Genomic DNA, 111,437 nt, shown 5'->3' on the forward strand with positions numbered 1-111,437 from the left:
GGGTGTGAGTGGTATCTTATTGTGGTTGGGATTTGCATTTCCCTGATGGCTAATGATGTTGAGCCTCTTTTCATGGGCTTATTGGCCATTTGTCTATTTTCTTTGGGGAACTGTCTATTCAAGTCCTTAGCGCATGTTTAAATGGGATTTTTGAAGATATTTTTAATTGAGTTTAAGGATATTTTTAATTGAGTTGAGAAAGAAGTTGGTACTTCTTTCTATATTCTACAAGTCCCTTATCAGGAAAACGATTTGCAAATATTTACCCCCATTTCGCGGGTTGTCTTTTCGCTTTCTGGAGTGTGTTGTGTGCAGGACAAACGTTTTAAGTTTTGATGAAATCTAACTTACTTTTCCATCTAATGCCTATGTGTTTTTGTGTGTGACATCTAAGAAATCATTGCCTAAACCAACTTCATGAAGATTTGCTCTTATGTTTTCTCCAAAGGGTTTTATAGTTTTTGCTTGTTTGTGTAGGGAGATGATCTATTTTGAGTTAGTTTGGGGGTATGAAGTGAAGTGGGGGGTCTGCATTAATTTTTTTGCATGTGGTTATCCATCCATGTTGGTATACATTGAGAATTTTCCACAATAAAAGCTAAACATAAAGAAAGGCAATGACCAAAAAAAAATTATATGCTGGGTAGGAACTCTCCGTAATTACTAATAACAACCACTTAAGAATGGCTTCCACAAGACGAATTTGTGCATTTACTTACTTATTTTAGGTAAAAGAATTCCAGAGGAAGGTACAGCTGATGTGGCAGTCTGATCATCACTAATGAACCAGTATCTTGCTACTTGTTTGTTTTGGCATTTCTCTACATGGCCCACATGCTCAGGGTTGCCTCATGGTCACAAGATAGCTGCTGGAACACCAGCCAACACATCTGTGTTATGAGCAGGCAGGAAAAAAGAAAAAGCGATTATACCTCTCTAAATAACTTTTTCTGGAACTCATTTAAAAACCTGTGTTTACACCCCAACGGCTACTCTTATGGTGGGGACGAGCGCATCAATGTACTCGTCAGTATAAGAACCGGAAGTTCGGTGTCCATGTGTGGTTATTGAGTAGCCAAAGCACTGGGCTGTGATGGAGAGTGGCAGTTGTCCACCCCGTATCTAGTCTTTGGGATCTTTAGTGGCAAGTAGGATTGAGGGATTATGAGCCCAGGATTGCCAGAAATTTCAAGTTTTAGAAGCTTCAGTTTTACATTTTGTATGAACGCTCCAGATTTTTCAGCGTTGGCAACCAACGAACCAAAAAAAAAAAAAAAAAAGAATTTTGCCTGGGCCAAACACCGTACATCTGTGGTCCATATTCCATCTCTGTGCTGCTCTTTGGCAACCTCTGCCTTTGGGTGGACATCAGAGCCCTCTAGACACCTGAAGGGCACAGGGATGGCATTACATTTCCTGTGTGGCTCTGAGCCAGTGGGGGGAAGTCACGAGGAAAGAGGTTTTGGCTCAACTCTGGGAAGAACTCCATCCGCAGAGCTGTCAGAAACAGAAGGAGCTGCCTGGGGAGGTAGGAAGTTCTCTGTTCCTGGAGGTGTTTGAGCAGATGCTGGAGAACTGCTTGGCAAGGACTCCAGAGTCTCCCCAGCAACCCCAGGAGTGTCTGAGGCTGGTAGAAAATTGTCCTGATGACGAATTATGCAGTGGTGACACGCTGAAGGAGACCCCTGCAGGGGAGGGGCAAGACAGGATGCTATGCCTCCGGGTTGTTAGGGCGCTGGGCAAGCCCACCAACAGCTGTGTCCCTGCCCTCCAGAGGACAAGCAAGGGAACATAGGAAATGCCCTCACCATCAATGTGTCCCCTGTTAAGTTTACCCTGTAGGGACAACGAAGGTGGACTTCCCAGATACTCATAAGCGTGATTTGACTCATCTCCACCAACAGCAGATAGCACAACAGCTATGTAGCTTCTTTTAGGGAGAATGACGCGGGCTGTTCAATGCAATTTATTTACTCATTCGTGCTTTCAGGGCTGGCATCTCAGGTGCACACCCTGTGCAGGTGCGCCGGGAACCATATCCGGAAGGATGCTAGGTTTGGCTTAATACCCTTCTGTCCTCTGAAAATTCTTAGTCACTTTTGAACGAAGGGCCTTACATTTTCATTTTGTACTGGGCCGTGCAAATTGAGTAGCCTTGTCCTCTATACTTTTACTCAGAAGTACAGAAGAAAAGTGCAAGGCTTTCCGTTTACAGAGTCTCACACAACATGCTCACACACTAGTTGGGGGGATGGGGAGACGGGTGAAGGTGAGAGGTGAGCATGGGAATATCTGCTAGTGACGTATGAGGTATCTGTAAGAGGGACATCTGACTTAGACAGGGATGGGGGAAGAGAAGGCTATTCAGGAATCCAGGTCTGAACTTCAATTGCTGGTTCAAATTCCTTCTTCCATGCATTCATTATAGGAGAATGATAGGCAGGCACATGGCTGCTTAAGTAGGGACTACATTTCCCAGCATCCCCAGCAGTTAGTTGTGATCACATGACTAGTTTTCACCAATAGAATGCAAGGAGATGATGAGGGCCACTATCTGATCTGGACCACACAGCATCTCCGTGTGCCTTCTTCCTGCAGGTGGAAATCTACCTAAGGAGGTGAGCCAGCTTCGATCATTCAGGGGACCGTGGGGGTCTGGAGGCATGCAGAGTGAAAACTGGAAGGAATCTGGGTCCCCGAATGACCACTAGGAACAGAGCTGCCCACTCACCTGGACAGCTCATCTCAGAACTTACTACATGAGCAAAAAGAAGTTTCTAGTCTTTAGGCTGCTGCATTCTGGGGCCTCTTTGTTAGCCTATTCTAGCAGGGGTCATGAGTAAACAGTGGTGAGCTATGTGAAGAAAGGGAGAGGAGGGACTGTGAATCATCCAGTTGAGAGAGAACATAGCCCATCCAGGGAACTGGGAGTGTTTCGAGATACCTGAAGCTATGGCTTGTGGTGGGGCAAGGCTGGGCTGCTTTAATCAAATACTTTGGACAGGGGGCATCAGATAAGTATTCTCCCAAGAGGCTGGGCAGTCTAAGATCAGGGGTCCTGCAGACTCAGCATCTGGTGAGGGCTCCCCTCCTGGCTTACACACAGCCACCTTTTCACTGTGTCCTTGCAGGGCATGGGGAGAGTGCTTTGGTCTTCCTTCCTCTTCTCATAGGGGCACAAATGCCATCATGCAGGCTCCACGTAAATGACCTCATTTAACTCTAATCAGAGCTTTAACATGCAAACTTTTTGTGGGAGTGGGAAACACAAACATTCAGGTCTCATTAGGCAAGGAGAAGGAAGGCGGGGCTGTATCTACATCCTTGTGTGTCAGACAAGGGACAGTCGTCCTGTTGGCTGCGGGGGAGCCAAGCAGGGAGTGACCTGATGGGATTAGCTTCTCGGTTTGCCAGCTGGAGTCATAACCTGCACATTTTAAAATTTATTTAATTTATGAAATATTTCAGAAGACTAGCCAGGAATACAATAAGCACTCACATACCCTACCACCTAGCTTGAAAAATACATTATAGATAAAATCCCAGTACCTCTTTCCTGATTCCATCTTCAACTTAGTTTTTTTGTCTGGTTGGTTTTTGGTTTTGTTTTCTTTCTTAGGGTTTATTTATTTACTTGAGAGAGAGAGAGAGCATGAGTAGGGAAGAAGTAGAAGGAGAGAATCTGGAGCCTGACATGCGGGTCAGTCTCACGACCCTGAGATCGTGACCTGAGCCAAAACCAACAGTCAGATGCTTAACCAACTGAGCCACCCAGGTGCCCCTGGTTTGTTTGTTTGTTTGTTTGTTTGTTTTAAAGGGCAGTTGGATAGGGCAAGAATGGAACCAGAGCCTGCATCATTGACTCTCTGGTGTGTCCTCATCACCATGCCAGACACTATAGGTACGCATACTGAGAGAAGCAGCCATGGCTGGGTGGGGGAAAAAACCCAACAACAACACTTGTGCATTCCCAGAATGAGGAAATTCCCTTCTGAGACCAGGTGCAGCACGCTTGAGGGGTATGTGTTTCTGCAGAGCAAATACAGGATATGATGGATATTTTCAAAGAATCTTCAACCACCCCCTACTTCTGATCCGTGTGTGGATAAACGGTGTGGTCCAAAGAAGCCTGAACTATGTTTTGGGAAGCTTTATAGCTCTGAGAGGGACCCTGAAGGACTGGAGGTACAGTGGTCATTCATCTTTTCATTCTTCGTGGCTGTGACTTTGGAAGAGAAAGGAGGGGGGATTTGGAAGTAAACAGCTGGTGATGATGGCGGTGTTGAGGAGGGTTCTATTTCTCTGGGCAAGAGGCCAACGCAGTGCAACCTGAGGCTACTGGCAAAGGACAGAGAGTGCCACAAAGTTAGGGAAGACTGTGTTTGGCCGATGGCATCAAAGGGCATCGAAAAAAAGGATTGTTACAGGATGCAGAGTGGACAGCTGTTGTTTTTGTCTGCTTAACATCCATTTGTCATCTTCGTTCAACAGCCTCTTTAGCTTTGAAGGGAAGCCATCCATCTTCAGCTCATAATCTGTGTGGCCAAAGCAGGCTGATTCTAGCCTTTGGCACCCAAATGAAGTCTACCTAAATCTCAATGACTGGTTCAGAGGTGGCCACATGACCCTATCTAGGTTATTGCTCTTCTTGCTGACACTTTGCTCAAATGATTGGGAATGAGGTGTGCTTTTTTTCTCCGCTAGAGCAGCCAAGATGGTCAATTTTATGTTTTGAGCTGATGAATGCCACCTTGCTTTAATGAGACCAAGAATGAAGCCAACATAGCTGAATGCTGAGCCTGATGAGAGGGAGAGAGAGGGAGAGAGAGAAAGAGAGAGAGAGAAGTTCCTGAAAATGTTACAGCACCTGGAGTTAGCCATACCTGAAGCTAACCCTACCCCTGGCCTTTTTAGTTATAGTTAGTTATATTCTCCCTGCCCCCTTTGGTTTATAGTAGTTTCAGTTGACTTATTATCACTGATGGTTGAGGAGAAAATGGAAAACAGTCCTTGTAAAATAGTCCAAAACAGGGTAATAGAGACAGTGTCATTATTCTTGAGCAAAAATAAAGACAGCTGGACCAGAACTTTATGGCCTTACATGTCTATCTCACAATGCAAATGGCATAGGGAGTGGATAAGGCAAGATTTTCATGTTACTGAAAGAAATTTGATTTCATAGGGCATCTGGGTCGCTCAGTCAGTGAAGCATCTGCCTTCAGCTCAGGTCATGATCCCAGGGTCATGGGATCAAGCCCAACATGGGGTTCCCTGCTCAGCGGGGAGCCTGCTTCTCCCTCTCCCTTTATTGCTTCCTCCCTGCTTGTGCTTTCTCTCTCAAATTATTAAATGAAATCTTAAAAAATATATAATTTCATAAGCATCACTGTCACATGGAGGGAATTCATAACAAGGCAATGTCGATCGAAGGCTATATGTTGTTTAAAACACATAAACCCAGTAGGAAGTCTGAAAAGCGTGTTACATCTCCTGCAAAGAAGGTCTGTCCTTGCCTAATAAGACCTGAATGTTTGTGTTTCCCACTCCCCAAAAAAGTTTGCATGTTAAGAGCTTTGGGGTCAGGACTAAAAAGGAGAACCACTGACACAAGATCCCACTCTGCCTCCCCCCCACCACCCCCAGGGCCAGAGGAAGCTTCCAGAAGATGCTTTTCTAACTCGTACCACAAAAGGCCACCAAACAGGGTTTTCACGGGGAATTCCACTTAGCCAGACATAAGCTGGAATTCTCCTTTTGCTAAAGTTTAGAACATCTGATAAATTATTAGTTTACTTTGCTAACAGTTTCTCGGAACAAAGGAGGAGGTAGCAATGGAAGGAAATGTTCTTTTAATTTTTTTTAAATTTCATTTATTTATTTGAGAAAGAGAGTGCATGATTGTGCATGCATGGGGAGGAGGGGCAGAGGGGGAGGAGAGGCAGACTCACCGCTGAGCTTGGAGCCTGAAGTGGGGCTCGATCCCAGGACCCTGAGATCATGAACTGAGCTGAAGTCAGATGCCCAACCCACTGAGCCACCAGATTCCCCTGTTCTTTTAACTTTTTGAAGACCACTTTCTTCCTTGAATATAAAAGGAAACTTGGATAATTGGATGGAAAATTGCATAAAGTGATGGTAGAACAGCAGCCACTTAAATATCAATTTGTCAGGTGTAAGTGAGGGGAGATGTCTGCCAGAGGCGGGCCAAGTATTTTGTGCATAGGCTCAATTACTCTCCACCGTGATTTTAAGGGGCGCCTTCCAGGACGAGCCTCATTCCACAGATAAGGAGACAGAGATGGAGCCAAACTCAAAGAATTCCCCAAACCAGGCTGGTGTTCTAACCAGGATTCGAACTCTGCCATCTGGATCCTGACTGCGACAGTAGGTTTCCTATTTCCTCCCATTTAGGTAAATTCCTCATTTTATTTTTTTATGCTTCTCATTTTGTGGCTCTTTTTAAAAAGATTTTATTTTTTTATTTGAGAGTAAGAGAGACAGAGTGTGAGCGAGCGAGCACGGGCAGGGGGAGGGACAGAGGGAAAAGCAGGCTCCCACTGAGTAGGGAGCCTGATGCGGGGCTCCATCCCAGGACCCTGAGATCATGACCTGAGCCAAAGGCAGATGCTTCACTGACTGAACCACCCAGGTGTCCCTCATGGCTTGATTTTCCTCCTCCTCCTCCTTTTTTTTAGTAGTTTTTTGGTTGGTTTGATTGTATGTTTTTTAGAAGGCTCCACACCCAATGTGGGGCTCAAACTCAGGACCCCAAGATCAAGAGTTGCGTGGGGGCGCCTGGGTGGCTCAGTGGGTTAAAGACTCTGCCTTTGGCTCGGGTCATGATCCCAGGGTCCTGGGATCGAGCCCCACATCGGGCTCTCTCTCTGCTCATCGGAGAGCCTGCTTCCCCCTTTCTCTCTGCCTGCCTCTCTGCCTACTTGTGATCTCTGTCTGTCAAATAAATAAAAAATAAAATCTTTAAAAAAAAAAAAAAAAAGAGCTGCGTGCTCCACGGACTGAGTCTTCCAGGCACCCCTCTATTTCCCCTTCTACTGATATCATAATACAAGACTTTTCCCATTAAAAAAACCTCTTAATTTTAAAAAAGATTTTATTTAAATTCAAGTTGGTTAACATATAGTGTATTATTAGTTTCAAGGGTAGAATTTAGTGATGCGTCAGTTTTCTATAAACCCCTTGCTCGTTCCATCAAGCACACTCCTTCATGCCCATCACCCAGTTACTCCATTCCCATCTTAATTTTTTAATTAAAAAAAAAAAAGCACACAAGGGCAAAGTAGAGACTAATCTAAGGCAAACCCATGAACCCGTCACACAGATTCAATAATTAGCAACCAATCTCGTCTCCTCTGTTCACTCCCCACTCCGTTATCCAAAGCAAATTGCAGACAGCACGTTATTTTATCTGTAAATACTCCAGCATGCAATTTTAGTAATTTCTCTTTCTTTTTTTAACTGCGATCTCCTCAGGAAACCATGGCACTGTTGAGTAACGCTTACATCCTATGGAGAACTTCAATATTTGGTCACAGTGTTAAGAGTTCTTGGTTTCAGTCCCCAAATCCCTCATTGAAATGACCTCAGTAATTTCTTAATATTATCAGAATCCAGTCTGTGCTCAGATTTTCCTCATGTAAACATTACTGTAAATGCCCTCCTCGATTTGGTTCTGAGGACATGTCAGAAAGGATGGGTGCATGGTGGGAAGGTGTCAGAAAGCTTGAGCCAAGGGCGAGACAGCAAACAAACAAGAACGTGCCCCAAATTTCTGAAAGTTCAGTAGAAAGAAATATATCTGACTCCATCTCCCATTGTGCTGTCCAGTGTGGTGGGACTAGCCACACATGGCTGTTTACATTTAAATTAATTAAAATACAATTTTAAAGTCAGTCCCCTGGTGGTCAGTGGCCATGCGTGGTTGGTGGCTACTATATTGGACAGGACAGACACAGGACATTTCCACCATCGAGGAAGGTTCTGTTGGACAGCTGGTCTACCAGAGTCAAAGAAGGGATGGTACTTACAAGGAGGCAACAGATTCTAGATAATTTTGTTTAAACCTGCATTTATAATTGTGGAAGGTCTTAGAAGAGGGCAGCATGCCCGCATGAGAAACTTGACCAACTTAACATTCAAGAGGAAGCTGGATACATGCCTCAGGTCTCACTGCTCATTTAACAGTTTTAATTGAACAATCTCCTCTTTGCCTTGTGCCAACAAGAGGTCTGCTTTATTTTTAAACTTAACTTCCTTTTCTCAAAAAAAAAAAAAAGAAAAAGAAAAAAGAAAGAAACCCACCCTACTCATGCTCAGCAGTGGAAAAACTGAAGTTAGCCCAATCTTATAAATATATCAGCTGTGTCCAGCCACTTCCAGTTTAAAATAGCTTCATTTCAAGGAAACCTTCTGGCACACTCAGGTTGGTATTTTCTATGGTAGTCCAGTGCTGAGCCCCTGCTCTGGGCTCTGGAAGAAGAGGAGAGCTTTATCCATTGGTGCTCCTTCCCTTCCTCCTTGAAGTGCTTTGTGTCTTCTCCAAGAGTCCCCTTGTGGGAAGTGAAGGAGGAGGACCTCTCCTTTCTCTTCCAGGCTGGGCTTCTCTGATCCATCCCTCAGTGTCTGGTGGTAGCTGTCCACTTGGGATCCCAGGTGGGATTCGGCTGTGATCCTGTCTCTGGTATAGGCAATGACCTTGACAGTGTGTCTATCCAAGGTCCTCAGCTGGGTGGATCTTCAAAGGCAGGCGGTCAAGCTTTCAGACCCCCAGCCACTCCAACCTGCAGCAGGAGTCTCCCTGTTTGGTCAGCTGGGCTGTCTTTCCCAGGTCAGCCCACCATTACCCAGGATGGTGAGACCTTCTCATATGGGTCTTCTTGTATGAAATGCCAGCGATGAGGCACTGTCTTCTGTGTGCCCTCGTCGGTGACCCCACAACTGTAGACACAAGTGAGATGCCAACTACCAGTTAATAACTTCAGGAAAAAAGGGTTACATGGGCCCATTCCATACTCTCTCTTCTACCTCACAGGCACCTCCTTTGGAGTCCTCCAGTTTGAGAAGATGGGTCAGGAATCCCCATATTGCATGGGATGGGGGCAATGGTTGAAGTCATTTCTCTTATCTCTTCCTGGTGGTAAAAGCTACTGACCCACTTTAAAAGGGCATATCAGTTATCTGTTGCTAAGGATCCAATAACCCCAAAACTTAGCAGCTTAAAACAATAAATAAGGGGCCCCTGGCTAGCTCGGTCAGAAGTGCCCAGGGCTCTTAATCTCAGGGTCATGAGTTCAAGTCTCAAGTTGAGTGTAGAGATTACATAAATAAATAATTTTTTTAAAAAGCCCAATTCTTATCTCATATAGGTTCTGAGGATCTGGAAACCACATGTGGTCTAACTGGGTAGCTCTGGCTCAAGACCTTTAATATGGTCTCAGTTAGAATGTCAGCTGGGGTTGCTTCATCTGAAGGCTTAACTGGGGCAGCAAGAGCCACTCCCAAGATGGCAGCAATCACATGCCCCTTGGCCAGAGATTTTAATTTCTTGCTTCATGGGCCTCTCCAGAGGGCTGCTCACGATATGGGCACTGACTTTCCCCAGAACAATTCATCCAAAAGAGAGAGAATGACCAAGACGAAAGTGTCTTTTATAGCCTAATCTCAGAAGTGCTGTATTCTGTTGGTCTCACAGAATGACCCTCATATAGTGTTGGGAGGGGGGCTACCTAAGTGTGAGACTCTTGGGAGGCAGGGATTCTAGGGGTCGATGGAGACTGGCCACGATGATGAGGTCCATTGATTGTGAGGCTCTGGCTAGGACTCCAGCTCTCTTTTAACTTAGCCCTTCAGTATTAAGCAAGTTGTTTTTGCCATGCATGAGCTTTTCTGGGAAAGATCCAGTCATGTTCTTTGCTGCAATTACCTTGTACAACTTATAAAATTAAAATTTATTATTATCATATGAGTAACATGTACTCTGTGTAGAAAAGGAAAAAACACACAGAGAATAAAAAATCAGATAAAAATCATCTCTTAGATCACTGTTCAAAAACAAACTCTGACGTTATGGTTTTATAGAATTTTTTTCCATATGAATGTTTACTTTTACAGAATCTTCCCTGTTTGTTCATGCTTTTAACAATCATTCTTAAAATATCTGTATGTGTCAGTGATTCTGCTTCTAAAAATTTACCTAAGGAAATATTCAAGTCCATGAACAAGGAGTTATTTTCAACCAGTTTAACCCAATATATTTATCCGATAATCTTAATGTGGTTTTATATTTGTTTGCATTTCAGATTTAGAAGTATTTCTTCATGGTTTCTGGTTCCAGAAGTTTTTATGCTTCTCTAAGCTTACTTAAGTTAATTTTTAAGTGGTGATATTTTTTTTAAGATTACTTTCTTTGCAGTATAATAAAAAAAGATATAATTATGGCCATTCAGTGCCCTCTCCAGTTATTATTTTTTTTCTTCATTTTTTGGTTTCTTTGTTCTTTTCCTCTGAAGTTTGAAAGAATTTTTCAAGCTGGTCCTGCCACATGAATATTCACCTGTTGTAATTTTAAAATTACCAAGCCTAGGTGGCTTAGTCGTTAAGCCTCTGCCTTCGGCTCAGGTCATGATCCCAGGGTCCTGGGACTGAGTCCTGCATGGGAGTCCCTGCTTAGCGGGAAGTCTGCTTCTCCCTCTGCCCCTCCCCCTATTCATGCTCTCTCTCTCCGACAAATAAATGATAAATAAATTAATCTTAAAAAATAATTAAAGCAATATACAGTCTCTTAGAAGCAGCATCCCTCCATTAACCACTGTTCTGAAGTTTGGGCTTATAGTCTTGCAACAAACACGTGTATCTTTAGACAATGCATTGTTTAGTTAATGCAATTTTCCCCTTATGTAAATGCAGTCAATTTGTGTATGCTCTTCTGAGAATTGCTTCTGCCTCCTGCCCAACATTATGTTTGTGACATTCATCTCTGTTGGTGGATGTGGTTGCAATTAGTTTCTACTGTGCTGCAGTATTTCATTGTATGAACACAACACATCATACCAATTCTGCCTGTGGATGCTGAGACATTCCTGGGTTCTTGCAATTACAAGCAACACTGTTGTGAACATTCTAGCAGATGCCATCCAGGGCACACATGCAATGCTTTCTCTAGAACATCCATACCCAAACTTGGCAGCACACTGGGGTCATGGGAGAATTTAAGAACTATTGAGATGTGGGGGCACCTGGGTGGCTGTTAAGTGTCTGCCTTTGGCTCAGATCATGATCCCAGGGTCCTGGGATCAAGCCTTGCGTCAGGCTCTCTGCTCAGCGGGAAGCCTGCTTTTCCCCTCTCCTGCTCCCCCTTCTTGTGTTCCCTCTCTTGCTGTCTCTTTCTCTCTGTCATATAAATAAATAAATAATCCTTTAAAAAAAGATTAAAAAAAAAAGAACTATTGAGATGTGGCTCACATCCCAAGACATTCTGATTTAACTGGTACAGTGTCTGATTTTGATCTGGATTTTATTTTATTTTATTTTCCAGATTTTATTTTTAAGTGATCACTACCCCCAATGTAGGGCTTGAACTCATAACCCCAAGATTTAGTGTCTCATGCTCTTCTGACTGAGCCAGCCAGACACCCCTGCTTTGGACATTTTTAAAATTTTTTTAATATATTTTTAAAAGATTTATTTATTTATTAGAGAGAACGAGCATGCACACAAGCTGGGGGAGGGGCAGAGGGAGAGAATCTCAAGCAGACTCCGCACTGAGTATGGAGCCCAACTCGGGGCTTGATCTCAGGACCCTGAGATCATGACCTGAGCTGAAATTAAGAGTTGGTTGCTTAACTGACTGAGCCACCCAGGCGTGCCAAGACATCAGGATTTTAAGAAAGCAGGTTTGGCACCATTGCCTTAGTGCATATCCGCTTAAGAGTGGAATGCCCATGGAACGGGTAGGTCATAGATTAGGTGCATCTTCTGTCGTATCTGATATTGTTAAATTGTTTCTCATAAGGAATGTGTGAGAGTCTTAGTTGCTCCAGGGCCCTGCCAATATGTGGTATCCTCCAAGTCAATTTTTTTTTTTTTTGTAATATCAATTCTACCATTTGTAGAATTGGGAGCTATGAATGTAATCTTCTTTTTTAAAATTTTATTTTTTAAGAGAGAGCGTGTGTGTGTGTAAGTGAGGGGCGGGCAGAGGAAGAGAGAGAGAACGAGTCTTAAGCAGGCTCCACACCCAGTCTGGAGTCTGGTGCAGGGCTGAATCCTGCAACCCCAAGGTCATGACCTGAACCAAAACCAAGAGTCAGACACTTAACCAGCTGAGCCACCCCTGCTTTTATTTATGGTTTCATCACACTCCTCTTTTATCACCCATTTACTGCTACTTTTATTTATCTCGGTCTGTTGCCTTTTCACCTGAGTCTGTTTTTTCCTTTTGATTCTTTAGGATTCTATATTTCCTAGAGGCCGTGTCTTCTTGTATCCGACAGTGGACGCAGAAAAAGTTTGCCTGCATCCTCCTGTTGTTCTGGCAATCGAGGGCTCTCTCAGTGGTTTGCTTTTCCGTAGGCCTCCAATCCCACATGTGCTTTTCTTTTATCCTTCTCTGCTTTTTCATGGACCCCCATGCTGCTTTTGTTCTCTTAATTTGTTTTTTTTTTTTGCTTTTTTTAAAAAAAATTGCAGTATAGTTGACATCCAATATTACGTGAACTTGAGGGGTACAACACAGTGAGTGGACAAGTCTGTATGTTACACTGTTCTCCCATGTGTATCCCCCACCCGTCACCACATGACGCTGTTACAGAATCATTGACTATGTTCCTGATGCACATTTTATCCCTGGGACTTATTCATTGCATGACTGGAAGCCTGGAGCTCCTGCTCTGACCCCCATCCCCTCTGGCAACCACCAGTTTGGTCCCTGCACTTATGGGATTGCTTGTTTGTTTCTCTGATCTCTTAATTTGCTCTTGAACAAATATGATCTGATGTTTGTCCATTAGTAGAAGGCAAATTGCCTGTATTCTCATAGGGGTCATGGTCCCATGTCCTTCCCAGCCGATAGCTGAAGCGAGACTTTGGAAGCACAGATCTTGGTCCACTTCTTTGATGAAAACAGACTCTTCATTGGGTCACCAATGAAGGTGATATCTTCCTTTTGCTCCCATCATAGGCTTTGGGGAGAAGATAGATTTCACTGATACAGCACCAAGTCTTCCTGATTTATGGTGGGGCAGAAGAAAAGTAAAATGCCAGTGACCTTCTCAAAAAAAAAAAAATGGTACTGATAATAGCATCTGTGGATTAACCACCCACAGAGGCCCTGGCATAATGACTGTCAGATTGCAAACATTTAGTAAGTGGGAGCTGCCATCATTATCGGTATTTCATGAGTGTCATGAATCGTTATGTCTATGTTATTGACATGTAGCCTCATTACTGTTCATCATACTGGGATGTAAGTTGCCACAAAGGTAGAGGTTCATTTTGTTCATTTCTCTATCCTTACCAACTGGAAGAGTGCATGCCCCATGGGTGATGCTCAAGAAATATTTGTTGGATGAACAAGGTTTTGAGAATTTGGAGAGACTATTCTAGAACTTGTTCGCCATGTACCAATTTTTTAAAAAGATTTTATTTATTTATTTGAGAGAGAGGGGGCATGAGAGGGGCAGGGGACAGAGAGAAGCAGACTCCCCACTAAGCAGAGAGTCTGATGTAGGGCCGATCTGCGGACCCTGGAATCATGATTTCAGCCAAAAGTAGACATTCAGCTGACTGAGCCATCCAGGCGCCCCACCCTGTGCCATTTTGAATCAGAAATTGGCAGTGCTGTTCATAATAGCAAACAATTTGAATCGGCCTATATGTCAAATAGCAGGGGTTAGTTGGGTGTGAACAGCACGTCATAGGCTGGAATGAGATGTCCTTTTTGCCAATAGTGCTGCGCAATCTCTTTGATGGGGGAAATGTTTACTTATACGGTTGGAATGAAAAAAAGGGAGTTACCAAATGGTATGTACAGTGTGATCTCAAATATAGATGGGTGTATATACAGAAAAACTGAAAGTCAGGTTTGATGATTCTTTGCATTCCAAGCCTAAGAGGAGTGGGCCCCTGGTGGGGTCATTCAGTAGACTCCTGAGACTCTTGACCTCAGGGTTGTGAGTTCGAGTCCCCTGTTGGGTATAGAGATGACTTAAAATTTTTTTAAATTAAAAAATTAAAAAAATAAAGTCTAAGAAGAATGTGTTTGACTGGCAGATCCCAGGTCATGGGTCTACAGTCTTGCTGTAGGAGAAGCTGGGAAAGTGGGGGTCAGCAATGATTAGCTCTGCTTTGTACTAGTGCTTACAAGAGTATGGGGTTCTCAAGATGAAGAGGTTCAGATGCTGACCCACCAAGAGGAATTACTGGTGTCTATGGCCTATCCCCATATCGGGAGGCAATCAAAGAAGCAAGAAGGGATAAGGTTGTTTTGTCAGAAGATGACAGACAGTAGTATTGCTTCATAATCGTTTTGCTCTGGACTTTGTCAGAACAAAGAAAAATGCACAACATTTTTTTTAAAATTTATTTATTTAAGTAATCTCTACACGCCACACAGGGCTTGAACTCATGACCCTGAGATCAAGAGTCACATGCTCTTCCAACTGAGCCAGCCAGGCTCCCCACAACAAATTCTTTAAAAATGAATTAAAAAAGGAAACGTGTTCGAAAAGAGTCTGGTTAATTCAGTTCAACAACTATTTTCAGTCTGATTAAAGATCTAAAAATTCTTTAAAACATTTAAAGAAAAAGGCAGAAGACTATCTTTTTTATCATCGAGGCGGTGAGGGATTTTCAACATCAAATACGAAGAGCATAAACAAGAAAGGGGAACAACAACAAAAAAAACCCCTGCTAGATTAGATTCTCTAAAATGTGAAACCTTTGTTATAAAAAAGCACCATAAATAAGGCAAAAAGATGAGTCAAATGTTGGGAGAAGATATTTGTGCCCATGTAACTAGCAAAAGATTCGTGTTTAGAATATTTAAAACAATTTCTACAGAGCAGGAGGAAAGAACAACAACAACCCAATAGAAAAACGGTCCCCAGAACATTGTTTCATTGGTTGCTGCATGAAAATTACCCTCAAACAGCAGTTTAACACAATGAACATTTATTGCCTTACAGAAAGCTAGGAATTCAGGGGCATCTCAGCTAGGTAGTTCGAGAAGACAAGATGTCTCGGAGGCTGGGCTCATCTGTATCTTACTCACTTCCGAGTTTATCTACGAGGCTGTCTTCTGGAGACCTCGGTTCCTTGCCATGTGGGCCTCCCCAAAGGGTTCCTCACAGCATAGCAGTTGGCTTCTCCCAGGTGGAGTGATCCAAGGGAAAGGGAATAATCAAGATAGAAACTGCAGTGTCTTTCAGAACCTAATCTTGGAAGAGACATACCATTTCTTTTGCCATGCGCCCCTAGTCTCGTAGACCAGCTCCGGCACAAGGCGGGAGAGGACCACACACGGGTGTGACCATGTGACAGATGATTGGGACCATCTTGGAGCCTGGCTAGCACAGTTACAACTCATCTCCTAGAAGAAGAAACTCAAAACCACCAATACACCTAGGAAAGGATGCCCCAGGGCGCCTGGAAGGCTCAGTCTGTGAAGCATCTGCCTTCAGCTCAGGTCATGATCCCGGGGTTGTGGGCTCGAGCCCCTGTAAGGTTCCCTGCTCAGTGGGGAGACTGCTTCTCCCTCTCACTCTCCCTCTGTGCTCTCTCTCTCTCTCTCAAATAAGTAAATAAAATATGTTTTAAAAATAAAAGTACAGAATGTAAGGGAATGATGTAGTCCTCATTTTGGAGGTGGGAAGGGGATGAGAGTGGGCTTTTAATGCTGTTTGAGACATCCTATTTCCTCTAAAAAACACACACACACAAAGACATTTGAGACAAACGTGACTAACTACTAACATCTGTTTCATCTTGGTGGTGGGTACGGGGATGTGAGCGTGATCTTAGTAGTATTCAACAACTGACAGCCTCTTGGTGTCGACCAGCCAGAACAGACACTGAATGTAGAATTGGTGCCTCATGTCAGGGTGCCAGCCATCCCATTAGTTGCTGGGCTATGGGTGGGCCCTTGAGAAAGACCCAAGGACATGTAAATTACCACCCGAGCCATTGGGTAAACTCATGGATAAGGATCTTGTGGGCTGAAGACATGCCTAGTAGATCACCAGGGGACCTGATTCCTGGCTATCTTCTTTTCAACAGGGTCAGCTGGGACTTGGATGAAAACAGTGGAGACACTAAGTCAGATTTGCAGGTGATGCAAAATCAGAATGGATGAGGGACACCTGGGTGGCTCAGTGGGTTAAGCCACTGCCTTCGGCTCAAGTCATGATCCCGGCGTCCTGGGATCAAGTCCCACATCGGGCTCCTTACTTAGTGGGGAGCCTGCTTCTCTCTCTGCCTCTGCCTCCCACTCTGCCTGCTTGTGCTTGCTCTCTCTGACAAATACATAAAAAAATAAAATATATTTTTTAAGATTTTATTTTTTTATTTGACAGACAGAGATCACAAGTAGGCAGAGAGGAAGGCAGAGAGAGAGAGAGAGAGAGAGGAGAAAGCAGGCTCCCCGAGAAGCAGAGAGCCCGATGTGGGACTCTATCTCAGGACACCAGGACCATGACCCGAGCCAAAGGCAGAGGCCTTAACCCACTGAGCCACCCAGGCACCCATAAATAAATAAAATCTAAAAAAAAAAAAAAAAAGAATGGATGAATATTCCCACACTTGACTATATCTCAAGACTCTTTGATCTCACACATGACTCTTAAGAGGTAAGACTGAATCTCTCATGTAATAATGATCTCAACAGGTGGGAGAGAGACACTAGAGTCAATTAAATACAATTAAAGGAGTATAAATACAAGTATTTCATTTAGCTTAAAATCAATTATGACTTATAGACACCCAGCTCAGCAGGTGGGCTCTCATGTGAAAATTCCAGGAGTCTTTTATTTTTTTTGGAAGATTGTATTTGTTTGACAGATAGAGAGATCACAAGTAGGCAGAGAGGCAGGCGGGGGGTGGGGGCGTGCAGCAGGCTCCCCGCTGAGCAGAGAGCCCGATGCAGGGCTCAACCCCAGGACTGGGAGATCATGGCCTGAGCCGAAGGCAGAGGCTTAACCCACTGAGCCACCCAGGTGCCCCAATTCCAGGAGTCTTAAAGCCTTTTATAATCTGTGGATGGGAGTATATACTGGTTTCCGGAGGGTAATTTGGTGATAGATAATCAAAAGCCTTGCAAGAAAACACATATCTTTTCAATTAGCAATTTGACCTCTAGAAATTTAAAAAAAATATGTAATTTATTTATTTATTTGAGAGAGAGTGCACATGGGCAGGGGGACGGGGAGAGGGAGAGAGAGAACCACAAGCAGACTCTAAACCAAATGCGGAACCTGATGTGGGACTCAGTTTGAGGATCTGGAGGTCATGACCTGAGCCAAAACCAAGAGTAGGATGCTTAACTGACTGAGCCACCCAAGGTGTCCCCCAACTTCCTAGAATTTTTAAGAAATCCACTGTTATGCTAAGTCAGACAGAGAAACACAAATACTGTATGATTATCACTTATGCAGAATCTAAAGCAGCCAGGCTCAGAGTCGTGGTTCCCAGGTGCTGCGGGGTGGGGGAGGTGGGGAGATATGGGTCAAAAGGTACAAACTTCTGGTTGTAGGATTAACAAGTTCTGGAGCTGTAATGTACAGCCAAGTGATTATAGCTAAAAATATTCTATTGCGTACTTCAAAGTTGCTAAGAGTAGATTTTAAATGTTCCCACTACAAAAAAGTCATGGTAATTCTGTGATGGGTTGGCGGTGTTGGCGAATGCTACGGTGGCAATCATTTTGCAATATATAAACGTATCAAATCAACACCTTGAACTTAGACAATATTAAATGTCAATTATAGCTCAATAACGCTGGGGAAAATAGAGAAGCATACAAAGTTGGAGGTATATGAATGTTAATCCAAGCATTGTTTGCAATTGCCAAATGAAACGCAACTGTCAAGAACCTATCCAGAGGGGACTAGCTAAATATATAACATATAGTGGAACAGTGCTTGGCCAATAGAAAATACACCATAATAAGTTTAGGGAATAGTCTGGAAGATTTTGCAAGAATGTATTTATAGAGATTATCACGAGGTAGGGGGTTGTGAGAGTTTTTGAGATTTATCTTTTGTGTATTTGTGTTTTATAACTTCCGAAGGTTTTGTGTGGCATGTATGATGAAGCGGTGAGTTTTAAAAAGTAGCTTTAGCTGACAGTACACCTAAGATAATCCAACAGTGTAATGTTGCTACTAAAAAAAAGTGGTCCTTTATGTAATTAGGGAAGAGACCGGGGGAAACAATGATCCTATTATAATTTTCATGTTCTCGTATCAGGGGTCACGTTTTAAGGGCTCTGAGGAGTGGTACCAGGATGTGGACAACGTTGGAAATTATGTCCTAACTCATTGGTGAGAGATTGGGGCTACTTATCCCAGGAAATAAACAACTGAGGCAAAGTATCTTAGCCTCAAACAATTGAATGTGCATCATATGGAGAACATTGGCCCAAAGTCGCTCCAGAAAACAGGAAACAGTTGTTTCAGAAAACAGAAACAGGGTAGAAGTTACAAAGGGCAGAGAGCTGAGCTTGCTAAAGGGAGCAACTTTCTAATGATTAGGGATTGTTACTATTGCCATAATGAGTTGAATCCGTCAGGGTTCCTTGGTTGCAAACAGTAGAAACAGACTCAGCTAACGATATGCAAGAAACAAATTATTGGAAGATTTGGAGTATCTCATTGCGAAGAGCCTGGGGAAACAGCCCTGGAAAAATGAAAGAATATTCTGAGTCATACGTAGGGTGTTTTGCAGAAACCAGTAGCAATTTTCATCCAAGAATATTAAGGATATACTTAAAACTCCCCAGTGTCCTCCTCGCCATCTGACTCGGTTCCACTACCATGAATTAAAGAAAACGTTTGTTTTCTTACAAAAGTAAGAAATACTTTTGTATTTTGTTACAGATATTTTGTAGATATTTTGTTACACTCTACCTCTTCTGGATTCTTATGAAGTCCATCCGTTTTTGACATCCCAAAGAGCCTTATCACGTAAATGGATATTTCTGTTTCTTAGTTCCCCAGATTCTGTTCCTAAGCATTCACAGATGTCCCCTAGAGTCATGTTTTAGGGGTTTGGTGAACAAGTTCAATTTCATGTCTGCCCTCAAAACTCCTTTCGTTTTAAAAACTGTGGGCAGCTCTCCACCCCAGGTCTGTTCGCCTGTGGAATGATCTCCGCTGGGATAAACGGTTAGGGAAAGGAGAGACTCCGTGTCTACTTCCCATGGGAAAGGCTTTCCTCCCACCCGTCAGAGCATCATGGAGCTAGAAGAACACTTGAGTGGAAGGAAAGATGTGGAGAATAAGGAGCTAAAAGGAGAAAGGAATCAGTTCGAAATGCCTACTCCATGCCAGGAATCCTCCTGGGCACTTGTGTAGGCAGAGTCCTTAACATAAGCACAGAAATGGACTGAAGCAGATTAAAGCAGGAAAAAAAAAAAACCCACAACAACATCATTTTGAGGCTATTGGGTAGTGCACAGAATTCTCAGAAAGATTAGATAACCAGACAGAGCAAATGGGAATAAATGGGGCTTTGCAGTCAGAGAATAACAGAAAGCTTGCCACAGAATGGGTTCAGTTCTTAAAAAAAAGAAGAAGAAAAGAAAAAGGCTGTGCCAGCACCTTTATTTATTTGTTTTTTTAAAGATTTTGTTTATTTATTAGGAAAGAGAGTGAGAGAAAGCAGGGGAGTTCCAATATATGTTATATATATTGTTCTAATATATGTTCCAATGTATGTTATATATTTATATATAACATATAATATATATATAACATATATATGTATAATACACATATATGTTATATATAATATATATATAACATATAATATATGTTCCAATATATGTTATATATTTAGCTAGTCCCCTCTGGACAGGTTCTTGACAGTTGTGTTTCGTTTGGCAAATTCCACACTGAGTGCAGAGCCCAACGCGGGGCTCGATTCCAGGACCCTGAGATCATGACCTGAGCCAAAACCAACAGTCGGATGCTTAACCGACCGAACCCCTGTGCCTGTACCTTTAAAGTCCAGAGCTTGCAATGCTGACCCCTCTGGGCGGGACACCCGACACTGAGGCTGAGACTATTGTCCCTTGCTCATGGCTGTCACGCCCAGCCCCACAGTTGGTACTTTCTCCCAGCTTCAGCTCCTCTCTCTACCCTCACTTAAAGCCTAGGAGCATGAGCATCTGATTAACTGAGTGTACGTCACCAACCCAAACCCACCAGAGTTCCACATCAGCTCTTGATATATGTTTCTAATCCAATTGTCTTAGCAACCCCATGAGAGGGTATTTCCACCATCTTTAAACAAATCTTTGGGCAAATGGAGGTTCTGAGAGAACAGTTATCGGACTGAGGTCAGGCAGTGAGTGAGCAACCTAACTAGGGTTAGAACCCTGGTCTCCCTCCTTATCTGTTATACCATGATATCTCTTATACACCAGGCATTGCACTGAGCCCCAGACACAACAATTCTATGAGCTAGGCACTATTATACCCATTTCACAGATAAGGAGGTGGAGGGTCACTCAAGGTTCTCAATTCATAAGTGACGGGAGGCTTGGCAGCGGCATGACATCAGAGTCTGTCCTTGAACCACACTCCACGGTGCTGACTCTTGGAGAACGAGAGAAGCTGGATGCATCCTCTTTCTCAGGCTTTCAAGTCTTTGTCAGGCAGACCTGGGGGCACACCACGTGAACTCCCCAGACACCCATCTCAGCCAATAGTGTACTAATCCCTCCATCACCTAAGGTTGGAAGCTTGGAGCATTCTCAGATCCTAGCTTCTCATTCCCCATAGGATGAGTTGGTAACTTCTTTTTCACATGGAAAACGTGTCTTCAATTTCTCCTCCTCCTTCCTGCCCACAGCCGCATCTCTGGTCCAGGTCTGATTACTTTATCCCAGTGATTTTTTAAAAAATGTTTTTAAGAGAGAGTGAGAGTCTGAGCAAGTGTGAGAAGGAGGAGAGAGAGAGAGAGAGAGAAAGAGAGAGAGAGAGAGACTCTTAAGCGGGTTCCTTGCCCAATGCAGAGCCCAACATGGGGCTCCATCTTACAGCCCTGAGATCATGACATGAGCCAACATCAAGATTCAGATGCTTAGCCGAGGGACGCCACACAGGCACCCCGATACCAGTAATCTTGCACTGTCTTGTCTCCCTGTCATCACACTTCCCTGGAGCCCATCTGCTTGCTGGCAGCCAGTGGTGGACATCTCCACTCAGATGCCAGATCCAAACCAGCCATGGCAAATGCTGCTATCTTCTGAAAGGGCTGTGTGACCCACGACCTGGGGAGGGTATCTGCTGGGTGCTGGGGGGGTGTGCTTCAGGATTTGGCTGTTTCTGAATGTATTTCTGGCCATTTTGCCATTTTGCAAAGCACCTCAAGAATAAAGCAATAACTAGTGTTAGCTCAGTGGAAAGGCAGAAAGACCAGGGGTCTTTCGGGGATTGAGCACTCCATGCCTGCAGCCTGCCTTCCTCTGAATTTCCAGTTAAGTGAGATAATGAATCTCCTTGTTGCTTCCACTGCTTTTAGTTGGGTCTTTGTTACTTGTAGCCAAAAGCATGCCGTTGACAGTCAGTACAATCTACTGATTCCCCTCCTCTGTGGCTTTGTACCTTTGCCATCAAGTCCGCACTCCTTACCTGGATTCCATGATGTGTGAAGCCTCTGCTGATCGGTGCATCAGCCCCTGGGTCTCAGGCTCTCCCAACCTCTTTCCTAGGCCCTCAGCTTGCAATTATACAAACTCACCTCCTCTTTCCCCAAAACATGCTGCACGTCTATGCTGTTTCTTTTCTAGAATGTTCTTTTGTCTCTTTCTCCATCTTCTTTTCATCTTTCAGGATCAGCTCAGGCAGAATTACAGAGTCCGTTAAGTGTCTCTGGGCACGTGGAGTCTGTGTTTCTGGTGCTTTCTGCCTCCCCACGCTCAATCACAGGCCCCCCCGCAGGCGCCCCTGTACTAGCGGAATTTTTACTGCAAAGTCTTTGTTCGTTCAGATTGTAGGTAACTTGGCATATGGCTATTAAGGATTATTTATTTTCATTAAAAAGTAGAGCAACATTATCAATAATAATTTCTTCAGGATTTTGCAGTTTAAATGCTCTTAATGTACGGTATCCCAGCTAATCCACACGTATTGCTAGGACACCGATACTACCTGCGCTTCAGAGATGAGGAAACTGCACGCCCCACTGAAGTGTATTTGTGGAGTGCCTACAATTTGCATAACGTTATATAAGAGTCAGGCTGTGGAGGGAGGTTGCCAAGGGGTAAAAACCACAGTCTCTCTCTTCACAGAGCTTGCAATTTACTTGGGGAGGTAAGAAACAATGAAGCATATTTCTGTTGCAAGAGAGAAGAGCAGGGATGCCTGGGTGGCTCAGTGGGTTAAGTCTCTGCCTTTGGCTCAGATCACGGTCTCAGAGTCCTGGGATCGAGCCCCGCATCGGGCTCTCTGCTCGGCGGGAAGCCTGCTTCCCCCTCTCTCTCTGCCTGCTTCTCTGCCTACTTGTGATCTCTCTCTCTGTCAAATAAATAAATAAAATCTTAAAAAAAGAGAGACAAGAGCAATGCAGCACAATAGTAAAGGGATGCTGATGGCAGTAATTTATGACATAGAAAAAGAGGAGCACGAAACAGAAGTCTTGTAAGATTAAGACGGAAGATAACACCGTGGGCTGGCAGTGGGTGTCCGTGAGTGATCTTCCAAAGAAGAACTGAACCGGGGGCACTTGGCTGGCTCAGTTGGTAGAGCACACGACTCGTGATCTTGGGGTCATGGGTTTGAGCCCCAAATTGGAGGTAGAGATTACTTTAAAAAAAAAAAGAATTAAACCTGAATTTTAAGGAACAATGGGATTATTACCAAATGGAAAAAGGGGAAAGACATTCCCTTTGGAAAGTGAAGGCTTAGCACCGTGCAAAGAAGAGAGGATAGAGAAAGTCCCAAGGAAATGAATTAGTGTTTGGATGGATGGATGGACGGATGATAGATAGATAGGTAGACAGACAGATAGTTAAGACAGGGGGGTTAGTGGGTAGTTAAATGAATAGAGAATAGAGAGATAAATCCACGGATATTTGAGGCTGGACTCATTTAACTATCTTCCAACCCAGAAACATGATACGGAGTTAGTTGTATCCTTTTTGCCAAGCAACTTCGCTTTCCTTGTCCAGCTGAAAGAAAGGACTTGCGGATATCCAACGTTACACTGGATGAAGACATTTGAATGTGGTCAGGACTGCACGGAGGCATGCCTGCGGTTAGGATGTAATCGGGCCAGTGTGGGTGTGTTTTCTCACAAACACGTGTTCAGAGACACACATAAAACTTTGGGGTTTTCCTTTTCCTTTTCACTGTGTCACGCCAAGCTTTTGTTTTGACTGAATTGTCCCTTTCCGATTTCCCATGTATGGGAGCCCAAAGCCTCACGAATTGGCATAAATGAGATACTGGGACCCACAATGATGATGGTAGTAAGTGTTTACATAACTTGGGCAAAGGATACAATTTAGCTGGTTGGGGGAAAAGGATAGTCCTCATGGGGAAGTGGTTTTGGCTCTTCAGTCCCATCCTTATTTTTGGACAGAATCCTGTCCTAGATTCATGGGCTTGAGTGATCTGCAAGAGGTGGGAGTTGTCCCCGCCTCTCGCTTTTAATCCCTAACAATGGATGAAGCCATATTATTGGCAGAAGAGTCTGATTTCTTCCTAGTCCACAATGGAATCCATCATCTAGGTTCCTGGGACTGACTTTCTGGTTGGGCCACAGAAGTGGGGGCCATGTGTCAAACACAGTGCTTTTCCCTCCAGCACAGGGACCCTTGCAGTCTAGGATTTTTCCTGTGGTGGACCTAGCTCTGTCTACCCCACTGTTTGAACTCAGCTTATAATGTGACATTGTTCTGGGGCGCCTGGGTGGTGCAGTCGGTTGAACAGCTGACTCTTGATTTCGGTTCAGGTCATGATCTCAGGGTCCTGGCATTAAGCCTCATACTGGGCTCTCTGCTCAGCAGGGAGTCTGCTTCTCCCTCTATCCCTCCCCCCTCCCCTGCTCATGCTCTCTCTCTCTCTCTCTCTCTCAAATAAATAAATAAGATCTTTTTTTTTTTTGAGACTCTTTTTTTTTTTTTTAATCCGACAGACAGAGATCACAAGTAGGCAGAGAGGCAGGCAGAGAGAGAGAGAGGAGGAAGCAGGCTCCCTGCTCAGCAGAGAGCCCGATGCGGGACTCAATCCCAGGACCCTGAGATCATGACCTGAGCAGAGGGCAGCGGCTTAACCCACTGAGCCACCCAGGCGCCCCGAAATAAATAAGATCTTTAAAAAACGTGTCATTTTTCTCTATTTTCAAATATTTCACAGCCTAAAATGCCTTGAGTAACCTTCCGTCCCATATCTTGTGGTTTCTTTGTGAAGGTTTTTCTGGAAGACACTGGAGTTTGCCTATACAAGCCATTCCTGCCCCCCCTTCCCCTGCCGCCTCCAACTTTGGAAGCTGGAAATCCAAATACCGAATTCCCCCATCTTCCTTCAGTTAGACGTGGCCGTGTGACCTGGTTTGGGCTGATGATAAGAGGAGGGTGTCCTCCTGGGGCTCCTGGGAGAATTTCTCTTCCTTATAGAAGGGATAAGTCGAGAGCTCACTGTCCTTGTCTTTCCCTCCTTTATCTACCATGGATGCAGAAATGAGGTCTAGAGCTAAGACAGCTATCCTGGGATCATGATGCTACAAGCATGTGGAAGAAAAGCCGACACACTAAGAATAGAAGAATTAAAAGGGGCACCAGGTGGCTCAGTTGGTAAAGCTCCTGCCTTCGGCTCAGGTCATGATCCCAGAGTCCTGGGATCGAGTCCCGCATCAGGTTCCTTACTCAGCAGGGAGCCTGCTTCTCCCTCTGCCTGCCATTCCCCCTGCCTGTGCTCGCTCTTTGAAATAAATAAATAAAATCTTTAATTTAAAAAAGAACAGGCGAATAAAAAGATACAGAGAGCTAGAGTGCACAGTTGAGCTTTCAGACAGAATTAGACCACTTTCAATCAATGTCCACATCCTTTAGATCTTTGCTGAGTTGTCTGATACCTGCAGCCGGACACAGTCCCAATGAATGGTCTGCCCAAGCTTGGCAAGAGAATGGTGGTGAGGAACAAGAAGTGGGATTGTGGATCCCAGAGACTGACCTTGGAAAACACTAAGGGGTGGGAAGCCAGAAACATGGGGAATGGTTGATGAATTTCTTTCTTTTTAAGAATATTTTATTTATTTGTTTGAGAGAGTGAGAGAAGAAAAGCAGAGGGAGGGGCAGAAGCAGAGGGAGAAGCAGACTTCCTGCTAAGCAGGGAGCCCAACGTGGGGCTTGATCCCCGGACCCCGGGATCATGACCTGAGCCACCTGAGCACCCTGGTAGAAGGATTCTTCTGACCGTCTTCCTATTTGAGTGTCCCTAATTTCTGCGACTTCAAGTACCTTTTCAATGAAGTTGTAATGCATTAAATCCCTTTATAGGAAATCTAAGATACTCTTGTGGTAAATGCCATCTGTGCCCTCCATCAGAAGCAAGTTAAAATTGATCCTTTCCCTGAATCAAGTTGCACAAGGGTATGGATTTCTGGCTGTTTTCCTCAGCGTTTCATTCTCAAGTTCCTGAGCAGTGCCTTGCACATAGTAGGTGCTCATTAAATAGTTGTTGAATGAACAAATTATTGAGACTTTGCCTTAAGAGGCTGTTGTTAGCTTGAAAGCAGAAGGTTTAGCAAATTAAAGACAATGAGGTTTAGGGGGTCCCCTGGGTGGCTCAGTTGGTTGTGTCTGACTCTTGATTTCAGCTCAGGTTATTATCTCAGGGTCATGAGATTGAGCCCTGCATCCCGCTCTATGCTAAGCACAGAGCCTGTTAAAAGTTTCTCTCTCCCGGGGGTGCCTGGGTGGCTCAGTGGGTTAAAACCTCTGCTTTCGGCTCAGGTCATGATCCCGGGGTCCTGGGATCGAGCCCTGCATCGGGCTCTCTGCTCAGCAGGGAGTCAGCTTCCTCCTCTCTCTCTGCCTGCCTCTCTGCCTACTTGTGATCTCTGTCTGTGAAATAAACTAGAAAAAACAAAAGTTTCTCTCTCCCTCCCCCTCTGCCCCTCCCCACCTCAAGCTCTCTCTCTCTCAAATAAATAAATAAATCTTAAAAAAAAAACCATGAAAGTATGAGATTTGTGATGTGATCATATGGTTCAATTGTAGATCTCATGTTCCTTCCTTTAAGGTCTTTTAAATTATACTCTTGAAGTCCGTCCTGTCCACAGAGACCCTAAAACTAGTTGAAAAGGCATGGGTTATGGAGAATGGTATCAGAAGAAGTGACCACTCCCTGTGACCTTCCAGGAAAATTCTACTGGACTTTGAGATGAGTCCAAAATAAGGAAAGCCTAGCATAGGGATATTTTTTTAGGACGGAATTCTGCATAGTCGATGTGGGAAGCCTCTTTCATTTTGTTTAATTGTACACTAACTATAATGTGCTTAGTCTTTAACACGCTGGTCCAAAACTACCCTCCCTCCTCACACCTTACTCACATGCCCTGCCTTGTATCTGACCTTCTCCTAGTCAACCCTCAAGACCCAGAGTGGCCTTTCCCAATTCCCCGCCCTACCCCACCACACATAGGGATAGTTGCTCTCATCCCAGGCATCCTACAGCCCCTTGTTCCTGCCTCCCTGACAGCATCTTGTCCAGCTGTCCCACACGCTGGAATTATGTCCTTCTCATCTTTTTGCCTCTAGTACGTAATGACGGTTGTTGCCAACATTTCCCAAAACTCGTTTCATGCCAGACCCAGTTCTAGGTGTTTTATGCATATTGACTCATTTACTTTTCCCAATAACCCCGAGGTAGGTACTACTGATAATCCCATTTTATAGATGGGGAAATTAAGGCACAGGGAGCTTCATGTCTTGCCTGCAGGTCATTGGGGCGGTGGGTAGCAGAGCAGAATTCATAATGCTTCTCTCTTAGCCATTCCATTATGCTTCCCCTCGTGAAGGCTGCATGTTGGGGTATGACTTGAGTCGTTAAGGATGACTTGGGTAGCTCGTTTAGCGAACGCATCACTACTGGGTGTTGGCGCTGTCCTAGGTACCAGGGATGGAGTCCAGAACATGGCGGGAAGCCTACTGTCCTCTTGGGGTTGACATTCTGGTCCCAGCGAGGGGAAAGCCAACAGAGAGGTGGGAAAAAAAAAATGGATGGGCCCACAGTTACGGAAATTGGGCAGGCCTGCTGCAACTTTCCGGGGCTGAGGATGGGAAGGGGCCCTTCCCCACCACAGGGCGCTACTACCAAAATTCTACAGACAAGGCAGCCTGAAGATGAAGGAATCACTGCAGGAGACTTCACAAAACCCACTGGGCAGAGATCAGTCGGAACCATGAAAGGGAGGGCGAAAGAGGGGAGAGCAAAGCGGAAAAGAGCGACGGGGGTCTGAGGAGCACGTGTCCGTGCCGCACGGAGAGAACAGATGGTTAAAGAGCAGCCTGGGAACACTGGCAGGGCGGGAAGCGGAGCCCACGGTAATGAAAGGGATTCTCACGAGTGCCTGGAAATAGGCTGGTGGTGATTGTACGGGGCGAGCTCAAAAAGGCTTTGTTCTTCTGTCGAATAAGGAAAGCCATTGTGGGGCCCGGGAAATAAGGAGCGTGTGTGTGTGTGTGTGTGTGTGTGTGTGTGTGTGTGAGAGAGAGAGAGAGAGAGGGAGAGAGAGAGAGAGGGAGGGAGAGGAAAGGGGGGGACGTTCCCTACCCCAAAGGCAGAACGATCGTCACTAGCAATTCTGTACTGTGTACATAGCCAATGGGTAGGGCTGGGACTGCCCCCATGGGCTGTCCCCGATAAAGCCAGGCTTTGGGAGGTTGGGATGTGGTGTGTCTTACTCACGGCACATGAGTTTCGGTGAACCAGGATGACCCTCTCAGATCACCAGGAGGGCATTGCACCCTGCTTTGGGGTCCCAGCGCCCACCAGCCAGGGGGCCAGGGGACAGGGAGAAGCAGGGGCTTAGTGCCCCTAGGGACCTCCAGGTGAGGCAGAGAACCAGGGAACGGGGAGCACGGTGGCCCGGAGAGTGCCCTTTGTGACCCCAGATGCAGGGTCCTGTTGTCTGGCTCAAGGGAAGACTAGAGAGTGACAGGGGCTGCACAGAACAGCAGCTGGAATCTTCCACCTTTCTGGCCCTCTCCTGCTGCTGGGGGGCAGTGTGAGGCAGCACTGTAGAGTGTGGGTTCGAGAGTCACCCCCACGGCCAAATCCAGGCTCTCTTGCTTTCTACAGGGTGGCTTTGGGCAAACTCTAACTTCTGTTTCTGGCAATACAAAGTGGGCACAGGAAGAAGCCCCCTCGTGGTGGTCTAAGGGGAGGAAAAAGCTGAGAAGAACTTTATGGAGGACATAAAGAAGTATGTAGAGTATAGTCAGCTCTCAATAAACATAAGTAATAGTTCTTACTCATATCACCCTTGGGGTTGTCTGGCACCAGGAGGACACACACTCCTTGGGATACACAATTTCCTTTCTTTCGGTAGTTTCAAGAACAACCAAAGTTTTTCAGGACAAAATGAAGTCTCAGGACAAACCTTACAGTGAAGTCCCAGACCCCTCAGTTGCTGCTTCCTCCCTCTCAGTTTTGGGAAGTGCTAAGTGGGTCTCCAAGGTAGGGGGGTGTCACCCTGGGCTCATAATTCCCAGGACGGATGGCTGCAAACAAGCAAGCCCAATTTGTCACCCATTCTCCAAAAGTTCCAACTGCCCAGGTGGTAGGTTGTCATGGTGGAGGGGGACATTGGAACAGTCCCTGCCCCCCACCCCCCACCCCCATGACTCAGTGCTGTCTAGACTCTGCACAGCCAGGACATCTGTCCTCTGTCTGCTCACTGCTGAGTTTCTCCCTTGGCTCTAAGGGGAGGTGGGCATTGGGGAGCTGGAGGGGTGATTTGCATCACATTTGGAAACAGAATTTTGGCAGCTCTTGTTAGGTGCCAAGGGTTTTGTGATGGGCACTCACGCCAAAGAGGAAAAAACAAAAGGAAATATTCTGGGAATTCCCAGTTAGTTCTTGGCACCGGTGGGAATCTTAAATGCTCTAGGAAGCCTCTCTGTGTAACCCCATCTCCTCTCCCAACAACCCGCCCCCCTTCCTCCTAACACTTTCCAGCTTTCGTGAATGCCTGCAGCTAATTTGAGCCCGAAACATGCTCCCAGAGGTTCCAGTGGTTCCCTTGGGTCCCCTCCTCCCAGGAGACTATGTGTGTAGAGTAGGTGAGCTCCGAGGGGGAGCTCATGCCCTGTCTGAACCTCTCTGCAGTGTGCTGGCAGGTAGAGCCCTTGCGGACCAGGGAGCCCACTGTGGACCTTGTTCTTACTAGTGTTCCTTGGCTTTGCTGCTGCTTCCTAACAATGCTAAATGGGGCTGGAAGGGCAGCTACCTCTCTGAAATGTTGGGAGGATAGAATGACTATTATTTACCCAAAATGGCTTAGGACAGTGCCTGGTCCATATAAGCACTCAGTAAATGTCAACTATTTTCTGGAGCACATTATTTGCTCAAAGTAAACGACTTTTGGGCCGGCTGGGTGGCTCAGTGGGTTAAGCACCTGCCTTTGGCTCAGGTCATGATATCAGGGTCCTGGGATCCATGCATGAGTCAGGCTCCCTGCTTGGTGGGGAGCCTGCTTCCCCTTCTCCCTGGCTCCGCTTGTGCTCTCTCACTATCTTTCTCTCTCTCTTTCAAAATAAATAAATAAAATCTTAGGAAAAAAAAAAAAAGAGAATTCTTTAGTTATTCTAGATCTTACACATTTCCTTATAAAATTTAGAATCAACTTGTTAATTTCTACCAAGTAGGGCTGGGGTGGAGAGAGAGAGAGGGAGAGAAAGGAAAATGTATGGAGAGGATTCAGGAAGGAGGGATTAAGGAAGAAATGTAAAAGGCTGTAGTCATTTTTAGTTTGGATTGTGCCGAATCTCTAAATTAATTTGGGAGGAGCTGATACCTTTATGCTACTGCATCTCCTAAGTCATGAACGTGTTATGTCTCTGTTTTAGGTGTTTTTAATAGCTCATAATAAAAAAAGTTCCTTATTTTCTCTGTAGAAGAAAACAACATGATTTGTCTTATATGCAGCCAGAACTTGATTTTTAAAAATTGTTCATTAACAAACATATAATTTTTTTAAAAAAGATTTTATTTATTTATTTGATAGACAGTGACCACAGGCAGGCAGAGAGGCAGGCAGAGAGAGAGGAGGAAGCAGGCTCCCCGTCAAGCAGAGAGCCTGACGTGGGGCTCGATCCCAGGACCCTGGGGCCATGATTCAAGCTGAAGGCAGAGGCTCAACCCACTGAGCCACCTGGGCACCCCCAAACATATAATTTTTTAAAAAATAATTTTTCAACCTGTTGAAATCATTTTCAACCTGTTTCAACCTGGTACACAAGGATAATTTACTTTTGCATTTTGATTTAGAAAGGTTTTTTTGGTGGGGGCGCCTGCGTGGCTCAGTGGGTTAAGCCTTTGCCTTCAGCTCAGGTCATGATCCCAGGGTCCTTGGATCGAGCCCGGCATCGGGCTCCCTGCTCAGTGGGGAGCCTGCTTCCCCCTCTCTCTCTGCCTGCCTCTCTGCCTACTTGTGATCTCTGTCTGTCAAATAAATAAATAAAATCTTTAAAAAGAAAAAAAAATGATTAGAAAATCATTAAATAAATAAAATAAAAGATTTTATTTTATTTAAAGATTTTATCTATTGAGGGAGAGAGAGGGAACACGAGCAGGGGGCAGAGGGAGAGGGAGAAGCAGACTCCTCAGTGAGTGCAGAGCCTGATGCAGGACTCAATCCCAGGAACCTGGGATCGTGACCTGAGCCGAAGGCAGATACTTAACCGACTGAGCCACCCAGGCGCCCCCAACACTAATTGACTTTCTAATGTTCAATCAAATTTACAATCCTGGAAAAAACTCAGCCTTACCCCCAAGATACATCCTTTTCTTTATATATTGCTGGATTCAGTTTCCAAACTCCCATCTGACAGCTCCCTTCTAAAAAAAAAAAAAAAAGAAGAAAGAAAAGAAAGGATTTTTTGGTGAAGAAACTTTTGGTTTGGGATGAGTTTCGATTTACAGAAAAGTTGCAAAGGATACAGAGTATTCCCCTCTCTCAATTTCCTCCACTGCTAACATCCTACATAATCATGGCACAGCTCACAAAGCTAAGAAATCGGGGCGCCTGGGTGGCTCGGTCTGTTGAGCATCCAACTCTTGATTTCAGCTCAGGTCATGATCTCAGGGTCGTGAGATCGAGCCCCGCATCGGGCTTCCTGCTCAACGTGGAGTCTGCTCGGGATTCTCTCTCCGTCTCCCTCTGCCCCTCCTGCTCATGATTTCTCTCTCTCGCTCAAATAAACAAATAAATCTTAAAAAAAACCCTAAGAAATCAACACTGATACATTACCAAAATGTAAACTTGAGATTTTATTTGGATCTCATCATTTTTCCAGTAGTGTCCCCCCCCCTTTTTTTTTTTTTTTGTGGTTCCAAGATACAAATTTTGGCTATTTCATTGCAATTAGTGTATTTTGACTTTTGAAAACAGCTACCTGCTAAGTCCTCTTATTAATTCTAATACTTACATATGATTCCTTGGGAAATTTCATGTCTACAACCAGCGGAAAATGACAGTTTTGTTCCCCCCTTTCCCATTCTTGTCTCTTTTGCTCTTTTGTTTTCTTTTCCTGTTGTATTATATCAGGTAGGACTCTGATCTATAGAAATAATGGTGGTGGGAATCCAGCCTCATTCCTGGTTGTAAAGGAAAAGCTTTCAACCTTTCACCATTAGGGTCTGATGTTTTTCTAAGCCTTTCTGCAAAGACTCCGTATCAGATCATGGAAGTTCCCTTTTATTCCTAGATTAAGGAGCATTTTTTAAAAATGATGAATGTGTGCTAAGTTTTATCAAACATTTCTTTCTGCACCATTGAAATGACCATGATTCTTTTCCTTTAATCTGTGTATGTGGAGTATTTTTTTTTTTTAAGTAGTCTTCACACCAAACGTGGAGCCCAAACATGGAACATGGGGCTTGAACTCACAACCCTGAGATCAAGACCTGAGTCGAAATCAACAAGAGTCAGGTGCTTAACCGACTGAGCCACCCAGGCGCCCCTAGTTATGTACAGTATTAACACTAATTGATTTTTTAAAAGATTTTATTTTATTTAAAGATTTTATCTATTGAGGGAGAGAGAGGGAACACGAGCAGGGGGCAGAGGGAGAGGGAGAAGCAGACTCCTCAGTAGTGCAGAGCCTGATGCAGGACTCAATCCCAGGAACCTGGGATCGTGACCTGAGCCGAAGGCAGATACTTAACAGACTGAGCCACCCAGGCGCCCCCAACACTAATTGACTTTCTAATGTTCAATCAAATTTACAATCCTGGAAAAAACTCAGCCTTACCCCAAGATACATCCTTTTCTTTATATATTGCTGGATTCAGTTTCCAAACATATTTTTAGAGGGTTTTTTGTTTGTTTGTTTTTGTTTTTTTTTTTCTCTTATGTTCATGTTGTTGGTTGAGATTGACCTACAATTTTAGTTTTGATATCAGAGATCACACTGGATTCATAAAATGAGCTGGGGGCACGGGCTTTCTTTACTTCACTCTCTGGAAGGGCTTGGGTACGTTTGGAATTCATTCTTCTCTGAACACTTCCTTCCCATCGGTATCTAGAGGCAAGAAACTTGAGGGGTCATGACTTGAGTGTCTCACGACCATCCGTACTGTCCTGGTTTTTCCCAGATCCTCAGGGGACTCTCGTGGATTACACTAACCATTTACAGTAACAAGTAGGGCACATACATGTCTGTCTTGTCCTCTCAGGGCTCCGTAACTCCAAGGGGCAGGTCATGTATACCAGTCTTCGCTTAAGCTGAGCAGGAAAATTCGTTTGTTTTTTTGTGTGTTTTGTTTTTTAAGATTTTATTTATTTGACAGAGAGCTAGAGAAAGCCAGAGAGCACAAGCACGGTGGGGATGGAGAGAATGCTAGAAGGAGAAGGAGAAGCAGGCTTTGCACCAAGCAGGGAGCCCAATGCAGGGCTTGATGCCGGGACCCTGAGACCGTGACCTGAGCGGAAGACAGACGCTTACCTGACTGAGCCACCCAGGTGTCCCACGGAAACTTGTTTTTGTAAGCTTGTGGGATATGTGGTGGTTGGGGAAGGTGCCCCCGTGGGCTTGCTTTCTGGGCTGGGAAGTTGACGGGGAATTAACGAAAGCCAAGATGTAGAGCCCCAGGTGCCCGGTGTAGCAGCGACATTCACGTCCCTCCCCAAGCCGTCCCTTGGAGTCCCAGCCAGAAGCTGCAGTATCAGTATCCAAGCGACTGCTCCTTGCCCCACAGCCTCCCTGCATCCCTCTCCTCCCCCTTCTTGGCCGTGACATTGCCAGCATCTTCTGCCATGGGGACGCCAGCACAGCCCTCTGGGAGGACAAGGGTGTGACACGCACAGGGAGGCTGGTCAGGGCACATTCCAGGAAAAGAAGTGAGAGAAGGTTTCCTTTTCCTTTTTCCTTGACTGCACCCTGGGGAGGGCTGCCTTACTGGGGGCAGGTCGAGGGGACGCCAGGGAGAGGAGTGGGTGGGAGGGGGTCTCTGTATGGCTTTCCAAAGCTCGGGCCACAGAAGGTTCCTTTCAAGCCTTAGCTGAAGTCCTGTGTTAGTGGTTCTCAAAAGTTTTGTTCTCAGGACCCCTTTATCGTTTTAGAGGAACCCTGTGTGGATCGTATCTACGGATATTTACTGTACTAAAAAATAGAACTGGGAAATTTAAGCATATTTAATTTATTTAAAATAACGATAATTATGGGACACCTGGATGGCTCAGCTGGTTAAGCATCAGACTTCGGCTCAGGTTAGGATTCCAGGGTCCTGAGATCAAGCCCTGCCTTGGGCTCCCTACTCAGTGGGGAGCCTGCTTCTCCCTCTGCCTGCCATTGCCCCTGCTTGTGCTTCCTCCTGCTCTCTGACAACAAATAAATCTTTAAAAAAATGAAATAAAAATTAACCCATTAAAATGAACACAAAAAATAAACTTTCATGAAAAAAAAATCAGCGCAATTTCCAAAATAGAGAAAAAAAGAATGAGAAGAGCAGCATTATTTTGCAATTTTCCTAATCTCCTTAATTTCTGGCTTAATAAAAGATAGCTGATTTTCATGTCTGCTTCTAGAATTAGATCTATTACAGTAAGTTTTGCTTTGTTTTGTTTTGCTAAAGTATGTGATGAAAATTTAAGCTCATGTAGATATGTATTGGAAAGGAGGAATTTTTTATTTTATTTATTTATTTTTAAGGTTCTATTCATTTATTTGAGAGAGACACAGCACAAGCTGGGGGTAGTGGCACAGGAGGAGGGGAGAGCAGCCTTCCCACTGAGCAGAGAGCCTGCCCCAGGGCAAATTTGTTGGGGGGGGATACTCCATCCCAGGACCCTGGGATCACGACCTGAGCCAAAGGCAGACACTTAATCAACTCCGCCACCCAGGCGCCCCAAGGAGGAATATTTTAATAGCTTTTCAGATAATTAGGAATGTTCCTCTTTGACTGTTCACCAAAATTTGACGACTGGTAGTTTCTTAAAAGTGAGTTGCAGTGTGTCATCTAATACCCTTCAACTTTTATACTCAGTCCCGTTAAAATCCGTTGGCTTATTTTGCACATTGAGTAGATCTTGTACCCATGCATGATTTTGTAGTATCAGGCTCTGGTCCCTGGGAAAATACTGGCTCACTGAGTTCCACAGATATTCCCAATGTTAACACATTTCCTTGTCCAGTATCAAAGCATCACATTTATTTCCATCACCCCTAGTATCACCAGAAACGTCTTTAAGTGTTGGGAAAGCGTAGCACTCAGGGTGGCAGGTACAAGTTTTCAAGAATTCAAACCTTCGGGACGCCTGGGTGGCTTAGTTGGTTAAGTGTTCTCAGATCATGATCCCAGGGTCCTCGGGTCGAGTCCCACATCAGGCTCCCTACTCAGCAGAGAGCCTGCTTCTTCCTCTCCATATGACCCTGCTCCCTGCTTGTGCTCTCTCTCGCTCTCAAATGCATAAAATACAATAAAAGAACATTTTAAGAATGTATTCAAGGGTTTTGGTTTAATAAAAGTAATACCATGTACTGCTAATTGAGGACATACAGAAGGAAACCTGAATTTTGTGTTTCCTAAGAGCGCCAGGCAGAGAGAAGACAATGGTGCTAGGACAGTTTGGTGTCACTGCCTTGACTTGGCTTAAGGCACCAATAATTCACCACTGGTCTCATGCCATCAGACTAACGCTGATACAGAGAAATAGGGACAGGACATGAAATTGCAGTGAAATGCATGAATTGCAATGCATGCAGTCATGACCTTGAAGATGTAAAGACTTCCAGAGCTCCGTGGACCACACTCCAAGAATGGATGCACTATGACATCGACTCAAACGGATCTAGACGTTTTTATAACTCCCAAGAAGCAATAAGCCCTCAAGATGATGATGACGAAGATGATGGTGATTTCTATCACTTGCTGAGTGAGGAATGTGCGTGTGCTGGGTCTTGCTTATCATTTCTCATGAATTGTCTCTTTTAATCCTCCTCCCCCTTTTTTTTTAATTTTGAGAGAGACATAGACAGAGAAAGAGAGAGAGCATGAGCAGGGCAGAGGGAGATGGAGGGAGAAACTGAAGCAGATTCCTTGCCCAACACGGGGCTCGATCTCATGACCTGAGATCATGACTTGAGCTAAAGTCAAGAGTTGGTCATTAACTGACTGGGCCGCCCACATACGCCCCATCCCCCCATTTTTTAATGCACTGATGCTTTATTGGCTGGTTTCCCCTTGGGCAGCAAGAGTGAGGGGAACAGGGAAGAGAGGGAGGAAGAACAGACACTTGATGGTGCTACCAACTGCCCTCGCTGGTCATGGGGTCGTGCAAGATTTCTCTGGAGAGGCCATCTTGAGCCCGTCCAATGCAGGCCAGTGGCCATCCGAGCTACTGTCCTCTGTGCTGTGCTTCAGGGACCCAGGCCACCTCCATCCTGGAAGCCCCTATCTCTGCCATCCTGGCTCCAGTTCTGAGATGGACTCTGTCCTTATTTCCATTTCACCGATGGGACGACAGGTTTGCTATGCCCAAGACCATCTGGCTAGTGAGTTGGGGAGCCATGAGCCGTCTCTTTGGCTCTCCTGAACTACCTGGGTGGGGAGGGAATGAAGACAGTAGGACTGGGCATGGAAGATGCTGGATCATGATGTATCCACAAGAGAGGTCTCAGCTGATCCCACACATGTGGGGTGATGGGGTGGGACTCCGGAGCTGGCTGTTACCTTGCTTTGAGCAAGGGGATCAGCCTTTACCCCTTCTATGCCTGGCCACTGGATTGTAGGCTGCCCTGGGGAAGGGGGCGTGATCCTGGGTGAGCTGTAATTCCTGGTGGTAGTGGGGGGACCTTAGCTGAGAGCTGTCAGCTACCAACATTCCCAGTAGGAGTAGTGATGGGAGCCCGAGCAATTGAAGGGGGAAATGGGAGGACCACCACAATGCCCACTATAGGGTCTATGGCTCAAGATCGTTGAGTACTTTCCCCTAGAGCCTGACTCCCAATGCAGGGGAGTCCTGGGGGACTCTGGGGGATGAAGACAGCTAAGATAATAGCTCTCTGTGAGCCCCACTGAGGCCAGTGGCTGGAATCACGAACAAGGTTCCAGCATCTTCAGGGTAGGAGGGGTCCTAAAACCATCAGACCTAAACTCACCTCCTCAGACTCCATCCGAACCACCCGGTGAACTGGATTTCTCTTCTGCCACTTAACCGTGGGCAAATCAGTCTCATCTCTGAAACAGAACTGGTAAGCTCACAACGCGCCTCGCAGGATTATGGTGTTAATTGTCTAGGCATTTTGTGAAGAAGAGCGAGCTCACCTGTTTCAGTGCTGGGCAACGGTCATGCTGAGGACGTCCTTCTTTTTATTAAGCAAGCACTTGGGGTATCTCTCTTACCCGCTGCTCTGGACCCGACCTCTCCCAGTGTCCCAGCACTAGCAGCATTGGCATCCTGTGGGAACATAAGAGAAATGCAGATTCTCAGCCCCGCCCAAGAATGAATGAACCAGAAGCCCCGGAGCACGGGGCTCGGTGGTCTTCAGTTTCACGAGCTCTTCTGGGGACTCTGAGACCAATGGGTCTCAGATAAGTCTGCAGGTCACACCCGTACACAGCACTCACCATGCGTGTCCTGTTCCATGGTGGTCATGGGTCCGCCGACCACGAACCTGGATGCCACCCTGGTGTCAGATAAACGCACTACGTCTGGGAGGGACCCCGAATTCTGCACGGTGTTCCCAGGCTGCTTCTCTGGGCTTCATAGGACCAGTTTCCTCAACTACTCTCCAGGATGTCACGTTTCTAACACCCCTACCTCTCCTACCCTGCGCCCCCCTGTTTAGGGTTCTAGAGACGTTATCCACTCCCTAACCCTCAGCCTGCGTGGTCTCTGCTTTCCACCCTCTTTCCTCCCGTTCCTGGCTCTTGGCACAGTTTCTTCCAGCATTTTCTCGGCTGGCTCTGGCCCCAGGGGAATTTTCAGATTGCTCATGCTTCTGGGAAATTCTTTAGGCAAGAGGAAGGAAATCGCTCCCGAGCGGGACAGTGCAGTGAGAATCTGCCCATCCTGGCCTCAAGCCCTGGTGGGCCTCCTGCCCCCCCCGCCCCCCCCTTTGGGGACTCCCCACATGACCTTTGGAGTCACCTCAAATCTACACGAGTAACCTGGGGCTTTCCTCTCTGACGTCCCTTATAACATCCTGGGGCTGGAAGGTAGCGCAGAGCCAAAGACAGTTCCTTCCCTTGCTGGGAAGAGGGTGCTCCTAATTTGTGGCACTCCTCACAACCATCCCTCATCCCCACCACCTCCGCGTCTCCTCCCCAGTCTCCCAAGACTTCCCAGAACCAATGGAGCTTCCCCCCCAAAAGGCTTTGTTCCAGAAAATCCTATAAACTGTGTTTGCTGGGAAGGAGCAGCACGGGGCCAGTTTCACACCTTGGCATCTCAGCAAGGATCCATCCGTCAGATTAGTAAAGAGTCTGCGTGATCCCAGAGGCATAAAACTCACAGGTAGATAACTGTAAGACATTAGACCGCTCTTCATAGAGAAATGAAGACTCAGAGATTAGAAATTCCTTTTCATTACCCTGATCGGGGGCCTGCCTGACACATCATACGTTTTCACAGGGCTTTGATGGGTACTGATATAGTGGCTTAGGTTTTAATATCTTTTAGTAAATACGTTAATTTATAACCATCGATGTGGCCATGCGTTGTTTGTGCCTTTGCCTTTACGGTGTGCATAACCCTCCAAGTACCCCTAGACTCTCTGGCTGTGTGACATCAGGCCAATTCTTAACCTCTCTGAGCCATGCCTGTAAGGAATAAAGTAAGAGCCTGTGGCCGAGAGGAGTTTGGTGAGACCTGAGATGTCGTGTGTAAAACTCGTAAAAAAAAACACCTAGCAAAAAAAAAAAAAACCAAACAAACAAACAAAAAAAAACACCTAACACATAAAAAGATCTCAGTTAATGTTAGTGGCTCTTATAATTGTGCCTATAATACATCCCGACGGTCCTCTATTACTAAGCATTTTTGGTTCTTTGGAATGATTTTCTTATAAAAATGCTGTTAGGAAGAGTCATCCTTTCTGGCAACGTCTAAGGAGTGCCTCATCCACACTAGAACATTCTAAGATAACAAAGAGCGGGCCAGCCCTTGATGGAGGTGGCCGTTCCATGGGGGAGAGAAAGCAGCCCTCCCCGGGCCTGATGGGAGATGCTGTGGGTTCACAGACGGCCCGGAGAGAGCACGGGAGGCAGGTAATGATCAGGAGCCGCTCAGGTGAGCCGCTGACATTTCAGATAAATTTGGAATGCCTTTGAGAGGAAGGCACTTTTCCCACTTGTTATTTATTTCACAATTACGTTCCCAGTCCTTAGAATAGCTCCTGGCTGGTCTCCGTTCTCTATTGAAGACACGAGCGTCTCTCGTCCCTGTGCGGGCCAATGCCTGCTGTGGGACGGCCCTGGGTTCGGATCCCAGCCACGTCCTGATTTGGGACCAGATGTTCTGTCTGGCCCCACCCGGACCTCTCCTTCCTGACTCACGGAACAGGAAGCTCCTGGGCTTCTGGGCAGCGCCTCTGAGCCATGGTCTTCCTCCTCTGTCAGCAGTGAGAGGCCCTGCATGGAATTCAAGTCGCTGGCGGGGGAAGGAAATGATGTTATGTTAGGAGAAGTTAGACTCTTACTTAGCAAGAGTGTGGAAGGCCAAGCGGGTGTCTGCTGGGTCTGGAGGGCCAGCTGGTTGGACAGTGAGTGAGAAGAGCTATCCCACACATATCCTAGAGCTCAGAGTCATAGATCAGCGCCAGGGGCCCTATCGTGGAGGGGATAAGGGAAGTTAAGTCAAGGGCAGAAGGGTTGGGGAATCCCAACTGGCGTTTCTTGGTGGCCCACTTTATGCCAGGGGTTCAGAGCCATCGTGGGGACTGGCCTACACTGTTGGCCCTGAGAAGGCACCATCAGGCCACCTCCAGAAGTGACAAGCAGACTCAGTGGTCACCTGCTGGTGAGTTCTCATCGCTGGTCCCTCTGGGAGCAGGAGCCTCCCCTGATAGGAGGAAGAAGGAAACCCCTCCTTACTCTCCATTCATGGGGCTTGGGTGGGGTTGACCCCCCTGATTCGCAGCCAACCAATCCTAAGCTCCCACCCTCTTACCACCTCCTGACTGGGGGCCTGACCATCTGGACAATCAGAGCCTGCGAGACCCAGCTCTGGGGCTCTTGCACAAGTGCTTGGGAAAGAGAATTTCTTTCCTCTCAGCTGCTGGTGTAAGATTTTAAGATAGAACATAGAAGCGTGGCTGTTTTGGAATTGCCAAGGGGCAGACTTCTTGGGAATAAAGTTAATTTAGAGGAAAGCGGAACTGAGGCACGGAAAGAAAGAAAAATCAGAAATCATTGGAAAACCTAGACCTACCCCCATATCGGTGCGGTCCAGGCAGCTGGAAGGTTGATTACCCTTGGGGTTTTCATTGGGGTGAACCCGTAAATCTTCACTTTTGGTTGGTGCTTGAGCTGACTTTCTGTCAAAGCGGAATGAATTCTTTTTTTTTTTTTTTTAAGAATTTATTTATTTATTTGACAAACAGAGATCACAAGTAGGCAGAGAGGCAGGCAGAGAGAGAGGAGGAAGCAGGCTCCCTGCCGAGCAGAGAGCCCGACATGGGGCTCGATCCCAGGACCCTGAGATCACGACCTGAGCCGAAGGCAGAGGCTTTAACCCACTGAGCCACCCAGGCGCCCCCAAAGCGGAAAGAATTCTTAAGACCAGGGCAGAGCAGGGGAATCGGGGCCGGGCCAGCGAGCGTCCACTTCCCTCTCCGTTCTCGCTGCCCCCACACTCTGAAGGATGTAAATCCTTATCCCTGAGAAGACCTCTCAGTTTGCTTCCTTGAATAAGCGGACCTAGTGGGATCGGTGGGCGGCTGGTGAGGGCGGGGGTCTGGCCCTACATACCCCACTATCTGTATGTACAGAATTGCAGATTGGTTTTAACTTGGATCCCACTGGTTCCACTTGATGCTGGTGAATGTTGAACAGGCTAACAAATAAAACAGCCCTGCATTGCAGGGTTCACCCATTTCTGCAGTGTTAATATTTCCACCACGGCCATAGCAAGCCACCAGCATGATGTCTCTGAATGCAGGCATTGGAGGAGATTCAGGGACCCCACCATTAAATAGGATTCCCACCACGCAGCCTTAACGTTGTTGATAACCTTAAGGCCATAAGCAATAATAAAATGTGGCAAATAATTAAGAAGTCAAAAGTTTTGATTTTTTTTAGGACCTTTGTTTTTAATATACTTCATCTCCTTGTAAGTTTCTGTAATTTAATTTTTAGTAATATCAGGGTAGAATGAGTGGCTCGGGAAATTTCCTAAAATGTTCACGGTCGGCTCTTGTGAGCTGGTACGAGCTGGTTCCAGTACACCTAGGGGGCCAACTGGATCCCAGAAGAAAGGACAGCGTTCAAGAGTGATGTGTGCCTGTCTGTTCCAGTTTAAATAAAAGCAAAAGGACCTGGGAGCAATCTTAAAAGCTTGAATTTGGTGAAGGTCTATATCTGGAGGCGTGCAATGAAACTGAAAGTGTAATTACCTAGTTGGATGGAATTTGGGACCTAGAGAGGTCCATACAGTGTGGCTGTTCAGTAAGCACCCTAAGAGAGCCATTCAGGATAGTGCTTGGGGCGGGGGCGGGGAACGCTGAGGAAGGAGCCTGCCTGCACCTCCTGTTTCAATTTTTGGAACACTGCAGACTTTTGACTTTTGTCAGTTTCAGCTTGTGAATTGCACCTCCCTACCTCCTGGAACACATCCTTCTACTTTCCAGGGGAACTGAGATAATGTAGCATCTGGTTGCTGAATAGCCCATTGGGCAGTAGATAGTTTAACTCTGTCAGTGCCAGTGACAATCCTTTCAAAATAACCCGTGTCTTCTTGTGGTTCTGCCTTTACAAGCCTGTACTCCCTGCCTGTAATTTGGTGCACGCTTTTGATTCTGGTAAACTGGGTGTCTCTCGGATTTCAATCCCGAAGACCCCAGATAAATGCTTTGGTTCCTTTGCCTCCTCTTCTTGGCCAGCACCTCTTAACTTGGCTGGTCCTGTTCCAGAGGAGGGTCATAGGGCCCTGAAATAGACGTGCAGGATGGGGGTGGGGAGGGTCCTGCATCCCGCAGAGATCCTTGCAGGAAATAGATGGCATGCCCAGATTAGCATAATGTGAGGAGTGTTTGTGGGAGACCTCCCAGAGGTGTGGCCAGGTACTGGGAAACTGCAGGGATGCCCTGGGACTCCAGGTCTGACATTTCAGGGCTCCACGACCCTGGGGCTGAATGTGCAAGCAATAGGCATGAGGACCAGTTACTGGAGATGGGAACCGGGAGGGCTTGGGGAGTTGCACGTCTGCTAGGAAATGGGACCTTTGCCTGGAGGTCTGCAAGGGGGGACCCAGGGAACAAACAGCCTTGGCCTCACTCTCTTCCTTCCTGCCTTTCTCTCTCAGCAACCCATTGGCTCGACCCACTTGCACCAGAGGGCAAGGAAGCTGGCCCTTTCAAACTCTTCCGAGACTTAAGAAAGTAGAGGGGTCTGAAGGGTTGGTCCAGTGGCATAGGTCTTGATCTTGGTGTCTCTCTGAGGCATGGACACCCTGATCCTTTGTCTTGGGGCTAGGAAAAGGGTCAAGGCACCTACTTTTGGAACTGCCTTGGGCCACCTTCATCTCAGAGCCATGAAGGGTCTGGTCACCTCCCCTGTTAGGAGCAGAGGGCTGTTTCTGAAAGTGTACTGCTTTCTAACCTTGTCAACACTACTCTTCCAGCCTGGGAGAGGTTCCTCGGAGGAGGAGAGGGCGTCTGAGGAGCAGACCCTTGGCAGTGGTCCCAGCTTCTGCTGCCAGGGCCATTCACTGTCTCTGCCTGGCCATTCACTCTCCTGCCCTCCATCTGGAGATTCTATGGGACCCTCTTCTATGGACACTCAGCTTGGGGAGCCCTGCCCCTCTGGGAGCCAGGAGACTCTGGGTGTCTATCTCTGACACTGTACTCCTTAGGATTATAAAACCCTATCATGAATAGGAATTTTCTCATCTGCAAAACCAGGGGCCCAGACGGGATGATCATGATTCCCGAGGACACCTCCAATTCTCTGAATATCTGTTTTGGAGACTTTGGTGGAAGTGCACTCTCAAGGTCATTTGTATAATGAAAAGCGTGTCCTTCCACAGCCAGGAGGTGGCAGCAAAACCCCTGTTTTGAAGGGGTCCGGGGTAAGTTCGGCGCTCCAAAGTCCAGAGCCCCCCTGTCCCAGTTTGGTGGCTGGGCTTCTCTACTGAACAATAATTTAATGATGGCCGCAGCCATGCCATTCTCTCTGCCATTATTGCTAACAAGACTATAGCAATGTTACCTTCAGTTTGGGCCATACTGCACCATTGAGGAAACCTTTTGCACAGTATCACCTAGAAATTTTTCAACAACCCTATTCCACAGGTAGGTAGTGCCCTGACTTCCAGCCCCATGTTGAAGCTCAAAGACATCAACTGACCTGCCCAAGAACTTCTAAAAGGGCTGACGTGCCAAGACGGGAGTGCACACGTTGGTCCCATGCGCACTCTACCTTGCCATGTGGGAGACCCAGGGCAAGGCTCTTTCTGCCACCCTCTTGGTTTTTCCACAGAGTTAGAGGAGTCAGAAGGGGTCAGCCAAAGAGCCTCAGGGTCCAGCTGTTGGCTGGAATTCAACATGCAGACGCTGGGAAAGAAAACTCAGCATGTTACTCTTTTCTCTTCTTCCGGTCCTCAGAAAAGAAAATTAGAAATGTCTCATCAGGGCGTACTTGGTGTCTAGGTATGGAAGGTTCTCGTTCATACATCCATCCCTTCATTCCACGATTGGGATTCTGATGTAGTAAAAACACTGTGAAGCACTGGGAAGGGTAGAGGAATGTTCTTTCTTTCTAATGCAGACGTTCTGGGATATAGGGAGCTGGGGAATAGAAGAGATCTCTGGGTTCATTTTAGGGAGCCCCAGGTGAACTGGGCAGTGTTTGAGGGGGATGAGATCCTGAACTTTTGTTGGGACGTCTGAGAGGAGTGGAATTCCATAGTAATTTCTTATTTTATTTTATTTTATTTTATTTTATTTATTTGACAAAGCGATCACAAGTAGGCAGAGCAGCAGGCAGAGAGAGAGGGGGAAGCAGGCTCCCTGTTGAGCAGAGAGTCTGATGCGGGGCTCGATCCCAGGCCCTGAGATCATGACCTGAGCTGAAGGTAGAGGCTTAACGCACTGAGCCACCCAGGGGCCCTGAAATAGTAATTTCTTTTGATGACTGCCAACCCTGTGGCTTGTTATCTTCTCAAACCAGAAGAAGCCTTAAGGGGACAATGCTAAACCCAACTGTTGTACATCTGGACCCATGTTACCTTCCACCTCTGTCCTGAGGCCGTGTCTTGTCCCTCTCCACCATGACGACAGGTTCCTGGAGTGCTACTGATGTTTGGGGCTCTAGAGCAAGGGTGCTTCTTGAATCATCTTATTTACTTCTCAAAATAACCCTGTAAAGTACCTTGTTACACCCCCATTGTAAGGGAGGCAGCTGAGGCTTATAGTCATGAAGCCACTTGCCTCAAATCACCAAGCTATTTAGTGGTGGGGCAGGTCTGGGACCCAGGGCTCTTAACATTACATCACATGGCTGAGCAGGTGCAAAACCCGCCATTGTGAGACTGTGTGCTATAGGGAGGGTCTGAAGAGCTGCTATCTCTTCTTCTCGACCCTGGATAAGCCATAGGCTGTCAGCAACACTGCTAGAAATAAGAGATTGATATCGGCCTGATCTCCTGATGGGATTGTTGTGTGGCTTGAATGGAAGGGAGAAAAAGGAGCATGTGAACACTCAACACATTCACAATGTTCTTGTATTTGAAATTATTGGGCTGGACTGGGGAGGATATCTGGGGACCTTGAGAATGACCTCAGTTTCCTTGTCTGTAAAACTGAGGAAGTTGAAGAGATTTTTTTTTAAATAGACTCCTCCAGTCTTGAAGTTTAGCACTGATGATGATGGTGGTGGTGACGATGGTGATGGTGATGATGATGGTGATGATCCTGATAACAATGGTGACAATGATGGTAATGATGGTGGGGATGATGTTGATGATGGTGATGGTGATGACGATGATGATGATGGTGATGATGACAATGATGGTAGCGATGACAGTAATGATGGTGATGACAATGGTGATGATCCTGATGACAATGGTGACAATGATGGTGTTGATGGTGGTGATGATCCTGATGACAATGGTGACAACGATGGTGATGATGGTGGTGATGGTGATGATGGTGATGATGGTGATGATGATAGTGGTGATGGTAATGATGGTGATGATGGTGATGATGATGGTGGTGACAGTGATGATGATGATGGTGATGGTGATGATGGTGATGATGGTGATGATGGTGGTGGTGATGTTGGTGAGCCTGCTGCTGGTGGTGGTGATGTGGTGATGATGATGGTGGTGATGCTGATGATGATGTTGATGATGATGGTGATGATGGTGATAATGGTGATGTTGATGGGGATCATAATGTCAGACATATGAGTTCACCTGATCTCAGAATAATTTCCTGCCACCATCACTGCTGCCAACTGCCTCACCTTCGTACCCCACTGGGTTGAAAGCATGTGGGCTGGGCTGGTGATGAGATGGAAAGGAGGGTCGGATCTAGAAAGCTAGAGAGAAGAGATGACACAAGATGTTAGAGGATAGTGTACTTATCTTGTGCCTGATACAGAGTGAGCCAGTTTTGATTTTATTGAGATATAATCTACATACTATACAATTCAATGGCTTTCAGTATATTCACAGCTACACATCCATCCCCGAAGAACATTTCATTGCCCCCCGAAGAAGCTCTACACCTTTTGTCACCATCCCAGCCCCTCACCCATTCTAGCAAAGCTATGACTTCTATTATTACAGAATAAGGAAGATGGGGCTCAGAGAGAAGACTGACTTGCCCAAGGCCATGCAGTTAGCATGTGAGAGTCCTGGGATTCTATCCATGTTTGCCAGAACCCAAGCCCATGCACCTGGTCAGTATGACCTTTGAGGAAAGTCAGGTTCAGAGAGTGTGTGGCCAACCCAAGGCCAAGGCCAATCCGAGGCCATGCATTTACAGCTATGAAGTGATTGGGCCTAATCCTGTCTTTATCCCATTCTGCTACATCTTTACCCTTCCATGTAAGTGAATCAACACAATCTGATCAGGATCCAGGAGTGAGCCCCCAGATCGACAGAGGCTTCTCTCTTGACACTTGGGCCAGGCTCAGCCTGGACTCTGGAAGTTCACAGCCCACCTGCTGCCTTCACGTTTTGGCTCTGCGCACCATGGGAAGGATCCGTGCAGGTGGGGCAGAGAAGACAGCCGGAAGGAGAAGGCAGGCAAGACCCTACCCAGTGTTTCCCAGGAATGAATGAGTTGGGGTGCACCTACTCCCTGCTCAGATGTCATGGGGAGCCGTGGATGTTCAACACAGCCCCTTAGAAGGACAGGATGGAAAAGCAGAATTTCTTAGCGGCAACACTGCCTGGGAGTCTGGGACCCAGGGCATCTCAACTCCACCCTGCCTCGGGTAACCACAGTCAGAGGACTTCATTTACTTGGGCCCAGTGTCCCTGTCTGGAAGTTGAGAGAGACACTGGGGAAGTGAATTGAAACAATTCTGTGTTCTGAGGAGCAAATGTGCTCTGGTTACCTGAAAGGGGCTTTATTTCAGTGCGAAGGAGGCCGGTGGCTTACTTGGTAGTGGTTTTTCTCTTGGCCTTTTCTGCTGGATCCAGGAGGACTTCCTCGTATTTACCACATCCTTTATTTCTGTGTCCGCACAGCAGGTCGGACACGCCTCTCAGAGCACCCCGCGCAAGTGGGATGGGCCGTGATTATGAACACGCAGAGCCAGAGAGACGAGGAATGAGCAGACTTTATTTCTCACAACACCGCCCCTCCCGCCTCCCAGTGTGTCGCACGGCAGCGGGCATCGGGAAGGCCTCATTCCTCCAGCTTCTGTGGGAGGAAAACAAGCAGGAAATGAGTCAAACCCAAGGCAAGGCTGAGTACTGCCTTCACGCGGAGCAGCTGGAAAGGCAGGAACTTCCGGAAAAATATCGAAGAACGGCATTGTTTCCCTTTGCACATCATAAAAACAAAACCATGGGTCCCTGGAGAGGGACGAGTCCCCTGAAAAGCAGGGGCTTCCTGGGCCTGACACGGAGGCATGGGGGTGATAAGACGTCTGTCCTCTGCCCCGTGATTCTGGAACCAGCAGGGGCCTGGCTGGAGGGGTGGCCTCTGTACTCTCACTGGGTGTTCCCCGGATCTCGGCATCTGGGGAAGACGTCTGCTCTTACCTGAGCCCCCACATCTCTGCTCTTGGCCCGCAGCTTGTTGACCTGGGACTCGGCAATGTCCGCTCTCTCCTCCGCCTCCTCCAGCTCGTGCTGGACCCTCCGGCACTTGGACAGCTGCGTGTTGGCCTGCTCCTCCTGAATGGGGAGATGGAGGGACAGGAGGCAGTTCCTCACTCTGGCTCTGAGGTTTCTTGTCCCTGCAGGCCTCCCTGGGGCGCTGGGGAACCGGGAGGGCTTGGGCCCTGGATTCCCTGAGGGCAGAGGGGGCTGAGCCCAGCTCTCTTGGTGCCAGGACACCACTCCTAGCTCCTGATCATGTATGCTGTCTGGCCTCTTTGAGGGTAGTGCTGCCACTCCCTGGACCCCTGCCTGTTCCCCTACATCCCTGCTCTGCCAGGACCTAAGCCCGGAGTCCTCCCAAGGCACCTGGAAGGTCAGAGTCTAATGCCCTAACCCTCCTTGCCCTGGCCTTATCCCAGCACTGTCTGCCCTGTGGCCAGGCCATTGTCCCCACATCTACTGAGGACAATCCAAAGGTTCTCCAAGAAGGTGGTCTCCTGGTACCCTCCCTCCCAGACAGTTTCGCCGTGACCATCCTCATCCAATGGGCACAGACCCCTTCCCCTCCATTTAACTAGCTCAGATCTGCTTCCCTGTGGTCAAGGTGGAACCACGAGCCCCTGGGCAGGGAGGGAAAACGGACATTGAGAGAAGCCATCTGCTCAGTCATTTATCAACAGCAGGGTCCCCCAAATTTTGTTCCTCAGAACCCTAGTGCTATGGCTATGGGCTATGGGCTGCTCTGCATACAATAACAAGGTTCCAAGTTCCACCTGGGTTTGTGGGTGGGGGACAAAGCTGCATTTCACAATGGTGTGTTCACTTTGAAGAGTGCATTACCCATCACAGACAAAATCTGAAAAATCCTTGAAAGCAACTGGTTCAACTTTGCTTAACCTAGAATTTCCCAAAGTATTTATTTTCTGTAACAGGAAAAAGTCCCCACCTCTTTCCTACCCCAAACCGCCCCCCTCCCCCCGCCGCAGGCCAGCTTTTTGCTAGAATATCTCTGAGGTCTGTTTGATCAACAGGTCAGGAAGGGTGGGTGGGAGGGAGGCAGAGTGGGGAGGGAGGGAGGGAAGAGGAGACAGTGGGATGAAGGACAGTAGCAAGGTGTGATGTTGTGAACCGGGATCGGGGGCGGATCTAAGGTCAGGTTGCCGGCTCAGGGAGGGCTGGTGGGGTAGGCTGAGCTGGCTGGGGCCTCAGTGAGGTAGGGCTGGCAAGGGGAGCTAGAATGTTCTGGGCTGGGGGTGGGGGATAAAGTGAGGGGCAGGGCCACCTGAGATGAGATAGGAAGCATGGGGGAGGTGCAGCTGGGGGGGCAGGCAGCCTTATTTAACACAAGCCAGGGGAGAGAAGTGGGCAGGCGTCCCTGACTTTGTAGCCTGCAAATGAAAACTTGGGCCTTAGGCTCTACAACAGGACAGACTCTTGATGAGGACTGGGCGTCCTTAGGTGGGCGTGGGCTTCCAGGGCCCCCCTACTCACAGCCTCCTCAGCCTGCCTCTTGTAAGCCTTCACTTTGGCTTGCAGCTTGTTCACCAGATCCTGGAGCCTGAGGATGTTCTTGTGGTCCTCCTCGGCCTGCAAACATAGCACCGTGCCACCGCCACCACAGCTTATGCCGGGGTCGGAGCAACCTGGAGCTCATGGAGGCTTTGGAGACACCTACCTGGTAGGTTAGCTCCTTGACCTTGCGTTCATATTTATGGGCCCCCTTCAGAGCCTCGGCCCCCCTCTTCTGCTCAGCATCCAGCTCGTTTTCCAACTCACGCACCTGGTTTTTTTTGGGGGGGTGGAGAGAGCCCAACGTTTGGGTCAGAGCAGCCAGACTTCTCCCATGGTCATTTTAGGGTGAACTTGGTATCCCCTAAATATAGTTTGTAAAATGTCTCCTCCTAGAGCTCAGGAAACACCCTGTGTACACAGGGCCACCACTGCTGGTGTCGTGGCCTTGTGCAAAGGAGAACAAGACGCAGCCCTTGGTGCCCCCAGCAGGGCTATCAGGCTGGGCTTGGCCAAGGACGCCTCTTCCCCTGGGGGAGGCAGCTTGGCGAGGCCTGGGCCTCAGCCCCGACTCATCCCTGCAGATGAAGCCTGTGTGAGCATTTTGGGGGGCCTGATTCCTGGCCAAGTGAGGCTGCAGGGGGTCATGGAGAGAGCCTGGGCCAGGAACGGTCCAGGTGTGTTCAAGCCCTGGGGCCAGCTGACTGATTCCAAGAGCCAAAGCAGCTGCCCCTAAGAGTGAGTTTCTATGGGTTTAGGGTAGAGACTGTAATTCCCACTCCACCTGCATCAAAGGTGGGAGTCAAATTAGACAAAGCACTTAAAAGCGTGTTTTAAATGATAAAGCACTCTGCCAGTAGTGGTCACGTCATAGCTGTTTCTGGCTTTCCTGAAATCTTGAGGGAACAGGACAGCCACCGAGGACACAGGTCACTAACTGTGGTCCCAAAGCCACAGTCTAGAAAGAGTCAAGACATGAGGGTGGTGCTCAGCCACAGGGAATCCCAGTGGCCACAGACACGGGCAGCCCTGGGCTTGTGGACTCACCAGATCAACCTTGGAATCCGCCAGTGGAACAGATTAACTCTGGGCACTGTTCCCAAAAGGATCCCTAGCCTCCTCTCTACCCATGTGCCCTGGGAAGCTGTTTACTGTTAGGTTCTGTGAAACATATGGGTTCCTGGCAATGCTCTAGTGGCCTCTGGAAGGTTTGCGGAACTAAAGATAATGGGGCAGCTGGGGCTGGAGGCCAGTTGAGGTGCCATGCAATGAGGGGGATTGGCTGGCCCAGGAACCAAAGAATCAGGGAGGGAGGCATGGGCTCTAATCCCTCCCTCAGTGGAGGGATCCATGAGGACAGGCTAAGCTCATGCAATAGAGGACAACTGGGAAGAATTAGAAGTAAGAATTTAGAGAACTTTAGGGGAAAGAAATCCTGACTTCCGTGGTGTTGACTTTTGTTACTCACGTGCCTATTGCCTTATTGTTTTTTAACAACAACAACAAAAAAATCATTCACATTCATGGTGTGCATGTGCTGGTGACCACATCCTTGGGAGGCTTGAAGCCAGAGTGCACTTGGGGTGCCTCCCTGCTGAGAGGTCACCTCCTTCTCTTGGCCTGCCCCTCACCCCCTTCTCCTCCCGTGCCACCATTTCCTCCCTCCCAGGACTACAGAGAAGATAGAAAGAACAAGCTTCCCACCCCCCAGCCCCACAGAATTGGTATTGGAGCCATGTGCAAAAAACAAATGAAATAAACCGTCCCCAGGTCTCAAGAGAAAAGCAAGGGGTCCCGGCAACAAAGGAAGCCTTTCGCGAAGGGACAAAAACAAATACAGATCAGCTCCCAGATTCAGAAAGAAGCAAGACTGCCTCTGTACTGGGGGTAGAGTTTTTTCTGCGGAAAAACGTGGGAGGAAGTGCCAGTCACCTGCCCTTTAGGACGGAGCGAGGGAGAAGCTTCCCAGCATTGCAGCCTGACTGGGTTCAGAGACTGAGAAGTCTGGGACAAACGGGAGCCGGCGGATGGGAGGTGAAGAGAGACTCTAGACTTTACGTAGGATGAGCCATTGTTCACCAAAACAGAGGCTGGTCCAAAATGTAACTTACATAAACTACGTAATGTTATGAATGCAAAGTACATTTCCCCTCACTTATATGGATCTGAATTCCTATAAAAACAGGATGTGACTATTTGCAAGTGTCTTCATTCTGCAGCTCCTGAGGCATGAGTGTTGTAAAGTGTGTGTGTGTGTGTTGGGGTGGAGGAACCAGTGAAGGAGACCTAGGTGGGCATATCGGCATGTAGTCCTCAGACCAAACTTGCATGCCCTCCATCCACCCCCACTCTCCTGCAACCTAGTGGCTGGACTGGTGGCTCTGTCCAGGATGGCTGAACCGGATATCACTTTGAGAACCAGAATCTTCTAGAACCTTCTAGAACCCTACCCGGTTCTCCAGTTTCTGGATCTGCTTCTTCCCGCCCTTCAGGGCCAGCTGCTCAGCCTCGTCCAGACGGTGCTGCAGGTCCTTCACTGTCTGCTCCAGGTTCTTCTTCATGCGCTCCAGGTGGGCGCTGGTGTCCTGCTCCTTCTTCAGCTCCTCTGCCATCATGGCCGCCTGATGAAGTTCATAGGACTTATGAGTGGGCCACCTGGCATCCCGACAAGGAGTCCACAGAGGATGCTGTCAAGGTCAATACTGTGCGTGCTGTTCCTGGCTCCCTCATTCCACCATGACTAGTCATGTATCTCCCAGCTGATTTTGGCTGAGGCTTCATATAACTCCCTCTCTAGGAAGCCAGCATGACCAACTGTAGGTCATCAGGAGACAAAGCCTCCTTGACTTGTCCCCACCTCGAAGCCCCTTCCCTGACTCCAAAAACAGGCGCTGCAAAGAAGGAACAGAGCTCACATCTGTGATGGCTTTCTTGGCCTTCTCCTCTGCATTTCTGGACTCTTGGATGGAGTTCTCCACCTCTGCCTGGCACTGGGCTATGTCTGCTTCCAATTTTTTCTTGGTATTTATCAGGCTTGTGTTCTATAGGAAAAATTAGATGCCAGAGGTGTAGGTTATCTTTGGGAGCTTGGAACAATTGAGGGGAAGAAATTTGCATGGGGAAGGCAATCAATCATGGTCATATTTCTTATTTTTCCCTGGGGGATTTGCTAGGTACTGTTTCATTCTTGACCAAACAGAAGGTCCTGAAACAGACCCAAGAACTGTATATAAAATGAATGAGTAACTGATAAAGGTAGACTTTCACATGTTTGAGGAAGAAGTTAAAAGGTGTTGGAGCAAGAAAAGGATGGGTAGACCTAAATATATAAAATGAGAAATCTAATGATCAAGACACACGGTAAATAGAATTACAAGCGTGACAAAGGAGAAAATGCTCCCAATGTATATTGCTCAAAAAACACTCTCTTCCTCAATTCATAAAAAAGACAAATTGCACAAGTAAGAAACCAGGGCACAAAGTGTATATAGGTGGAACCTGCCAGAAGAAGCAGTTACTCATTAGTAATCAAAACTTTACTATATATGTATTTTTTTAAGTAGACTCCAGGCCCAACATGGGGCTTGAACTCATGAACCTGAGATCAAGAGTGAAGTTGGATGCTTTACCCAAAGAGCCAGCAAGGTGCCCCAAGAAAATAAAAATTATATAGGTGAGGTGTTTTTCAACCGTGAAGTTGGTGAGGATTAAAAGACGTGTAACTAGGGCCTTTGAGGATTTAGAGGCAAGAGATCTTACATATTCTCTCAATGAGAATAAAAATGGAGACCACCTTGTGAAGGTTGATTTACAATAAGCTGCAAATGTCTTTATCCTTTGGACCATGAAATTCTGCTTCCAGCAACCTGTTTACGTCTAGGAATATTAAGACAAGAAACAATAACGAGAAAACGTGAAAACTTATTATAAGTTAAGTTCATCATAGAACTCTTTCTAGTGGTAAAGATTTTATTGGGAATAATTAAAAACATCCAGCCATGGAAGATAGATTAAATAAAACTGCCACATCACCCTACTGTAATAAACCACTTTTCTGCCATTAAAAATAGTCACGGCCGGGGCACCTGGGTGGCTCAGTCGGTGAAGCAACTGGCTCTTGGCTTTCGCTTGGGTCATGATCTCAGGGTCATGGGACTGAGTGGGGAGTGGTGGTGGAGGGAAGAGTAGTGTGTGTGGGGGAGGTCCACACTCAGCAGGGAATCTGCTCAAGATTTCTCCCTTTGCCCTTTCCCCTGACAATGCACACGTGCGTTCTCTCTCTCTCTTTCAAATCAATTAATCAATCCATCTTCAAAAAAAAAAAAGTCATAGAAGATGATTTAAAGGGATGGAAATGACACTTTGTTAAAATGAAAATAGGAAGCTGCAGAAACGCCGACCGCATTTTTACAAAAGTATAATAATGGCAGAGATTGATGAGAGCTTCCGAGAGCTTGGAAGAAAAGGTTTCCAAAGGGGACACGGTGGCTGGTATGTTTCTTCTACTTGTTTGTTTGTAGGCTCTCTATTTCGCAACAAAGAATTGTTTTTATAAGACTTTTATAAAGGTGGGGGACAGCTCCCTGCTCCCTTCTGGTGTATTCGATAAACTTCTATCTCCTTAAAAACCCAACAAGAACTTTCATAAAGGTAAAAAAAAAATATTTTGAAAGATAATTATTTTGAAAGATAATTCTAATTTTCCAAGATTGCCATTAGAGGTTGCTTCCTCTGTGAAGCCTTCTCCAGCCCCTTGATGCAATAACTCATCCTTCCTTTCTCTGAGATGGAGACGTGCATGACCTTTTATCTTCAGATTAAAGAAAGCTCAGAGCATAGTTAGTCCAAGAACTAAGCTTTTTTTTTTTTTTTTTTGGAAGATTTTACTTTTAATTCATCTCTCCACCCAAGTGGGGCTCGAACTCACAACCCCGATATCTACTGACTGCACCAGCCAGCCACCTCCAAAGAACTAAGCTTAAAGCAGCTTGGTCTTGACCACTTGTCTGAGAGGAAGGGCGGGTGCTCCCTTCCACTGCGAGGGTCCTGCCTGCCCAAAAGGTGGGCCCTGGGTGGCGGGAGGAGGGATGTACCTGGGAGTGAAGGAGCTGCACGCGGTCACTGGCGTCCAGCAGCTCCTGCTCTGACAGCCTGCGGGTCCGCTCCGTCTGCTCCAAGGCCACCTTCATCTCCTCCAGCTCCTCCAGCAAGAGGCCATTCCTGCGCTCCACGATGGCCAGCTGCTCCTTGAGGTCCTCATTGGTCCTCAGGGCCTCATCCAGGTGCAGCTGGGAGTCCTGCAGGGACAGCCGGACGTGAGTGAGGCTGGAGTCCGGGACAGGGCGAGCGCCGGTCAGGTCCACGGGAGCCTGGGCTCACCTTGAGCTGACCCTGCACGGTGCGCAGGTGTTTCTGCGTCTCTGCCACCTGGCGGTTGGAATGGCCCAGCTGGATCTCCATCTCGTTGAGGTCTCCCTCCATCTTCTTCTTCAGCCTCATGGCGTCGTTCCGGCTCCGGATCTCGGCGTCCAGCATGCTCTGCATGGCTTCTGCCGCTCGCTGGCTGTTTCTTTTCAGCTGCTCGATCTCTTCGTCCTTCTCAGTGACCCTGCGGTCAAGCTCGGATTTCACCTGGCTCAACTCCAGTTGGACACGCAAGATCTTGCTCTCTTCGTGTTCCAAGGAGCCCTGATCGAAGCAGAGGAGTGGTTGGGGGGAGTGGTGGAGGAGGTCATGGGCAGCCCCCCTTCTTGAATGGGTATTTTCCTAGCCAGTGTGATAGAACGAATATTATTCTACCCATTTTACAGATAAGTAGAGGTCAAACAATGTGGCCCCCAAATGTCCCTCCTAGTAATGAACCTGGGACTAAAGCTTTGTATCTGTTACTAAAAACTTTGTGTCTGGAGAGGGTCAGAGCACCTTTCTGAATTAAGTAAAACCTTTATTGGGTGTGTCTTTTTTTTTTTTTTAAGATTTTTAAAAATTTATTTATTTTTTAATAAAGAGAGAGAGATCACAAGTAGGCAGGGAGAGAGAGAGAGAGAGAGAGGAAAGCAGGCTCCCCACTGAGCAGAGAGCCCGATGCGGGCGGGGCTCTATCCCAGGACCCTGAGATCATGACCTGAGGTCCTCATTGCTCCTCAGGGCCTCATCCAGGTGCAGCTGGGAGTCCTGAGGTGAAGGCAGAGGCTTAACCCACTGAGCCACCCAGGTGCCCGGGTGTTTGTTGTTGTTGTTGTTGTTGTTTTTAACAGGGACTCTAACTCAGGAGCCACCCTATTGTCTAAAATGACAGAGTAATTGCTCACCTCTTATCCTGCATCATACAAATTTCCCTAGAAACAGCTCCACCATCTGCCCCGCACTGGCCACACCGATTAGGGCCTCAGGACACTGGCCCTGTTTTGACTTTCCAGAAATCCCAGTGTCCATAGACCACCTAGCGTGTGACCCTGTTAGAGCCGAGGAATTCTGAGCCCGCTCTCGGGATGCCTGCTGACTGATTTCTTGCTTCCCGAGAGGAAGACATTGAGGACATCACAAACGTGTTTATTTATTTTCCAAAGGGGAGATGTGCTGAACTAGAGGACACCCAGGAAATGAAACACGGCACAGCTGTTTTCCCAGGGACGGCTGGTTGGTCTTCCCTGTGGAGCCTCGGCCCCTCCTCGCAGGAAGTAGCCCCAGAGGTCTGGTCTAGTCCCCACTCCACCCCCACCTCCTGGCATCCTGCCCTCCTGAGCACCCTCATGTCATGTCCCCGACACTTGCCTCCACCTCTTCTAGGGCGACCTGGAGGTCTGACTTTTCCTGCTCCACTTGCTTCTTGGTCTTTTCCACTTCTTGAAGGTTCTTGCCAGTTTCTGCAATCTGCTCGGTTAAGTCGGAAATCTCTTCTGCAAAGGACAGGCTCGATTTAGCGTGTTTGATGGGGCTTGCGTTGACAGCAGAGGCATTTTTGCCTGGCAACCTGGGGACTGGTGATTCATTCCCATTTATTCAGGATAGAGCGCGGTCAACCCTTTGCGTGAGGTCTCGGCACGACCCAGGCGTGTTGCCCCACCTGAACCATGCTGAGGGAGGAGTGGCCAGAACGCTAAGTCTTCACCAAGTACGTAAAATGGTCGCGGCAAGGGCCGGGGGAGAAAATGCTGGAGACAATGTACAGAATAGAGAATCATCGTCTTTTGGAACTGGAAGGGGCTTTCGGGGACATCGGGTCTGGTCTGATTTTGCAGACCAGGAGTCTGAAGTCCTAAGGGATTTGGTGGCACGCCCAAGGACACTAAGCCACGTCCAGACAGAATCCGTGCAGGATCTTGTTCTCTAAGAAGAGGTGAACTTAGCAACTCCCTTTGCCCTTCATGTTCCAGGACACTTAGTTAATGTCTGTGGCATTAGCAGGGCTGAGCTCCAGGGTCGACAGAGCAGACGGAAGGGTTCTGCAGGGCAGTGGGAAGCAGGAGGCAAGGAGGGGGAGGGTACCGGTGCTCCCCTGGGGTGGGTGGGGGAGGCAGCTCACCTTGCAGGTTTTTATTCTCTCGCCTAAGCGTCTCTAACTGATCCACCACTTCCTCGTAAGCGTTCTGGAGCTTGAAGACTTCAGTACTAAGCGACCTGGATCCTTTCTGAGCAGCTTCCAACTCGGCCTGACTCTCGTCCAGTTTTTGCTTCCACTCTGCAAGGACCTGGGAGATGGCACAGGGACACGTGAACAGCAGGAAGGACCACGGCACCTGGGAGAGCCCAGGAAAATGAGGGCTGTCTGTGAGCAACATTGAGGTTTTACCCTTCCATCCTGGGGACTCGAGAAACAGGGCGGGGCTCTGTCCTAGATCGCGGGCCCCAGACTGGGATGCTCTCATGGGTCTTCCGCGGCATCTCAGAGTAATCTGAATTAGCTTGAACTAAAAATCCACTTTGGAGGGACTGTCAGGAACGCAAAGAGACACTACAAAGCCCAGCCTCCCACACGCCCTGACCTGATGCTCGTAGACCTCCCAGGTGGGCGTGTCTCTCACATGCGCAAGCGCGACAGGGTGTGGCACTCTGGGGGCCAGACCTTATCGAAGTCCCTCTGCTTCCTGTCCAGGAGGACGCGGGCCGTGTTGGTGCGTTCCAAGTCAAGCATCAGTTCATCCACTTCCCCTTGGAGCCTCTGCTTGGTTTTCTCCAAGGAAGCACACTTGGAGCTCACTGCCTCTGTGTTTTCCTCTGCTTCCTGGAGCCTCTGGGCCAGTTTTTTCCTAAAAGAACCATTTTTTTTTTTTTTGCAAAGGTGAACTATTTCAGAATTTCAGAACTGTCTGTTGATTCGGGGCTAGAACTGGGGAAGACCAAGACATAGCATGGGACGCGTAGACACGTACCACCTGAAGAAGCCCAAAGAGCTTGGCGGCAAAGCAGGTCACCAAGAAGCCACCAAGGGAACCAAGTGGAAAGGACAGTCCCAGGGGAAGAACAGGGATGCCCTATCTGAATGCTTAACAAAAACTCAAAGTGCTGGGGAGGAAGAGACTGTCTCCCAAGGCAGGAAGTGTTCTCTGTCCCCTCACTCATGTCCTGGGGTCACCGCTTCTGCTGTCGCTGGGGAGCCCCGTACTTGGCCTCCTCCAGCTCCTCCGTGCGCTGGATGGCGTCCGTCTCATATTTGGTCCTCCACTGGGCCACCTCACTGTTGGCCTTGGACAGCGCCCTCTGCAGCTCGGCCTTGCCTTCCTGCTCCTCCTCATACTGTTCCCGCAGCAGGTCACAGTCGTGGCGGGAGGACTGCAGGGCGTGGGCCAGGGCGTTCTTGGCCTGCGGGAGGAGGGTGGTGACAGATTGCAAAGACTTTCGGCCATACTCCAAGCTAAGGTATTTTCCTCTAAACCAGCATCTCCCAACGTGAGCTGTTTCTGAGCTGCCTTCACAAACTTAGCCATATCTGCATATGTCCTGTTTTATTTCATTTTTGTCACGTTGGCTCCCTGATTGTATTTAAATAAAAGTAAACTATTAAACTATAAATAGAAAAGCACTAACATGTGCCACACACAGAAGGGAACTCTAAGAATAAATGCAACGCGGGTAAAGCAATGTTATTGATCATTTTCTAGCCAGGTACTTGCTGTGTGCCTCCGTACCTGAAGCCTGCTCTCTCTACGCCTTAATAAGGAAAATGAGCACATGCTAGAGAGATGTAACCACATTGAGTGCTTTTCCTTATGCAAGGAGAAGAATTGAAACAGACTTAGGAAGGGGATCACTTTCTTGTTACTTGATGCAAAGCTATGGAAATCTGTTGTCTTGAAGAAAACCCAAAAAAGTATTGTTTGGTATCAGCAGAGGCTGTGTCCCCATGCAGGGGGACTCTGATGTGAGCTGTTCTGCTTCTGTGCCTCTGTTACCTCTGCTGCCCAGAGGCCTCCTTTGCTCAATCCTGCCTGGTGAAGAGGACAATTTAGCTATCATCTTGATGGTCCAAAAAAAAACCTCTTTCTTTTCCCTTTTTTTTTTTTTAAGATTTTCAGTAATCTATACACCCAAGGTGCTTGAACTCACAACCCTGAGATCAAGAGTCTCGACCAAGCCAGCCAGGCCCCCACAAAACACTTTCTGAGGCCACCATCAAGGAATGCCATTTGGGTGGACTCCTGGATTCCCATTCTCATGCTTGAACACCATAGACAGCACTTATTAAGCACCTGCTGTGTGCATTGTAGCTTCTGTTTGGTGCTAGGGAAAAATTATTCTTGCCTAGGAGGAGATTACAGATCTGCAGGGAGAAGGGCGTGATGAGCATGAAGACCTAGATATGGAAGTCAAGAACATGAAGAGGAGGTTCATGTTCACGCATATGTCCCAAGTGTGTCCCCAGAGCCGTGCAGTCTTTTGGGAGGGGGGAGAACTTAAACTCAGGTGTTGCAGCAGGCGACGCATGAGTGATGAAGAAGAATGAAGAGGGCATCTCGGCGGGGCTGGGCTGAATGGCTGAGCAGAGTGAGAGAACAGGCAGAGATGGGTTGAGCAGGTGAGGTGGGGATGGGGGAGGGGAATGTCGGGAAGGGATGCCCTGGCTGGTGAGGGTGTTTATCAGACCACGCTATGAGGGGCAGAAGAGCCCAGAGGTTGGAGCACCTCGGCTCTGAAGGAGATCCAACACCAAAGTCCTGTGCCCTCAAAGAACAGGTTCCTACTCTCCCACACAGCAGAGAAGAGAAGTAGCAGACTTCATGCTGTAGGGCTGCCTCCAACCAGTTTTCATGGCTTCTCAGGTTCTGACTCTGCCATTCCAGAAAGAGGCATTCTTACCTTGGTTTCTTCTTCCACTTGTCTCTTCAGCTCCTCCAGCTGCTGGGTGAGGGCCTGCTTGCCTTTGGTTAGCTGTGAGATCAGAGACTCCTTCTCTTCCAGTTGGTGGCTCAGTTCCCCTACCAAACAGGAGCATGAGTGTTGCTGAACATTGTTGACCCATGGTCTGTAGTTTCTGGAACCCGGCCCCTCAATCCTTACCATTTTGGGTCTGCAGTCTTGCCTTCTGCATGTTCAGATCATGGATTAACTGTGTCTGTTGGTCATCTTTGGCTTTGATCTCATTAAATTGGTCTTCCACAGTCCGGCACATTCTTTCCACGTTACTCTAAAAAAAAAAAAAAAAACCAAAAAAAAAGTCAACATGAATGGGAAATATTGGGTTTCTGGTGTCCAGGTCTGAACTGGGAAATTGGGTTAGTTTAGCTTCTTCTCAAGTAAAATAAAAATAAGACTGCAGAACACATACACGTCAGTTTAAAAAATTACCATCACTTTGGGTTTGGCAAGATTTATCTGTGATGACTGCTTAGTCACCAATTAGTTGGAGCAACAGCTTTAGGTAGATAAATATTGATTGGTTTGCAAAAAAAAAAAAAAAAAAAAAAAACCAAACCAAAACAAAACAAAACCCAAAACCAAACAAAAAAACAACCTTTGAGAACATGATACTCCAAGGAACCCCAGGATCCTCTTGTAACATAAGTAATTCTGTTGCCATGTGAGGGATATTACCTTCTGATTTATTTGTTTGCAAGCAGTATATTCAGGGGACACTGTTGCACATTTCATTTGATTATACAAAAGATTCCTTATGAGGGAGGTGGCACGGAGGGATTCACTCCCCCAGCCTCTAGTTTGGCCCCTGTTTTCGTGGAGTTTATTTCAAAACCTTACATATATTGTAGACGTCCTCCTCCTGCCTCATATAACATAAAATAAATATGTTGAGCATGTATTTTTCCTCAGACTAGGAAGTATAAGATGGTAGCAGAAGAGGCAAAGATATTAGATTCAAAGGAAGGTCTCAAGGGGCTTTGGATATCTTTGAGAAAATGACATATGAACATACAATAATTTTATCTAGGGCAGTTGACAAAGAGACAGCAAAGCACAAGGCAAAAATTCAAAGCATACAACAACTTAAAAAATAAAGCAATATAAGGTACTTCTTCCACTGCATTCTAAAATTGAGAACAGAGAGCATGAAGTGACAGAGGAAGGAGGTGGCAAGTAGGTGCTGTCATCTCTTCTAACCCAGACAACCCTGCAACCTGGACTAGGGGTTACGGGGGTGGAGAGAGACAAAGACAGGGACAGAGAATACATATAGACCTAACTCCTTAGAGGGAAGAAAAAGCCAAGAAGGACAGAAAAACGGGGAAGCAGACAAGAGAGAAAAAGGAGTTGCAGTCAGGCACTGAGGAAGAAATCAAGAGGAAAGCGTGGGTGGGGGAGTCCAGATCCTAAACAAGGACAGCAAGAGGCCCCACAAATCTACAAGGATATCATCGCTGAGGAAGCCTTTACCTTGAAGTCATACACAGGGATGGGTTTACCAGTAAACTGGTGTGGTTGAGCATGACCTTTACTTGCATGGGCCCTAGACCATGCAAGTAGCTGTAGAAGGTTCCAGGTGGGGAAGGAAAGCTACATGCAAGCAGAATATATTTCTAGGGAGAACCTTCTGGCAAATGGTCTGTGTCTCCAGGGTGCCAATAATTTGTGACTTCTTTCTCTCACTCTAAATGACTACTTTCGTGCCTAACTTTGTATGTATAATTTCGTATACATTTTCTTAAAGAGTTCCTCCCCTCCTGAATTTTACATGCTTCGAGTGTAACAAAACTTGGAGCTAACTCTGTTCTCACGCATAAGTTCTCATTAGTTATGCCTCCCAGGGATGGATACCGTGGGCCAAGGAGGTGGCATATCCAACCATACCCAGCAAGGCCCTTTGGTGCAATCCTTCCATAGGTTTAGTTCTAGAAAATGCCAGATGGTCTGGAAGATTCTGAAAGCTTTCTGAAATTCTGGAAGGATGATGAGACCTCAAGTCATAGTAGGTCACTGAGTCAAGCTCCAACGACAGGAATGAATTTAGGGGCACTGGGAGCAGGCAGAAGGCAGGAGCGCCTTGCAGTTTGGAACAGACAGTGAGTTTGGGGGCATCAAATTATGTCTGCTTCCTGGGCAGGTGAACGTAGCTGCCTCGCATTTGCTAAGAGTAGGGGTCAGTTACCTTTGACTTGGAGACTGTCTCAATGTTGCCGGCCATGTCATCGATCTCCATCTTGAGCTCACTCTTCTCCTTCTCCAGCTTCTGCTTGACCCTCTGCAGGTTGTCTATCTGCTCCCCGAGCTCGGCCACGCTGTCGGCGTGCTTCTTCCGAAGGGTGGCTGTGGTGGCTTCGTGCTGCAGGGTGGCCTCCTCCAGGTCCCGGCGAAGTTTCTGGAACTCGGCCTCACGCTTCTTGTTCATCTCGATCTGGGCAGATGTGGCCCCACTGGCTTCCTCCAGGCGCTCGCTGATCTCCTCCAGTTCCCGGGAGAGGTCAGAGCGCTGTTTCTCTGCTTTGGCCCGGGAGGCCCGCTCTGCCTCGATTTCCTCCTCTAGCTCTTCTGTGCGGGCCTGAAAGGGTCACTGCATCAGGAATGTTGGTGGGGAGAGGGAGCAGCCCACTTTGGGCAAGGCAGGTGGTGACGGACTGGGGGTAGGCACCACACAAAAAAAGACTACATGATAACATTAAGTTAATGAGGAATATGGTTGGAAACATTCTAAAGGTCCCTTAGTAGGGGATGGTCAAATCCACCATGATGGAAGCATGTTCCGGAAGTTCATAAAGTCTTTAGAATTGACCCATGTCTACTGTCTACCATGGACAGCTCTGTAGGATGCACTGTTACATGAAAGTGGCAAGTTGTAGAACCATAGTCTCTGTGTTATCATATTTAAGCTAAAAAAAATCAAGTATATAGAATATAAAATACACGTACACTTAATGAACATATTTACATGCATAAATAAATATACATGTAGATACATAATACATGTTTACACTTATGTTTTTGTTCCTTCATATTTTAATACATACGTGTATATATATAAGGATGTGTGTATCATGTATCTCTCTCCCTTAGATAATTTCTTCAAGACTTTCTTTATAAAGATTTCACTTTTAAGTAATCTGTAAACCCAACACGGGGCTCGAACTCACAACCCTAAAGCCAAGAGTTGCACGTTCCACCGCCTGAGCCAGCCAGCCACCCCTCTTTGGGTCCTTAATGCATACATAAACCCATAGCAAGGGAGCCAGTAGTATACACAATCCACCAGAAGGTGAGAGTGACTTCTGAGAAGGGAGGGTTATGGATGATGATCCATGCACCCTTGCCAGTCATATTTGGCCTTATTGGTAACACCGAAATATTCCCCAAGAAATCTGTGTGTGTGCTACTGGCAAGATTAAAATGTTAATTTCAGAAAAATCAAGGGAAGGACAAAACATTGCCTCCAGCTCTGAGGATAGGAAGAAAATAAGCAGCTAAAGCAACACAAGCAAGGGCAAAAACAAGGGCAGGAGGGACCCTTGGAAAGGGTTTTCAGGGTCCGGAAGGTTTAAAACTTCTACCTGCAGTTCTTTGATCTTTTTTTGTAATTGTAAGCTGTGGGCTTGCTCCTCTTCAATCTTGGTTTGTAACTGACTGATTTCAAACTCCTTCCTGCAAACAGATACATAGTTATACAGTTAAAAGAACAACAACGTGAAATACAAGACTTTTAAAGGGGTTAAGTTGGCACTCAGGCTTAAACACAGAGATCAAACACGAGATAGCTACTTCTTCAATTTCTCTTCCACTTGCTGCTTGTCGTTTTCTAGATCCATAATGGATTCCTGGGACATTTTCAGGTCCCCTTCCAGCTTCCTCTTCACTCTCTCCAGGTCTGTCCGCAGTTTCTTCTCCTGTTCCAAGGAGCCTTCAAGCTGGGGAGACACAGGCTTAAAGGTTGGAGCTCACCCCTTGGCCAGCGTGGCCGCACCGGCGCTGATGGGTTCTAAGAGCTCCCGTGGGGTATGACCGCTGGCGTCTGGCCCCAGGACGGAGCAAGATTCCCCATGTCTCAACTCTTCCCTCCTGCACCGAAGGCTACCCTGTATCTCTTGGAAGCATTCTGGTGCCTCTTTTGGCTGATTCTCACTTGGCCTGTTCCTTCCCTGTAGAATCATGGTGACCGTAAGTGCATGCTTGTGCCCAGAAGGGAAGAAGCGGGGCATCCACGGATGGGCTCTGCTGTAGGTAAGCTGGGAAAGGTCTAGATTGCACAGCCATACTCCTCCCAGAGGTAGCACGGTGCTTGCCTGCTCTGGCCTCAGGAAAACATGGAATCTGTACAAGTTCTAGACATGGTCGTGAGTAAGCCTGAAAATGTCAGTCTTGGCTCTTGTACCAAGAGCCTATATGCAACTGATGAATCACTACAGTCAACCTCTGAAACTAAAAAACCAAAAAAACAAAAAACAACCATAGTAATATCATGGGGGGAAATGGTAATTGTTATGGGGCACAAATAGGACTCCTATTTAACAATGTTAAAATCACTCAATTTTAACAATGTTAGAACAAGATTGGAACTTTGCGAACCCAAGAACCTGAGAGGGGATGTTAATTACGATGATGTTAATTACCATGAGGGTGATGAGGGGTATAGTAGTAGCTAATGTTTTATTGAACACACTCTATGTGCTATTTCTTCCTTCCTTCTTCTTCTTCTTTTTTTTTTTTTTTAAAGATTTATTTATTGAGAGAAAGCAGGAGTGGGGGGGGGCGGGGAGAGGGAGAAGCAGGCTCCCCGCTGGTCAGGGAACCCGATGCAGAACTCGATGCCAGCACCCTGGGATCATGACCTGAGCTGAAGGCAGACGCTTAAGGACTGACTGAGCCCCCTGGTGCCCCCATGCTGAGCTTTCCATGAAAACCCTCTGAGGTGAAGAGGGTCATATCCCCATGTCACGAGGTAGACACAGGGACGGCAAGACTTGTGTGGAGGGGGCTGAGGTCCAGACTCAGGGAATCTGCTCCAGAATTAGAAGTCAGACCCTCCCCCCACCCCCATTTAACCCCAGCCTCTGCAAGCAACAGCCGCGGGGACCCGGGAGTAAAACATCCTTACGTCATCGGTTTGCTGCTCTAGCTTGGCATTTATTTTGATGAGACCGTTGACTTTATCTTCCTCCACCTGGAGATCGTCTAGTGTTTGTTGATGGGCTTCCTGCAGGGACTTCTTCTCCTTGGTCAGTTTGGAGATGTTTTCCTCAAGGGCTGTCATTTCTTCGGAAAGATTCTTTACCTGGGAGAATAGCCACACCCATGGACTGCTCAGACAACTCAATCAGAAGCTACGGATTTTTATTTTCCCCTTTCCTTTTTTGGCTACCGCGTCCCTACCTCCCTGGGAGGCAGTCACTGTGTGGGTTACATTATCCTGAAACTGGCAGCCCCCCCAGCCCTTTGCTTCTTGGCTGGCTGGCTGCAGAGCCAGATAGCATCATTCTTCAGACACAAGTTTATGTCCCACAACGGAGGGCTCTGAAATGCACATAGGAGGCTTTGGAAGGTCAACCCATTAGTTTCTCTCTATCAATATATATCCACAGGACTCTGTTTCCCAGGTTAGGGGTTTAGAAAAAGGTGGGAAGAGTAAGGAAAAGATACAACATGCTACGCAAGAATGGTCCAGAATGGGAACCTGTGCCCTCAGGAAGCCGGGGCGGGGGTTGCCACACAGAAAGCTTTAAAGCATTAAATTGAACTTTGCTCTACGTACGCCTCTCTTCCAGATCAGAGGTTCTTAAACTCCCACCCCACAGGCTGAATCTGGCTGGGGATGTGTTTTCTGTATAGCTTTTGCATAAATTATCAATATTGAAAAAGGCAGTGTAATGTCACACAAAATCTGGACTCCCGGCTGCTCCTGGAAAATCTAAAGCGTTGGAGGTTCGCATTGTCACCCGGAGCCGCTGGTTCAGTGTTGCTGCCTTGGACGGAGCAGGGGCTCAACTCCTGGCAAGTCTCCACGCCTCTCTAATGTCCCTTTCCACACTTCCCGGGTGTGGATCCAACACTCACTCCGGGTCACCTCACACCAGGTCAACCCGATCCCTTCCTCTAACTCATTAGCAACCATTATTATGTGACTCAAGGGCTGTGATTTTCATGCATTTCTGCAAAGTGTGAGGATCCTTCATGTGACCAAGTATTTCCAGTGCTTTCCCGAAGGCTGCGTCAGTCTATAAGCTGCCAGCAACACATGAGGGTCCCTGTTTGCCCATGTCCCTCGCAGGGCGGGGGGTGGCCCAGCTTCCTGCCCCCTTCACCACCTGCATCCCTCATCTTCTGCCTGGCCCCTGGGGGCATTCTTTTGCTCTTCCTAAGCCAAGTGCAAACAAAAATGAATAGGACGCCACTCTCGTTGAGGATCCCTTGCTTCGATGCCAGCACCCTGGGATCATGACCTGAGCTGAAGGCAGACGCTTAAGGACTGACTGACCCCCCTGGTGCCCCCATGCTGAGCTTTCCATGAAAACCCTCCGAGGTGAAGAGGGTAATATCCCCATGTCACGAGGTAGACACAGGGACGGCAAGACTTGTGTGGAGGGGGCTGAGGTCCAGACTCAGGGAATCTGCTCCAGAATTAGAAGTCAGACCCTCCCCCCACCCCCAGGCTGGGGGCTGGAAGTTTGGGGTCCAACCAGCCAGGCAGGAGGAGGGTTGAGAAGAGCCTGCGGGGTAGAGAGACCAAGGCGGAGAAGGACGGGACTTGGTGGGACCTCACTGCCCGCCTGCGGGCTCCTGCCTCTGACTTCAGGAAATGTCTGCTCCTAAGAGGAAGTAAGGATGGTTCCAGAAGCTGGGGGGTGGGAGACTCCCTGGTTTGCCCACCTTGTTCTCAGTGGCGTGCTTCTCCTTTTCCACTTTTGTCAGGGTCAGCTCAAGGTCGTCGATGTCCCTTTTGAGAGACGAGCATTTATCCTCCAGGTTCCTCTTCTTCGCCACGAGGTCGGAGTTCACCTCCTCTTCCTCCTCCAGCCTCTCGTTCAGCTCCTTGACTTTGGCTTCCAGTTGGATCTTGCTTTTAATGAGCCCCTCACAGCGCTCCTCCGCATCGATCAGGTTTTCCGTTTCCTGGAAGAACCAGAGGGTTGTGTTTCGGTCAGACTCTCAGCAAACCCTACGTGGGACGTGCTCTGCCCTCCAGAAGCCCACTATCTGTACCTGAGGTGATGAATGGGTCACACGCACACTCATACACACACACACACACACATCCACACACGCATGTGCACATACACTCATGTACACACGCCCATACACTTGTGCACACACGTGTACAGGTACAGACATGTGCACACAAACACACACATGCACACATGTGCATATTCACACACGCACACACATCACTTGTATATTATCCGTATACCTTTTTTTTAACCACCAAGGACATCCACTTAATAGAAATTCACCTGAAATAATTCCAAACAACGGAGTCCATACAGTTCATGAAGCTTCTGCCCATTGGCCCCAATTCAGCCAGCCTGCCGTTTCACTTCCTCCTACCACCCGTGGAAAAATAACTCTTCTACCCAATGTTACCACAAGCTAACTAGTATTTTCAAAACATTACCACCTTTTAACTTCCAATGGAAAACGTGGTGTCTGCCCCGGGAGTCCTGCCTCCTCGAGCCACAGAACAGGAAGTTCAAAATAGGAAGAAAGGGATTAAGTTCGTAGATGTCCCGAAAGGCTCTGTAAGGAGTCTCTCTAGATGAGCTGATTCTACTCTTTTTTTTTTTTTTTTTTTTAAAGATTTTATTTATTTATTTGACAGAGAGATAGGCAGAGAGGCAGGCAGAGATAGAGAGGGAAGCAGACTCCCTGCTGAACAGGGAGCCCGATGCGGGGCTCGATCCCAGGATCCTGGGACCATGACCTGAGCTGAAGGCAGAGGCTTAACCCACTGAGCCACCCAGGCACCCCGAGCTGATTCTACTCTTAAACCCAATCGGGCTACATCTTCTTGTACAGGAGTGTTGTAAAAACTGGACCCCCACTTCGAGATTATGGATAAGAATAAGCATCAGTGTTAATTGAATACGTACTACGTGCTCAGCATTTCACCCGCATGGGTCCATCTGATTCTCTTGACACTCTCTGTGTGCTGTTACTGGGCCCATTTTACAGATGAGAAAATGGAGGCGCAGAGAGGCTAAGTAACTTGCCTGAGGCCACACAGCTATCAAGTGGAGGGTCTGGGATAGAAACCCAGCTATCCGGTTCCAAACTTATCCCCTTGCCCACTCACCTTGGAAAAGTGCTCCCAGTGACCGCACTGTCCTGACCGGGTACGTGAAAAGGGGAGGAGAAAATGCTTTGTATGCATGGCCATTTGGGGGTTTATTAAAAAAAGGCAAATGATAAACACCTTAAGTTGTGAATTGATGCAATGATGCTGCCAGAGTGTGACGTGCTGGAAGCTGCTGCCTTTCCCCTATTTCCTTGATTAAAAACTGCAAAGCATTTTTAGTATAATCATATTACCGATATTACCGAAACTTATATACGTATGTATAAAATAGTCCCTCCTTTGAATTGTTTTAGTGATTTACTTTAATGCTTAATTACATGATTTTTTTTTAAAGACCTGGGGCATGCCTGACATGTTTTAATCATGAGGACAGACCCAGTCCCCTCATACCCACAACAAAATAGGTCTCACTCCTCTGTGGAATTCAGAAATGAGGGTGCGCAGAAATTCGCTTTGCAGACATGCTCCCAAGAACCTCCGCGACGGCGAAGCCGGGCCCTCGCCCTCCTGCAATGCTCCGCACGCCCACGAGGTGGCACACTGGCCCTTACATCCACGCACCTGTTGGGGCGCCTCCGTATTGCTCCTGGTTTCTATTCTCACCCGGCAGGTACTTACAGACTGGACCTGCAGCTGGAGGTCATTTTTTTCCTGCAGCAGGGACACCATCTTCTCCTCCAGCTCCTTCCGGCGAGCCTCCGACCTGGCCAGCTCCTCCTTGGCCTTCTCGAAGTCTTCCTTCATGGTGGCCATCTCTCGCTCGGCCTCCGCGCTCTTGAGGAGCGGCTTGATCTTGAAGAACAGGTTCATCCAGGGCCAGTGTTTGACGTTCATGAAGGCGCGGATGTTGTACTGGATGCAGAAGATGGAGTCCCTGCACGCCCCATCGGACCGCGTTAATGAACCCCAGCAAGGACTCCTGTCTGCCCCTCCTGCCCTGGGGCCCAGGCCCTTGGCCCTTCTCCACTGCAGGAGCAGCCCAGCTCTGCGGCTCCATGGGCCCTAGGGCTCGCTCTGCAGATGAGGGACAGAGGCAGCAGCATGCACAGAGGTTGGGAGGTGACAGAGGGCATGGGACCATTTGTGGACCCTGCCCCCCATCAGACTCCCACCCCCACCACAGTGCTGGAACGCAGTCCCTAAGATCCCGATCACCCATGCTGGGAGCCTCTTCCTCCCTAATCACCTGAGTCTGTCTCCCGCATTTTATTTACGTATTTGACACAGAGGGAGAGTGAGAGAGCACAAGCAGGCGGGGTAGCAGGGGGAGAGGCAGACTCCCCCTGAGCAGAAAGCCTATACGGGACTGGATCCCAGGACCCTGGGATCACGACCGGAGCTGAAGGCGGACGCCAACCGACTGAGCCTCCCATTTGAACGGCTGACTCTCCCCGTTTTGAAAGAACCCCTGGCCTTGGTTTCATGATTCCTGTCTCATGGTGCGCTCTGCCTCGTGGGCTCCCTCTTCCTGCTTACCTGGGCGGGTACGCCCGGGACCGTCTCCCCGACACTTGCTCTCCTAGAATTCGCCTTTTTTCCTGATTTCGACGGTCGCCAATGTCCTAGAGACAACTGCCTTATCTCCCGCTCTGTATTCTCCAGAGCTCACGTGTGCCTCAGAACTTGCTTCCCTTTCCCATAAACCGGCTCCTGCCCAGGGCCCTTCTCCCCGTTTCTGTGCTGGCTTCCATTCACCTCAACCAGCTAGATGCCCACAAGCTGTTCTTGACGAATCCATGATGGTGGCCCATGTGGCAATGCCAATGTCAGAGCCATATAGGCATCGGGGAATTGGGGAGAAGGGGCCTCCCCCCCCCGCAATTCCCCTCTCCCTGAAATTCCTGCATGTTACCAGCCATGAGGGTTGCTGGTGAATTACTGAAGGAGTAAGACTCTTCAGTGTCCCTGGACTCCTATGTCCTAGTTCAGGCCCTTGTCATCTACAAGCCCGGTCCTCTCACTGCTCCCCGTAGGCACCTGCCATGGCTTCCCAGCGGACTCCTGGCTCTGGCCTCATGAACGAGGAAGAAAGGAACTTGTGTTGGGTACCTCCCCTGAGCTCTTGGAGGGCAGGGTTCCTCTCTGTATGCCCAGCACCATGCAGGGTCCCCACGCACGGACAGGCTGCTCGGCAGATGCTGGGGTAAATGAATGAGCAAGGACATCGATGATGCCCCAAGACTAAAACCAGGAAGCAACCAGCAGCTGTGAAGTAGGGAGGGCAGGGTAAGGCGGGGCGAGGGTCCACCTCACCTCCTCTCCATCATCTTCTTGAACTCCACCCGCATCAGGTATCCCCGGCAGACGGCCTGTGTGCGTGTCATCAGGGTCACAAGCTTCTCGTCCCTCATCTCCTCCAGGAGTCCGAGAAGCCCAGCTTTGAAAAACACCTGCGTCAGAGGAGAGACGAGCCCGGCCGTGTTCCCAGCTGCCGTGCAGGCTGGGGTCCTCCTGGGAGCCGGTTTCCACCCAGCCCAGCCCTCAGCCTTCAGAGCCATGGCCTGGAACCGGCCGTCCACTGGGCCCCACAGTGGCCTCTCCTGAGCTTGTTCCATAGGACATTCCCAGCCCCTCCAACCCCCATGACCCGATTCAGACAGAGCTCCCACATAGGAGGCAAGGACGAGCCCAGAAAGTACCCTCCGAGCTCCACTGCGCCCAGATTGGGAGAAACTCGCAGACGGCTCCTCAGGGCCACTTACCCATGGCCCACTCCAGCGGACATGCCAAGGAAGCAAGGACCCTTCGGAGGGCTGCGAGCCCCAGCCTGGCCCTTTCCAGAAGGCAGAGCTCTGCGGTCAGGCCAGGATTTGAAGCTGGCCTTTGTCCCTCACTGTCCTTGTGACCTTGAGCACCCCATGAGGTCAGGACTAGCCTTATGTCCCTCAGGTTAAGGGGAGGACTGAATGCCGGGTGCACAGAGGGCAAGTCACTGGGCCAGACCTCCGCGTGCTCCATAAATGGTGGGCATTTCTATCTGTTATTATCATTCCCTCCAAGTTTTCACTGTTCTGGAATCCTTGCTGCGTTCTCTCTCCTTGGCTTTCTCGTCCCACATAAAAGTGCCTTTGCTCTGCTCTCTTAGGACCCTAGAACTTTCTATTGCTTTCTTCCAGTGCTGGGGCAGGGGTGGGGTCTGGCTTCCAATTAAGCCTCTAGACACTTAAAAACCAACACGGGGACAGGATTCTCGGTCCCCAGACTCAGGCTCCTTCTGCGTGGGCTCCTGCGCAATGGGGCAGTCAGGTTGGCCACCAGCCGACAAGCAGCCCCGGGGCCACGGGTGATGCAGAGTGGAGGGGGGAGGTGTCCCAGCTCCGCGTGTTCTCACCTTGGTGTGCCCAAACCTATACTGTTCCCGGTCCACGTCGATGGAGCTCAGAAGCTTCTCAGAAGCATTTTTGCTGTCAATAAATTGTCCTTCGGGGATGGCACTGGCATTGAGGATCCGGTACCTGCAGGGCAGTGGGGGGTGGGGAGCGTGGTTAGTCAGTCACCTGCTAGCAGCTGGGTGTTGCAGAGCCGGGGGGGGGGGGGAGGGGTGTCTCGGGGGAGAAGGGGGTCTGGCCCACAGAGCTCGGAGGGTGATCCCTCCATGCAATTTCCTGAGGGCTGCACCCTGCTCCTTTCTGCCCCCGGGGCCTCACCCCTGCTGGGCCCAACCCATTCTGGGATGACCCATGGCCAGAAAGACCATAACCTCCCTGAGGACACGTGGACTCTGGAATGCCACCAGGGCTTAAGGGGCAAGAGTCTGCTAGCAGTTGGCCGAGCACACAGGAAGCTGAGAAAACACCTCACCCTCCCTCCAATCTGGCTTCGGAAGCCAGGTCAGGCCTAACAGGCCTAACTTGGGCCCCTCTGCATTGGCTTGGCAGTGCTAGCTTGGAAGGTGGTTTCCATCGAGGACAACATTTTCTGAATGGATTCAATCCCCGAGAAAGGCCCCATAGCTAAGACAAGGCCTGTCTTATACCTAAGACCAGGCCTTCTAGAATCTTCTTCTGCTCCAGCCTTAGGAGGACATGGACTATTGTACAGCTAGTCTGGGAGAAGGGGTACACAGCTGGAGTTTTGTTTTCAGAGGAAGCAGTTATCTGCATAAAAGAACCTTGAAATCATCTGTGACACGCAGACCTGTGGTCCCGCTACTCCTGGAGGGTCCTTGCCCCTCCTCTACTCCAGACAAGGCCTGGAGTTGTGGGGCACAGATGGCAGCTGGGAAGAGAAAGCTGGTCTAGAGCAGCGGGACTCAACTGGGGACAACTGAGCCCCACCCACCTGCACTTCTCCCCCTGCCCAGGGGACAGCTGAAATGTCTGGTGACATTTAAAAAAGTATATTTAATTTATTTATTTGGCAGAGAGAGAGAGATCACAAGTAGGCAGAGAGAGAGAGAGGAGGAAGCAGGCTCCCTGCTTAGCAGAGAGCCCGATGTGAGGCTTGATCCCAGGACCCTGGGATCATGACCTGAGCCGAAGGCAGAGGCTTTAACCCACTGAGCCACCCAGGTATCCCTGTCTGGTGACATTTTTGATTGTTCCAGTGTGGATGGGGTGTGGTTAGCTCCTGACAGTGTAGGTAGAGACTGGGGATCCTGCTAAAATCCTACAACACACATGACAATCCCCATAAGGAAGGATTATCTAGTCTAGAAGGTGAGAATCTCTGCTTTGAAGGCCCAGTTGAGGTGGAGGGTTGGGGCTGAGGCTGGGACCAGTTTGGGCTGGCCTGGCCCTCACTTTGGGCATAGCTCATCTCCCCCAGCTAGAAAGAAGGCCCATGGAAACCCTGGGAAGCTGTGAACTCACCCACCACTCAGCCCAAGGAGCCCTCAGAAGGAAAGAGACATGGGGATGCCTGAGTGGCTCAGTGGGTTGAGCATCTGGCTTCAGCTCAGGTCATCATCTTGGGGTTCCAGGATCGAGCCCCGTGTGGGGCTCCCTGCTCAGCGGGAGAGTCTGCTTCTCCCTCTCCCTCTGCTATTCCCCCTTCTCATGCTCTCTTTCCCTCTCAAATAAATAAATAAAATCTTAAAAAGAGAGAAAGAGAGAGATGCAAAGCCAGGTGACCTACCTCTGTTTGAAGTCTGCATAGAGGATCCGGCTGGGGAATCCTTTCCTGCAAATCCGGATGCCCTCGAGGACCCCGTTGCAGCGTAGCTGGTGCATGACCAAGTAGTGGTCCATCACGCCTGGGGAGAGAAGTAGTTGCCCATCACTCCCCCACGTATGTCAGGGGCTTTTCCTTTGTCTTTGACAGTCTGGCCACCGTGAGACATGCCAACACACCCAGACTTGAGCAGAAAGGGTTAACGCCACCTCTAAGAATGACGGGATGGACATAGTCTCACAGTAAGAGATAATCTCAGTCCCTGAGGACATGCAAGCATCCCATTCCTATGGGTCAAAAACCAAAATATGGATCTTCACCCTGTTGATGACCCTTGAGTCCAGCTAGGCTAGAATGAGTATGGATTGCCCTCTGACTTCCCATTAGATAACATGCTGTGCCCTTCTCTACTCAAGGTCAAGGCTGTAGCGTCTGCAGGCAGTGCCTTTAGTGGGAGCAGAGAAACAGAGCCAAGGACCGCTGTGCTTCAGAGGATGCAAGGGTTGAACGCGGTGGTGGTGGGGGGGTTCCTCTGCTGAGCGCTGAGCCTGAGGTCTGGGAAGGAAGAGGGGACACCAACATTGGGAGGAAGAAGAGGACCCATAGAGACAAGCCCTTATCGGGGACGCTCTTGGGTCACGCACAAACAAGGACTGAGAAAATCCTGTACTGGGGCTGTGTGCGTGGTTAGGAGCCTTCTTACGGCTGCATAATGGCTTTCCTGGTGCATTCCCTAGGTTGCTGGGGAGAGGGAGGCTGAAACTGTCTCTGACAGCTTCTGGAAACTTCTAGAAGGCTCACAAGTTTCCTCGGTGTCTGGGAGGAGAGGTGACTACTCACACCATTTTCAAGGCTCTGCTGCTGGACTGTGCCATTGGGTATAGTACTTTCTGGCCACATGTGATTATTAAAATTTAAATTCATTAAGATGAAAAGTTCATATTCTTAGCCGCACCAGGTGTACCATGTACCCAGCGACTGCTGTACTGGACGACACGGACGTGGAACATTTCCATCATTCCTGAAGGTTCTACAGGCCTGTGATTCAGTCTCAAGGGAGGAGTAGTTAAGACGGGAGAGACATCAGACACTCAGAGGACGTCTCGTGGGAGTAAACCTGACGGATTACTAAGTTCAGCTCCCGGGATTTCTCAGATGAGAATTTTGAGGGGGTTCTGATGCCAGCTATTTGCTAGCTGTGTGCCCCCAGTTCCTGGAGAGGTGAGGGCCCTGCTTGGTAGTCTCAGAGCTCAGACTGGGCTCCCTCCTTCCCCGGGGCCCCTGCTGTCACTGCAGGCTCAGAACTGAGTTGACTTCTCTCAGGGTGTCCCTCCCAACCCAGGCGGAGACAGTGTCTGGAAGGCCCATCAAGAACGGTCCTCTCTGCCCTCTGACTCACTTGCAAAACTTCTAAAAACTCCCCCGAGCTACTGCCTTGCCTTCCCTTTCTCAAGTTATCCCTCATTCAGCACCTCCAGCGAACTCTTTCCCCCTGCCAGCTCAGCTTTGCGGGCAGTTGTGTGAATTGTGTGTCTTAAAATGCAAAAAACTGCAAAAATTGCAAATGCAAAAATTGCATTTTTATGATGTTTGGCACCTTGGGGACTTGCGGACCCTGAGAGACTTCCCTCGACCCCGGCCACCAAGAGCCAGTTCCTAGGATGGCAGACTGCTCCCCCGGGAGCACACATCTCACTTCCAACAAGCTAAGACCCAAAGCCACGGTCCCCCAACCATTGCCTCATCGGGCTGCCAGGCTCAGGCCGGGCACGAGACAACCACGGCAGCCCCCACAGCCTGGGGCCCGCTGAGATGATTCAAACTCGCCCCTCCTGACCTGCTCAGCCTGCTGGCCCATTCCTCCCCACTTCCCTTGTGCGAGCGACCACCATCCACCATTTCCCAGAGCGTGCCGGCACTTTGGTTCAGCCCCAGCTCCGGGCGCCCTGGGGCAGGCACTTCAATCTCCTCTGCCTGTACACTCTCTTCTAGAAAAGGAAGAAGCCCCACTACGCCCTTTCCAAAGCCTCGCCCATACTCCTATACTACGGTCAGTCTATTCTCGGAAAGGAGAAAGAAAACGGAGCGGGGCCAGGACGGAGGAGAAGCAAAATGGAGAGGAAGGTATGGTGATGTCGTCACAATTCTCCTTCCAAGAGAAAAAGGCAGGCGGTGCATTGCCCAAACCCCTGGGGGCCCCTAGAGGCACAGTGTTCCCCAGCGAGGGGCCGTCCATCCCTGTCACCTGACACCTGCAGGGAAGTGCTTCTTGGACCCCACCTTTGATTTGTGCTGACACGGGCTCAAAAACAGTAACGGAAATCCGCTTTTGTGACAAGACAGCTGCACACAAGCCAACAATTTCATCTGATGCACAGCAACCAGAGAAACAGCTCCGTTCCAACCCTGGCGGAGAAGTGAGCTGTGCTGGGTGCACTGGGAGGGCTGCAGCCTGCAAAGGCAATGTGGGTCCTAACAGCGCGTTTTTGGCTGGTTTTTGCCTTCGACCTGGACTTCCACGGAAGAGTAGCCGTGGTTGTTTGGAGAATTAAAGTGCCTGGTTTTCCATAATAATAATAATAATAATAATAATAATAATAATAAAAATATAATAGGTATTAATGATGTACTTATACTGTAATGATATAAGCAATTATTAACATAGTAATAAATTAATATTTGTTATTAATAAATACAACAAATAAAAAAGAAATGACAAATAATTAAAATAAAATACTATAATAAAAATAAAATATAAATATAATAAAATAAATATGAATAAAAATGAAAGGAAATAAAAATTAATTTTTAATTAACAAGTAAACTCATTTCCCACGGTGTCATCGTTTCTCATACGCATTATCATACATGACATTATTATCATACTTCTTCTTCTTGTCATTATACTAATAACAACTGTTGGGATTATCACTGACAGCCAGACACACTGAGTGTCCACCAGGCACGCAACCCTGCCCGTAGTGCTTGACACACACTCATTCAAGCGATCCTCATGACAACCCCATCTGGCAGGTTGAGTGAATTAATATTTACAGAGTTTACACACACTCATTAAATAAATAAATGAATAGCTAAGTAAGAGAATGCATGCACGAAATGTCACTATAATCCTCATTTTATAGCCCAGAAAGCTAAAGTATGCGGCTAAGGGTCCCGTAGACAGTAACAGGTGGAGAGTAATTGCATACCGCCTATGCTCGGGAAACAGGTGTTTTAATTGCAGACGACTCAGATGCAGTGGTGTTCTTCGGGGGAAAGGAGTCACAGAGCTCTTTGAAAACCCCAGGAAAGTCACGGATCTGATATGCCTCTCTACCTACTTGACTATGAGGGATATGGACTTCAGAGTAAGGGTGCCGGATAAAACACAGGATGCCAAGGTGAACTTGAATTTCAAATACAGGAAATCATTGTTCAGTGTAAGTATATCCCAGTCACTGCATGGGTCATACCTACACGAAGACATGTTTCACTGTTTATCTGAAATTCGAACTTAATGGAGCATCTGTATTCGTATTTGCTAAGTCTGGCCGTGTCACTTCACAGATGATGTTGAGAGGAGGTAAACCCCACAACCCTCGGCTCCGGGAAACCCGCACAAAAGTACGAAGAAGTTTGCATGCGTTTTGGGGAGCCCTGTTCTGATGGATTCTCACTCACCGGGAGTCTTGGTCTCATTGGGAATCAGGCATCGCACAAAGTGAGGGTGAGTGCTCCTTAAGTTGGTCATCAGTTTGTTCAGATTTTCCTGGGATGCAAATCAGAACGAGCACATTAACGTCAGCAAACGTTTCATGGAGCACAAGAACAACCAAATGCAGAAGTTGCCGAAACACAAACCCTGAACACCGCGGACACGGTCTGGAAAGAGGAGCCTTTCTTCTTCCCGCCCTTCTTGCTTCCCCCGGAGTCACCTGGAGACAGACATGGAGGGTGGGTCAGATTCAACCCTGAGCCCTCCCCCTGATCCCCAGGGTTACTGAGATATCATAGACATAGAAATAATATTGCATATCTTTCGTGTTTGACACATGTCTATATTTTGAAATAGTCACGCTGTTGTCCGTACCTGGTTAGGATTACTTTCCTTGTGATGAGAACTTTTAAGATCTACTCTCTTGGCAACTTTTAAATATGCAACTGCCGTACATTACATCCCAGAACTTACTTATCTTATAATTGGAAGTTGGTATCTTTTGACACTTTCACCCAATTCCCCCATCCCTTGCTTCCGGCAACCACAAAGTCTGATCTCTGTTTCCATGAGAGATAGGGGTTTTTTTTTAGATTCCGCATATAAGTGAGATGGTACAGGATTTGTCTTTCTCTGTCTGGCTCATTTCCCTTAGCATCATGTTTTCAAGGTCTATCCATGTTGTCACAAACCCAAGATTTTTTCTCTCTCTCTCTCTTTCTTTTTTTAATGGCTGAAAAGTACACCATGTTTTCTTCATCCATTCATCTGTTGATGGACACTTAGGTTGTTTCCATGTCTTGGCTATTGTAAATAATGCTCCAATGAACATGGGGGTGTAAATAATCTCTTAAGGATAGTGATTTTGCTTCCTTCAGATATGGATTGCTAGATCATATGGTAATTTTGTTTTTAATTTTTTGAGGACCCTCCATATTGTTTTCCACAGTTGGCTGCACCAACTTACATTCCCACCAATAGTGCACTAGGATTCTTTTTTTTTTGGGGGGGTGGTCACGCCCTTCAAACCCTGAAATGGGATTTTTGGTTTTCTTTTGATGTCACGGAACTGAAGAGTTTTTGTTCTCTTTTGTTTTTTAAGATTTATTCATTTATTTGAGAGAGAGATCTGGGGAAGGGACAAAGGGAGAAGAAGAGAGAGAATCCCAAGGAGACTCTGCACTGATCACAAAGTCTGACATGAGGCTCGACCCCAGGACCCCAAGGTCATGACCTGCACACAAACCCACTGACGCTTAACCCACTGCTCCACCCAGGTCACCGCTTCTAGTTTGTTTTTAAAATAATCTAATTATAGGACAAATGATACATTATCTATATTTTTACACTGAGAACATTAATTTTTTAAATTGATGCATTTAAGACAGTCCATCATCTTAAAACTGTTCTTTGGTGATTATTTTTAAAAAATACAATGTGAATAAACTTAGCAAGTGATACTGGCTTGTGCAACCATTTTGGAAAACAGTCTGGAAGTCCCTGGAGAAAGTGGATACAGAGTTACCGTAAGACTGAGCAGTTCTAGGCCTGTGGATATGTACAAGAGAATTGACCCATGGGTATATACAAGAGAATTGACACCATAAGCCAGCTCAGAAAATTGTATACAAATGTTCATAGCAGTACCATCATCAATAGCCAGATATCCATCAACTCCCCAGGGGATAGACAAAATGTGTGTTTTCCGTGCCCTGGAATATTACACATCTATAAAAGAAGTGTGTCCCAACAAATCCAGGGAACATTCTGCTACACAAAAGAAGCCAGGTGCACAGTGGTTCCATTTACCTGAAATGACCAGAATAGGCCAGCCAGCCACCCCATGTCAATCTTTAAAAGCTATTTAAAAACGTGATACTGGCTCTTTTGTCCCCTGGGAGTCCAGGGACTTCCTCTTAAGGGAGAGGAAGCGTAAGAGAAAGAAAATTGGGTAATTGGAAACAGACAAATCCAGCTCTGTCTGACGATCACAACGGAATACTCGAATACTCGTTCTTCAAGGAGCAGCTCTGGGTCATAAGTAATGACGCAGAGCTTTGCACACAGTGGGGGTGGGTTGGGGAATTTCACCTGATTCTGCACCAGCGTAGTTGGAAAAAAGGAAGGACAGCAGCTTTAGGGAAGACTTCTGGTACAGCCCGACCACGGTCTCGTTCAGGGGGTCCTTGTTCTTGTCCAGCCAGCCGGCAATGTTGTAGTCCACGGTGCCGGCATAGTGGACCAGAGAGAAGTGGGCCTCGGCCTTGCCTTTGGCAGGCTTGGGCTTCTGGAAGTTGTTGGACTTCCCCAGGTGCTGGTCATAGAGCTTGTTCTTGAAGGACGTGTCTGTGGCCTTGGGGAACATGCACTCCTCTTCCAGGATGGAGAAGATGCCCATGGGCTGAAAGAAGGATGACAGACCATGACTCAGCATTTAATAGTGCGTCTCAATGACTCCATTGTCTGCAGGAGTCAAATACAACCTTTCTGGTGTTACCACTCGCTTAGGAGCACCTCGGGGCAGGGAGCTAGGCACGAGTAAGCGCTTAATGGATGCTTGTTGAACAAAAGAACATGGAAAGAAACTGTATGCATATAAATGTAGCTCACTTTTAGCAACAGGTTACCACCACTGCACCCTCCAAAAAAGGAACGTTACATACATAGACATAAAATGATATGAGTGATATTGAAACAATCATGTATGGATTTCTCAGCAGCCACCTTAGGAAGAGAAACTCATTCCAATAACACCAGTGCTCCAAACGGTATGGGAATTTCTTTCTTTCTTTTCTTTTTTTTTTTTAAGATTTAATTAATTTATTTTTTTGAGAGACAGTGAGAAAGAGCAAGAGCACTAGCAGGGGGAGCGGCAGGCAGAGGGAGAAGCAGACTCCCTGCTCAGCAGGGAGCCCAACGTGGGGCTCGATCCCAGGACCCTGAGATCATGACCTGAGCCGAAGGCAGAGGCTTAACCAACTGAGCCACCCAGGCACCCCTCCTTGGCTGTTTTTATAGTAACATTATGCCAGAACTCTACAGCTCCGTTGTCTGAACTCCTAGGGTCTTTGGACAAGTTACAAAGGTATGAATGGCCACTGTTCCTCCCGGGCTCCTGTTCCCATTCCTGGGAGAACTGAGCCCTTGGATCTTAACCAACCATGTATCTGTTTAGGTGTCTGCATTATGCATGCATTCCAAACACTTGTCTGTGCAAGGAGACTCAGCTCTCCGGAGGCTGGAAGAGTAGTGCAAGGATCACCATTCTACCCGCAGGGTAGAGTGAGAGCAAAGGGATGACGGTCTCAGCCAAGGAGGGACCGTCCCTGGGGGGCAGACTCTATTCCTCTACCTTCTCGATGAGCTCGATGCAGGCAGCCAGGTCCATCCCGAAGTCGATGAACTCCCACTCAATGCCCTCCTTCTTGTACTCCTCCTGCTCCAGCACGAACATGTGGTGGTTGAAGAACTGCTGCAGCTTCTCGTTGGTGAAGTTGATGCACAGCTGCTCCAGGCTGTTGAACTAGGTATTGCAAAGAGCAAGAGTTGGAGTGAGTCTGGAAAATCCAGTGGGGACTCTGCAAAGAAGACACAAAATGGAAGGGCCTTAAAAAGGCCATTTATTCAAACAACTCACGTCAAAGATCTCAAAGCCGGCGATGTCCAAGACCCCGATGAAGTACTGCCTGGGCTGCTTGGTGTCCAGCTGCTGGTTGATGCGGGTGACCATCCACAGGAACATCTTCTCGTAGACGGCCTTGGCCAGAGCGCCCACCGAGTTGGTCACCTTGAAGAAAGATCACCCACTCAACCCTCAAGGTTGAAGCATGAAGCCAATGAGGTCTTCAAGGTCAAAAGCGGTTAGAGATTGGCAATTTCGTATCGTCCAGCATGATATTAAATATCCCTTAAAGCACTTGCCAGCTTAGGACGTTCCCCTCCCTCTGAGAACTATCCCATTTACAAAAATAGTCTTCTATCAGCCGTGGTATTAACACATGACTCTAGAACTTGGCCGCACGTAACTGAACCGGAGGTGGACTACTGATCCAAGTTGGGTTGCACAGAGGGTTTTTCCTGAGAATTTGGAATTGGGATCAAAGACACTGGTCTCAGTCTCTATGGGAGGCTGAACTATGGAGATGGGAACTTGGGAGCTATGGGGTGACCGTGGAGAGAGCTTGTCTGCCCAATGAGGACACAGAAGAGAAGGAGAGCAATGACCGTCCATGGAGCCGCAGGGAAGGAGCTGCAGAGGGGCGGTCTGGCTCCAGAGGATCCTTCATTTTCTGGTTCCGGCCCTCCTGGTGCCTGACAACACTCTTCCATGTGCATTCCTTAAGCTACCCCTGGGGCCTAAGAACGAAATTCCTCTTAATGCTGAAGGCAGTTGCGCCTAGATTTTGGACACCTGCAGCTTAAGGAACTTTGGGATGGTGGTTAAAATAGCAGAATAACTGAGTCAGCTGAACTCACGGCAACTCCATTACCTGCTGGACGTTCTGCCCTTTGGTGACATACTCGTTGCCAACCTTCACCCTCGGACAACACAGGCCTTTCAGCATTTCTGCTGCGTTCAGACCCATCAGGTAGCCAGCTTTGTCAGCCACTGAAGGAAGAGGGCAATGTGGTCACACAAAGACGGCAGGGGCTGATGTGGCCAATCAGACCCTGGGGCCTCCCAGAAATGTTTGCTATAATCCTTTTTGGTGTTTTTCCGTTCGCCTATGTGCACCAGGACTGGGGTTGTCTGAGAAAGTTTCAATCTCATAGTCTAGGGGCACAGGTTTTCTAGAACTTTAGTTTGCCTTCTAGATGCAATCTTGAAGGTTGATCTTGACATGTTGATATTTACATTTTTTTTCTTTTTTTTTGGGAGAGAGAGAGAGAGCAGGGGAGGGGTGCATGGAGAGGGAGAGAGAGAATTCTAAGCAGGGTCCATGGTCAGCACAGAGCCTGACGTGCAGCTCAATGTTCCAACCCTGAGATCACGACCTGAGCTGAAATCAAGAATTGGACGCTTAGCCGATGGAGCCACCCAGGTGCCCCTAAATTTCATTTTTAAGAAGATACAGTTACACAGTTATATTGGAGTCTGCTAATTAAAAAAAAAATGGCGTAGGAGTAACGGAGGCACCATTTTAATGGTTCACAATATATGTTAAGCAGCTTCCTAAATTCCTGCAAGATGCCACGCTTATAGCTGAGAGAGAGCTACAGAACTTTGATCCAGTCTTCAGATGTTGGGAAAAGGTCAAAAGCAGTTGATAATTGGCAATTTCATATAGTTCATTGGGAGTGTGGTTGACTTTGGGTCAGATCTGGCTGCCCGCACTGAGCTCATCAAGAAGGTAGAGAAATATTGTTTCTCTAGGAGTAGCTCCTCTTGGTTGGGACCATTACTTTATTGCTGGCTGGGGAATTGGGCCAATAAAAATCCAGGACTGTATTTGTCAAGTGTTTAATAAGAGGCCATGTGTATGCTTTCCTCTTTGCTTAAACTATCCCTTTTTCCTGCTCTGCCCTTGTAGGTGGATGGGATTCTTCTAGTCATTTACACTTCAAGGCTTTGGGTGATTACATCTTCCTCCTCATCCCTGACCTGCCTGTGCTCAGACAGGCAGGAAATTCTGCTTGCTTCCCCTTTAAAATAGCTGGCATCTCCCACAGGGTCCCACACTTTTGGGAAGCCTGACCACTCACCGATTAATTCCCATGAACTTCCCCTCCTAAGCGGACAGCTCATGGCTTCTGACTCCTACCACGAACATTCTAAACCATATGTCCTGGCATTCAAGGTCTTCTCCAACTGATACCAAAATAACTACTTTTTAATCCCCATCTCTTATACATCCTTTCTGTAGCCAAAGAGGACCCTACTGCTGTTCAGTCCCCTCACATTTCTTCCCCCTCCCCCTTGATCATCATGTGTCCTCTGTTTAGACTGCCTTCTCCCCCACAACACCTTTGAGAATCCTAGCCATCCTTCAAAGTCCATGTTGGTGCCTTCTTCCTCTAGGAAGCCTTCCCTGATTGCCCCAGTCAGAAGGGTCTCTTGCTCTGAACAGAGTTTCTCTGCTGCCCCCTTATCTTGCACCACTCCACAAGCGGGATTCCAAGATGGCCCTGAGGATTGCCCCCCCCCCCATACATTCTTTGCATAATCCCCTCCCCTTGTGTCAAGGGTGGCACTGGTGAATATGGATGGGCTATTCATTACTCCTGCGATGAGGTCCCTAGTCAGTCCACTTGGAATTAATAAAAGGAGATTATCCCGGGGAACCATAGCCTAGTCAGGTGAGCCTTTATGGGCAGTGATAAAGTCCCATATGTTTTCCTGGTCTTTCTTTCAAGGCTATTATTTCCACCTATCATGGGGGGTGGTGTTCAAGACACACTGTGGTGATGTTACAATTGGTAGAACTATTGGAGATGAACCAGCCTGTCCCTTATAGACCTTGTAACAGTGTGAGAGATGACGCGGATGAACAGGGCGCATGGTGGGTGTGTCCTGATGCCAGGAACCCCTCCCACTGCCCCCTGCTCTGTTCCCAGGACCAAGCAGAGGGGGATGGGGAGACCATCCAGGTGAGAGTCATGGGGTAGGGGGGATCCGTATACCAGTCCTGGGTTCAGGGTCAGGTTCAACGGATGTCAGAGCGGTACTGAAGGCCATGGGAAGAGGAAGCTCCTTCACCTGGCCCAGGTGCTTAGGACCGCATTCTGCTTATGTGCACAGAGAGAAAGGGAAGTTCACAGAACCATATCCTCTCCTCAATGTCTACCTTAAGGTAACAGGTGACTGTGATGGTGAGAGGTAATGAGGTGATTATTCATTCACAAGAATGATAACTTTGGTTTGTCAAGGATCCACCACTATAGGAATCCTTGACAGAGGGAGTGGACTTCCCCAGGGCAAGTACAATGAGCTTTGGACACCCCACATCCCATTTGAGGGACTTCCAATGAGCACCTCTCGGGAGGAGCCCAGAGCTCACCTCACAGGACCCCGGCCACCCATGAACACAGGGACAGTGTCAGACGCTAGTCTCTGCCCAGACACAGTTACCTTCGGTTCCGTCCGGCTCGGCCTGCTCCTCCCGCTGCTTCTGCTTGAACTTCATGTTCCCGTAATGCATCACGGCCCCCGTGAGCTTGTAGATCCCCACTTTTTCCTCTGAGCTGAAACCCAGGATGTCAATGGCGTTCTAGGAGTTAGAAAAAGGACAGTCATCCCAGGGACTCTGTTGTCCTTGGGAAAGACCTCACCCTTTGTGCACAGCCCGTGAGACAGCATTTGCCCAAAGAAGTGGGTGACGAGGCAGTTTGTTAACTTAGGGGTTAAAAGCCATTTCTTTAACATGTTTGTGTGGGAGGGTGGAGATTATGGGAAGAAAACGTGAATACTCCGTTTTCTTCCATCCAACCAGAACTGATTTAAATCCTTTACATAGATTTGGGGCTGTTTTCTGGATGAGGCCACCGGGAACCATCATGTGATACCAGGAGAAGGAATTCTCATGGAGCGTGTCTGAGAGATAGTGTCTAACACCTTGAGAGTCTGGCATTACAACCCAGGAATTCCGGTGTTGTTCAGAACTGAGACAATACGACGCCCCAACCCATTAGAACTGGAAGAGAAGGTCGTCGAAGAGAACGCCATCATTTTTCAAAAAAGAAAGGGGCAAACTTCTGCAGGGGGGCTGTGCCAGGCGAGGGGTGAGGCACCATGCATAGGTCGTCTCACTGTGTCGCTGTGAGATCCTCAGAGGTATGCAGATCTTTCCAAAGTCCCAGGTGAGACCTGAAGTTCTAACAGGCTAAGCGACCTGCCCAGTTCGCCCAGGTAGCAGGTGATAAAGGTCTGTCTGGAGTAAGCGCTCGGTCACTTCAGAGTCTACAGGTGGTTGCTGACTTGGTTTTATAGCTACTCGGCCTGTCTTCTACCGCAAAGATTTCAACTAGAAAATCCTTCTCTGGGGTACAGGTATTGATTATGTAACAGGACTTGCAGCTTAAACAATGCTCACTCAAGGAGGGACTGACATGCATGGAATGTGTCTGGGGAGGTGACAGGTCAGGGTCAGCAGGACGGTATTAGACAATGAGGCACTGTTGAGGGTGGTGCCCCCTTTAGGAGAAGGGGGGTCCAGGCTGAGAGCCAACCTGGGTGAGGAGACATTCTGAGCCTCAGTGGCCTCCTTGACCCCATATCCCACCCCATCTGATGCATATTTGTGTCATAGGAAGAGGCCGCTGTAGGTTAAAAGGAAAGACCTTTCACTCCACTTTGAAAGGAACCAGGTGAGGACGTTACTTTCTGGGGAGCCTGCTGGGGAAGGCAGACCCCCAGAGGGAGCACTCCCCCTTGTACTCGGCCATAAACCATCACCCAGGAGAAGCTCCTCGGGGGATTAATGGCTCAGAGATGGTGTCTATTAGTTAAAAAAAAAAAAAAAAAAAAAAAAAGGCGGGTTCTGGAGTGGGCAGATCTGGCTTCAAATGTTCTGTCTTTGACAAAGTGTCTTGAAGCAAATTGTGGGTTTTCCTTCTAAGACTCAGCTTCCATCTTTGTAAAATGGGGGCATTTTACAAGAGGTTTTTTTGGGGGGGCGGGGCTTAAACGAGATAAAGCACTCATCTCAGTTTCCAGCCCATGTAAGTCCTCGGTGCACTTAGTTACTGTTACTATTCTAGTTATCAATGTTGGAAATACTTCCCAGAGCTAACGGTAGGAGGCCTGACAGGTGCGCCGAGGGCGTGTGGGAGCTGAGCATGAGCCTGAGGGGGACAGGTAGCACGAGGCGTGGAGCTTCTCCTCCTGCAGACTGGGTAGTTTTTTTTTTTCCTGTTTTACACTTTGCTATATTTTTAAAAATTTCTTAAAAGAACCGTGCAGATGGTTTTGTACCTTGAGAAGTTCCAAAAAAACCTTTAAAAAACCTTATACGTGCAAAACCCAACTCTAACACACTACAGAATGGAACTGGAGGCCTATTTTGGAGAACTTCCTATCCCCCCATGGCATCTCCTGGGGTGGAGGTGAGCAGAGAGGGGTCCCATCCGGACTAATTCCCTGGACATCTTGAACTCTGAGAGCTCAGGTCTGATCACTGAACATCCCTGAGTCCCAGTTTCTGACGAGACCGCCAGGGTGCCTCTCAGTTTACAAACTCAGTAATTTGTGCTGAAAGGAAGAAGGAAGTGTGTGCTTACATCAGTCGCTAGAAGCTCTTCACTGTCGTCGATGCTGGCCACGGTGACCTCTCCTTGGCTCACGAAGGGGAAGTCGAAGGGATTGGTTGAAATGAGGAGTAAGTCTGCGAAACACGAAGGTCCCCTTAGCGTCTCACGCATGCGCGATGCACTCCGTTTTTCCAATATGACTGATGTGGAGGATGAAACCAATACCCCCAAGAACTTACCAATGAGTTCCGGCTTCTTGTTCGACAAGATCTGGTAGAAAATGTGGTAGCTTCTCTCGCTGGATAACTGAAATGTCACTCTGGATTTTTCTAAGAGATCTAAGGGTAATAAGAAAGAATGTGGTTTCAGGTTCCTGGGTGGTGTGTCTCTGTGGCCAAATACCGCTGTGCCCAACACGGCGTTGAGACTCACAGGTTTCAATGTCCGCTGATGCCAGCTTTCCTGTGGCTCCAAAATGAATCCGAATGAATTTCCCCTGTCCAATGGCAGGTTGACAGACATCACAGTTATTTTATTTAGATGGTACCGTGGCTGGTTTTCGCCAGGTGCTCCCAGTACAGGTGGGAAGAGTAGGGTCAGGGAGGGAGTGATGATAGAAGTAAGGACTTCCCTCCTCTCTAGCTATCTGGCACCCAGAATCCCCATGCTGGCTTACCCAAGACTTAGAGAGTTCTACCCAAAACATCTGGTCCTGTTCCTCCAATTTTGGGAGGAAGGTGCCCTCTCCAATTTCTGCTTGGGATCACCTTACTCTAGACAGTCCCCTTGGTTTTTATCCTGCTGTCTGGTACCTGGATTCCCATTCCCAAATGGATACCTTTGATAGGGCTGGTTGGACCATCTTGCCAACTTACTTACCGTCTTTCCTTCCTTCCTCCGTCCATCCCTCCCCCTTGTCTCCTTCCTTTTCTTTATTTCTTTCTTTTGCTTACTTTCTTACTTTCTCTCTCCTTCCTTCCTTCCTTCCTACCACGTCTGGGTGTTCCTTCTGAGATTTCTTGCTTTGGTTTTCCTTGTTGCTTACATTAGGCAAACCTAGCTCCCAGACTCAGGCCAAGCTCCCTGGCTCCCAAAATACACATTCAGAGTCTGAGTTCTCCCCTTTTGAGGGGAGGCAAGAGGTGAAATTTTATGAGCGACTGGTTTCTACCACACTGTGAGCAAATCTGAAGGCAAAAATCTTGCCTTGTCCATCCACCCACAGAGTCTGGACTGTAGTCAGCACTCCATTATCTTCTCACTATTTTCCGAATGAAGCTTGGGGAGAGCTGGTGAAGGGTCAGTGAAGGCGTGAGTGAAGTGTAAGTGTTGGTTTTCAATATTGCTAGCTGCTGGGTGGAAAAGGAAGTTTTAGCCTGCAAATGTTTGTTTGATGAGTGGAAGGTGGACAGGCTAACCGGGGTGATTGTGACTTCTGGGTCAGGGCCAGGAAGAGAGACCCAAGCACTTAATAAATGAGAGTAGCAATGGGGGTATCCAAAGATATTGTCTTCCATTTTAAGCTGGAGCCAGGTTAGCTCAATTCTTAACTTGGTGCAAATATGTGCACCATATATCTGTTGGGTAACGCACACCCAGACAGCCTACAAGGAAGACATTTTAGTTGTGCACTAGGAAGACAGAAGTGCAGACGGGCAATGCACAGAGGACCAAGGGAAAGAAAGAAAGGTCGGGGCTCATAGCCCAGTCTCTGATGGCTGCATTCACTTTCTCCTCAGGGACCATTTCATCCTTGAGAAGCAACAACAAAGCACAAGCTCGAGATTATCCAGGTCCTGAGAAGTGTGGAGTCCTGACAGCCTCTTGCAACTACAGGCATAAGCGAGGGCTTTGTGTTGTGGTAGTCACTCATTCCGTGGTACAGTGAGGATAGGTAGAGGGCTGGATGTTTATTTGCCCATGGGGGAAGTAAAGGCCTCTTTGGATGAGGGAAACTTAAGCCAAATGTCGAAGGATGGAACATATCCTTCAGTATCTACAACATCAACATATTCCCACGTTTTGAACTCTCCTGCTTTCCCCAGGTTTCTCCATCTCCCAATGCCTTCTGACCTGGAGGAGTTCAAACCTGCTCACTTAATTCAAACTCAGGTTTCTATGGCTGATTAGCCAATGGAGATTGCTCAATAGACTTCAGCATTTTAAAATGCTTCCACTTAGTGAGGCCAAGTGCAGCATAAAGGAATTGCTCTCTACTTGCGGAATTTGAATCACCATGACTTCCGGATGTTCTGAGGTGATGAGCCCAGTTAGGAATGGACAGATAAATCCCTCCCCCCCCCCCATATTGCCAACAATGAGCCAACATGTTTTTCAGTGTATCTTATTATCCCAGCAGGGCTCAGTTGATCCGAACCACTTAAGGGTAGAATAAAGCTGGCTATATTCTAGTTTATGTGGGATTTTTTTTTTTTTTAAATATAGCATTTGAGGAGAGGATTTGGTTCTTGGGGGGGTGGTGGTGGTAGTTAATATTGGACTGGGTCTTACAAATCTTGAGGAGTTGTCATTCCTCACAGTCTTGGCGTTTCCAAAGGCCTCAAGTAGGGGGTTGGCCTGGATGATTTGATCTTCCAGAGTTCCCTAATAATAAACAAGAAAAAGCAAAGGGAGGACTTTGGAGTGTCCTCTGAAGGAGCCCACGGTGACTTAAAAGTGTGGATGCTCTAGGCAGGGCCCAGGGAGAGACGCTAACCAGCCCAGCCTGGTGGCCAGTGTGGATGGGTGAAGGCACCCATGGGCTCGTGCCCACCGTCCAAGGAGGCTTCGGAGTTCCATCCCAGAGAGAGTCTTAGCACAGCATCAACGTGACTCTATCCATCCCAGATTCCAGGTTTCCTCTTGATTTTTCAGACCTCCTTTCCTCTCTGATAATGCTCTATTATAAATCATGGATTTTTAGAATACATACCTATTAGAGTATGGATCATGACCCATCTAATATAGACATTTGGATTCAGAAGTATATATAGAATTGAACAAAGACAGTCACTCAAGGGATTGTACAATAGGAATTGTGGTTCTCAAAACAATTTTTTAAGTCGCAAGAAATATATCATGAGAATTTTTGCTCAGAAGTTGGCTTACAGGGATGCCTGGGTGGCTGGGTCAGTGAAGCGTCTGCCTTCAGCTGGGGTCATGATCCCAAGGTCCTGGGATTGAGCCCTGTGTGGGCTCCCTGCTCAGCGAGGACGTCTGCTTCTCCCTCTCCCTCTGCCCCCGACTCATGCTTGCCCTTTCTCTCTCTCTAGTGCTCTCTCTCTCAAATAAATAAATAAAATCTTAAAAAAAAAGAAGTCTGCTTAGAGAAAGCAGAATTTTTACTCCCAGCCCCACCCTACCTCCCGCCCCTCAACTGCTTATCCTTCTGCCTCCAGAGCTGTTTTCAAATTTCTGTCCTGCTCAGTGGTTCCCAAAGTGAACAGTGGCAACATGATAGAAATACAAAGTAGCAGGACTGTTCATGGGAGTTAGGAAGTTCAATCAGAAATCAACCACTCCCCCACCCCTGCGCACCTTGCCCAAAGCATCCCTTCTTCAGGGGAAGCGGCTCACAGTTCCTGGGCTGTTGTTGCAGATGGAGCCGGTGCTACCACCTATGTCCACGAGGTGGCACCACCTCCACCTTGCCCCTCAAGCCCTCTTGGGACAGACCCTGTCCCCAGCATTCTGCTGAGCACTGAGCCCTACCATACACTTGGTGCTCACCCCATCTTTACTTGTCCTTACTCCAGCAAAACTCCAGATTCAGGGAGCTCCTCACCTGCATCTTGCCTGGCTGCTGCTCCTTCTTCTTGTCCCCAGTGACCGCAATTGTTGCAAAGTACTGGATGACACGCTTGGTGTTCACGGTCTTGCCCGCCCCGGATTCTCCGCTGTGGAGTTAAAAGCAAGTATGATAGAAGAGTGGAAGGGCCGGCTCTGGCTTCCAAGTCATCGTGGTGTGAACTCAGGTTACTCACGTGATGAGGATGGACTGATTGTCTCGATCTGGAAAGGCAGAGGGGAGAAAACGAAATAAAGAAACCGCAAACACACGGAACAAAAACATAGGGCAGCATTCGGGGTGAGTGGACTATATGGTGATGCTGTGACTAGCAGTGTAAGGATTTGGGTGTAGCTAATCTTCCTCGAGACAGCTTGTGTAGATTTCCGAACGTGGGATGTGTAGCCTGGACCGCATGGCAAGTGAACAGAGAATCCCACAGCGGGAAAGTGATTCTGGTTCATAAATCTTCAACAGCTTGCCAGGAATTTCTCATCTCCTTTTTTAACGTGGAGAGCACGACTCAGACTTAGGGTTCGTGGGAAGGGGCAGCTTTTAATTAGAATCTAAGGGCACTGACCGGTTGTCACTGGGTTTTTCTTTTTATCTTGACTCTATACTTGTGGAAGGTGATCATGGTTTTTCACTTACAAGCACTTGTGAGTTGAGTTGTATGCCCTCTACCCAAATTCATTCGTTGAAGTCCTTACCCCTAGGACCTGAGAATACGACCTTATTTGGAAACTGTGTCACTGTAGTTGTTGTTGTTAGTGAAGATGAAGTCATATTGGGGGCACCTGGGTGGCTCAGTCGGTTAAGCCTCTGCCTTTGCTCAAGTCATGATCCTGGGATCCTGGGATCGAGTCCTGCATCGGGCTCCCTGCTTAGTGGGGAATCTGCTTCTTCTCCTTCCCCCTGCTTGGGTACTCTCTTTTGCTCACTCTCTCTCTCTCAAAAATAAATAAATAAAATCTTAAAAAAGATCAATTCATACTAGAGTGGGGGTGGCGAATCTATAAGACCGTGTCCTTATCAAAAGGAGGAATTTGGAGAAAGGTGCACACAGGGAGAATACCACCTACAGGGGACTGTTTTGTGGTACTTTGTCAGGCCAGCCCTAGGAAACTCCTGCAAATAGTGCTGTCCATCCTCCTTTGAAAACTGATGTAGCTTCAGCCGATTCGAAGACCTATTCTTAGGTGGGCAGGAATGGCTAGGCTTGAGTGTGAGAGAGGGAGGGCTGAGGTTTGGGCAACTGGAGGTTTAGTGGAGGACTCGAAGCGTCTACAGATCTCACAGGCTTGCTTCTGCTTCTTGAGTCTGCACCAGACCAAGTCAAGTGAAAGGGGAACAGATGAAAGTGACTCAAAACATAGTGACATGGCAGTATTACCACGTGTCTATTTTCTGTGCCATTCTGGGAATTTAGGGAAGAGAAAGAGGAGCCCGAGTCTGGGGAAGAAGACAGTGCGGGAACACTGCTATGCCCAGTTCTCCAATTTTGCACCCTAGTGGCTAGTAATCTAGTCTCTCTTCTTCTAGGGATGCTCATGTAGGCAGGGGCGGGGCAGGGGGAGTTCTTTGGGTGTGTGGGCAGGACATCTCCCTGCATGCCGCATTCCCCTGAATAAGCAGGTGCACAGCATAGCTCCATTGGGGAATACTGGCCTATGCACTGTGGCTTTTTTTTTTTTTTTAAGATTTTATTCATTTATTTGACACAGAGAGAGAGATCACAAGTAGGCAGAGAGGCAGGCAGAGGGGAAGGGAAAGCAGGCTCCCCGCTGAGCAGAGAGCCCGATGCAGAGCTCGATTCCAGGACCCTGAGATCATGACCTGAGCCGAAGGCAGAGGCTTAACCCACTGAGCCACCCAGGCGCCCCTGCACTGTGGCTTCTAATGGGAGACATGCATCTCTGGCTTCTTTTCATCCTGAAATCACTGGAGTCTCCTAAGGTCACCTTGACCATAGCCCCATTCACAGGATCAAGGCCTCCGAAGGGTTTGCATAATTAGCTAAGAACCAGTCCAGTTAAAGGGCTTGCATAACTAACTAAAAAAACTGTTGTTGTTGTTGTTTTTAAATAGGTATTGAAGAAATCGCTCACCGGTCAGCATGAACTGGTAGGCGTTGTCGGAGATGGAGAAGATGTGGGGCGGGGCCTCCTGGCGCTTCTTGCCTCGGTAGGCGGCCACCACCTCGGGGTTGTACACCGGCAGCCACTTGTAGGGGTTCACGGTGACGCAGAAGAGGCCCGAGTAGGTCTGGGAAAACCAGAAAATGCAACATGTGGATCCTGTCTTTACCCAGAGGGATAGACGGAATAGGGAGAGACTGAAGGGTGCTCACGTAGATCATCCAGGCTGCGTAACGCTCTTTGAGGTTGTACAGCACGGCGGGCTCGTGCAGGTGGGTCATCATGGCCATGTCCTCGATCTTGTCAAATTTGGGAGGGTTCATGGGGAAGACTTGGTCACTGTTGAGAGTGAGTGTCTGGGGATTGAGAGGAAAAGCACAGGATGGAGACGAAAGCCAACGCTCTCAGCCCCGCTCTACTTGGTGTGGTGGAAGGAGGGAGAGACGGCGGAGTAATCACCCCCCATCCCCCATCCCCCGCCCCCCGCCGCCCATGACCATGAATAGCTTCATGGGTCATTTCCATTCCCAGAGATGATCCACAAATAACTGTCCTTGATTAACCCAATTCTGGTCAAAGTGTATAGCCAGTTCAGGTCTGATGTCCCAACCTTCCTCCCCCCCACCCCCCCACCCCCAGTCAGCATGTCATTGTGTATGCCAAGAACAAGTTACAAGTGTGCACAGCAACAGAGCCCTTCAGCCCTCAGGGTCCAGGTTGGACTCAGGATGGCCCAGACCGAAGCAGATTGCCTCTCTTTACCCCAATTTGCTTTGAAAGTTTCAACAAGACAAAGGTTGGAAACTTGGAAAGGAATACTCCAATGTATTCTGTGCATTTCCACTTAAATACTTTCTGCTCACGTAGGTTCCTTTGTCTGCACTATCTTCACCGAAGTTATGTTTAGAAACCCTCAAAGTTCAGCTCAAGTCATGTCACTTCCATGACCTGTTGTCTGTCTCCCCGTCTTTTCAACAGTTCCATAATTTCTCGCATCTCTGCTCTAGGTCTTACAACATTTGAACTTGCATCATGGCCCGTGGCTGAACAATATTTCTAAGACTATTACTTAATTTCCCTCCTCTGGGTTCACCCCCTCCTGACTCCCCATTCAAGCATACGGCTGGGTCTGCATTCCATGACTCAGAGGTAGAAAAATAGGGTAGCAATGAGAAAGAGCCTATAGGCTTTCTGGCTACAGTTTTCCCAAAGCCCAAGACCTTAGAAAAGCTTTGAGGGTTTTAGCGAAAAGACAAAAGGAGAGGGATTTGTTTGGGACATGCCAAATCCCTTGAGGAAAGGAGATTTTTTTTGCTCCACTGTCCTCATTAGAGACACCCAAAGTAGCACAGGGAAGATGGAAAAGTCTGTGCATCCGGAAGCTTCAAAGACAGGGACTTGTTTCTTAGCAGATCATTCAGAGTTGGGGTGGGGGGTGGTGGTGGCAGTGGTTTGATCCTCAGTGTGGTACTGTGTGAGGTCCTGAAAATGAGACACAACCATGGGACAGGATCCCGAGAAGGACTGAAGAAAATTTATTTCCCTCCCAGTGAAAAGAGGCTGACATTAGAGGTTAAGTTCTTTAAACAAACAAGCAATAAAAGAAATATCTGCTTCATATGCCTGAGTTTGTGAACTGAGAGTCATACCTTCCAGGCATATCTTTTTTTTTTTTTTTTTTTTTAAAGATTTTATTTATTTATTTGACAGAGAGAAATCACAAGTAGATGGAGAGGCAGGCAGAGAGAGAGGAAGGGAAACAGGCTCCCCGCTGAGCAGAGAGCCCGATGTGGGACTCGATCCCAGGACCCTGAGATCATGACCTGAGCCGAAGGCAGCGGCTCAACCCACTGAGCCACCCAGGCGCCCAGCTTCCAGGCATATCTTGATTCCTACACTAGACAGTAAACTGTGGGAGGGCAGGGGCTGAGATTTGCTTGCACTGCAAAGGGATGGACGCTAGACGTGGTGGGTGTCCAGCAAATATTGAATTGAATGATGCATGGTGATTCTTGACATGAAGCTAGCCATCACTTTCAGTGCTTGATCTGGAAGTCACTTTGCAGCCTAAAGAGGGATATTTGCAGGGCCCACCCAGCAGCGATCAGCATCAACCTCCCCCTTAAAGGGTCCAAACTCTGTTGCCCTCAACTTGCCCTTTCTCCAAAGCAGACATCACAAAAACTGTCAAAGCCCATGTCCTGGAAAAGTGAAAAAAGTGGAGTGAAAGTGTTTGGGATATGAGCTTTCACTGGTGACTTTGCTACGGAATAGGTAAGTGTACATAATGTTCTATCTTCAGATTCCTATGGACCTGCACGCGATTTCTAATATCCCAGTCCAAAGGCAAAGGAGGATACCCAATTGATTGAGGACATCTGAGATGTATACTTACTCTGTCATCCAGGGTCTTGACCGTGACTTTGTCATTCTCCCTGCTCTGGATCATACCTTTCACGTACATTTCCTTATCATCCACGGCAAAGCAGGCTTTTTTAGAATCAAACGGGCGGTTTTGTGCCTCGATTCTCTCCTTCTCTGGCTTCCGCAGGTAGGGAGCTGCTTCTCCAAAAATGGCCATTTCTGCATCAGAGCTCATGACTGCAGGGGGTTCTGGGAAGACCACAGAGATGGCTGAGTCTGGAGCTTGCAAAGATTCCTGAATGGGAAGGGCACCACCCTGTTATTTCCATGCAGACAGGGGGCCCAATCAAAAGTTCCTGGGATTCATTTAGCTCCTGGGGAACCTAGAACAAGGTCTGGGGACTTAGGGCAAGTGGGAGTGAGCTAAAGGAGAGACCGTACTCTCAGAAAAATATTTGAGGGGTTATTTTTACTCCTGATTGCTGATTTGGGGGGGCTCTCTGTTAGTTCAGTCCCGCGCATGGAAGAAAGTCTGAACCAACAAGAATGAGCTTAATAAAGGTGAGTCCAGTGAAGAGGGATTTGGGAAATACTTCCTTAATTACACCTCATGTTTAAGACCCATGATTTCAGTGTCATCCCCAAATCTTAAGGGCATCTGCAAAGAATTATTGGAATGTTGCTAATTCCTAGTAGAAATCTCAGATGGCCCAATGTCACTCTCTCTCCAAGTCACCCCCCTTTTCTTGGTCCCTTCTCTGGTTTCCCCTGCTTAGAAGCCAGAAAGATCTGGCTTTAAAGCTCCAGCGCTGAACTCGGTCAAACCCCTTAGTTTCTCTGGGCCCTTGTGTATTTCCACTCAAAGTGAAGTAGCAAGTCGAGCTCATTTCTAAGGCCCCTGTATATGGTGTGGTTCTCAGATTCCTTTTCTGCTTCTGCATCTGATTGTCCAGCGCGCTCTGGATTCTGACCCCTGGACCCCTCCAGTACTTCTCCCCACGTTGCTTCTCTTCCCTTGTCCTCCCCTTCCTCTTCCCCGTCCCACTCGCTCTCCTATAACTGATTCTAGAGTGAAGACGCACACACGTATCCCCATAGCTCTCTTAAGAAAAGTGCCTACTTTTTTAATAAGGCTTTTTACGTTTCCCATTAAAAGTCAGAGAATTGAACATTTTATGGCTCTCCCCTGGAAGCCAGACTCCCCACATCCCCCATTATGAAATCGCCCTCCATTTGGTAACTTGTTTTGTTATTCCTTCCCGCTGCTGTGGGGTTTTACTCTTACAGAAAGAGAAGCATCTGCTTCCCTCTGGACATTATTCAGCTCAGTTACATCTTACTTGTACTTTGGCCACTGGTTCTGCTGAACCGTGATGGTTAGAGTTTTATAGGAGATTGGAAGTCAGTAGGGCTCCCAGAAAGAGGGCCCCTGGCCTGCAGGCATTATGCTGGTTCAGACTTTTATTTGTTCCTGACTAGTGAATCAAGACAAATTTGTGCAGGGACGCCTGGGTGGCTCAGTTGGTTAAGCGTCTGCCTTTGGCTCAAGTCGTGATACCGGGGTCTCACGGGAGGAGACCTTGGTGCGTAGCCTGCTTCTCCCTCTCACTTGTGCTCTCTCTCAAATAAATAAATAAAATATATATAAAAAAAGAATTTATGCACATGGCTTTGCCATTTCCTTACAGTGGTCCCCAAGGTGGTTGTGGCTTAAGGGAGCTTTCCAATAGCGGTGTTTCTCCAATCTTGTGTTCTCAGAACCTCTTCACACTCTCAAAAATAGCCGAGAACCCAGCAAGCTTTGGTTTATGTTGGTCACACCTACTGATATTTATCATATTACAAATTACATTACATGTTATAATACCTAACATTTTTATGAAAATGACTATATTTTGCAAAATGAAAATAAATTAGTAGGAAGAATGCATTGTTTCTCATTTTTATGACTTTCTTCTTTATTTTTTTATTTATTTTTTAAAAGATTTTATTTATTTATTTGACAGAGAGAGATCACAAGCAGGCAGAGAGGCAGGCAGAGAGAGAGGAGGAAGCAGGCTCCCTGCTGAGCAGAGAGCCCGACACGGGACTCGATCCCAGGACCCTGGGACCATGACCCGAACCGAAGGCAGCGGCTCAACCCACTGAGCCACCCAGGCGGCCTCTTCTTTATTTTTAAAAATAGATTTTATCTATTTATTTGAGAGAGAGAGAGAAAGAGTGAGAGAGAGCATGAGTGGGGGGTGGGGTGGGGGCAGGGAGAAGCGGGCTCTCCGTGAAGCAGGGAGCCCGACGTGGGGCTCAATCCCAAGACCCCAGTATCATGACCTGATCTGAAGGTGGACACTTAAACGACTGAACCACCCAGGCGTCCCTTTAGAACTTTCTTTAATACCTACTGAATAAAAGACAGCTGGATGTTCATGTCTGCTTCTGCATTCAGTCTGTTACCAAAAGGCTTTTAAAATTTTTTTTTGGTTAAAGTAAATACAGACAATTCGCCCTTATATAATTATATAATTTGGAAGTAAGTTATATATAGTTATATAATAAGGAAGTAATTTGGAGGAGGAAAAAGTATTTCAAGTCTTCTCCTTTTCTTAAAGATTTATGTATGTGTGTGTGTGTGTGTGTGTGTGTGTGTGTATTTATTTATTTAAGATATTATTTATTTATTTGTCAGATAGCACAAGCTGGGGGAGCAGCAGGCAGAGAGAGAGGGAGAAGCAGGCTCCCTACTGAGCAGGGAGCCCAGATTTGGGGCTCCATCCCAGGACCCCAAGATCATGACCTGAGCTGAAGGCAGATGGTTAACCAACGGACCCACCCAGGCGTCCCTCCGTAAAAATTTTTAAATACAATGAAACTTTTTTCAGGGCCAGTGGATAGCCATGGCAAGGACTCTAAGTGTGGTTTGGTGCCATGCCTTCATTTGTCATAAGGCACCGTAAATTTTATCTGCCGTTGCTTTTGCATCATCAGGTTAACACAGTGAGAAAAGGCAAATGGCATTTAGGTCTTATTATGAACATTGTTTGCTTCTCATGCTCCTCCTGCAAAGTTCTTAGGGATCTCCAAAGATCCATGGGCCCCTCTTGAGAATGGTTAGGTTATGAGGGAAACTTGTCGGGTTGCTGGTTTCTGACCGTACATGAGTCAGCCTAACTTAGCATGAAGCATGGTACCCAACACACTGGAAAATGGTCCTCATTCAAATCATCTGCAACAGAATCTCTGGGGCTGGGATTGGGGAACCCAAATTTTTCCCAAGGGCCTCAAAACCAGTGAGGTGTAGGAATCACTAGCTTAAGGCATTATTTTGCTTCCCCAAAGCCATGGCTCATGGTCCCGTTGCGCATACACAGCATGACTTCGGGCAACTAGTTCTTAATTTTAATAACGATGTGCTCATTCAATCTATGATTTCGTCAAAATCTAATTGCCATCAATTGTAAGAGATATTATTTTGAGTTTCAGAAACAAAGGAAAAAATGCATCTGATGACAGTTCTCCTTTCATTGATTACAAGATGCTCTTCAAGTTCGCATTTTGTGAAAAATGCGAAGAAAATGAAAATTGATCAGGTAGGGTAATGTGTGTTGTATCCGTTCAGGCTGGTGGTATAAGGCAGTGTTTCTCACATTTCAGTGGGCCTACGAGTCCCACTGGGCGTCTTGCTGAAATGCGTGTTGTGATTCAGCAGGTCTGGGATGGGGCTGAAATTCTGAATACCTAACACATTTCTCAGTGGATGGTCCACATTTTCATAGCAAGCCTACAGATGGGGTGACTTTCAAAAACAAATCTAAGGAGGGGCTCCTGGGTGGCTCAGTCGGTTAAGTGGCAGACTCCTGATCTCAGCTCCGGTCTTGATCTCAGGGTCCTAAGTTCAAGCCCTGCGTCAGGCTCCACGCTGGGCGGGGAGCCTACTCCGAAAAGAAAAAAACATAAAACGAATCTAAGGGGAAAAAGGAATCAGTGTAAATGAAAATATTAATTGACGGGACTGGTATTAAATGGGTGCCACAAAACGTGTGATGTAGCATAAGAACAAAGCCTGAAGTTGGGGGGAATCCATAATGGCTCATGGTCATCTCCGAGAAATAAGACCTTTGTCTTGTGGGTTTCAAGTCACGACCTGTTTGGGGGTGCAGACTTCTCCTTTTGGCCACTACTCTCACCAGGACTCAGAACCCAGTGTCTCCTAATGTGATGACCTAGATGAGGCACGAGTCGTGTCTGCAATATTCCCGTAGAGGCGTTATCCCGCCTATTTGAAGACCTTCAAGGACAGACAGCTCTTTTCTTTTAGGGCAGTTTTCACAGGCTGAAGATTCTTCTTGCATTAACCTAAAATCTGGCTTCCTGTAACCTCAGGACAATCAATCCTCATTCTGGCTCACCGTAACAGCAGAAGGAGTTCAAACCTACTTTCTGTGAGTCCGCCCTACACCCACGTGTTGGCTGCTCCGTGTTTTCCTTCACTCTATCTTCTCCATGGGACGCAACTTTATCCTCTCCATGCGACAGAGCCCCAGCTGTATCTTCATCTGCTTCTTCCGTGACATGCTTCTGAATCTCCTTTACTTTCATGGTGACCCCACTCCTGTTAATCTCCGAAAGTGTGACATCCAAACCACATGTCGCCCTCCGGCAGCCTGTGCCCTCACCTCTCTTGACCCAGGTGTAATGCCTGAGGTGGTGACTGCCTTTTGGCAATGCCATCACCCTGCTGACTCACCGCTCACTGTCAAGCCAAACCCCTCAATCATCTGTCTGCGTGCGGTTGCTAATTCCAATCTTCTCACCATATTTTCGCACCTGTGCTCTGGGACCCAACGATGAAACCATCCATTCCTGGCTGGTAAGCTTAGCCTTGTTAGGTCTGATCCAACTCTCCAGGCGTGATACATGGTGCCCCGGGACTTTGCACTCCCAAAGTCCCCTAATTAGGTCCTTCTCTGTTCCCAAAGCTCGACCTGCTTATATCCCTGCAGAGCTGTGTCCCTTCAACCACCAACTCTGTTTGTTTCTTTTGGGGGCTCCTCATTGAGACAGCTGTCCCAGCCCACTTAATCTCCGTTTGCCTTCTGAGTGCTCCCCCTTCCTCTGTCTGCTGCCCTGGATTTCCATCCCTCCCCTGGGAATTTCCCAGCCACTGTATCTTGTCAGCAATCATCGAGTCATGACTCAATCATACTTTGCTTTCCTGGGTCCTGATGCATCTAGAAAGATCTCTAATAAACACAAAATTTGCAGGACAAAAGGCAAGGAATGGGTTATTTATTATGACCCTGAGTATAGGTTTGAATTGATCTCTCTTGATTCTCCCAGTGTTATTTGTGAGTAAAGGCACAGGTGGGTGGATTTAGGGGTGTAGACTCGGCTCAAGGAGTAGCAAAGTTAGCCCGTGGATGAAAACTAAGTCACGACAGTATAAACATTAGGTTCTGAGCCAACTAACTATAGTGACCTGGAGCCTGCATGTCAAAAATCTACATTGTATTTTACTCCTCTTGGTATAATAAGCAAATTTGGGGAACGATTCTTTTTTTGGTAGAACCTCCATATTTTGAAATTTGCCTTTAGGAATACTTAAGTAACTGGCTTCAATTTCCTCCATTTTCAGCTTCTTATGAGTGCAGGAAGAATGAACATTCATAAAACAGTGTTCGCTAATTTTAATTATTGCATTCTCTGTCTGGTTGAAATTTACTCTTACCTTCTTGGTTTCCGAAGTGACGTCCTTCAGGGACAAGGTGTCTTCTCGGGGGTTAGATCAGAAACCAAAAGGAAACAAAAACAAAGACCAGATGAATGACAAGGAATTTAAATAAATATAGAAATTGTGTTTGCTCCAAGTTCTGCTTTTAAATAGGTACACAGTAGATGTGGCGTGGAATTGTATTTGCCATTTCCCCCCTTTGCTTAAATGATGACTCCTTAAGTAATTGGTTCATTATAACATATGATTAACACTTTTTTTTTTAAAAGTATGTTCTGTGTGTGCAAAGTGCCACATCAGCTCCCTAAGGAGGTACAGAGAGGGAAAAAGACAGTTTCTACATGAATGCAAAATTTAGTAAGGGCTAAGAGAAATGCTCAAATTAATCTTCGAAGGATGAAGAGTAACACCAATTCTCTAAGATCCTAAATGAAATGGTATGGGGACTTAGAGGATGCTTCCGGCTGAGAGTAGGGGACTGTGAGTGGTCAGGAAAAAAAGAAAGGAAGGAGGGGGAATGATTCAAATTGTAACTCGGATGCTCGGAGCCAGTGGCCGAATTCTTTTGGCAGTAAGAGAAAGTGGTGAATTATAGGAAAGGCTCCTTTAAAGGATCTAGGAAGGGCATCCTTTAAATATTCTAAATTCTCCTAGAGAAGATGAAGGTACGTAGGGCAGCTGAAAATTCATCTAGGACTAAAATATCTCTGATTGCCAGAGTTTATAATCTACGTGATGATCTCCAGGAGCTGTGAGAGTCAGAAACATTTCAACATCAAATTTAATTTAAAGAGACTCCCTGCTTATTACCCAGTACTTTGGTAGTAGAAGCAGGGGAGCATATCATGAAATGCCATTTGGGCAGGAAGAGACATTTCAACATTTGGCTTACTATTTTGGTTGCTCCTTCCTTCTTTCTCTTATGAGTCTCTGCTCATCTCCAGCTAGCCCCTAAAAGTCTTCCCAAATTTTTCAAGAAAGAATGAATTGGTTACGTATTATATCCTGAATCCTTAGTCCCAAAGAAGTAAGACTTGGACACAGAATCTCAGTTTCTTAACACTGGCTCTCCTAAGAAGTTCTTGTAATTTCTTTGTACTTTGGTTTCTTTTGTAAAATGGGACAGACGGACCAGAAAAAACCTCCAAGATTCCTTTCAGCCGTGAATGTATGACGGAAAGCACTCTGGTAGAGATGGGGGCAGGGAGTGAAAATGTCACAAGCCTCCCAATCCTGGAGCCCCTCTGGGACCCCTGCTGGGTGAGACATGATCCAGCCCATAGTCCGCAAAGGATGCCATAGAAGACCAGTCTGGAAACCAGCCAATCATGACCAGGCTATGGTGCATCCTAGGACGGATCAAATCCTTGGGAGAAATTCTTCCTGTAGTCAGGAAGAAATCCTGACATGGGAACAAAATTTTCAGTACCCATAAAAATTTCAAATAATAGTTCAAAGCAATCACAGAAGAGAATATCACAAATTAACAGGGGTTTAGGGACGCCTGGGTGGCTCAGTTGGTTAAATGTCTGCCTTCGGCTCAGGTCACGATCCCAGGGTCCTGGGTTGGAGCCCCACGTTGGGCTCCCTGCTCTGCAGGGAACCTGCTTCTCCCTCTGCCTTTTGCTTTCCCTACTTGGGCTCTCTCCCTCTCTCTGACCAATAAATAAATAAAATCTTTAAAAACAAAACCAAATTAACGTGTTTATTTGCCAACTCCAAGGTAGAACCCTAACCTAAAAAATCGGGGGTGGGGGGAGCTAGCATCATATTCCATTTTATTCTGCAAGTCATTATTATTATTATTATTATTATTTGGTCTCTTAATGGCTTATATTCTTGTCTTTTTACTCCTTGTAAAAGCTTCTTGAAAGGCAATAACCTGCCTTGCCATTTTGTCACCCATCTTGCCCTTAACACCAGACCTTACACCTAGTAGGTCTTCAATAAAGGCTACTGTATGGCCGGTCCTCCTTGACCAGTAACCTGATCAGATTTAATCACAGCGGCATGGAGCAAACAAGTGGGCACTTGTGGGTACTTACCTTGAGATGCTGCGGCGAAGCAGTTTCAAGAGTGCGGGCCCCCAGGTCTCTTTATACTCCCAAATCTGCCAGCTCAGCACTCTAACTTGGCTGTGTTTGGGGGATCACCGTTTACTTGTGAGATGTAAATGCGTCGTAGCCCTGATCTCTCACTCTTGTTAAATTACTTGGATAAATGACCAGCGGAGGCTGCATAATGCCAAGTCAGCTGCGTAGGGATTTTGACTCTGGACACAGATCTTTGAGACTTAGAGAGTCCTAGGGGCTGAGTGCACTGGGGCAGAGTGTGCTGAGAAGGTCAGCGAAGGGCAGGACCACAGGATGAATTGTCAAACAATGGGCGATCGATAGGACGGACCGTAAATCCATCTCAACCATCTAGCATGGATGTGAGAAGGTGTGTGCCTCTTCTCAGAAGTTTCTGGAAAATCTAAGATGGACCATTGAACCCATCCAGTGTTCGTTATTTATTTATTAGTTTAAAAAAGTGCACTGATGAAGGAAAGCTTTCTAAAACGTATTACATACCATCTTGTGTTTTTAAATATGTATCTGCAATAGAATTTAACTTTTTTCTGGCTCACTCAGGTGTCTGGGAGATGATGGAATGCAGTCATCTGGGATACTGTTTTTTTTTGCGGGGGGGTATGTTTTTCCCTGTGCTGATTTTTTCTAGATTGTTATGGATTGTGTTTATCTTTTAGTTTTTTATTTCTTCACCTCCATGACCAGGCTCTCAGGTGTGGTTAGAATGCTTGCCTCTAGCAGCCTGAGTCTGCTTTTTCCAATCTAACGGGGAAACAGATTACAAAGGTCATTCCAAGCCGGCTAAAAAGTGTCAGGGAGCTCTAAATGGAGTTCTGGAGTTCTAATGAAAATATATGGTCTTTGTGACAAATTTTGTGCTTGCTGGGTTTTTTTTGTTTGTTTCATTTTGGTTTTTTGCTAAAACATAAGCGATGGTCGAATATGTAGGAACCTTCCAGCCGTGGACAGCAATACAGAGTGATCTGCTTCCATTGTCTGTGAGCAACGTTTGCTGAATCGAGATTCTCATTCAGTCCTCCCGTGGGTTGTCTCGTGCAGGTGGGGAACTGCCTAAGGACAGTCCTCGAGAGTTGGGATAAAATGGAGGGTAAAAGGGTGCCTGGGTGGGTTTAAGCCTCTGCTTTCGGCTCAGGTCATGATCCCAGGGTCCTGGGATGGAGCCCCACATCGGGCTCTCTGCTCCGTGGGTAGCCTGCTTCCTCCTGCCTCTCTGCCTACTTGTGATCTCTGTCTGTTAAGTAAATAAATAAAATCTTAAAAAAAAAAAAAATGGAGGGTAGAGGAGGAACAGACAGGAATAGGACCTCCGCGTGGTGTTTTCCGAAGTGGGCTTGACAGAGTGCTGGTTCCGAGGGAAGCTGTGAGGTAAACAGTCCCAGAGTTAACTGAGTTTAGGAAACATGGCAAACCCTGTTCCCTGCCTCAGAGCTTCGCCACAAATATGCACATATTCAGGGATCAGAGGCTTCTCTCGGTGAAGAAAGGAGTAACTTTGGTACCTGGGATCTGGTGGGGGGTCGCCATCCTGGTCTGGGCTTTCAGAAACAAAGGCGGGGGTAGGGGGTGCGGGGTGGTGGTGGTGGGGGCTGAAGGCTGTAATCCACACGGAGGGTGTCTCTGTTCCTTAGCACCATTTGTCTCAGAAGAAAATAGCAGAACCATCAGGCATAAACACAGCTGCCTTTATTCGAGGGACAGCCTTTTGTCTGTAGCAGATGCTCAATCAATGTTCTAGTGAATAAATGAATCAAGAGGATTCATGGGGAATCTGTGAGGCAAGAAGAAGGGAAATGGAGTCAGGCTCAATCCGACTTCATCGTCGTGGCTTATGCTCATTAAGAACTCACCACACGCCAGGCTTGAACCATGTTGGCTCACTGAACTTCTTCACCGTTCCTTTTGAGAAGTAAGTGGTAATGTTTTTCTACCGACCTTTATCCAGGGAAGGAAATTGGGCTACTGACAATGGAAGCGGCCTCCCTAAGGCTACACAGCTAGGAAAGTGGCAGGAATGGAATTCGAACCTTCTCTGGCTTGACAGCCACAAGGTCATTGCCCCAGAGGAGCTGATAAGGACGTGGGGACGGAGCACGTGGACAGGAAAGTCTAAGCCACTTTTCCAAGGTCAAGCTAAGTGTCCCAATGAGTGGAATGTGCTGTGGATTAGAGGTAGTTACAGGGCACTTGAAACCCCTCAAGCATGTTGTATAGGCGAAGTGGGATCAGAATGGTTCTTGATGCAGGGATACTGCTTTGGAGGAGGAAGAGATCCGGAGGGGAGTGGGAATGGCGGAGATATTCATGAACTTCTTGTAGTACTTCACACAGCACTTGTGTATATTTCATTAAGTTTAATTTTCTCTGTAAGCCTTAGGGGTTCATAGTATTCATATTCAGATTATTATTATTTCCATTTTCCAAAAGGGGAAACTGAGGCCCAATAGGGGTCAAGTAACTGGTCAAAAAGTCGCCCAGCTGGTGGGCAATAGAATCAGAATCGAAATCCAGGGTTTCTGATTCCAAAGACTTGCTTTCTCCTTTATTCTGTGCTCTCTCTCTCTCTGTGTTTTTTCTAAGATTTACTTATTTATATGAGAGAGAGTGAGAGCAAGAGAGCATGAGCACAAGTAGGGGAGGGAGGGAGAGAGAGAATCTCAAGCAGTGGAGCCTGACTTGGGGCTCGATCCTACAACCCGGAGATCATGACCTGAGCCGAAATCAAGAGTTGGATGCTCCATCCATGTTGTCGCAAATGGCAAGATTTCATTTCTTTTGATGGCTGCATAGTATTCCATTGTGTATATATACCACATCTTCTTGATCCATTCATCTGCTGATGGACATCTAGGTTCTTTCCATAGTTTGGCTATTGTGGACATTGCTGCTATAAACATTCGGGTGCATGTGCCCCTTTGGATCACTACGTTTGTATCCTTAGGGTAAATACCCAATAGTGCAATTGCTGGGTCATAGGGCAGTTCTATTTTCAACATTTTGAGGAACCTCCATGCTGTTTTCCAGAGTGGCTGCACCAGCTTGCATTCCCACCAACAGTGTAGGAGGGTTCCCCTTTCTCCGCATCCTCGCCAGCATCTGTCATTTCCTGACTTGTTTATTTTAGCCATTCTGACTGGTGTGAGGTGATATCTCATTGTGGTTTTGATTTGTATTTCCCTGATGCCGAGTGATATGGAGCACTTTTTCATGTGTCTGTTGGCCATCTGGATGTCTTCTTTGCAGAAATGTCTGTTCATGTCCTCTGCCCATTTCTTGATTGGATTATTTGTTCTTTGGGTGTTGAGTTTGCTAAGTTCTTTATAGATTCTGGACACTAGTCCTTTATCTGATATGTCATTTGCAAATATCTTCTCCCATTCTGTCAGTTGTCTTTTGATTTTGTTAACTGTTTCCTTTGCTGTGCAAAAGCTTTTGATCTTGATGAAATCCCAATAGTTCATTTTTGCCCTTGCTTCCCTTGCCTTTTGCGTTGTTCCTAGGAAGATGTTGCTGCGGCAGAGGTCAAAGAGGTTGCTGCCTGTGTTCTCCTCAAGGATTTTGATGGATTCCTTTCTCACATTGAGGTCCTTCATCCATTTTGAGTCTATTTTTGTGTGTGGTGTAAGGAAATGGTCCAATTTCATTTTTCTGCATGTGGCTGTCCAATCTTGCCATTTGCGACAACATGGATGGAACTAGAGCGTATCATGCTTAGCGAAATAAGTCAAGCAGAGAAAGACAACTATCATATGATCTCCCTGATATGAGGAAGTTGTGATGCAACATGGGGGCTTAAGTGGGTAGGAGAAGAATAAATGAAACAAGATGGGATTGGGAGTGAGACAAACCATAAGTGACTTTTAATCTCACAAAACAAACTGAGGGTTGCTGGGGGGAGGGGGTTTGGGAGAAGGGGGTGGGATTATGGACATTGGGGAGGGTATGTGCTTTGGTGAGTGCTGTGAAGTGTGTAAACCTGGTGATTCACAGACCTGTGCCCCTGGGGATAGAGTATTATGCCTCCATCAGAAAGGATGAATACCCAACTTTTGTAGCAACATGGACGGGACTGGAAGAGATTATGCTGAGTGAAATAAGTCAAGCAGAGAGAGTCAATTATCATATGGTTTCACTTATTTGTGGAGCATAACAAATAGCATGGAGGACATGGGGACTTAGAGTGGAGAAGGGAGTTGGGGGAAATTGGAAGCGGAGGTGAACCATGAGAGACTATGGACTCTGAAAAACAATCTGAGGGTTTTGAAGGGACGGGGGGTGGGAGGTTGGGGTACCAGGTGGTGGGTATTATAGAGGGCACGGATTGCATGGAGCACGGGGTGTGGTGCAAAAATAATGAATACTGTTATGCTGGAAATAAATAAATAAATAAATAAATAAATAAATAAATTAAAAAAAAAAAAAAAAAAAAAAAAAAGAGTTGGATGCTTAATCGACAGAGCCATCCAGGTGCCCCTATTCTGTATCCTATCTTAAAGAAGAGGGACTATTCCATGGGTGAGAGGAATAGGGAGGAGGTTCTAGGCTTTGGGATCATGGCTTTGAAACAAGACTTCCCTGGGTGTGTTTCAGGAGGGCTGGTCGGGCAAGCCTGGAACAGAGGGTTGGGGTGGCCTCATGGGTAGTGTGGAGGTAGAGACCAGATAAGTGAGCAGGGCTCATCTGTGAAGAGCTTCCAAGTGTCTGTGAAGGAGTCAGGACATTGTTCTGAGATCCCTGGGAAACTTCTGAGGTTCTAAGTAGAAAAATGAGCGTGTATATATTTGAAGATGATTCTAGAACTGATGGTGGGGTTTAATGGACAGGGGAGAATGTGGGGAAGCCTAGAGACATTTAGCAACTATTTAAAAAACTTTCCGGTCAAACTTGCTGATTACACAGGCTAATCAGAGCCCGCAGGACAGGTGGGCAGTTAGAGAATTAGAATTATCCCCTAGGTGTCCCTATGGACTCAAATCTGTGTGAAAACTCCCAGCAGCCCTGGAAGGCTGGCTGTCACAGGGGTCGTGCCTTGTCTCTGAGTCCATCAGATTCAAGGAGAAAGTCCATTTTCCTTCCCACAGATGCTGGATCAAATGTGGATCAAAGTGTTTCTGTCTCACTGGTACACGTAGGCATAGCAAGAAGAGAAAACTTTTAAACCCCAGAGGGGGAAAGACCGCTATGAATTGTAGACTTATTTTTTGAGGTTCTAACCCCACATTATATCAATATATTATAGTCTACTTGCATTGAATACAAAAAATAATCATGTTGTCAAATGAAGAGGGTCTTGATTCTTTAAGAGAACTGAGATATAAAAGGAAAGAGTAGGGGAACCTGGGTGGCTCAGTCAGTTAAGCGTCTGACTGTTGATTTCAGTTCAGGTCTTGATCTCAGGGTTGTGAGTTCAAGCTCCATGTTGGGCTCCATATTGGTTGTGGTGCTTAAAAAAAAAAATAATGAGAGGAAAGAGAAAATGCAAGGAAGACCCTGGAGGCACGATTCATGGGACTTTGATGACTGGCGGGTTTGAGGAGGGCAGAAGGACCTTTCCTAGCTTTCTTCTGGCTCTCATTTCAGCCTAGGAATCTAGGGTCATGACCCCAGTCCAGAGGTAATACGGAAAAGAGAAAAGATGGGTTTAGACTTTTGTCACTTTGAGGTTGAGATGACAGGAGGGAGAGACAAGTGTTCAAAGTTTAAAGAAGTCAAGGTTAAAGATGTAGGTCTATGGGGAAGAGGGCAGTGGCGGGGGCCTGTCACCTGCATGGGGTGACTCTTGAACTCATTAAGGAAGTTGAGCTCCCAGAGGAAGGCTGCATGTTTAGAAGGTACGAGGAATGAATGAAGACAGAAAGAGTAGGGAGAAAAGGGTATTCTGTAGATAAGCAAATACCTGAGTGAGGTCTTGTTGGAACCGAAAGAGCCAATGGGTCCATATTTTACTTCTGCCATTTATTGACTATGGCAAATCACTTTACCCCTTTTAGCAATGACGTAGATGTAAAAGCTTGCAGATAATTCTGTTTCTGCCCAAGCAATGAGGATGGTGTGGAGAATCAAATGAAATGTTGTCATCTCTATCTAGACATGGCTGTCTCTGCATGCAGTCTGTTTCCAGCCCATGCCAAACCTTATGTCTCCATCTGTGTCCTCCTTGGCATAGACCAAAGCATATAATCCAATACCACCAAAAACCCAAGTAAGCAATGTGGACTTTACTGAAGATATTATGGTGGAGGCATGGGAGGGTTATATAGCCACCCTAGAGTTAAGTGTCCCAAGTGTGCATCAGAAATGTCACTCTAGGGATGCCTGGGTGGCTCAGTCAAGCATCGCTGCCTTGGGCTCCCTGCTTGGTGGAGTGCCTGCTTCTCCCTCTCCCTGGGCTATCCCCCTGCTTGAGCTCTCTCTTTTTCTCTCTCTCAAAGAAATAACCAAAATATTAACGAAAAAAAAAAAAAGAAGAGAAATGTCACTCTACAAAGTCCATTTTCCTTCCCACAGATGCTGGAGGTTTATTTGTTTTCTTCCCCTGGGGTGTCTCTGCCTCTGCTGGTACTCAGCTGTTCCTCTGTTCTGAGAGCCTTTTAGCTCTGCCATAGACGTGCTTTCCCATCTTCTTTATCTGGTTACTCAACAACATAAATGTCCTTAAATAAAGAAGAGCACTTTTGGCCTTCCCAAGTTTGGTGACCACCTACATTGATACTCATATGCCCTTTGGGGGAATCTTATCTTTATCCCACTGCTATCCCCCATAGACCATAGCTCAAACACCACACCATCCTCCTATCTCTCCCACATCAGAGATGGGTTCCGTGAAGGACAGCTTTCTCCATTCTTGTTACAAAATCAGTGTGTCAACTTGAAAGCCAAGGAAGACTTCTTTTTCGTGTCCAAAGAAGGCAAGGAAGGTGATATTTTCAAGAGAGAGGAACTCACGGAGAGCACTGCCGAGAAGCCAGAGAAAAACAAGACCCAAAAAAGGGCACTGGGTTGGTCAGGGAGGTGATCTTGACATTCATAGCGGCAGGATGGTGGGGGTGGAAACTTTGAAGGCCAGGGATTAAGGAGTCAGCAGGTGTTAAGGAGGAGGAAAAAGTTTTCCTGGTTTTCCTAGGAGCAAATCTCTCCACCAATCATACACGAGGTGCCGTCAGAGGAACCGTAAATTTGGATGGTGCAAGAAGGAGAAAGAGGGCAGTAGCAGGGCCAAAGAGAGGGGACGAGGAAACAAGTGTGACGAAGGTCATTCCTTAGAGGGCTACTTGAGAAGAAAGGGCAATTAATTGTGCTGATGGTGGGATCATACCTTAGCCCTCACAGCTATGGAAGAGCTTATGTAACAGATGAAATTTCAAAAAGCAGCAGGGCCTTGGCCAGGAACAGAAATTTCTGGGTGAATGTCATAAGACAGGTACATTCATGAATGACATTACTGCCTATCTGAATTGCCTGATTAAAGATTTGGGTGAGAAAATTAGATTCCGGAACCAGAGGGGACCCGGAATATTATCTAATCCAACTCTGACCTTACGGAATCAGAAATTGAGACTCTGGGCCAAGTACCTAGTTAATGGTAAAGGCAGAAACAGACCCCCCACCCCACCCCTCTCCCCTTGCCGTTCTACTCCCAAACCCAAGAGACCTAGGTCAAAACGTTTGTCTATGTAACATATACCCTTCTTCACTGCTGGCGTTTATACATGGAAATTTTGCAAAGCACAGTTGATAGGGGATTAACAAGAGACTATTTAAATAGATTCTCTTTAAATCTCAATGAGGAACATAAATAAAATCTTTAAAAAGGCGGGGGGCACCTGGGTGGCTCAGTCATTAAGCATCTGCTTTCCGCTCAGGTCATGATCTCCGGGACCTCGGGTCAAGTCCTGCATTGGACTCCCTGCTCAGGGGGAGGCTTGCTTCTCCCTCTCCCACTCACCCTGCTTGTGTTCCTTCTCTCGCTGTCTCTGTCTCTCTGTTAAATAATAAAATCTTAAAAAAAAAACTCAACGAGGGGATAGATTGATCAGCTTTAGTGGGAAAACTGAAGCTTGGCAAGGTTAAGGGACTAGTCAAACAGCTAGTCAGTGGCAGAGTGGGAACTAGGACAAATATCTCTGTCTCCAAGTCCAGTTTGTCTTTTCAGTACAAGACAGCTGCTTCTGGCTTCGGAAGAGCTTGTAAGACACTAACGCTCTCAGAATTATACACGCTTCTCAGAATTACACACAAGCCGGGCACCCTTCTCTAAAACAACACAGAGGGATTGCGGGGATGGTCTGGGAACACTGTGTTCGAGAAAGAAATCCTACCAGCGAGGTTTGTTCAGTAAACTGGAGACTTCCCTGCCTGGCCTCAAAACCTGGATCGGTGCCTGCGAGCGTTAGGGTCTCCTGTCATTTGCCTGTCATTTTGTCCATTAGTTGTGTTTTGGTTAGTCTGGTTGCTCAAAGCCTCATTCGAGCGAGGAACAGCATGACAACTTACTTTCAATTATTACTGTCAGGGTGTTAAATGATGTATCCTAAAATGTATACTTTTTTTTTTTTTTTGGTGGACATAGCCAAAATGTGTATTGATATGCTTAAAATCTGCATGTAAAGTAAGAACTAAGAGTGGACTTTGAGAGTCAGGATAGAGGTTCAAATCCTGACTTCATTTAAACTCTCTGAATTTTGGCAAGCTAGTTAACTTTTCTGAGTATGTTCCTTGGGAGTGATAAGAACACATAACTCATGGGGTTCTTGTGGCAGTCGAGTTAATGGGTATTTGGTAGGGTATGCCGTCATGGAAGTGAGGTGATGGTTTGGGAAGGGGAAATGTATGTAGGGCCATGTCACCAGGACAGCCTGAGATTTAGAAACTCAGAGCTTTCTCTGGAGCTTTCTATCAATGCCAGAGGGCCCTGGAAGCCAGGACAAGGTCTTTGTTGTTAATTCATGTCTTTTATGTTGCTATTTGATAAAGCTCGTCAGCTGACCACAGGCTGACCATTGTCCACCCAGTCCTCCCATCCTACCCACTGCGTTTGGCCAAATTCCTGTTCAGATGGCTCAGAACACTCTCAAGTCAACAGCAGCACACCCCCCCCCCCAACACATACTCAACACACACACCACAGTAAAACAAAACAAGCAAGATGGAGCCTCGACACTGGAAAGTAGGGTGAGCCACCATCCTAGTTGGCGTGGGATCAAAGAGGTTCCTGAGACTTTAAGTTTTAAAATCAGTTAGTCCTGGGTAAACCCAGATAAGTTCATCACCCTATCTGGAAGGTTGTTGGGGCATGAGGGCAAAGCCCTCAAACCTGGCTCAGAAGGGGCTATATGGGACCACCTTGAGATGTCCCACCAAGCCAGGTTGGTGACAAAATTCATACCTGGAACTGTTAATTTTGAGGCTATGATGCACAGAACCAGCAACATAGGGGCATGCACTCATTCAATCGTTTATTCATAGAATGTTCACAGAGCATCTACTATGTGCTAGATTTTAGGTGCTGGGGCAACAAAACAGGCAAAGCCTCTCCCTTTCTGTTCGAGTGTGTGAAAAAGCAGGTTAAGGATATAGTGGCTGTGTGGCGTCTAAACATTGATCCAGGAAGGTTTCTCTGAAGGGGTAATATCTGAGCAGACACCTGTTGCAGTGAAGGAGCAAACCATGAGAACATCAAAGGGAGGCTCTATTCCAGGCGGAGGAAACAGAAATAGAGGCTCTGGGAGGTGAGCTGCCTGCACAGGAA

At 47.3% G+C, this 111,437-nt stretch overlaps 1 protein-coding gene, 1 long non-coding RNA gene and 1 other non-coding gene across 3 annotated transcripts; 1 reads left to right on the top strand and 2 right to left on the bottom strand.

The window, feature by feature from the left end:
- Nucleotides 1–2,549: 2,549 nt before the first annotated feature.
- On the top strand, nt 2,550–57,031 carry LOC116577376. The gene is made up of 5 exons (XR_004280497.1): nt 2,550–2,618; nt 46,821–47,525; nt 48,936–49,077; nt 55,915–56,022; nt 56,494–57,031. It is a non-coding gene; the product is annotated as an uncharacterized LOC116577376 (long non-coding RNA).
- On the bottom strand, nt 7,476–7,602 carry LOC116578606. The gene has a single exon (XR_004280973.1). It is a non-coding gene; the product is annotated as a small nucleolar RNA SNORA25 (small nucleolar RNA).
- Nucleotides 47,274–94,123, bottom strand: MYH13 (myosin heavy chain 13). The gene is made up of 38 exons (XM_032320457.1): nt 93,906–94,123; nt 91,723–91,866; nt 91,481–91,637; nt 89,569–89,596; nt 89,370–89,481; nt 88,097–88,189; nt 86,018–86,081; nt 85,825–85,923; nt 85,616–85,719; nt 83,469–83,607; nt 80,890–81,008; nt 80,037–80,186; nt 79,752–79,922; nt 78,491–78,800; nt 76,546–76,619; nt 76,366–76,453; nt 72,649–72,766; nt 70,904–71,027; nt 69,826–69,962; nt 68,191–68,446; nt 66,150–66,392; nt 64,381–64,557; nt 63,048–63,193; nt 62,840–62,930; nt 61,447–61,836; nt 59,406–59,532; nt 59,205–59,323; nt 57,514–57,710; nt 56,974–57,157; nt 56,434–56,599; nt 55,683–55,807; nt 54,288–54,596; nt 54,002–54,205; nt 51,824–51,949; nt 51,359–51,529; nt 49,075–49,179; nt 48,891–48,986; nt 47,274–47,474 (listed from the first exon to the last, which is right to left on the bottom strand). The coding sequence occupies exons 1-38, from the start codon at nt 94,107–94,109 to the stop codon at nt 47,289–47,291; spliced, it is 5,853 nt and encodes a 1,950-aa protein (XP_032176348.1). The 5' UTR covers nt 94,110–94,123; the 3' UTR covers nt 47,274–47,288.
- Nucleotides 94,124–111,437: the final 17,314 nt, after the last annotated feature.

Source organism: Mustela erminea, chromosome 18, assembly GCF_009829155.1.
Source record: "Mustela erminea isolate mMusErm1 chromosome 18, mMusErm1.Pri, whole genome shotgun sequence".
In the NCBI taxonomy this organism is placed as follows: Eukaryota; Metazoa; Chordata; class Mammalia; order Carnivora; family Mustelidae; genus Mustela; species Mustela erminea.

Excerpts from the sequence above, each read along its gene's own strand:
- MYH13 (XM_032320457.1), bottom strand. The coding sequence starts at position 94,109 with ATGAGCTCTGATGCAGAAATGGCCATTTTTGGAGAAGCAGCTCCCTAC. Across the intron at positions 78,801-79,751 it reads GCATCGAGCTCATCGAGAAG|CCCATGGGCATCTTCTCCAT; the intron begins GTAGAGGAATAG and ends TCCTTCTTTCAG. Across the intron at positions 59,533-61,446 it reads AGACAGTCTCCAAGTCAAAG|AGTAACGTGGAAAGAATGTG; the intron begins GTAACTGACCCC and ends TTTTTTTTTTAG.